This window comes from Thalassophryne amazonica, chromosome 14 (genome assembly GCF_902500255.1).
Source record: "Thalassophryne amazonica chromosome 14, fThaAma1.1, whole genome shotgun sequence".
Lineage (NCBI taxonomy): Eukaryota > Metazoa > Chordata > Actinopteri > Batrachoidiformes > Batrachoididae > Thalassophryne > Thalassophryne amazonica.
In genome coordinates this window covers 74,551,409-74,695,587 of record NC_047116.1, presented here as the reverse complement: position 1 = coordinate 74,695,587, position 144,179 = coordinate 74,551,409, and the positions used below count along the sequence as shown (strand labels likewise).

The 144,179-nt window shown below is 41.2% G+C and overlaps 2 protein-coding genes across 3 annotated transcripts; both read left to right on the top strand.

The window, feature by feature from the left end:
• The first annotated feature begins 18,306 nt into the window (after nucleotides 1-18,306).
• LOC117525255 (ELL-associated factor 2-like) lies at nucleotides 18,307-53,558 on the top strand. Of its 2 annotated transcripts, none has more exons than XM_034187095.1 (7): nucleotides 18,307-18,445; nucleotides 19,211-19,305; nucleotides 19,420-19,556; nucleotides 22,391-22,551; nucleotides 27,138-27,350; nucleotides 31,918-32,690; nucleotides 53,410-53,558. In XM_034187095.1, exons 1-6 carry the CDS (start codon nucleotides 18,358-18,360, stop codon nucleotides 31,959-31,961), a joined length of 738 nt encoding a protein of 245 aa, XP_034042986.1. In that variant the 5' UTR covers nucleotides 18,307-18,357; the 3' UTR covers nucleotides 31,962-32,690; nucleotides 53,410-53,558. The 2 variants fall into 2 exon arrangements, with proteins under 2 accessions (XP_034042986.1, XP_034042987.1); XM_034187096.1 differs by lacking the exons at nucleotides 27,138-27,350; nucleotides 31,918-32,690; nucleotides 53,410-53,558 and adding exons at nucleotides 49,751-49,920; nucleotides 50,139-50,148; nucleotides 52,705-52,859.
• Nucleotides 53,559-71,474: 17,916 nt separating this feature from the next.
• si:dkey-91i10.3 (cytochrome P450) lies at nucleotides 71,475-134,683 on the top strand. Its single transcript, XM_034186933.1, has 12 exons — nucleotides 71,475-71,825; nucleotides 73,920-74,110; nucleotides 75,939-76,138; nucleotides 82,998-83,195; nucleotides 94,503-94,666; nucleotides 96,765-96,931; nucleotides 98,893-98,974; nucleotides 99,062-99,268; nucleotides 110,117-110,504; nucleotides 128,731-128,739; nucleotides 134,150-134,153; nucleotides 134,673-134,683. The coding sequence occupies exons 1-9, from the start codon at nucleotides 71,586-71,588 to the stop codon at nucleotides 110,273-110,275; spliced, it is 1,608 nt and encodes a 535-aa protein (XP_034042824.1). The 5' UTR covers nucleotides 71,475-71,585; the 3' UTR covers nucleotides 110,276-110,504; nucleotides 128,731-128,739; nucleotides 134,150-134,153; nucleotides 134,673-134,683.
• The last annotated feature ends 9,496 nt before the right edge of the window (nucleotides 134,684-144,179 follow it).

Here is a 144,179-nt window from a genome sequence, read left to right as displayed (position 1 = left end):
ATACAATAACTTTTGAACTAATAAAGACATAAAAGTGATTCCAAGTTCTAGTGGTATGTTTTCATGGTCAAGGATGTCAAATATAAAGGAAAGAAAAGTGTATGTATCATAGTTTTGGTTGTAACACTGAATTGTTGAATAGATCACTGTGCCAAGGACGGAATCTCTTTAGGGTCAGTGACCCTATGGCCTTGTGTAGCACATGCAACACTTAAAGTAGACCTGCACTGAAATAAATGTGGTCAGATCTCAGCAAGAAATAGCTGATATGTATTTATAAGACCCTTATGAATGCAGTAAAGTAAATCTGCAAGTCCAAATTTGTAATTCAGCGGAGAAATAATTTAAAAATGACAAATTTGCAGCTAAAATTTGGCCCTCAGCGAAAACTGTTTGTACATCCGGGTCATTGCAGTGACGTCCAGCAGAAGACTGCGTGCTCCCGCCTTCAGTCCGATCCCGCATTGAAATTGAATTTATCTGTTAGTAATGTTACTGTTATACACATCCTGGTTTCAGCATCCAAAAGTAAGCTGCAATGAATGTGAGATACAGCTCTGCATGCTCAGATCAGCGGCGACATCGACAGCGGGCAACGTTCTTCCCCGACGCCTCGCTCTCTGCCTCCACTGCACTTACTGAGTCTGCAGGCTCGGTAAACGCCAAAGCGGGCCACTCACATTGCCCCCGTGTCTGCTGTGCAGCCGGCACCACGTCCCTGTCTACTGAATGGAGGTGCAGCCAACTTGGCAAAAGTCCAGAGACTACGCTCGCTGTTTTAATGCGGAGCGGCCAGTGACACCTGTTGCTGGAAGGACAGACTTTCCGCAGCACCGCACATCTCGGTAATCGGAGCCGCAGAGCTCCGTGGCCGCTTAATGACTTGGATTCTTTACGGGTCCCGCCTCCGTACCCCGCGACGGTAACACCGGAGGCAAAAGACAGAAGATTTTCAATGCGACACCACTCAATCAAACGGGCGTATGAAAAAGTCCCCAAAATAATTTTCAAGCACAAATAAAAGAAATGTGTACTCACCAAACGTGCCGCAAGACAATATGAAGTTTTAAAAAAGTAGATCCTTCCGTATAAGACAAGAAAAAGGTGCAGATGCAAACTGACGTAAATCCACAAATTACAGTTGGCGCGCGCAATTCATGCTGGGATAGGGTCTTTTACCTGACGTCTTGGCAGCATCCCGGATGTGATGACAGTTTTGTGGAGGGCTAAATTTTAGCTGTAAATTTGTCATTTTTAAATGAAGATTTCTCCATTGAATGACAGATCTGAGCTTACAGATTTACTTTACTACATTCAGAAGGATCTTATGTGTGAATATGTCATTTTTTGGTCCAAAGATCTGACTGCATTTATTTCAGTGCAGGTCTATTTTAAAAAATAGTTCTATTTCAGAATTTACTGTTATTACCTCCGCCAAGGAGGTTATGTTTTTGGTCGAGTTTGTTTGTTTGTTTGTTTGTTTGTTTGTCTGTCTGTCTGTTTGTCAGCAGGATAACTCAAAAAGTTTTGAATGGATTTTGATGAAATTTTGTGGAGTGGTTGGAAATGACAAGAGGAACAAGTGATTAAATTTTAGTGGTGATCCAGATCACGATCCAGATCCAGGAATTTTTTAAAGGATTCTTCACCATTGCAGGATAGGGGGAATTTTGAGCTTCAAATGTTATGGAGCCGGAGCCAGAAGAAAACCACCATTACCGAAAAATCGTTTTTATACAATAACTTTTGAACTATGTAATAAAGACATAAAAGTGATTCCAAGTTCTAGTGGTAAGTTTTCACGGTCAAGGATGTCAAATATAAAGGAAAGAAAAGTGTATGTACCATAGTTTTGGTTGTAACACTGAATTGTTGAATAGATCACTGTGCCAAGGACGGAATCTCTTTAGGGTTAGTGACCCTATGGCCTTGTGTAGCACATGCAACACTTAAAAAATAGTTCTATTTCAGAATTTACTGTTATTTATTTAGAGAAGTGTTTCATAAATGCTAAAAAATTCATATATTTGCAGTTTAGTTGAATAATAAATTGAATTTTGTCTCTTATTTGTTTTTGTCTATAAGCACATGCAATATCAATATCAGTGCTCAGATGACAGTAGCTTCTGGGAAAGGTGCAAGTTGCAATAAACTGTGAGGCCAAGCGCTAAGGATACATGCTATCCAGTCACAGCAGATGAAACTTTTTTTTACTACTGAGCAAACATCATTGTTAGACGTTTTTAAGTTCAATGATTCCACGGCGTGTAGATGTTATGGCGTCAGTGACCCGATGGCCTTGGCGGAGGTTTACACTCTCCGAGTGCTTCTAGTTTCCACATAAATTCAGCATTATTTCATAATAAAAAACAGAGGAAGCAATCAGAGCGCAGCAGCCATGACGAGCTGCTCCTGCTGCATTCACTGCCCCTCCATCATTTCAAAGAGTCACCAATTATCGCCTCGTTTCTGCTTAAAACTGACTTCAAAATGATTTCAGAGGTTTTACCTTGTCAGCTGATGGTTAATAATCCCATTATTCTCTTTAATCACTTTGGGTGAAGAGAGTCTCGATCTCAGACAAGCTGCTGAGCTTCGTAATGACGCATGCGCAGTGGAGGCAGGGTGGACCAATTTTTAGGGGCGGACTGTTCGTCTGCGACACCAGTCAGATCAAATCAAATCAATTTTATTTATATAGCGCCAAATCACAACAAACAGTTGCCCCAAGGCGCTTTATATTGCAAGGCAAAAGCCATACAATAATCACAGAAAAAGTCCTGTGCGCATGTGTGATGGGGGCTGGTTGGTGGTTAAATAGTTTATTTGTGTAGCTGTTCCAAACAAAAACCAGCGCGGGCACTAGGCATGTGGAGATTAATCGATACGAATTGGTATCTATATACAAACGTGTGCAATGCAAGTGCATCAATTCATTCAGTGTGCACTGATTCAACTGACGGGTGAAGTCGTGTTGCATCACTTGCTGCCTGCTTGCAATGATTTTTTTTCCGAGTCACACTGAATGCACCACGGACAAAAGCCAGAAAGCACATTTCTACCACAACAAACATGATGACATCAATAGCCTTTTTGCTTAACATTTCCCTTATTGGTCCTTCAATTCGGGACACTGGAGTGGTCGTCGTTTTTGAGGGTGTTTATCAGGAAATGATCATTTCTCCACATTGATTGCAGAATGCAGTGGGTCTGTTTGAAGTTTAAAACAACGAAGCAGCGTCTTGACCCACTGTTCGCTGGTTCTCTGCTTCGCTTCCAGTGGCAGATCCACAATGTCTTCATTAACCCCTCTCAAAGGCATTTAAAGATGTCAATTGTGAGTCACCTTTGTGTGGATTAAAGTCACGAACCGGGACTCCTGTTGTGGGCAAGAAATGTCCAACGTTCCACACTGGAGTTTTACGCCATGGTTCTCTGGCGTGAGCACCAGCCGGTGAGTAAACTGAAGTTGTCCATCAGGTAAAGGAAATATTATTATTATTATTATCATCATTATTATTATTATTAATAATAATAATAATAATATCTTCTGTTTTGTGGGACAAAGTGTGCACAGCTCCAAAGAGCTGCGTATATTTCAGTCACAATTAATAACTTCAGAGTGAATCACCATTTTAAATCAAATGACACCTCTTTTCAAATGTTAGAATACAAACAAAAACTACAACTGACCAAAACCGTGTTTTTTTCCCCAAAATGAAATGTCCTGTGTTTTTATGAATTACATTCTGACGTGGAGCGCAGCCGGCTGAGAGCTCAGCTCAGAGTCTATGGAGTTGCATTTGTGTCATTTTCAAAAGGAAATGTTTTTGACAAAAACTACAGATTTTGTTTATTTCTATTTATGTCCAGAGATCAAGGATCCATCATGTACATCAATGATCCAGGGGCCGTGTACAGGTTTGACTGATTTTCATTTATGTCCAGAGATCAAGGATCCAGTGACCAATTTCATATTTACTTTAAGACTCAATAAAATGTTGTTGACATAGAAAACCTGTAAAGCCGACTTTTAGTACACAGAAAATTCACAAGACGTATTGATAAGAATAGGACAAGTGAAATCAATAATGGCATCGATATCGATAAAATTTTATCAATACCCATTCCTAATTGAATCGCACCAAATCGCATCATATCACATTTTGAGGAACTGATTCTCCATCAAATACATATCACATCGTATCATCAGTATCATTATACGTATCGTATTGCTGGTAGTGTATCGAGGTGCGTATTGAATCGTTGTCAGTGATGAGATTCACATGCCTAGCAGGCACATATGGGCATTTACGCATTCAAATATGTTTATTATTGTTATTATTAATGTCTTTTTTATTTTTGCTTGATGGTGAGCTGCTGAGCTTCTTAACTGGCTTCCTGTGTTCAGTATTTGTCAATAAACGCGTGTGTAAGTTGTGAATGTCACACTGTCAGCAGAGGCGTGCCTCACCTTTTTAACGTCAGTGTGTGTGTACTGTTCTGAGCTTGCAGTGTGTCGGTCTCACACACACATGCTCTGTAGCTCCCACGACATTCTTCTAGTTTCATGATTAATCCTTTTAACAGTGTACTGAATAAACTGTCCCTGAGTGTCTCCACATACTTTCCAGTCGTCTACAGTATAATTTCTTTTCTGTGTTCATGTTGTCTGATGTGACATCGTGCGGAATCCGCATCAAAGGGCTTATTTGTATGAAACTGCATATTTAAATGGGGCGTGGCTAGGGAAGAGTTTGGTTCCACGCTCAGTTCCACGTTCATTGGGATATACAAACGAATGTGCGTGGATCCATGCCTATGCAAACTTTGATAAATCTGATTATTTTGTCCTCACACCAGTTTCGGGGTTTTGGCGTACGCCATGTTTTAGTAGGAAGTCCACACAAGTCTTTGCACATGATGCCCCTGGAGAATATGTCTGGCTCCTTTTTGTTTTTCTCCCCTCCTTCCTGTGTTTTTCCTGCCAGTGGAGCTGATCATCATCAACACCTGTGGCGCACCTCCATCAATCAGCAGCGTGCTACTTAACCCTCAGCTGAACAGGAAGACACTGCCACCTCTCTAGGGAGATGACCAAGGGGGTATCCTCTCCAGATGCCTGAACCACCTCTCCTAGTTCCTTTCGGTGAGAAGGAGAAGCGGCTCTACTCCTAGTCCCTCCAAGATATTCATATTCCTCACCCTGTCCCTGAGTGTAAGCTCAGATACCTGACAGAGGAATCTCATTTCCACCTCTTGTAGCTGTGACCTTTTTTTTTTTTTTGGCCATTACACCAAGGGCATGACCACTGGTGAGGATATACTCAATTTAATCAGGAAATGTAAACACGCAGTCACTGATTTGCAAGTCTTCTGAGATGTTGAAAATAAACCCCAAAATAGTATAAATAATTAAAATAAATAAATGAACCAAAGAAAACCAAGCAGTTGTAGCATTCATAGTCAAAAGACTTGGACTTTATGAACTAAAAAACAACACACACACACACACACACACACACGCACACACATAGGGTTGGGTATTGAGAACCGGTTCTTTTCGGGTATCGTTAAGAAATGATTCGATCCACCAATATCAATAGTCTTTTTGCTTAACGATTCCCTTATCGGTCCTTTAGAGCGGCTGTTGTTTTTGAGGGTGTTTGTCGGGAAACTGATCATTTCTCTACGTTGATTACAGACCCTGCAGCGGGTCTGCAATCAACTGCTTCTGCAGCGTGACTCCACTTTGAAACGTGAACCAATGAAGCAGTGCTTCGATCCGATGGCTCGTTGGTTCTTTGATTCGCTGCTCTTCAGAAGCGGTAAGTCTGCTTCTTAACCCCTCTCAAAGCCATTAAAATATGTCAATCGTGAGTCACTTTTGTGTGGTTTAAAGTCACTAACTGGGACTCTTGTCTTGTTGCAGTCAAGAAATGAGAATCATCCTCCGTTCCATTGGCACAGCTCCAAATACTGCGCCGCTCTCTGCCAAGACAGAGTCCGGTCAGAATTAATAACTTCAAAATGAATTGCCGCTTTAAATAAAATGACACCTTTTTACAAATGCTGTAATACAGACAAACTACAATTGACTAAAATGTTTTTTCCTCCCAGAATGAGACGTCCTGTATTCTTTATGAATTACATCCTGACGTGCAGCACAGCCAGCTGCAAGAGCTCAGCTCAGATGTATGGAAAGACATTCATGCCAATAATGTCTGAAAGGAAAAACAACAGATTTTGTTTATTTCTATTTATGTCCAGAGATCAAGGATTGGGAACCACAGAATCTCGTCTCTGCTGTTTGCGGACGATGTGGTTCTGTTGGCTTCGTCAAATCAGGACCTTCAGCGTGCACTAGGGCGGTTTGCAGCCGAGTGTGAAGCATCTGGGATGAGAATCAGCACCTCCAAATCCGAGGCCATGGTTCTCGACTGGAAAAAGGTGCTTTGCCCTCTTCAGGTCGGTGGAGTGTCCTTGCCTCAAGTGGAGGAGTTTAAGTATCTCGGGGTCTTGTTCACGAGTGAGGGACGGATGGAGCGTGAGATCGATAGACGGATCGGTGCAGCGTCTGCAGTGATGCGGTCACTGTATCGGACCATCGTGGTGAAGATAGAGCTGAGTAGGGGGGCAAAGCTCTCAATTTACTGATCGATCTACGTTCCGATCCTCACCTATGGTCATGAGATTTGGCTCATGACCGAAAGAACGAGATTGCGAGTACAAGCGGCCGAGATGAGTTTCCTCCGCAGGGTGGCTGGGCGCTCCCTTAGAGATAGGGTGAGGAGCTTGGTCACTCGGGAGGAGCTCGGAGTTGAGCCGCTGCTCCTCCACGTCGAAAGGAGTCAGTTGAGGTGGCTTGGGCATCTTTTCCGGATGCCCCCTGGATGCTTCGCTGGAGAGGTGTTCCGGGCACGTCCCATTGGGAGGAGGCCCGGGGAAGACCCAGGACACGCTGGAGGGACTACATCTCTCGGCTGGCTTAGGGAACGCCTTGGGGTTCCCCCAGAGGAGCTGGGAGAGGTGTGTGTGGATGGGGAGGTCTGGGCGGGTTTGCTTGAGCTGCTGCCCCCGCGACCCGACTCTGGATAAAGCGGAAGAAAATGGATGGATGGATGGATGGATGGATGGATGGATGGATGGATGGATGGATGGATGGATGGATGGATGGATGGATGGATGGATGGATGGATGGATGGATCAAGGATTCACCATGTAGAGTTTATTATGTCCAAAGTTTAAGGATCCAGTGACCAATTTCATATTTATTTACTTTAAGACTCAATAAAATGTTGTTGACATAGAAAACCAGTACACAGAAAATTCACAAAAGATATCGATAAGGGAATCGATAAAATGGACTGCATTTATATAGCGCTTTTCCATTTGCATCAGATGCTCAAAGTGCTTTACAATTATGCCTCACATTTACCCCGATGTCAGGGTGCAATAGGGAATTAAAGGCCTTGCCCAAGGGCCCTTAGTGATTTTCCAGTCAGGCGGGAATTTGAACCCATGGTCTTCTGGACTCAAGCCCAACACCTTAACCACTAGACCATCACCTCCCCCCCGATAAGGAATCAGATCAATAAGTGGAATCAATAATGGTATCGATATCGATAAAATCTCATCAATACTCATCCCTACACACAGATGCACACAAACAAACAAAAAAGCTCATTTCAAGGTTCAGGTGACTTCAACCACACCTACTCCTACTATCCATCATCCATGCATTAGTAAGATCAGTCCTTGCAGCAAGCCCAGACGTGTCCAGCAAGTGGCAATGTAGAGTAGGTGCCAGACAGGTCTATGGGATATAGAGGAGGCTTACTGATGTACTGAGGAAGGACATGCAGGTGGCTAATGTGACAGAAGAAGATGCAGAGGACAGGGTGAGATGGAAATGTTTGATCTGCTGTGGTGACCCTGAACGGGAGCATTTGATATAACATTATTATCATTAGATTGTCTACACCATAACATGTTTCATCCCAGGCTGTTTTGACATTTTAACAACAATTCCTGGTGATTCCTGGAGATTATTCTATTCCAGTGTCACTGTTTCATTTAATGTTATATTTATGAGTTGTTTTGAACCAATGGCTTTAATAAAGGACAGTTTTTTTTTCTGGTGCTATAAATTCCTTCATTTTACTTCACTTTACAGACGATAATTCAAACAAAAAATAGGTCAGGTTCAAATGAATGGTTTAAACACAAGGATTAGTGTTATTATAGAGGTGGTATTCATTTCAAAACTCAATTAGTGTTTTTTTTTAATTAAAACAAACTAAAAAAGGGTTTAAAAGTTTAAAAATCACTTAATGTTATTAATGGAAACTTCACTGATAACTACAAGAGTAAATGACAGCCAAGTCCAGTCTCCCCTATTCGGTCTGCAGATGTGTGCACCGGGTCAGCACAGACAGAACACACTCGCAGACGAGGCTCGGACCACTACATGCCCGTTCTTCACAGTGGGTATGCAATATCAGAATTTTGGGTGGAACTTTCTGCCAGACAGTGCTCATTTGTTTGCTAAGTGGTTAAAAGCTAGTACAGTTTGTCAGGGTAAACAAAGAAACAAGTGGTGTACGATGTGCTGGTCCATCATATCCAGACCCTGCACTCACTGCCTGCCCCACCCCCGGAATCATGACCTTCATAATGTGGTATGGATGCGCATGCCTGAACTGTCCAGAAGGTGTCAGCACAGCACATGGTGGCTTCTTTTTCAAACAAACTACAGAACAATGTTCAAAGCACTGTCCTTGTTTCAGAACAGTGTTTTGAGTTTGTCATGAGTAATTTGCAGGACCACTGACAAATCTTGGTATCATCCACAGTCACACGTTCTACCCATTGTTCAATAATGGTTTTACTAGTTATCGAGTGCATCAAAGTTTACCAGATTTGAGTAAATTTGTCCTTTTTATATTCCCTTTAAGGTTGGAGATGTAGGAGATGATAGTATTTATTATTCCTGAGTTACTGCTTAAAGAACCTGGCTGGGATGGGCTAACTCACTCACTCACGCGCTCGTGTAGATCCTTATTATATATTTGTTATCATCAGAAGTGAAATCGCAGCCTGATGCACCCTCACTCTGACCTGAGTGGTGTGAGCGTAGCGTCTGAGACACTCGGCTGACGCGCGTGTGCGTATTAACACCCGGCTGTGTTTCAGCTACATTGTCCCAGGTGCTTCTGTGGTGGCACAGTGGCTTTATCCCACACCAACAAAATCATGGGATCAATTCCCACCTATAGGGCTGTTTTTTGTGTGTGTGTGTGTGGCGTTTGCATGTTCTCCCCATGTTTGTGTGGGTTCCCTCTGGCTGCTCCGGCTTCCTCCCACATCCAAAGACATGCAGGTCAGGAGAGTTAGAAACTGTAAATTGTCTGCAGGTGTGAACGTGTTTGTTTGTCCATATGTGGCCCTGCGACAGACTGGCGTCCTGTCCAGGGTGTACCCCGCCTCACACCCTATGACTGCTGGCAGAGACTCCAGCAGGTATAGAAAATGGGAGGATGGGTTCTGTGGTGTCATGGATTTAACCAGAGCACACTCCCAGACTAGACTTGGGTACACAGTAAATTTTGCTGAGTAAAATATACTCTGCTGGGACAACTTTTGGTCCCAATTTAGACAGGGAAAAATACACTCTATTACACACTGAAAAAAAGTGAAACATCAGTGCACTTCATTCAAAGTACTTATTTACATTGGTCTAATGGAAAATTGTGGTTTCCAGTTTAAATCTGCTGGAATCATTTTACCAAATCATAAATATACATTGTGAAAAACTAAAAAAATTAGCTGTAACAAATTACATCATTTTTTAAGTTGATCCAAAGTATCATTTTTTTCAGTGTAGAGTGAAATCAGTTCTACCATTTTGTTGAATCAAATGTTTCTACTCCAATAAGAGTTGATTTAGCACTGTGATAGAGTATATTTAATTTTACTCTACAAAATTTACCGTGTATTATGTCAAAATAAGTATGTGTCACTTTTTATGTAAGCCAAGGACGCAACAAAATCATCAGCATTTATTTATTTGTCTGTCTGTCTGTTATCAGGATTACGTCAAAACTACTGCACGGATTTTGACGGAATTTTCACCACAGATAGATATTAGGTCATGAAAGACTCCATAAAATTTTGGAGGTGATCCGAATCCGGATTCTGGATCAGGATTTCACTTAATATAGGCATTGAAGCATTACTTCAAAACTACTTCACAGATTCTCACCAAAGATAATTAGGACATGAAAGACTCCACTGAATTTTGGAGGTGATCCGGATCCAGATTGGCAGACATCAGAAATCTCTGATTGCTCTCATTTCTCTCTATTTTAGGTGTGTGCCACTTTAATCGTGTGGAAAATAGTGGACAGGTCTTTTCTGTAGAGACGTACTGCAGTCACAATAAGAGACGCACATCTGGGACACTTCTTGGACGGTTCCCTCATGCAGGCGGTTTGCATGGTTTAGTCTGTGCTGCCTTCATGAGAATCAACACAGACACACACCCTGTGTGTTCGGAGGAGGACAGACCTGTCCGGCTGCTTTGGCACAAGTATGAGGATCTGCAGAGTGTTGCAGCAGTTCAGTAATTATTTCACACATTCCTAAAGCCAGGAAAGTCTTCAGATGTCTTCTAATGTCTCACCACAACTCAAAGATAATCATGAGAATGACAAAAAGTTTGTGTTTTTATTTTTTCTGTGTGTGTGTGTGTGTGTGTGTGTGTGTGTGTGTGTGTGTGTGTGTGTGTGTGTGTGTGTGTGTGTGTGTGTGTGTGTGTGTTTTGAGGACTTTGTAAAAAAAAAAAAAAAAAGAAAGGAGAAATAAATGTTTCAAAAATGTTTTATTCATCCATCCACGCTATGTGACAAAATCATCCGTGGGATGTTGTACTCACTCAGAGTTACTTCTCACAGTGTTTCCACCTCCATCGGAACACAGGACCCACGATCCACGATCAGACCCCCGCAGACAGCCGGAACCGGACCGGATCCACAAACACCGCGACTACGTCCTCTGAAGGAAAACCAGCAGGATTCTGATCGCGACCTTCTTCTCGCTTTTCTCCTGTATGCTGCCTTCGAGTGCTGCTCGAAAATTCACGTGCTTTCATGTTCTCTCGCCCTTGTGACGTCACAAGAGCGAGGTTATGTGCGGAATTCTTTGTGAATCTTGTGCATTCTTTAATGTTGACACAGAAACAACTGCGCATTTGTTTTATGGTTGTAATTATTTTTTGTGGATTGAATTTGAATAGGTATTGGATGGACTGTCGTCATTTTTTTATTTTAAATTTTATTTTAAATCTTCTTGATTTATATGAAGAAATTCATATTTAGAAATGCAAATGGTTTGAAAGGAAGCCCAGGACCCACTGAAATGAAGCTTCATTTGAAACACTGACAAAATGAATCAATAAAAACAAAAACCCATCTGAAATATTATGTCTGAAAGGACCTAAAAGCATCCTTCTGATTTAAATTTGTATGTATGTGTGGATTTTCTTCTTGTGTCTTTTATATTCTTTTTTTAGATGTCTGAATAAAAGATTATAAAGGGAAATGTGAAAAGTGCTTTTCTTCATTGTTCTCTCACTTTTACAAAGACATGATGAATGAGTCCCTTTGTGGCACAGTGCTCTGCTGTAGGCCTGGAAACTACTGCTTTAAAAAGCAAACATTTAAGACAAGTGATGCTTCAGAGCTTTTTATTCAGTTCTGACTTGAGAGCTGTGTTCATGTTTAAACGTATAAAAGAAGTGTTTGTTTCCCAAAGCCTCCAAATAAATCTGTTCAGATTTTGGTATGTCACAACTTTGTGCTAAAGGCATTTAAATTCCTTCTTTCCTCAAGTAACACACAACACTGCATAAACAGAAAACAAAAATAGGACTTTTAAAGTTATTTAGTTATTCATTGACAGCTGTCAAGAATATAAAACTGAAATGTGACATTTACACAGCCTGTGACACAGACAGCGGTGGAAGAAGTACCCCAACCTTTATCTCAAGGTACAGAAGTAAAATCAACAAGAGCAATTGGAGAATTCTGATGTCCGCCATTCTGGATCCACATCACCTCCAAAATTCAGTCGAGTCATGCCCTAAGATCTATCTGTGGTGTCAATTTGGTGAGAATCCGTGAAGTAGTTTTGAAGAAATCCTTCAAAGCCTATATAAAGGGAAATCTTGATCCAGAATCTGGATCTGGACCCAGATCACCTCCAAAATTTAATGGGTTCTTCTGTGGCCTAATATGTATCTGTGGTGAAAATTTCGTCGAAATCCGTGCAGTAGTTTTGTCTGTAGTTCTGCAAACAAACAGACAGACAGACAGACGCCAATGATTTTATTACGACCTTAGCGGACAGAAAAATATCTACCAAAGTAATCAAACCAAACTCTAAGCTGTGTGCGTGTGCGTGTGTGTGTCTGTGTGTGTGTGCGTGTGTGTGTGTGTGCGTGTGTGTGCGTGCGTGCCCGGGGCGATCCACTCATTTGCTGGCTGTTGCCAGAGCGCCACCATCTTGTTTAGCGTCTAACAACCAGGCACCAAAAGGGAAGTCATTGGGGCCTTAGGTGAAAGCGTATGAGCGCAAACACACACACACACACACACACACACACACACACACACACACACACACACACACACACACACAATCAGCCTTATATATTAGATCACAACCCGCTCAATGGAGCTCTTATTTTTTATTTATCTTATTATTTATTTTTTTTGATAGTTCAAGAAACACGAAACATCATAAAATATCTACAGAAAACCTTGTTTTAGTTGTGATCTGAGAGGCTTTGACATTGACTAGCTGTCGCCATTTATGCAGGTCAGGCGGGTGACGTCACTGGTTGGGGGGAAGATGAGCCTCATTCTGAGGTTCCCTGCCAGAGGCACCAACAAAGAGGTTATAGACAACCCCAATTCCAATGAAGTTGGGATGTTGTGTAAAATGTAAATAAAAATCGAATACAGTGATCTGCAAATCCTCTTCAACCTATATTCAATTGAATACACTACAAAGACAAGATACTTAATGTTCAAACTGATAAACGTTATATTGTTTTTGTGCAAATATTTGCTCATTTTGAAATGGATGCCTGCAACACATTTCAAAAAAGCTGGGACAGTGTTATGTTTCCCACTGTGTTACATCACTTTTTCTTCTGACAACACTCAATAAGCGTTTGGGAACTGAGGACACTAATTGTTGAAGCGTTGTAGGTGGAATTCTTTTCCATTCTTGCTTGATGTACGACTTCAGTTGTTCAACAGTCCGGGGTCTCCGTTGTTGTATTTTGCGCTTCATAATGCGCTACACATTTTCAATGGGCGACAGGTCTGGACTGCAGGCAGGTCAGTCTAGTACCCGCACTCTTTTACTATGAAGCCACGCTGTTGTAACACGTGCAGACTGTGTCTTGGCATTGTCTTGCTGAAATAAGCAGGGACGTCCCTGAAAAAGACGTTGCTTGGATGGCAGCATGTGTTGCTCCAAAACCTGGATGTATCTTTCAGCATTGATGGTGCCATCACAGATGTGTATGTTGCCCAACCCATGGACGCTAACACACCCCCATACCATAACTTACACATATCATTGCAAATCGTTTAAAAGTGGGTACAGGACAGATAATTAGTGAAACTCAATCTGGATTTATTAAAGAAAGATGTATACATAATAACATTAGACTGGTTTTGGACCCATTATTCATTCTTTTTCTAGACTCCTATAAAGCCTTTGACTCAGCTGAGCATCCATTTATTTTGAAAGTATTAGAATACTTTGGCTTTGGCTCATATTGACATATTGTTTAATGACATAAATAGTTCTGTCTCTCTCCCTCAGGGAACTTCCAAAAGATTTGAGGTCAAACGTGGCATAAGACAAGGTTGCTCTTGCTCTCCTTTACTATTCATTTTAGTTGCAGAATTGTCGGCTATTCTCATAACAAATAGCCCAGAAACTGAACCTTTAAATGTGTTAGTAATGAATTTAAGCATAATTCAACTTGCAGATGATTCCACAATCTTCCTTAAAAGCTCAGACCAGATCCATCTGGTTATCAAAAGAATAGAGGTTTTCTCAAAAGCATCGAGACTTAATTTGAATAAAAAAAAAAAAAGTGAACTTATGGCCATACATGACCATCCACTAATAGATCTGTATGAAATCCCAATTTTAAAAGAAGTGAAATATTTAGGGGTGATAATTACAAAAGACTATAAAGCTAGAGAAGAACTAAATATTTTATCTAATAAAAAGAAAAGTGAATCAACTCTTAACACCAGGTTACAAAGAGACCTATCATGATTTGTACGCATATTGATTACCAAAATTGAGTCTTTATCTAGAATAATATATCCCGCTTTCTCAATAGCTATCCTTTATACTCTAATTAAATCAACTAACCAAACGAATTTCATCTTTTTCTGGAGAAGTAAACATCACTATCTCAGAAAAGGAGACTCAGTAAAACCATTAGATGAAGGAGGCTTAAATGTAATTGATTATGAGGCAATGAATGGTATGATAAAACTAAAAATGGTTAAAACAATTTACTCAAATTACTAATGGTTTCTGGCTTCATATTCCCTTTAAAATATTTGAGGCATGTGGGGGTATTGATCTGTTGTTGAGATGTGACTTCTGTTTGTCCAAACTTCCCATTAAGTAATCTAAGTTCCATGAACAGGTCCTGCTATATTGGAAAATGGTCTATAAGCACAATTTCACTCGACATAACTCCCCTATCTGGAATAATAGATACGTATTATTCAAAATGAAATCCTTCTGCTATTATGAATGGGCAGAGAAAGGTATTTGGTCTCTTTTACACCTGATGGACTCAAGTGGCAAGTTTCTTAAATGTAATGGATTTAAGGTAAAATTCAAGGTACACTGTACTAAAAGGCAATACTCAGTGGTTACTAAAGCAATACCACAAGCGATGGTGAATACAGTGAGAGGTATGTTACTTGTTAGTACCACAGCTTCCTTCACTTAATAAGGGCGTAGGTTTGGTCTCAGCTTTGGTAGGGACAATACCACCACCACCCCGGCCCCCCTGCCCACCACCACCACCCCCTAACCCACTCATACCATTAGACGCACAAGTACAGCATAATACATAACATATGACGACATAATGCTGAATAATTTAACACTTTATTTACAATATTAAGCGTGTAGGCAAACAAACAAATAGCTTAAATAACAAAATTGCACCCAAAATCACGAATCTATTCTATAGGCCTACACCTGAGAGAACAAGACAACAAAAAAATACTTGTGGAGCTAACAAAACAAAAAAAAAAGTTTTTGCAACCAAGATGTATAATCTATTCTCTTCATCAATAATGCAGTTGTAGGTATCTGGCAACCTAATTAAAAAAAAAAAGGGATTTCCAATGATATATATGGTGTATTACGGTAAACGAAGCCTGTGATGTCATAACGCAGAGGAAAAACACGGAAGTTTCACACTAATGCGCCGCTGATTCTCATTACCGTAAGTTCTCATGTAAGCCCTCACTCTGAAAAATTTAACACTGACAGCAAGCCAAGAACCCGTGCTTTCCAACAGCATGCTATATGTTGCATATATTACGGTAAAGTGCGTTCGGTGACTTTTGAAACGAGGCAAAAGTATGAAAAAGAGCGCAAAACTGACAAAAAAGTACAGAAACAGACAGCAAACATAAATGTAGTAATTTCTGAGGAAAAGGCAGGATGTTAGTGTCATTTGTGAAGGTGTGTGTGGGTGTGCAGTTTATTTTAAGTGTGGCGCACAGCATTGTTCGCAAACCCTCCACCCCGCCCTTCTTGTTTTTCTGCACCGGAGCAGTGTTGCCAGATATGAAATATGAAAGTATCGTACCAAAACCTCAAAATTATCGTATTTTGGGAGAAATGATCGTACACAAACAAAACGCATACAACGTAGCTATTTTAGTGTTTTGTTTTTTTTTAATTTCCAAAGAATTTCATGTCACATTTTTAAACAGTAATTATAGTAATGGGGAAACTAGAACGCACTACTAGAAAGATTTTTTTTTTCTGTGAAGGGACACAAACGTGTTAATTACCAGACTAGAAAGAGTCGAATTCAACCTCGAGGTGGCTGTCGTCATCCGATGCCACTTGTGCAGATTTTGTTGAACACAGAAAAAATGTTGACACCTCCATAAGGAACTTGAACTTTTTTTTATTCTTCTTGTATATCTCTTTGCTCTTGTGTTTTGTTCGTTTGTTGTTGCATTTGTTGAAATAAAGTTTAAAAAAAAAAAAAAGATGTTGGTTGGGGAATCTTTCTGTCACGGCACAGATTGGATGGAACTCATTACTTTGTATGAGAGGGGGCGGGCTTTCAAATGACGTTGTCCCGGGCGGCCAAAGCCAGCAGCAGCCCTGTGTGTGGTGTGTCTTTGATGCCGCCTGAGTGAAACGCCTGCAAAATGATTCTTGGGTGTCAGAGAGAGATGCGTGTTTGGGCAACAACTGAAATTATCGTACATTTTGGATTTTTTCCCATTACTGATCGTACATCGTACAGAGGGCAAAACTATCGTACAAATACGATAATTATCGTACATCTGGCAACACTGCACCGGAGCCACCCATCCATGAAGCACTGCCTGCCACGAGATGCGCTTTGTTTACGTCCATGTGAGAAGAACGTGAGCCAATGAAATTGCAACATGGGTAACCCTGTCACTCTGGCACGTCGAAAACACAAAACGTGACGACTAAAATTATAGTATCGAGTTCGCAAAAAAATAGTGAATGATTTTGTTATATAAACAAAAATGTTGGTAGGGACTATTTTGCCATCCCAAAATAATGGTTGTGACTTGTCCCTATGGTCCATATGCAAACCTACGCCCCTGCAGTGAGAGGTATGTTACTTGTTAGTACCACAGCTTCCTTCACTTAATATCGATGACATTGATTTTAAGGGAGGAAATGTACAAATAAAATTATAAGATATGCTCTCACTTCTGAAATTTTCCCTCTATCACTAAAAAGGATACACTTGTTAAAAGGTTACCCTGATGAAGTCAAAGTTCGAATCAGAACCAGATACCTCTTTCTCCCGGTCCCACCAAAAACTAAAGAAGTTCATTTTAAGATCTTAAATGACATTTACCATTTTAATGAATTTCTTAGACAAAGATTTAATCTGGAAAGTAATAACTGTAAATTATGTAACTCTGACATTGAAACTCTTGAACATGTATTTTTGATTGTCTTTATACCAAAACTTTCTGGAGAACTTTTCAAAATGGACTTCCGAAAAGGACTCTCAAACTCCAATCCTAGTTTTCAACACGATTAAAATTGCAGGACAAAAAAAAAAAAAGATATGTCGTACAACACTTTACTTGTTGTGGCAAAATATTATATCAATAAGTGTAGATTTTTAAATGTCACTCCACTGTTTCTAATATTATTGAGATGCTTAATTTCAATAAAACTTTGAAACATAAATACTAAACAAGCCTTATGTGTCTATAATAGCTTAACAACCTTAATTCCTGATTAAATCTCTGAGTTTTATGCTTTTTCTTTTGATTGTTTTTCTTTCTTTATACTGCACTTTATTTTTTGTGGGTACAACATTGTTACACTGTTTCTACTTGTATTTTCATGTTTTGCTTGGTATACTTGTACTTTCTGATTTAATTTTATGACTTTGTAATCCCGGAATTTGTTAATAAAATGAGTAAAAAAAAAAGGTTTTTTGAAATGTAGCCATGTTTGTTGTTTGGTATGTCTGTTAAATTTGATAAAAAAAAAAAAAAAAGCAGGGAATCCACTGAGCGCGTCTGATAGGCTCACACAGACGAAAGACCCGCCTCTAAGTTGGCACCACTCCTCCAGCCAAAGCAAAGGAGTGGGTATCGGGTTATTTGGTCACGTGACTTTTAGTCAGGATTCTGACATTTTGCTGATTGGCTGAGACACGCAGCTCTCTGATTGGCTGCAGCCTTTGTTTACAACGTTGCACTGGTACCACAGTCTCTGGAGGAGTTACATTTTCGGCGGTTACGCCACAGCCAATCACAGAGCGTGGCTTGATAGCCAATAGTGGCCGACGTATCAGATGGACCAATCACAGCCAAGTTTTCAAAAACACGCTGCCTTTCCCTTTGTATAAAGCGACCTAAGAGACTGTGGCGATACTAACCCGCCCCTTGCGTTTTCATCGGAAGTGACGTATGTGCGCTGCCTGCTGAAACGGTTTCGCGGTAGAGTTGTTGTCAGTGAGAGCAGGATCGTGAGGAAAGTAGCAGCATAAGTACGATGTCTTATTCCATCACTCAGGAACATGTTCTTAAACTTGGAGAGACGTTTGCCAAACACCCTAAAAGTGCTTTTCACACAGTGCGATGTGAGTGCGACTTTCAATCATTAGTTTTTAGCTAGCAGTAGCATGCTAGTTAGCTTGTTGGATATCGCCTGTGGTTGTATCTTTTTGTTGTTTTACTAAGCGGAGAATTATTTGTGTTGTTTGTTTGTCGACTCGGTAATAAGGTCGCTTCGATGCTGCAGCTGCCCGACTGTTCGTTAGCATTAGCTTTTTATTATTTTTTTTATTTTTCTCAGCAGTCCCTACGGTGCTTAAACTCGGAACTGCTTCATATGTGTGTCACTTTCTGATATAAACGTTTGTGTTATTATGATTATTATTATTTTCTACTGTGAAAAACGGTCTAGAATTTATACTAAAGTGCCTTAATTTATCAGTTTGTCTTCAGGAATCCAAGCATTCCTCGTCCAGCACAAAACATTATTTCTGTTACATTAAATTAAAGAAACTAATCAACAAGTTACGAGCTTCATTTTCAAATTTAAAAGAAAAGAGACTTATTTTCCCTCTACTGTCCAGTACATAACACAAAAAGGATTACTTATGATCACTATGCAATGCAGCCATTATAAAATCTGTTTATGACTGCTTTTTCTTCCAAATTGCAGCACACCTATAATAAACTATGTATTTTAAAAACTGATGAGAGTTTACATTTTACTGCTTTGCACATATTTGTAATTGCTAAATCATTTAAAATGGTTTTGTATTATTTGTATAATATAGCTTGTATAATGTGCCTAAAATTTTGGTAGAGATTAGAACTGTATCTGGTCTCCCTGACAGATGACTTCAAGCCAGCATCTATTAACACAAGATGTGAAGGCGAGCTGGAAGTTGGAAAAGGAGAAGAGGTCACCATTACATTACCCAATATTGAGGTTAGTCATGATTTGCATTGCCATTTTATCAGGGAAATGAAAAGGGTTTGTGGCTCTTCAAAGTTAATCATTTTTGGGTCTGATTCAGTCTTCTTACTATCGCCTCTGTTCCAGGGTTCAAGTACCCCAGCCACAGTGTTCAGGGGATCCAAGAGACCTTACATGAGGGAATGCATCCTCATCATAAATCATGACACAGGAGAGTACAGGCTGGAAAAACTTGACAGCAACATTGCTGTGAAAAAGATCAGGTGAGTTGACAAAGATTCATGGATTCATGAGAATGTATACTACTGATTCATGAGAATGTATACTACTGAGAATTGCGCCTCTGCGTAAATCAGCGCAGCTGCACATTGCAAAGGTTCACAAATGGGAGTATGTTATTTAGAATCTTTTGCCTTTTGTTGGGCTCTTCACTACCCATCTCCTAATTCATTATTAAGATGCCATATTTAAGACTAATGCACATTTCTTACATGCACCAACCAACAAGACTTTAAGTGTTATATTGTTGTTGATTCATTCACTCATTTTCTGCCACTTACCTGCATCTGAGTCACGGTGGCACAAAAATACACAAAATAAAATACTGTAGGCAAATAAATGATAAGAAATACCAAAAAGAAAGTAATGAGAGATTGATGATGATGATAACGATAACGATAATAACAATAATAAATAAATCCTTGATAGAAAAGGTGTAGGCCAAAGCTGCCGCTTGTTGTTCCTACCCTTTTTACACGGTATATTAAATTTGATAAATCATCTCATTTTAAATGAACTAAAACAAAGCAATAACATTACAATGATTCGAGTGTGTCACCTCATTTATATATTTATCAGTCACCATACTTTTTAAACATTTTTTTAATTGTGTAAGACTGGATCCCCTACAATGGATATCCAGGCTTACACAGATACAAGTGGCGGTTTTCGTGACCTCATTTCAGTGACTACTCGAAGTTGATGACTTATAGGTGAGGATAGGAGCTCAAGTTGACTTGTACATCCAACTCAAACCTGCCAAAGGACATTCTGACACTAAATTGAGGTTAGAAGGTTAGAAGATCAATTTTTTTGTGTGTGATACACACACACACACACACATATATATATATATATATATATATATATATAAAGTCCATTGATAGTAAGTACTATTAATTAACTTATTTTCATGATTTCATGAAGATGAATTCTATTTGCTGCATTGTTAAGTGACTGGTTTACATAGTTTGTGAGTACTTTTAGCCCCATCTAGTGTCTTGTCCTAAGGACACAGATAGCCTGCCTGAAGCATACTCTTGGAGCCCAGTCTGTGTTTGAATATATGTGGTGTGAATTTCACAGTCAACACTTTCAAGTTGTGTAATTCCAGTGTAATTTCAGTATGATTTATGCTGCATAGCCATCTTCATGCTTTTTATGAGCAGCAGGCAGCAGCACATGCTCAGAATACGTAGTTCTTCTGACCAAAAAGCAAAAATTACTTTGATTTTAAAGATATGTTGCTTTGGAAACAAACATATTTTTAACTTGGAAATTATTTCTTGTTTCCAAAGCTTCTTATTGGGTTCTATTTGTGTAATTATATTGTGTACATTTAACTTTTAGTAACTTTTAATTGTCTCTGTAACTGATTTTTCCCAAGCATTTGGGATGGTAATGGTCAACAGTGACTAGCTCGTACTCAGGTAATTTTCTTCTCGTCATCTAGTTGTTTAGTTAGATTATTCAGATTTTCTGCACAGCTATTAAAAACTGAGGTGGGCTCCCATGCAGAGATTGTTTCACAGAGGACATAGATCCAGCCATAACCAACAAAGGCCAACATCCACTAGCAGGGAGCACTTCTTTCACTTGAGAGTTCTGAATAAAAATCTTGCATTTAGAACTAGTACAACAAATACTGTTTCCATGTAGGTCACTATGGTAATGCCATGTTTTCAATTTGTTTGACTGAATGAATTTATTGTCAAGATTAGTCATTGACTAAAATCAAGAACTTTATTGTCATTGTGCATACATAATAAAATTACAGTCACATCATCCCCAATGGTGCATTTCAAGATGAGAACAGAGATAAACCACAACAACAACAGGGTGCAGATGAGTTTGGGCAGAGTAAGTCATAAGTGTCATCAAGGTGCAGTGTGTTCCATATGATGGCTCTTTCTGTCCATCATTCTGATCCTATGATTTTCTTCCACCAATGGGACATGTGAGGTCTTTGGGGAACTGTGGAAATTTGGATTGTGCTGATGCCTTCTGGAAGACTTTATAATGAATTCTGTAGAATATTCCAGTTACATTCCAAGTTGAACACAAGACTCCCTAATTATATTCCATTTACTGAGAATCTGCTCTATAGCTTTTGGATGTTTCTATATTGCACATATGCATATAGTAAGAACAATGTAGTCTGCGGAAAAGGAACACTGAAACAGTCAGTAGAATATTGCATAGATTATTGCACATTTCCTACTTGATAGCTAATATTATCCAACACATTGACTAGTGATCTTCTCTCGTTGTCCTAACCTTACTATAAACTGATTATCTCATCGCAAGAATTTATTTATGTAGCTTCACATTAGCTTCACTGAAGCAGGCAGCTCAAAGAGAGGCAGGGCAAAAGCTAGCAGCATAGAGGTTAACTGTTACGAAGCTCTGCAGTTATATAATGAAGTGACGTCTTGTCAGCAATATTGTTTAGCAACTGTTGTTTCAGTAACACATTGTCTCACTTGAAGCTTGCATCTCATCCGTCTGCTTTTTGTCTGCCTCACTTTTCACTGGGAGTTGAGCGTGTCCGTGCAAACAGTCTCCTGTGGAGTACAATGCCACAAGAAAGGCATTGCTGTTTCAAACATGATCAGTGCATCCTCCACCCGATTGATAGTACACAGAAGAGTACTCCTGCAGAACTACTGTCCATTGAGTAATTACATATCAAATGCCAAAGGGGATGTGTTGTAAGAATTGACAAAGTAAAAATGATTTAGTTTATAACAGGGCAGTGAATAAGTTTGACTACAGTATGCCTACATCTTTTGTCATTTGTAACATGTGTGATATTTAGGGTTGAAGGCAGCAGTAAGGTCCATTCCTGCCTGAAACAACAGACCAGTTGCTTGAGCCAGCAAAGGAAGAAAAATACCAACAATCAGACTTCCAGCACCTGTAAAGCTGCTACTTCCAAAGAGAAGATATCACCCGCACCGATGGATGACATTGAGAAAGGTAATGTTAGTGGTCAACCAGAACAGGGTTTTCAGTGGGCAGTGCTGATGTTACGAGAGCAGGGGCCTCATGTACAAAGGCTGCATACGCACAAAAATGTGTCGTATGTTCATCTCCACACCATCGTTCAGGTGTATCGAAAGTGACATGACCGTGGAAATGTGCGGGGGATCACGCAAATATCCTGGCTGGCATGTGCACATTTCTACAGCTATTGTTCCACTGTGAACATGTAAAGGTGATGCGGGGAGCTGTTAATAGTGTGATAACAAGAAGTCATCAGAGTGATGTGCACATCAGAGACACACTGATGAGCAATTAAGACACCCACGTCTTTGCAATTATATTGGTGGATATACAACCCTGTGCAAAGTGATGCGTAAAATGGCACTAACAATGGCTGTGTTAACGTCAGAGGGGCCTTGCAAATGGTGTAATCTGATGTGAGCGTGTATTCAGGGAACCCAAGGATTGTCTTACAAATGACAATAATTGGCTCAAAAACCGATTCAGATTACCAAGGCCAGTGATAATGGAATTGCGCACAGAAATGTGGCCATCCCGGAGTGCAATACAGCGAGGCGCCAGGAGGTTGTCTGTGCCCACACAGGTGCTGACCACGCTGGGCTTCCTGGAAACGGGCATTCCAGCGTGAGCTGGCCGATGTGGCTGGCAGGAGTGTGTCAGTCCACCTTGAGCCGAGCCATGCCAGCTGTGTGGAACCCAATCATCCGAATGTCATCCAGATGCATCACATTCCAACATTACAGTGCAGTTTTCTGTGAGAGCCGGTTTCCCTAATGTGATCGGAGCTAATGGCTGCACACATGTTCACATCATATGTGATGCGCAAATGCTAGTCATGTGAATCTCATCACCGACAACTATTCGATACGCACCTCGATACACTACCAGCGAAATGACACATAGACACTTTTTGACGATGCAATACGATACAATTCACCCCTGTTCCCAATTCGATTTGATATGTATTTGATGGCGATTGAATTCCTCACAATGCGATTTGGTGCGATATGATGCGATTTAACATGATGCAAAGAAATTATACCAAAAATTTAAATAGAAAGTAAGAAGCTGCAATTCAGTATGGTACTATGGCATTCTTCTTCTTCTTCTTCTGATTCTACTAGAGGCAGAGGATTAGTTTTACTCCTGAAAGCAGGAAATATACCAGATGCAACATTAAGGAACAGGAATCGGTTCCCTCATATTTGGAACCCTTTTCGTCACCTGTCAGAACTTAAAGTAAACAGTAAAACAACATCTCACTCAATGAGTGACTTTAAGTGAGTCACTCAGTGACAGAGTACTGCCTTGGCAAAAGTAATTTCAGATAAATTTCTTACTAGTTTTGCTGGAGTTCGGTTTCTAATCTGCGGTCGTGTCGACACCGGTTAGCAGCACGCCATTCTTTACAAAAGATCTGCGTCTTGTCAAGTTTCCCATCTTTTTAAAAAATGCCAAAGTATATCCAAATGCCTGATTTAAATGTTTTAGGTGCGTCAAAAAAATGTCTTAAATGGTAAATGGACTGCATTTATATAGCGCTTTTCCATATGCATCAGACGCTCAAAGTGCTTTACAATTATGCCTCACATTCACCTCGATGTCAGGGTGCTGCCAAGGCGCTCACTACACAGCGGGAGCAGTAGGGGATTAAAGGCCTTGCCCAAGGGCCCTTAGTGATTTTCCAGTCAAGCGGGGATTTGAACCCATGATCTTCTGGACTCAAGTCCAACACCTTAAACCAGTAGACCATCACCTCCCCTGTCTTCCGACTGCTTTCTGTTGTTCTCGCGGATCTGCACGTTTGTTGTAGTAGAAATGTGCTTTCTGGCTTCTGCCCATTGATGCAACCAGGCAGCGAGCGGTGCATCACGATTTCAGCCGTCAATTGAATCAATGCCCACTGAATGAGTCGATACATTCACATCGCGCACATTTGTATCTAGATAAAGATTTGTATTGATTAATCTCAAAATGCCTTGCAAATGCGCATCTGGCTGGTGGCTTGCACAGTGCACGATGACTGGCTGCTTGCTGTGTAAATAGTGTATTTGTGTAATTGATCCAAACGTAAACCAGCGTGGGCACATTTGGGCATGTGCATATTCAAATGTGTTTTTTTTAATTATTACTGTTTTTGCTTGATGGTGAGAGCTGCTGAGCTTCTAAACAGCCTTCCTGTGTTCAGTATTTGTCAGTAAGCACGTGTGTAAGTTGTGAGTGTCACACTGTCAGCGGAGGTACACCTCACCTTTTTAATATCAGTGTGTGTGCGTTGTTCTGAGCTCACAGTGTGTCGGCCTCACACACACACACACACACACACACACGCTGGAGCTCCCACAAACATATTTCCAGTTTTATGATAAATCTGTTGAACAGCGTACTGAATAAATGAACACTGTGTGTCTCCACATACTTTCCAGTCATCTGCAGTATAATTTCTTTTCTGTGTTCATGTTGTCTGATGTGGCATCGTGGGGAATCCCTGCTCAAAGGGCCCATTTACAAGAAATTGCATATTTAAATGGGACTTTGCCAGGGAGGAGTTTCCTTCCATGCCAAAGAGGTTAATAAGAACTAGAGTCCACACTGGCACTGAGCCGTGTCCCAGCAAGGGGGCGTGGTCGCCATTTTAATTCAGGCGAGCTTACTGACCAGCGCTCATAGACGCTCAGTTAGTCTCATCAAGAAACAGGTGCAATATGCCGTAAAGCTGCGCATGTTGGCAATACCACAAATGTAGGAAGAACCCTAACCCAATATTTCATTCTATAAGTAAGTGGTTTTGGATATTCTTGTCACTTCGTCCGTGACATTTGGTTGATAAACGGGTGTATGTTGCCTGCCGTACCTGTGTCGTCCAAGGACACGGACCATTAACTCTTCACTTATGTCTAGTTGATATTTTCCCCTGCTTTTAATCATTGGTGATTGATCTCTGCTCTCTTCCACAGCATGTCTTTTTCCTGATTCTCTCCCCTCAGCCCCAACCAGTCCCAGCTGAGGACTGCCCCTCCCTGGGCCTGGTTCTGCTGGAGGTTCCTTCCTGTTAAAAGAGGGTTTTTCTTTCCCACTGTCACCAAGTGCTTGCTCATAGGGGGTCGTGTGACCGTTGGGGTTTTTCTGTAATTATTGTATGGCTTTTGCCTCAATATAAAGCGCCTTGGGCAACTGTTTGCTTTGATTTGGCGCTATATAAATAAAATTGAATTGATTTGATTTGGACGTGGTCTATTTAAAATACTAGTTAGTGATTAAAATTGTTCAACAAGACGAACATTTTTTAAAAATTTGCACCTTAAAATAATCGAGCCGCAATTTGTGGATGCAGGACGTCTCAGCTCGTCGCAGCTGGAAGAGATCAGATCCGTGTAACTTTCAACACTAACATTTGAGAGTGTGTGTGTGTGTGTGTCAGAGTAAGTTTAATACTTTCTTGACATAATTTAATGTTAATTAATTTTACTGGCTCGATATCCAGGTCAGAAAAGCATTTTAACACATTTTGTGAGCATTTTTCGGAGCGTGTTCAATTGCGAATCTCCATTGAAAATGCATTAACATCTGGGAACTTCGTTAATACGTATTTTGCTCAGTTCAGAGGTGTCATGTCGCTGTCCATGTAGGGACGTTTGCGTTTCGTAGGTTGCATTGGGAGTGTGGACTTTCGTAGTCATATATAACCTCTTTGTTCCACGCTCAGTTCCACGTTCAGTGGGATGTAGAAACGGAACGTGCGTGGATGCAAGCCCGCGCACACTTTGATACTTCTGAATGTTTTTGTGCTTACGGCAGTTTCTGGGTTTTGGTGTATACCATGTTTCAGTAGGAAATCCATGCAGGTTTTGGACATGAGACCCTTGGAGAATATAATGTCAATGTGAGGGTTTTTTCTGCTATTAAACCTTATATAGTAGTTTGTCAATTAGACAAAATTTCCAAACTGGAATTAAAATTTATTCACAACGTTATTGTCTGTATTGGACAGTGTGGTGAGAAACCAGTTAGTGTGCTTACTTCCAAAGCCTCTCTGATGGTAAAGCTGCCACTGAATATGTCTTGCACTTTATTTGCAAGTGACTGTGCAAGGAGAAGAGTGAAGAAAGCCACCCAGACAACCCAGAAGAAGTTATAGGCTTCTGTGGCTGTGATTGAAGAAACTGTGCACAGTGCAAACTTTGCATTTTGCAGTTATACAGCTTCACAATGAAGTGGTGTAGAGGAGGATTTTCTTCAAAAGACCTGAAAGTTTATCTACAAATTGCCAGAAGGTACACAGTAAAATCACCAGTGCTAAATTAACACTGCCAGTGAACATATGGTCCCTCTCTAGCCAGAGTAGAACCATATGTACATTGGCAGTGTTAGTTTTACACTGGTGAATTTACTGTGTACATCTGAGATGCTTTTACGTGTCTGTCTGCAGACTACAGCTGCTAACAGCACCTGCCATCATGTGAGATATTTCTTCTTTTCATGTTATGCACTGTGCATGTCACTCCTTGAATGAGTCTGATTATTTTGCTCTTTCTTTTGTGTCTCCTTTCTGTATGCAGAGTTGATGGCCGAGGCACAGGTCATGGACCAAATGAACAGCAGTGACAGCTCCTCTGGATCCAGCAGCTCTTCATCCTCGAGTAGTGAGGACAGCTCCAGCAGCAGTGATTCAGAGGATGAGGGGGTTTCAGCGTCCAGTTCGGCCCTGGCCAGTCAAAGCGTGCCAGTCAAGACCAACAGTGGCCCATATGAAACGGGGGGCGGAGTTCTCGGTGAGTTGCTCTCTCATCTATATGTCTCTGAGGTAGCTTCTCTATTTTTGGCTCCAGTCCCTGCCGCTGTGGCTTTTATGTAGCTTTCTGTTTGTCCATCCATCTGTTCATCCTGTAGTCAGTTTTTGTTGTCCACCAACTTCACCACATCCTTTATGGTAAAGAGATCAGATGGGTTTCTCTTTAGGAAAACAAACTTCAGATTTGTTGCGTGATTTTCTCTACAACCATGATTTTTCCTTAACATGTGTTTTAAATGTGAATGCAACACATTATATTGATATATTTCATGTATGGATCAAACCATATGGAAAGAGGACACAATCAGTCAAGAGTCTGGTTTAAATCACGATCACGTCAGCGTAAAGCAGAGCTCATTCGCTGTTTGGCTCATACACATCAGGATCTTTTAGGAAAGAAAATGAGTTCATAACATGTAACATTGCAGATTAGTTTCCTCTCAGCAGAAGGTGACAGCACTCATAAATCTTACCCATGTGTTCATGTTTTTGATACAGACACAGATTTAAATACTGATGTGGTAAACATGCACTCAGACTTTGTCAGGGGACTTTAGAAACACTGTATATGTGATGTTGTCAAGCATCGTATTGTCACTAAAAATGTTGCATATAATATGAGTGAAGCGGCCGCGCATCAGCGCGAAGCTCACTCATGGTTACAGGGCGTCCTAAACAGGAGTGCCATATTTCAACTACACAGTAAACAGGAACTGTTAAATGTCAAACACTTCCTGGATTGACAGACGAGATCCCATGGAATCTCTCAGGAACTCAGTGGCAAGCTCACACTCAAACAGGAAGTGCCAAATTTCAGTCACAGTGAAACTTGAAATGTAAATGTTGACCACTCTGGCATGGGTGGAGCTAGAGCAGAGGCTGGGGTTTCACTGGACTACCCCTGAAATCTGATTGGACACAGATGATTGACGTGTCACGTCACCACATGTCAGGTTGAAAGACCTGCATTTTGAAATTAGTGGGTCACATTGACTGCTAGGTTCCTCCTGTCCAGTAGTTGGTGCTGTGTACCACAAAAAGTTTTAATCCACCTTAGAAGAAGAAGAAAAATGTTTGCTTCAGATTTGAACTGAACACGTCGTTTGAACTATGGACTTTTAATCACACCAAACATATTGGTGAGTAAATTACCATATTTTATGCCAGAAATGAGGTCCAGGTTAAAAGCAGCATTTCTCTTTTAAAGGAGACCTGCATTGAAAAAATGCAGTCAGGTTTTTTGAACAAAAAATGACTTACATTTACACATGAGATCCTTCTGAATGTAGTAAAGTAAATCTGCAAGCCCAGATCTGTCATTCAATGGAGAAATCTTCATTTGAAAATGACAGATCTACAGCTAACATTTAGCCCTCCGCAAATTGTCCCTCTCATCATGGACGCTGCCGAGACGTCACGGACAAGACCCTTTCCCAGCATGCATTGCGCCAGTTGTAATTTGTGGATTTACGTCAATTTGCATCTGCACCTTTTTCTTGTCTTATACGGAAGGATCTACTTTTTTAAAACTTCATATTGTCTTGCGGCACGTTTGGTGAGTACACATTTCTTTTATTTGTGCTTGAAAATGATTTTGGGGGACTTTTTCCATACGCCCGTTTGAGTGGTGTCGCAATGAAAATCTACTGTCTTTCACCTCCAGTACCATCGCGGGATATGGAGGCGAGACCCGCAAAGAATCCCAGTCATTAAAAATATATAAACCTCTCTCAGCGTCCATGGAGCTCTGGGGCTCCGATTGCCGAGACGTGCGGTGCTGTGGATTTTGCCGCAAGAAGTCTGTCCTTGCAGCAACAGGTGTACCGGCCGCTTCGCATTAAAACAATGAGCGGAATCTCAGGACTCAAGTGTGCTGCAGCGCCATTCAGTAGACAGAGAGATGATGCCGGTGTTGTGCGCTGAATCTGGCACAACACGGGTGCAAAGCAGACACGGGCGGTGTGAGTGACCCGCGTCGGCGGTTAACGAGCTCGTTAACGAGCCCGCAGACTTAAGCGCAGCGGAGGCAGAGAGCGGGAGAGGAAGAACGGTGCCCGCTGTCTATGTCGTTGCTGATCTGAACACACAGATCTGTATCTCACATTCATTGCAGCTTACTTTTGGATGTTGAAATCTGGACGTGTATAAGTAACATTACTAACATAAAATCAACTTCAATGCGGGATCGGACTGAAGGCGGGAGCGCGTCGTCTTGTCCCTGACGTCATAAATGATACGGCTGTACAAACTTTTCACAGAGGGCTAAATTTTAGCTGCAAATTTGTCATTTTAAACGAAGATTTCTCCGCTGAATTACAAATTTGGGCTTACAGATTTACTTTACTGCATTCACAAGGGTCTTATAAATACATATCAGCTATTTCTTTCTGAAATCTGACCACATTTATTTCAGTGCAGGTCTACTTTAATCCAGATTGCCTTATATACATGTTTTAAGCTAACAGACAACAGCTGGTTCATGCTCTGTTGGCTTATTAGTACAGCAGATAACTGAAACAATCTATGAAATGGTGATACAAGCATCAAATTCCGACAAATACAGCTGGAGGCAAAATTAATGGAGCAACTTTAACTTTTGACCCCTGTACAACTGAACTGACCTTTGTCACCATTCTTGCTGCGTTTACCTCATAACTCCATAAGATTCAGTCACAGATTGTCCAAACTATACCTTTTTTGGAATCTTTATGATCAGGCAAATAATGTGGTGTAGTTTTCTATATGATTGGAGCATTTTAATTTTGACCCCTGTGTAATTTTTCCAGTTGACCTCTACCTGGCTGCCTATTGAAAATTCAAGTGGCCAATCAGTTTTTTTCAAAAGAGTTCATGTCTATGGATTAGTTGTGCCAGATTTGATGTTTGTATCACCATTTGCAGGATTCCACTCTAAATATTCTCTTATCTGCTGCACTATAGATGAGATGTAAGACGCTGCTCCTCACTGTTTCTCAGTTGCCCTCACAACGTATTGGAACACTTGGTATTTCACACATTTTAATTTGTTTATTCCATTTCAAATGCATTTTTTTTCTAAAATTATCTTCCTTAACTCAACTGAAAGCAAATCTCTACAACTTGATATAAATTAATTAAAAATATAAAATCCAGGTTCCTGATGAAGTGGTGTAGAGGAGGATTTTCATAAAAAGAAGACCTGAAAGTTCAGCTACAATTTGACAGAAAGTACATTTGAGATGAAAGCCTAGATTTGATGTTTTGGTGAAATAAACTTTTGTATTTCTTCATAATTGATATAAATAAAATCCAAGACATTCAGTGACTTGGAAATTTTCATGTTTCCATCCCCTGACTTGTCTGAAGAAAACTGGCAATAAAACTGATTATTATTTACAGGTTTTATCAAGTTTTAGAGATTTGCTTTCAGTTTGAGTTTGAGGAAGATAAAATGGCATGAACAAATCCAAGTGTTCCCATACTTTTGGAGGGCACAGTATCCTAAGCTTATGATGAGTGCAAAATGAGTGTGACATGATTACTGTTTTGTTTAAGAATGTTTAATTTTCACTGTTGCTGCACTTTGTGTCAAATCGTAGTCATATCGTTTATCATATTGATATGAAAATTCAGTAAGGTATATCTTCTGTTATACATTCCAAATCTAAGGTGGAACTCTACTAGTGTTTACTAAGGTACACCGAAATATCTTTAAAAAAAAAAAAAAAAAGAGAGCCACTTAGGTGCCTGGTCTTGAGAACCAGGGATGGTAGGTTGAAAAGCTTTTTCATTCCATGGGAATTCTCCTTACCCACCTAAGCGGCTCAAGAAAATGGACAGCATGTATATAAGTGACATTTACATGACAGTTTATATGAGAATACTGATTCAATAATTTGGCCATATTGTACAGACCTACTGTCAACTTGCTGAAAACTTTGAATATTAATTTACATCTACATTAAAAAAAAATGCTTAAAGTGGCAGGGGGCTAAGAGGGCTGTAATTGGGGGGGGGGTCAGCTGAAAAGCAAAAAAGAAAAATGCTTAAAAAGGTGGAGAGTATGGGGGGCAGAGCCCCTCCAGAAGATGAAAGGCAAAATAAGGAAAATGCTTAAAAAGGTGGGGGGGTCTAGGGGGTGTAAAGGTTTTAGTCATACTCATGCTCCCAAGAACTATTTTACTGAAAAAAGTCTGAAGGACCTAAAGGACATGGTTAGATGGTGAGGAGCTTTTCCAGGCATGTGAGAGGCAAATAAAGAAAAATGCTTAAAAAGGCGGGGGGGGGGGGTCTAAAAGATTTTAGCCATGCCAATGCTCCCCTGAAGCATTTACTCAAAATAGTCTGAAGGATCTAAATGACATGGTGAGATGCTGCGAGTATCACTCATTCATGTCCACGACATGCGCATATTATCGTTAATAATGTACCTGTAAAACTTCTCCCCATAGTAAATAAATTAACATAGTAAATAATAAAATTAACATGGTCTTTGATAACATATTAACATATTTGGGAACTGTGTTTGTGGACTAGATTGTGCTAAAAGTGACTGATTTGTGTTTCAGAGAATGACCTCCAGCTGAGTGAATCAGGCAGTGAAAGTGACTGACCAGCACAAGTGCTCTGCCTGTTGACATCAGCTGGATTTTTAGTAACGATTCAACAGATGCACCATTCTTTTCTTTTCTGTGGACTCCAACCCTCCATCACTGATTCTCTCAGCAAACTCCAGAGTAATGTTAGATTTAGTGTTTCATGAGCTGTTGCATCAAAACAAGAATGACTTATCAAAGCAGCGTGATGTGGTTGATACAAAGGAACAAAGTGTGTCCACCAGCCTTCTTTCCTATCACTGCTGAAACTGAGCAAGCAGAATGACCTCCCAGAACTGTTAAGAACACACTGTCCCCTTTTCTGCATTTCACCTCAGCGGTGCTACAAACTTTGGTTGTGCCTTAGATCAGATACAGTCGGGTCCGTAAGTATGTGGACAGGGAGACTGTTTTTGGCATTTTGCTGTCAAACAGTTAAGATGTGTTTGTTGACTTTAGTTCTGTGGGTTCAGCAAAAATATGTAAACCGCTGAGGACTTAACCATTTGGATATACAATAGCTCAAATTTCAGAGTTAAGAAGTAATTGGACAAATGATTGTTTTTAATACATACCGTCACTTTTACAGCCAGTATATTGTTCACGTGATCTTCTTGTTAAACCCCTTAAACTAAAACTCTGCATTACAAATGCATCTCTACTCTTTATTTCAGCTCCAGTGTGGTGGTTTATGGAGGCACAACTACAAAAGTGTCACTGTCTAATTACTTACAGACCTGCTGTTAGTTTTAGGATCATATTCTCAGCTGGATTAGTTTTTTCAGTTTTGTCGCTGGAATGTCACTTTGTTTAGAGTATATTTTCTTAAGTAATTATGACCTTGAAGACGTTTCCCTTTGGATCACTCAGTCTCTACAGTAATTACCTCTGCCAACAAAGTTGGGCTTGACATTATGTTTTGGCCCCTGTTTGTTTATCTGGTTGTGAACAGCCTGTAACCCACAATTTTTCATAAATCATTATGAATGTTTTTACAGGAGGATTCATATCCTGATATTCAGAAATTATTCAATTTTCAAGGTCAAAGTCAGGAAAAATCCCACTATACTTAAGATTGAACAAATTTTCAAAGATTTATAACTGTCGAAAAAGATAGTAATTCTTTTCATATTCCTAGAGTGTTATGTAGGATTGTATCCTTTATCGACTGACAAAGTTTGATCCAGATCTGATCTGGACTATAGATTTTGTGGCCATTTAAATTTACAATTGAAGCCCCATTTAATGTATATTTTAAATTATATCTTATTCAAACATGTCTGAATCACACTCACATTTGAAAGTGAGATGCAGTCTGGTTCTCACTATCACCACCCCGCCTTCATGCTACAGCACACAGATCGACTTGGTAAATGTTTACTTTAATGCTTTGAAAAAAATTATTGTGGTGGACACAACCTTATTTTCTAGTCAAAGTGCTGTTCCGTTTTATTGGTTCAGTCAGCTGTTTTCTTCTTTGTTACATTTTGTGGTACCTGTGGTTGACATGCATTCTGTTATGTGCATGTGTGTGGAAAACTGCTGTGTAGGTTGTATGTGCGCATCTATTTATTATGCAAATCCATTGTCAAATACATTTCAGTGCTGCCTTACCAAGGACAGACCTGCATTTTAATTTTGAACAGGTGTGCTGTTAGTGGGTCTAACTCCCCAAAAATCAGTACTTTGTTTTGCCATGTAAGCCTTATTTCTGATGTAGTGTGCTAGTACTTACACTCAACAAAAATATAAACGCGCACTTTTGGTTTTGCCTCCCATTTTGTATGAGATGAACTCAAAGATCTAAAACTTTTTCCACATACACAATATCACCATTTCTCTCAAATATTGTTCACAAACCAGTCTAAATCTGTGATAGTGAGCACTTCTCCTTTGCTGAGATAATCCATCCCACCTCACAGGTGTGCCATACCAAGATGCTGATTAGACACCATGATTAGTGCACAGGTGTGCCTTAGACTGCCCACAATAAAAGGCCACTCTGAAAGGTGCAGTTTTATCACACAGCACAATGCCACAGATGTCGCAAGATTTGAGGGAGCGTGCAGTTGGCATGCTGACAGCAGGAATGTCAACCAGAGCTGTTGCTCGTGTATTGAATGTTCATTTCTCTACCATAAGCCGTCTCCAAAGTTGTTTCAGAGAATTTGGCAGTACATCCAACTAGCCTCACAACCGCAGACCACGTGTAACCACACCAGCCCAGGACCTCCACATCCAGCATGTTCACCTCCAAGATCGTCTGAGACCAGCCACTCGGACAGCTGCTGAAACAATCGGTTTGCATAACCAAAGAATTTCTGCACAAACTGTCAGAAACGTCTCAGGGAAGCTCATCTGCATGCTTGTCGTCCTCATCGGGGTCTCGACCTGACTCCAGTTCGTCGTCGTAACCGACTTGAGTGGGCAAATGCTCACATTCGCTGGCGTTTGGCACGTTGGAGAGGTGTTCTCTTCACAGATGATGCGAAGGAGATGTATTGCACTGCATGAGGCAAATGGTGGTCATACCAGATACTGACTGGTATCCCCCCCCCAATAAAACAAAACTGCACCTTTCAGAGTGGCCTTTTATTGTGGGCAGTCTAAGGCACACCTGTGCACTAATCATGGTGTCTAATCAGCATCTTGGTATGGCACACCTGTGAGGTGGGATGGATTATCTCAGCAAAGGAGAAGTGCTCACTATCACAGATTTCGACTGGTTTGTGAACAATATTTGAGGGAAATGGTGATATTGTGTATGTGGAAAAAGTTTTAGATCTTTGAGTTCATCTCATACAAAATGGGAGCAAAACCAAAAGTGTTGCGTTTATATTTTTGTTGAGTATAGTTAACTCGATGTTTGCATCTTGTTTTGTAACTTTAAACCTGCCATACTTGAATCTGATTAAATTATTTATATATTACAATATAGTTTGACCAGCAGCAAGTTGCTTATTATGTATTTAATTAATGGACAAGTTGAGTGATTGAAAGTGTGAGAAGGAAGTGCACTGCATTAATAACCAAATGTTTTGAACATCATGTGCCTTTATTTGCTTTGTCCACATAAAGAACGACGTACTGCGGCCTTTAATCATGAAGCACGTATCTGTGCTGTCGCTGCACACAAAGTTTGGGATGATGATACTGTTTGACTTCAGAAAGTCATTTGTTTCGCCTTCAGAAGGATGATTAAGTCTGTTGGCTTACTTTTTTGTAGAAAAAAATGTAATTATGTCTATTTCTTTCATGCACCTTATTTTCAAAGGAAATTATTTTGATGAATTTATTAAGTGTTGGAAATAAAGAGTGGAAGAACACAGCCCCGAACTATGTTTGTGTTTTATGGTTTGATCTTAACAAGACAGTCATGACAATTTATACACATGATCTACCCATTCTTTATGTTGCTGCTTTACATTTAGCACTCTTGTAGGTTTTTTTTTTAAGGTAAAGAGTCAACTTCAGTTTTACACACACACACACACACATATATATATATATATAACTTTTTCTTTAAAATGATTACTCTGTGAAGAGGCTGCATCTTTGTGGGTCTGTTGGTTTATTGATGTATTGAGAAAAGAACTTTTTCACACAGGAAGTAGAATCCAGCAAAAGTTGGTGATTCCAGAAAAAGGCCAGCGTTGGAATATTAACTAATAATATACAAATATTAAGTATAACTAATTTATAAAATAAATGTCAAATTACTTAAGAAATGGAATGAAGAGTCCACAATTCTTAAAATTATATTATGCAGATGGGTTAATTTTAAATAAAATGATGGTTGAATTGTGAGTTAATATTTTATTTGTCAGTGTCATAATAGTTATAAATAATGAGATATCATTTAGAGCAACTTATTACTGTATCCCAGAGGGCAGCAGGTGGAAGAGGTGATGTGCAGGATGATGCTGGTCACACAAGGTGTTGTGTACCAGCCTCAGACAGCGGGTGGTGTAGATGGTGCTGATCTCTGGGAGACTGGTCCTGATGATTCTCCCCGCTGTTTTCACCACCCTCTGGAGGGCCTGCTGCTCAGCCTTAGTGCAGCTGGAAAACCACAAGAATACATCATATGCTGCCATCCATCAAAATATGCTGCCAATTGCATAATGGTAGAAGTTCACTCTGAGCTGCTGAGGGATTCGAACATTCCTCAAGTAGAAGAGGCGTTGTTGGGCCTTTCCCATAGATGAGGTGGTGTTAGTGTTCCAAGTCAGGTCCTCTGACACAGTCACACCCCATGAACAGTGTGACTCTCCACCACCTCACTCCCAGTGGAGAGTGGATCAGGGACGGATCAACTTGACTTGCAGAAAAAAAACGTAAATAGTTTTTTTTTTTTAATATATATAGTTTTTAAAAAAAAATAGTTTAAATGAAGTGGTTTTCTCAAAATAAGTTGAACTAACTCATCTGGTTTTATAGTGTAACAGCCTCAGCCAGGTGAGGTGTGAGCCCCACCCAGATGGCAAAAGAGTGAAAGCCTGTTTCTGGCATAGAAAAACAACAAGCTGACAATTATGGAATGACATGAAAATAATTATACAGAAAATCAAAATTCTGAAAAAAAAATTTTGCTTCTAAGTCAAGAATGTTCACATTGGAGCTGTTTATATCACAATTATAACTTAAATCATATCTTAGTATCATAAAAAATACCTTTAGCCTCAAAATTTTTACTTTCTGTGTAGTCTTTTCCACATTCCTTTTTTTGACATGGTGAAAACATACTTTTATTTAAAACTTTTTTAAACTAATACTTGACTGTACGTTATCAAAAAGTAATACAGCAAAACATATACAATAAATGTTAAAGGAGGAGAAACAATCATGAGATTAGTAGGGGTACCCCCATTTTGGTCAGGGTTGCCACAGCATTACCAGTACCAGTAAACAATCTGTATTAGATGAGATAGAACTTTATCCTTTAGGAAGGCTTCGTCAGGGAAAATTGAGGTTACCACAGCATTTATATAGCAGCACAACAGAGTATGAAAGTGGAAAGTAAAAAAAAAAGGAACAATTTGTAAATATACATGTTAATACACAAATATAAATACCAGACATACTAATCAAGACTAGTTTACTGGCTACTAGTGTTCCTCTCCTTCCTGCCCGCTGTCTTCCTGTTACTCCTTCTCCTCCAGAGAAAGTTGTACAGTTTGATTGCCTGAATTGTGGACCTTATTGCATGTGGTTATTTCACAGTTTATTGTACAGTCTGACAGCAGCAGGGAGGAATGACCTGCGGTATCGTTCCTTCTTGCACTGAGGGTGCCTCAGCCTGTCACTGAACGAGCTGGTCAGCTCCACTACAGTCCGATACAGAGGGTGAGAGGAGTTGTCCATGATGGATTTGAACTTGGTTAACACCCTCCTCTCAGCCACTCCTCCAGAGAGTCCAGAGGACAGCCCAGGACAGAGCTGACAGCATAGAGCCAACAGATGACCGCATAGAGGAGAGCAGAGGCTACAACAGAGACAATAGAAGGTCTTAAGCAGGGCCTGCCACTCCAAAGGAGCCGCGCAGCCGCACATACTGCGGGCGGTCAGTGGGGTAGTCGATGGTCCAGGCAGCGAGGTGTCCATCCACAGCCCCGGTCTGATGGTGTTGAAAGCGCTGGAGAAATCAAAGACCAGCTTGTTCAGTCTCTCTCTCTCCCACTCTGTGCTGCCCAGGGCCCAACAGATGACAGCATAGAGGACAGCAGAGGCTACAACAGAGACATAGAAGGTCTTAAGCAGAGGCCTGCTCACTCCAAAGGATCTCAGTCTCCTCAGGAGGTGGAGGCGACTCTGTCCCTTCTTGTTCAGGGCGTCAGTGTTGTGAGTCAGTCCAGTTTGTTGTTGAGGTGAACACCCAGGTATTTGAAACTGTCCACAGTCTATGACCTCCCCCAGGATGTTCACCGGTGGGTGAGGTGGTGGTTTCCTCCTGAAGTCGATCACAATCTCCTTCGTCTTACTGGTGTTGAGACACAAGTGGTTGCGCTCACACCAGTCGACAAAGTCTGTGATGACCGACAGCGGTACTCCAGCTCATTCCCCTCAGACACACGACCCACAATGGCGGAGTCATCAGAGAACTTCTGGAGGTGGCAGCTGTCCGTGTTGTAGGTGAAGTTCGAGGTGTAGAGGGTGAAGAGGAAAGGCGAGAGGACGGTGCCCTGGGTTCAGATGGGTTTCTCTTTAGGAAAACTTCAGATTTCTTGCGTGATTTTCTCTACAACCATGATTTTTCCTTAACATGTGCTTTAAATGTGAATTTAACACATGATATCGATATTTGGGCTGAAATGATTCCTCGAATAATTGGATTACTAAAATGCTTTGAGGCAAAATTCTCTGCCTCAAGGCTTTCTTTAATTCACTACTATGTGCACAATACATGAACAGTGCGCCATAAAGCGCATGCAAAGCGCAGAATGCAAAATGGAGGTGGACGGAGATGAAAATGGTGAGTGGTAGGGAGCACAAAATAGCCCATGGAGAAAATATCACAAACTGTCGAAGTGTGGGCCCATTATCAAGTAAAACGAAAGTAAAGCACAGTACAATGCGTGTACTGCAACACAGAATTAGTTTTCCATAACAGCACTTCTTCCATGATACAGCACCTGATCTGAAAACATCCAGTTTATGTATCGAGCCTGCCAAGCACACCCAACAGGTGATGTTAATGTCACGTTCACTAAAGTATTTAATTTAGAATGATTGGAAGTAGGATGGGTATTGTTAAGAATCTATAAATTATACGTAATTCTGTCACATTGTGCCGGAGCTCGCTGGTGGTTGGAGATAATAGCTCCTGCTGCTTGCTATGACGAAAACGTTTGTTGTCTCACGAAAGCTCAGCTGATGAAACAAGATTAGTTCGACTATTTACCCAGACTTACAACAAATATGAGTAAAGTAAATCATTTTATGCACTTTGTGGTTTCTTCAGGCATTTTGTGAATGCAGAAATGTGCTCCAACTTCAAAACATGCTCTTCTGACATAAGCCACAAAATACAATATACAGTACAATATACAATATTGTACAATAGTATTGTACATTATTACCACTTTACAGAGGCGTTGCTAGGCCGGTATCGTAGATTTACGTCTACGCTATCTGGCTATACCCGCCCGCTGTGCGTAGACAAATGACATCATAGCGCACACAGCCCAAGAACTGTCCACAGAGGAAAACATAAAAAGGTGAGAAGTGTGTGTGTTGGTCCCAATATGGATATTTTGGATGATTTTCTCATGGTTAGTACGACAATGAACAGCGTGGCCAAAGCAGCTAGCTTAATCAAGTCGCACTGCTGAATTCGGAGAGCAGCCCGCGCCAGATATTCACCCTTGTCAAACTCGAGCGAATATCTGTCATTGCGGGCGACTGGCCATGAACGCTGGGCCTTTGAAAATGCATACCGCCCTCCAAAAGCATGTTATTGTATTAATATTGGTACAATATACAATATGGTAGGGTACAATATACAAATGTATCACATGTATGTGGTTGTCATTCTTGACCTGTGTATCAATTGTCATTATGATATGACAAAATTAAAGCCATCAAAAGGAAGAATGTAATTTCATGGCGAGGGATCGATATGCATCACACCACCACACGGACGCCGTTACTCGTGGCTTCACGGCCATCATCATGTATGTTCACCAACTTGTTCTGCATGTTTTAGAAGTGGAAACAAGTTGATGGCGTTCACTTTGTGACATCAGTACCTATTAAAGTATAAAGGATATTTCCTGTTACCACCACTAATCTTAAAAGTAGAGAGGGTGTCTGTCTCCCTGATCTGAATTGGGAGCTGGTTCCACAAGAGAGGAGCCTGAAAGCTGAAGGCTCTGCCTCCCATTCTACTCTTACAAACCTAGGAACTACAAGTAAGCCTGCAGTCTGAGAGCGAAGCGCTCTATTGGGGTGATATGGTACTATGAGGTCCCTAAGATAAGATGGGACCTGATTATTCAAAACCTTATAAGTAAGAAAAGAATTTTAAATTCTATTCTAGAATTAACAGGAAGCCAATGAAGAGAGGCCAATATGGGTGAGATATGCTCTCTCCTAGTCCCTGTCAGTACTCTAGCTGCAGCATTTTGAATTAACTGAAGGCTTTTCAGGGAACTTTTAGGACAACCTGATAATAATGAATTACAATAGTCCAGCCTAGAGGAAATAAATGCATGAATTAGTTTTTCAGCATCACTCTGAGACAAGACCTTTCTAATTTTAGAGATATTGCGTAAATGCAAAAAAGCAGTCCTACATATTTGTTTAATATGCACTTTGAATGACATATCCTGATCAAAAATGACTCCAAGATATCTCACAGTATTACTAGAGGTCAGGGTAATGCCATCCAGAGTAAGGATCTGGTTAGACACCATGTTTCTAAGATTTGTGGGGCCAAGTACAATAACTTTGGTTTTATCTGAGTTTAAAAGCAGGAAATTAGAGGTCATCCATGTCTTTATGTCTGTAAGACAATCCTGCAGTTTAGCTAATTGGTGTGTGTCCTCTGGCTTCATGGATAGATAAAGCTGGGTATCATCTGCGTAACAATGAAAATTTAAGCAATGCCGTCTAATAATACTGCCTAAGGGAAGAATGTATAAAGTGAATAAAATTGGTCCTAGCACAGAACCTTGTGGAACTCCATAATTAACCTTAGTCTGTGAAGAAGATTCCCCTTTTACATGAACAAATTGTAATCTATTAGATAAATATGATTCAAACCACCGCAGCGCAGTGCCTTTAATACCTATGGCATGCTCTAATCTCTAATAAAATTTTATGGTCAACAGTATCAAAAGCAGCACTGAGGTCTAACAGAACAAGCACAGAGATGAGTCCACTGTCTGAGGCCATAAGAAGATCATTTGTAACCTTCACTAATGCTGTTTCTGTACTATGATAAATTCTAAAACCTGACAAACTCTTCAAATAGACCATTCCTCTGCAGATGATCAGTTAGCTGTTTTACAACTACCCATTCAAGAATTTTTGAGAGAAAAGGAAGGTTGGAGATTGGCCTATAATTAGTTAAGATAGCTGGGTCAAGTGATGGCTTTTTAAGTAATGGTTTAATTACTGCCACCTTAAAAGCCTGTGGTACATAGCCAACTAATAAAGATAGATTGATCATATTTAAGATCGAAGCATTAAATAATGGTAGGGCTTCCTTGAGCAGCCTGGTAGGAATGGGGTCTAATAGACATGTTGATGGTTTGGATGAAGTAACTAATGAAAATAACTCAGACAGAACAATCAGAGAAAGAGTCTAACCAAATACCGGCATCACTGAAAGCAGCCAAAGATAACGATACGTCTTTGGGATGGTTCTGAGTAATTTTTTCTCTAATAGTTAAAATTTTATTAGCAAAGAAAGTCATGAAGTCATTACTAGTTAAAGTTAAAGGAATACTCGGCTCAAAAGAGCTCTGACTGTCAGCCTGGCTACAGTGCTGAAACGAAACCTGGGGTTGTTCTTATTTTCTTCAATTAGTTATGAGTAGTAAGATGTCCTAGCTTTACGGAGGGCTTTTTTATAGAGCAACAGACTCTTTTTCCAGGCTAAGTGAAGATCTTCTAAATTAGTGAGACGCCATTTCCTCTCCAACTTACGGGTTATCTGCTTTAAGCTGCGAGTTTGTGAGTTATACCACAGAGTCAGGCACTTCTGATTTAAAGCTCTCTTTCAGAGGAGCTACAGCATCCAAAGTTGTCTTCAATGAGGATGTAAAACTATTGATGAGATACTCTATCTCACTTACAGAGTTTAGGTAGCTACTCTGCACTGTGTTGGTATATGGCATTAGAGAACATAAAGAAGGAATCATATCCTTAAACCTAGTTACAGCGCTTTCTGAAAGACTTCTAGTGTAATGAAACTTATTCCCCACTGCTGGGCAGTCCATCAGAGTAAATGTTATTAAGAAATGATCAGACAGAAGGGAGTTTTCAGGGAATACTGTTAAGTCTTCAATTTCCATACCATAAGTCAGAACAAGATCTAAGATATGATTAAAGTTGTGGGTGGACTCATTTACATTTTGAGCAAAGCCAATTGAGTCTAATAATAGATTAAATGCAGTGTTGAGGCTGTCATTCTCAGCATCTGTGTGGATGTTAAAATCGCCCACTATAATTATCTTATCTGAGCTAAGCACTAAGTCAGACAAAAGGTCTGAAAATTCACAGAGAAACTCACAGTAACGACAGGTGGACGATAGATAATAACAAATAAAATTGGTTTTTGGGACTTCCAATTTGGATGGACAAGACTAAGAGTCAAGCTTTCAAATGAATTAAAGCTCTGTCTGGGTTTTTGATTAATTAATAAGCTGGAATGGAAGATTGCTGCTAATCCTCCGCCTCGGCCCGTGCTACGAGCATTCTGGCAGTTAGTGACTTGGGGGTGTTGACTCATTTAAACTAACATATTCATCCTGCTGTAACCAGGTTTCTGTAAGGCAGAATAAATCAATATGTTGATCAATTATTATATCATTTACTAACAGGGACCTCGAAGAGAGAGACCTAATGTTTAGTAGACCACATTTAACTGTTTTAGTCTGTGGTGCAGTTGAAGGTGCTATATTATTTTTTCTTTTTTGAATTTTTATACTTAAATAGATTTTTGCTGGTTATTGGTGGTCTGGGAGCAGGCACCGTCTCTACGGGGATGGGGTAATGAGGGGATGGCAGGGGGAGAGAAGCTGCAGAGAGGTGTGTAAGACTACAACTCTGCTTCCTGGTCCCAACCATGGATAGTCACGGTTTGGAGGATTTAAGAAATTGGCCAGATTTCTAGAAATGAGAGCTGCTCCATCCAAAGTGGGATGGATGCCGTCTCTCCTAACAAGACCAAGTTTTCCCCAGAAGCTTTGCCAATTATCTATGAAGCCCACCTCATTTTTTGGACACCACTCAGACAGCCAGCAATTCAAGGAGAACATGCGGCTAAACATGTCACTCCTGGTCCGATTGGATAGGGGCCCAGAGAAAACTACAGAGTCCGACATTGTTTTTGCAAAGTTACACACCGATTCAATGTTAATTTTAGTGACCTCCGATTGGCGTAACCGGGTGTCATTACTGCCGACGTGAATTACAATCTTACGCTTAGCCTTAGCCAGCAGTTTCAAATTTCCTTCATTGTCGCCTGCTGTGGCCCCCGGAAGACAATTGACTATGGTTGCTGGTGTCGCCAACTTCACATTTCTCAAAACAGTCGTCAATAACCAGAGTTTGATCCTCGGTGGGTGTGTCGTCGAGTTGGGAAAAATGGTTAGAAATGTGGACGGGTTGGCGGTGTACACGGGGCTTCTGTTTAGAACTACGCTTCCTCCTCACAGTCACCCAGTCGGCCTGCTTTCCCGGCTGCTCGGGATCTGCCAGAGGGAAACTAACGGCGGCTAAGCTACCTTGGTCCGCACCGACTACAGGGGCCTGGCTAGCTGTAGAATTTTCCACGGTGTGGAGCCGAGTCTCCAATTCACCTAGTCTGGCCTCCAAAGCTACGAATAAGCTACACTTATTACAAGTACCATTACTGCTAAAGGAGGCCGAGGAATAACTAAACATTTCACACCCAGAGCAGAAAAGTGCAGGAGAGACAGGAGAAGCCGCCATGCTAAACCGGCTAAGAGCTAGTAGCTGCGCTAAGCTAGCGGATTCCTAAAACACACAAAGTGAATAATGTGTAAATAATTTAGAGATGATTCAGCAGAGGGAGTGCTTTAGTTAAGGCACGTGAAGATTACACTGTGAAACAAATCGTTATCTAGGTAACTAGATCAATCTAACTGCACAGATTAAACAGCTAACAGATACAGCAAAACACTGCTGTGCTCCGGAACAGGAAGTGATACAATACTGCAGTGAGAGCCAACCACCAGTAGAGGCCAAGAGGTTAATATCTGTGGATGTTCAGGGTGGAGCCCTCATGATGTCCAGGAAGTTTGATGGATCTGTCATAAAGTATGAGGGCATGACAGCTGTTTGAAGTGAAACAGCGTGCTCCGAAATGCTGGCCAAAGTTTGACGAACCCTAGCAGCCACGCCTTTTGACCTACAGAACTTTTACTTACTTTTGATCAGCATGGGTTCATGATGATGTGTACCAAATTTGAAGATGTTTGGATGAAATCCCTAGGACGGGTCTGTTCAAATGTAAGTAGTGGAAATGGCAAAAATGACCTCAAAATCGAAACTTCATATCAAAATGGCCGACTTCCTGTCGACATTTCACCACTATGTTAAGAGACTTTTTTGTGCATTGCAGCATGGTAAATATGAGTACCAAATTTCAAGAATCTATGTAAAAAAAAAAACAAATCGGGTGGGTCTTTGGAAAATTTGTAGGGGGCACCATTTCACTGCAACCATGTGCAACACCACCAAAATATCAAATTTCAGATCTGGCCAAACGACTTTGCAAAGTTTGGTGAGTTTTTGAGCGTGGGAAAGGGATGAAATTTGGGCTTGAAAACTGTAAAGAATAATAAATGTCCATTCGGCTGTTCCCATTTTATTTGGGGTCGCCATAGCGGATACAGCCAGATCCACAATGGTATTTGGCACAAGTTTTACGCTGAGGTCTGCCATCCAAGTATTAACCAGATCCTGCACTGCTTATCTTCTGAGATCTGATGGGATCAGGCTGACAGAGTAAACTGACTGCGCTGTAAAGAATAATAAATAAATAATAATAACAAAGCACGATTTCAAGAGGGTCCTCGTCTGGCGACTTCATCATCGCTCAGGCCCTAAATGTGTATCATTTATACAGTGTTGACAGTCTGCATCAATTGTGGGATTGTACAGAACTTACTTGCACATAGTTCTATCACAATTCTTTGACTCTTTCTGCATTGCGTTCAAATGGCGCCCTGTAGACCTGCTTCATCCTCAGATTATTTCTGTGCAAGACACGACACATTTCTTGATTTCTTCACCATTTTTCAGAGAATATGAATGGTAACACAAAACTTTTTTTCACTCATGGTTAGTGGTTGGGTGAAGTCAAATTACTCTCATCATAAGTTTACATACCCCTGTTCATAATATCGTGTATAACATCAGTGACAGCTTGGAGTCTTTTGTTGTTGATGTGGACGAGGCTCTCTGATGGTAAATCTGCCACTGAATGTGTCTTGGACTATTTACATCAGTTACGAAGAAATACAAATTGTATGGCCCTCTATGGTAAATCTGCATGGAGTAGACAGTTTTTGAAAACTGAGTGACTGTGCAAGAAGGAGAAGAGTGAGGAAAGCCACCAAGACATCAGACAACCCATAAGTTATAGGCTTCTGTGGCTGTGATTGAAGAAACTGTGCACAGTGCAAACTTTGCATTTTGCAGTTATACAGCTTCATGATGAAGTGTTGTAGAGGAAAATTTTCTTTAAAAAAACCTGAAAATGTATCGACAAATTGCCAGAAGGTATATCTGAGATGCTTTTACATGTCTGTCTGCAGACTACAGCTGCTAACAGCACCTGCCATCAACTTCAACAACTTCAACTTTTTTTCTTATATAGCGCCAAATCACAACAAACAGTTGCCCCAAGGCGCTCCATATTGTAAGGCAAGGCCATACAATAATTATAAAAAACCCCAACGGTCAAAACGACCCCCTATGAGCAAGCACTTGGCAACAGTGGGAAGGAAAAACTCCCTCTTAACAGGAAGAAACCTCCAGCAGAACCAGGCTCAGGGAGGGGCAGTCTTCTGCTGAGACTGGTTGGGGCTGAGGGAAAAAAACAGGAAAAAGACATGCCGTGAAGGGGGGCAGAGATCGATCACTAATGATTAAATGCAGAGTGATGCATACGGAGCAAAAAGAGAAAGAAACAGTGCATCATGGGAACCCCCCCACAATCTACGTCTAAAGCAGCATAACCAAGGGATGGTCCAGGGTCACCCGATCCAGCCCTAACTATAAGCCTTAGCAAAAAGGAAAGTTTTAAGCCTAATCTTAAAAGTAGAGAGGGTATCTGTCTCCCTGATCTGAATTGGGAGCTGGTTCCACAGGAGAGGAGCCTGAAAGCTGAAGGCTCTGCCTCCCATTCTACTCTTACAAACCCTAGGAACTACAAGTAAGCCCGCAGTCTGAGAGCGAAGCGCTCTATTGGGGTGATATGGTACTATGAGGTCCCTAAGATAAGATGGGACCTGATTATTCAAAACCTTATAAGTAAGAAGAAGAATGTTAATTCTAGAATAGAATTAACAGGAAGCCAATGAAGAGAGGCCAACACGGGTGAGATATGCTCTCTCCTGCTAGTCCCCGTCAGTACTCTAGCTGCAGCATTCTGAACCAACTGAAGGCTTTTTAGGGAACTTTTAGGACAACCTGATAATAATGAATTACAATAGTCCAGCCTAGAGGAAATAAATGCATGAATTAGTTTTTCAGCATCACTCTGAGACAAGACCTTTCTGATTTTAGAGATATTGCGTAAATGCAAAAAGGCAGTCCTACATATTTGTTTAATATGCGCTTTGAATGACATATCCTGATCAAAAATGACTCCAAGATTTCTCACAGTATTACTAGAGATCAGGGAAATGCCATCCAGAGTAACGATCTGGTTAGACACCATGCTTCTAAGATTTGTGGGGCCAAGTACAATAACTTCAGTTTTATCTGAGTTTAAAAGCAGGAAATTAGAGGTCATCCATGTCTTTATGTCTGTAAGACAATCCTGCAGTTTAGCTAATTGGTGTGTATCCTCTGGCTTCATGGATAGATAAAGCTGGGTATCATCTGCGTAACAATGAAAATTTAAGCAATACCGTCTAATAATACTGCCTAAGGGAAGCATGTATAAAGTGAATAAAATTGGTCCTAGCACAGAACCTTGTGGAACTCCATAATTAACTTTAGTCTGTGAAGAAGATTCCCCATTTACATGAACAAACTGTAATCTATTAGACAAATATGATTCAAACCACCGCAGCGCAGTGCCTTTAATACCTATGACATGCTCTAATCTCTGTAATAAAATTTATTGTCAACAGTATCAAAAGCAGCACTGAGGTCCAACAGAACAAGCACAGAGATAAGTCCACTGTCCGAAGCCATAAGAAGATCATTTGTAACCTTCACTAATGCTGTTTCTGTACTATGATGAATTCTAAAACCTGACTGAAACTCTTCAAATAGACCATTCCTCTGCAGGTGATCAGTTAGCTGTTTTACAACTACCCTCTCAAGAATCTTTGAGAGAAAAGGAAGGTTGGAAATTGGCCTATAATTAGCTAAGATAGCTGGGTCAAGTGATGGCTTTTTAAGTAATGGTTTAATTACTGCCACCTTAAAGGCCTGTGGTACATAACCAACTAACAAAGATAGATTGATCATATTTAAGATTGAAGCATTAAATAATGGTAGGACTTCCTTGAGCAGCCTGGCAGGAATGGGGTCCAATAAACATGCCGATGGTTTGGACGAAGCAACCAATGAAAATAACTCAGACAGAACAACCGGAGAGAAAGAGTCTAACCAAATACCGGCATCACTGAAAGCAGCCAAAGATAACGATACATCTTTGGGATGGTTATGAGTAATTTTTTCTCTAATAGTCAAAATTTTGTTAGCAAAGAAAGTCATGAAGTCATTACTAGTTAAAGTTAATGGAATACTCAGCTCAATAGAGCTCTGACTGTCAGCTTAGTTACAGTGCTGAAAAGAAACCTGAGGTTATTCTTATTTTCTTCAAATAGTGATGAGTAGAAAGATGTCCTAGCTTTACGGAGGGCTTTTTTTTTTATAGAGCAACAAACTCTTTTTCCAGGCTAAGTGAAGATCTTCTAAATTAGTGAGACGCCATTTCCTCTCCAACTTACGGGTTATCTGCTTTAAGCTACGAGTTTGTGAGTTATACCACGGAGTCAGACACTTCTGATTTAAAGCTCTCTTTTTCAGAGGAGCTACAGCATCCAAAGTTGTCTTCAAAGAGGATGTAAAACTATTGACGAGATACTCTAACTCCCTTACAGAGTTTAGGTAGCTACTCTGCTCTGTGTTGGTATATGACATTAGAGAACATAACGAAGGAATCATATCCTTAAACCTAGTTACAGCGCTTTCTGAAAGACTTCTAGTGTAATGAAACTTATTCCCCACTGCAGGGTAGTCCATCAGGGTAAATGTAAATGTTATTAAAAAATGATCAGACAGAAGGGAGTTTTCAGGGAATACTGTTAAGTCTTCTATTTCCATACCATAAGTCAGAACAAGATCTAAGATATGATTAAAGTGGTGGGTGGACTCATTTACTTTTTGAGCAAAGCCGATAGAGTCTAATAGATTAAATGCAGTGTTGAGGCTGTCATTCTCAGCATCTGTGTGGATATTAAAATCGCCCACTATAATTATCTTATCTGAGCTAAGCACTAAGTCAGACAAAAGGTCTGAAAATTCACAGAGAAACTCACAGTAACGACCAGGTGGACGATAGATAATAACAAATAAAACTGGTTTTGGGACTTCCAATTTGGATGGACAAGACTAAGAGACAAGCTTTCAAATGAATTAAAGCTCTGTCTAGGTTTTTGATTAATTAATAAGCTGGAATGGAAGATTGCTGCTAATCCTCCGCCACGGCCCGTGCTACGAGCATTCTGACAGTTAGTGTGACTCAGGGGTGTTGACTCATTTAAACTAACATATTCATCCTGCTGTAACCAGGTTTCTGTTAGGCAGAATAAATCAATACGTTGATCAATTATTATATCATTTACCAACAGGGACTTAGAAGAGAGAGACCTAATGTTTAATAGACCACATTTAACTGTTTTAGTCTGTGGTGCAATTGAAGGTGCTATATTATTTTTTCTTTTTGAATTTTTATGCTTAAATAGATTTTTGCTGGTTATTGGTGGTCTGGGAGCAGGCACCATCTCTACGGGGATGGGGCAACGAGGGGATGGCAGGGGGAGAGAAGCTGCAGAGAGGTGTATAAGACCACAGCTCTGCCTCCTGGTCCCAACGCTGGACAGTCACAGTTTGGAGGATCCAAGAAAATTGGCCAGATTTCTAGAAATGAGAGCTGCTCCATCTAAAGTGGGATGGATGCCATCTCTCCTAACAAGACCAGGTTTTCCCCAGAAGCTTTGCCAATTATCAATGAAGCCCACCTCATTTTTTGGACACCACTCAGACAGCCAGCAATTCAAGGAGAACATGCGGCTAAACATGTCACTCCTGGTCCGACTGGGGAGGGGCCCAGAGAAAACTACAGAGTCCGACATTGTTTTTGCAAAGTTACACACCGATTTAATGTTAATTTTAGTGACCTCCGATTGGCGTAACCGAGTGTCATTACTGCCGACGTGAATTACAATCTTACCAAATTTACGCTTAGCCTTAGCCAGCAATTTCAAATGTCCTTCGATGTCGCCTGCTCTGGCCCCCCGAAGACAATTGACAATGGTTGCTGGTGTCGCTAACTTCACATTTCTCAAAACAGAGTCGCCAATAACCAGAGTTTGATCCTCGGCGAGTGTATCGTCGAGTGGGGAAAAACGGTTAGAGATGTGAACGGGTTGACGGTGTACACGGGGCTTCTGTTTAGGGCTACGCTTCCTCCTCACAGTCACCCAGTCAGCCTGCTTTCCCGACTGCTCGGGATCTGCCAGGGGGGAACTAGCGGCGGCTAAGCATCATATGAGATATTTCTTCTTTTCATGATATGCACTGTGCATGTCACTCCTTGAATGAGTCTGATTATTTTGCTCTCTCTTTTGTGTCTCCTTTCTGTATGCAGAGTTGATGGCTGAGGCACAGGTCATGGACCAAATGAACAGCAGTGACAGCTCCTCTGGATCCAGCAGCTCTTCATCCTCGAGTAGTGAGGACAGCTCCAGCAGCAGTGATTCAGAGGATGAGGGGGTTTCAGCGTCCAGTTTGGCCCTGGCCAGTCAAAGCGTGCCAGTCAAGACCAACAGTGGCCCATATGAAACGGGGGGCGGCATTCTCGGTGAGTTGCTCTCCCATCACTATGTTTCTGAGGTAGCTTCTCTATTTTGGCTCAGTCCCTGCCGCTGTGGCTTTTATGTAGCTTTCTGTTTGTCCATCCATCTGTTCATCCTGTAGTCAGTTTTCGTTGTCCACCAACTTCACCACATCCTTTATGGTAAAGAGATCAGATGGGTTTCTCTTTAGGAAAACTTCAGATTTCTTGCGTGATTTTCTCTACAACCATGATTTTTCCTTAACATGTGCTTTAAATGTGAATTTAACACATGATAGATATTTGGGCTGAAATGATTCCTCGAATAATTGGATTACTAAAATGCTTTGAGGCAAAATTCTCTGCCTCAAGGCTTTCTTTAATTCACTACTATGTGCACAATACATGAACAGCGCACCATAAAGCGCATGCAAAGCGCAGAATGCAAAATGGAGGTGGACGGAGATGAAAATGGTGAGTGGCAGGGAGCACAAAATAGCCCATGGAGAAAATATCACAAACTGTCGAAGTGTGGGCCCATTATCAAGTAAAACGAAAGTAAAGCACAGTACAATGCGTGTACTGCAACACAGAATTAGTTTTCCATAACAGCACTTCTTCCATGATACAGCACCTGATCTGAAAACATCCAGTTTATGTATCGAGCCTGCCAAGCACACCCAACAGGTGATGTTAATGTCACGTTCACTAAAGTATTTAATTTAGAATGATTGGAAGTAGGATGGGTATTGTTAAGAATCTATAAATTATACGTAATTCTGTTCACATTGTGCCGGAGCTCGCTGGTGGTTGGAGATAATAGCTCCTGCTGCTTGCTATGACGAAAACGTTTGTTGTTGTCTCACGAAAGCTCAGCTGATGAAACAAGATTAGTTCGACTATTTACCCAGACTTACAACAAATATGAGTAAAGTAAATCATTTTATGCACTTTTTGTGGTTTCTTGAGGCATTTTGTGAATGCAGAAATGTGCTCCGACTTCAAAACATGCTCTTCTGACATAAGCCACAAAATACAATATTGTACAATAATATTGTACAATAGTATTGTACATTATTATCACTTTACCAAGGCGTTGCTAGGCCAGTATCATAGATTTACATCTACGCTATCTGGCTATACCCGCCCGCTGTGCGTACACAAATGACGTCATAGCGCGCACAACCCAAGAACTGTCCACAGAGGAAAACATAAAAAGGCAAGAAGTGTGTGTGTTGGTCCCAATATGGATATTTTGGATGATTTTCTCATGGTTAGTACGACAATGACCAGCGCGGCCAAAGCAGCCATAATCAGGATGCACTGCTGAATTCGGAGAGCAGCGCGCGCCAACCGACACTACAAAAGTTAAAGTGAGCCAACTTGTTATGCACGCGTTACGTGTTGTGTATCTCAGTAAAGTGATAATAATACAAATAACATGCTGTTGTCGTGCGGTATGCATTTTCTGGGTCCCTCCGTTCATGGCCAGTCGCCCGCAATGACAGATTTTCGCTCGGGTTTGACGAGGGTGAATATCTGTCACTGCGGGCGACTGGGCATGAACATCGGCCTCTGAAAATGCATACCGCCCTCCAAAAGCATGTTATTGTATTAATATTGGTACAATATACAATATAGTAGTGTACAATATACTGGCTGTTCATGCCAGTATATTGTACCCTCTCTTCTTCTGTGGCGTTTAATGGCAGCCAGCATTCTTATTGTTGCATTGCTGCAACCTTCTGCATCTTTCCATTATAGCAGTATTAAATCCTCAAGTCAAGTGTGTTTAAGTATTTAAAAAGCCAACACTTCCCCCTCCCACTTTAATGTAATCTTTATTTAACCAGGTTAGGCCCATTGAGATCAAGATCTCTTTTACAAGGGAGACCTGGACAATGATAAAATTTCCAATTCACCTAACCTGCTCATCCTATGTCTAAAATACTTCCAGCAGAAACTTCTTTCAAGCCTAACATGACAATATGTTTCAAGTTTTTTGGGTTATCTTTAAAATTAATCCAGAATATGCCAATGCCACTTAAATGGACTCATTTTCTTTCTTTAAAGAAGCAGCTACCAGTTAAGTTAGGCCACCAAAGTCTGCAAGTAAAAAGGTTTTTTTTTTTTTTAAGAGGAGTTGAACTGGTTGTTCATTAAACTGACTTATTATTTTCTTTGTCATGTGTAACTTAAATTAAGCTTAAGTAAATTCATGAAGTTAAACTTTTTATCCAAATACTTGGTTAATCGCCGGAATAATCGATAGAACACTCAATTACTAAAATAATCGATAGCTGCAGCCCTAACTGATATATTTCAAGAATGGATCAAACCATAGGGAAAGAGGACAAAATCAAATGCCGTGTCAAAAGTGTGGTTTAAATCACTATCAAGACAGCGTAAAGCAGAGCTCATTTGCTGTTTGGCTCATACACATCAGGACCTTTTAGGAAAGAAAATGATTTCATAGCATGCATGATTTTTTAAAAAATTTATTTCATTTACGTATATAGTAAACATGCACTCAGACATTTTTCAGGGGACTTTAGAAACCCTGTATATGTGATGTTGTTGAGCATCGTATTGTTTTCACTAAAAATGTTGAATATATTATCGTTAATAATGTACCTGTAAAATTTCTCCCCATAGTAAATAAATTGTCATCCCATAATATTAACAGTCTTTGATAACATATTAACATATTTGGGAACCGTGTTTGTGGACTAGATTGTGCTAAAAGTGACTTTTGATTTGTGTTCCAGAGAATGACCTCCAGCTGAGTGAATCAGGCAGTGAAAGTGACTGACCAGCACGAGTGCCCTGCCTGTTGACATCAGATGGATTTTTAGTAACGATTCAGCGGATGCACCATTCTTTTCTTTTCTGTGGAATCAACCCTCCATCACTGATTCTCTCAGCAAACTCCAGAGTAATGTTAGATTTAATGTTTCATGAGCTGTTGCATCAAAACAAGAATGGCTTATCAAAGCAGCGTGATGTGGTTGATACAAAGGAACAAAGTGTGTCCACCAGCCTTCTTTCCTATCACTGCTGAAACTGAGCAAGCAGAATGACCTCCCAGAACTGTTAAGAACACACTGTCCCCTTTTCTGCATTTCACCTCAGCGGTGCTACAAACTTTGGTTGTGCCTTAGATCAGATACAGTCGGGTCCATAAGTATGTGGACAGGGAGACTTTTTTTTTTGCCATTTTGCTGTCAAACAGTTAAGATGTGTTTGTAGACTTTAGTTCTGTGGGTTCAACAAAAATATGTGAACCGCTGAGGACTTAACCATTTGGATATACAATAGCTCAAATTAGAGTTAAGTAATTGGACAAAGTAAATATAATAACACAAACCATCACTTTTACAGCCAGTATATTGTTCACATTTTTGTTAAAGCCCTCCACTGTGGTGGTTTATGGAGGCACAACTACAAAAGTGTCACTGTCTAATTACTTACAGACCTGCTGTTAGTTTTAGGATCACATTTCTCAGCTGGATTAGTTTTTCAGTTTTGTCCCTGGAGTGTCACTTTGTTTAGAGTATATTTTCTTAAGTAATTATGACTTGAAGATGTTTCCTTTGGATCACTCAGTCTACAGTAATTACCTCTGCCAACAGAATTGTTTTTACAGAGGATTCATATCCTGATATTCAAGAAATGATTCAATTTTCAAGGTCAAAGTCAGGAAAAATCCCTCTATACTTTAAGATTGAACAAATTTTCAAAGATTTATAACTGTCAAAAAAGATAGTAATTCTTTCATATTTATAGAGTGTTATGTAGGATTGTATCCTTTATCGACTGACAAAGTTTGATCCAGATCTGATCCAGACTGTAGATTTTGTGGCCATTTAAATTTAACATTGAAAACCCCATTTAATGTATAATTTTACATTATATCTTAATCAAATGTGCCCGAATCACTCTCATATTTGAAAGTGAGGTGCAGACTGGTTCTCACTATCATGCCCCCCCCCCGCCATGCTACAGCTCACAGATCGACTGGATAAATGTTTAGTTTAATGCTTTGAAAAAAAATGATTGTGGTGGATGTCAGGGCTCGTGATGGATTGACACAGGAAACAGGTGGAGACCAATGCAGACTCTAAGACATGGCTGGTTGTGATGAATAAAAAGCTTCTAACTTCTAGCTTCTAACCATCTTGTAACCAGGCAGTAGATTTGGTACACAGGTAGTCAGATAACAAGGCAGAGGTATCAGACAGGGTACAGGCTGGGACACGGTCAGTAATACTAACTGAGGTCATACCAATGGCGTCGAGGAGTATCACAGGCAAAAACAGAAGCAGAGTCAATATACAACCTGAGTTCAGGATTAAGGCAAGAAGGCTGGAGCATTAAGCAAGATCAAACCACTGAGAAGCAAACAGGACATAAACTAAATAGAGAACAAAATCAACAATCGGGCAGTGAGTGGTGGAACTGTAACGGCTTAAATAAGGAGGAAACTGATCAAGGTGATGTGAAGCAGGTGTGTGGAAGTCTCTGGAAGGGGGTGTGACCAGGGAAGACAAAGATTGTGCATAGTGCAAGATAGTGATGGAAGGAAAACACAGAATGGAGTGATGAAAGAGACAAAGACACGTGAGCAGAGCGGGAGTGGATGAAAACAGAGCAGAAAGAGTCATAGTGAGAGATGAAGACATGAGCTGCTGCAGGGTGGATGATTGATTCACTCTGTTTGCTTACTTTTCTGCAGAAAAAAAATGTAATTGTTATTGTGTGTGTATTTCTTTCATGCACCTATTTTCAAATAAAATCTTTTTTTTTTTCTTGATGAATTTATTAATAGAGTGTTGGAAATAAAGAGTGGAAGAACACAGCCCCGAACTGTATGTTTGTGTTTTATGGTTTGATCTTAACAAGACAGTCACAACAATTTATACACATGATCTACACATTCTTTATGTTGCTGCTTTACATTTAAATCAAATCAAATCAATTTTATTTATAAAGCGCCAAATCACAACAAACAGTTGCCCCAAGGCGCTTTATATTGTAAGGCAAGGCCACACAATAATTATGGAAAAACCCCAACGGTCAAAACAACCCCCTGTGAGCAAGCACTTGGCGACAGTGGGAAGGAAAAACTCCCTTTTAACAGGAAGAAACCTTCAGCAGAACCAGGCTCAGGGAGGGGCAGTCTTCTGCTGAGACTGGTTGGGGCTGAGGGAGAGAACCAGGAAAAAGAAATGCTGTGGAGGGGAGCAGAGATCGATCACTAATGATTAAATGCAGAGTGGTGCATACAGAGCAAAAAGAGAAAGAAACAGTGCATCATGGGAACCCCTCAGCAGTCTAAGTCTATAGCAGCATAACTAAGGGATGGTTCAGGGTCACCTGATCCAGCCTAACTATAAGCTTTAGCAAAAAGGAAAGTTTTAAGCCTAATCTTAAAAGTAGAGAGGGTGTCTGTCTCAATGATCTGAATTGGGAGCTGGTTCCACAGGAGAGGAGCCTGAAAGCTGAAGGCTCTGCCTCCCATTCTACTCTTACAAACCCTAGGAACTACAAGTAAGCCTGCAGTCTGAGAGCGAAGCGCTCTATTGGGGTGATATGGTACTACGAGGTCCCTAAGATAAGATGGGACCTGATTATTCAAAACCTTATAAGTAAGAAGAAGAATTTTAAATTCTATTCTAGAATTAACAGGAAGCCAATGAAGAGAGGCCAATATGGGTGAGATATGCTCTCTCCTTCTAGTCCCCGTCAGTACTCTAGCTGCAGCATTTTGAATTAACTGAAGGCTTTTCAGGGAACTTTTAGGACAACCTGATAATAATTAATTACAATAGTCCAGCCTAGAGGAAATAAATGCATGAATTAGTTTTTCAGCATCACTCTGAGACAAGACCTTTCTAATTTTAGAGATATTGCGCAAATGCAAAAAAGCATTCCTACATATTTGTTTAATATGCGCATTGAATGACATATCCTGATCAAAAATGACTCCAAGATTTCTCACAGTATTACTAGAGGTCAGGGTAATGCCATCCAGAGTAAGGATCTGGTTAGACACCATGTTTCTAAGATTTGTGGGGCCAAGTACAATAACTTCAGTTTTATCTGAGTTTAAAAGCAGGAAATTAGAGGTCATCCATGTCTTTATGTCTGTAAGACAATCCTGCAGTTTAGCTAATTGGTGTGTGTCCTCTGGCTTCATGGATAGATAAACCTGGGTATCATCTGCATAACAATGAAAATTTAAGCAATGCTGTCTAATAATACTGCCTAAGGGAAACATGTATAAAGTGAATAAAATTGGTCCTAGCACAGAACCTTGTGGAACTCCATAATTAACCTTAGTCTGTGAAGAAGATTCCCCTTTTACATGAACAAATTGTAATCTATTAGATAAATATGATTCAAACCACCGCAGCACAGTGCCTTTAATACCTATGGCATGCTCTAATCTCTGTAATAAAATTTTATGGTCAACAGTATCAAAAGCAGCACTGAGGTCTAACAGAACAAGCACAGAGATGAGTCCACTGTCTGAGGCCATAAGAAGATCATTTGTAACCTTCACTAATGCTGTTTCTGTACTGTGATGCATTCTAAAACCTGACTGAAACTCTTCAAATAGACCATTCCTCTGCAGATGATCAGTTAGCTGTTTTACAACTACCATTTCAAGACTTTTTGAGAGAAAAGGAAGGTTGGAGATTGGCCTATAATTAGCTAAGATAGCTGGGTCAAGTGATGGCTTTTAGGTAATGGTTTAATTACTGCCACCTTAAAAGCCTGTGGTACATAGCCAACTAATAAAGATAGATTGATCATATTTAAGATCGAAGCATTAATTAATGGTAGGGCTTCCTTGAGCAGCCTGGTAGGAATGGGGTCTAATAGACATGTTGATGGTTTGGAGGAAGTAACTAATGAAGATAACTCAGACAGAACAATCGGAGAGAAAGAGTCTAACCAAATACTGGCATCACTGAAAGCAGCCAAAGATAACGATATGTCTTTGGGATGGTTATGAGTAATTTTTTCTCTAATAGTTAAAATTTTATTAGCAAAGAAAATCATAAGTCATTACTAGTTAAAGTTAAAGGAATACAATAGATTCAGTAGAGCTCTGACTCTTTGTCAGCCTGGCTACAGTGCTGAAAAGAAACCTGGGGTTGTTCTTATTTTCTTCAATTAGTGATGAGTAGTAAGATGTCCTAGCTTTAGGGAGGGCTTTTTTTTATAGAGCAACAGACTCTTTTTCCAGGCTAAGTGAAGATCTTCTAAATTAGTGAGACGCCATTTCCTCTCCAACTTAAGGGTTATCTGCTTTAAGCTGCGAGTTTGTGAGTTATACCACAGAGTCAGGCACTTCTGATTTAAGGCTCTCTTTTTCAGAGGAGCTACAGCATCCAAAGTTGTCTTCAATGAGCATGTAAAACTATTGATGAGATACTCTATCTCACTCACAGAGTTTAGGTAGCTACTCTGCCCTGTGTTGGTATATGGCATTAGAGAACATAAAGAAGGAATCATATCCTTAAACCTAGTTACAGCGCTTTCTGAAAGACTTCTAGTGTAATGAAACTTATTCCCCACTGCTGGGTAGTCCATCAGAGTAAATGTAAATGTTATTAAGAAATGATCAGACAGAAGCGGGTTTTCAGGGAATACTGTTAAGTCTTCAATTTCAATACCATAAGTCAGAACAAGATCTAAGATATGATTAAAGTGGTGGGTGGACTCATTTACATTTTGAGCAAAGCCAATTGAGTCTAATAATAGATTAAATGCAGTGTTGAGGCTGTCATTCTCAGCATCTGTGTGGATGTTAATATCGCCCACTATAATTATCTTATCTGAGCTAAGCACTAAGTCAGACAAAAGGTCTGAAAATTCACAGAGAAACTCACAGTAACGACCAGGTGGACGATAGATAACAACAAATAAAACTGGTTTTTGGGACTTCCAATTTGGATGAACAAGACTAAGAGTCAAGCTTTCAAATGAATTAAAGCTGTGTCTGGGTTTTTGATTAATTAATAAGCTGGAGTGGAAGATTGCTGCTAATCCTCCGCCTCGGCCCGTGCTACGAGCATTCTGGCAGTTAGTGTGACTCGGGGGTGTTGACTCATTTAAACTAACATATTCATCCTGCTGTAACCAGGTTTCTGTAAGGCAGAATAAATCAATATGTTGATCAATTATTATATCATTTACTAACAGGGACTTAGAAGACAGAGACCTAATGTTTAATAGACCACATTTAACTGTTTTAGTCTGTGGTGCAGTTGAAGGTGCTATATTATTTTTTCTTTTTGAATTTTTATGCTTAAATAGATTTTTACTGGTTATTGGTGGTCTGGGAGCAGGCATCATCTGTACGGGGATGGGGTAATTTAGTACTCTTGTAGGTTTTTATTTTTAAGGTAAACATTCAACTTCAGTTTTATATATGAAGAGAACTTATTTTTGTCTAAAATGATTACTCTGTGAAGAGGCTGCATCTTTGTGGGTCTCTGTTGGTTTATTTCAGGATCAGACAAAAAAGAAACTTTTTTTCACACAGGAAGTGGAATATGACCTGGAACAGAATCCAGCAAAAATTGGTGATTCTAGAAAAAGGCCAGCATTGGAATATTAACTGTTAATTTCATATAAGACAAATGTCAAATTACTTGGGAAATGGAATGAAGAGTGCAGAATTTTTAAAATGATATTATGCAGATGAGTTAATTTTAAATAAAATAATGATGGTTGAATTGTGAGTTAATATTTTATTTGTCAATATCATAATAACAGTTATAAATAACGAGATATCGTTTAGAGCAACTTATTACTGTATCCCAGAGGGCAGCAGGTGGAAGAGGTGATGTGCAGGATGATGCTGGTCACACAAGGTGTTGTGTACCAGCCTCAGACAGCGGGTGGTGTAGATGGTGCTGATCTCTGGGAGACTGGTCCTGATGATTCTCCCCGCTGTTTTCACCACCCTCTGGAGGGCCTGCTGCTCAGCCTTAGTGCAGCTGGAAAACCACACTAAGAATTCATCGGTCAATATGCTGCCAATTGCATAATGGTAGAAGTTCACCGTGACAGCTGAGGGATTCGAACATTCCTCAAGTAGAAGAGGCGTTGTTGGGCCTTTCCCATAGATGATGTGGTGTTAGTGTTCCAGGTCAGGTCCTCTGACACAGTCACACCCAGGAACCTGAACAGTGTGACTCTCTCCACCACCTCACTCCCAGTGGAGAGTGGAGCAGGGACGGCTCAACCTAACTTGCGGAAAAAACGTAAATAGTTTAAATAAAGTGGTTTTCTTCAACTAAGTTGAACTAACTCATCTGTTTTTACAGTGTAACAGCCTCAACCAGGTGAGATGTGTCAATCATCCAGCCCCTCCCTCTCGTCCCACCCCTTCATGTGGAGGTGATGACTTAGTTATGGATTTGGAGTCCAGGTGTGGTGACCAAGCAGTGCTTGGTTTCAGTGTGTAAGGTTCCCAGTTCAAAGCTCACCCCTGTTTGTTCTCCATGTAATATGGAGTTGCATCAAGAAAGGCAGTAAAACCTGCACCGAATCAACATATAGTAGATCCACCTTGGATCTGCTGTGGTGACCTTGAGGGAAAACAAGGGAGCAGCTGAAGGGACTTACTTACTTTTGAGTCCAGGCATATGTGAGAATCGAATTGGCCTGGAGTGGTTGGGGTCTTCAGCGATCACACCAGGCCACTTGGGGTGATTATGATGATGGTAATTGGGTTGGTGGTGTCTTCAACAGAAAGGATCACGCTCAGGAAAATGTGGCTGTGGTCTTACAGAACCTGATCTCTTATGTTGGATATCATGAGCCTCATCTCCCGAGAGGCTTTAACCACACTTTGACTGTGGGGTTCTCTGGACAGACCTCTCTGGAAAGTGGAGTGTGCTCACCTGCACCGTAACACCATCAGTATTAATACTGCTGTCTTTGTGGTAATGACGAGGATCATTGTCCATGGATCCAGTGTCGGCTGCTTGCTGCTCAGCTTTGACTCAGACCCCTGATGTCAGGTCTTGGAGTTCACTGAGCCATGAATGTGATAAATGTGGGTGAAAAAACGCTGAGTAAGCTGCACTTTGCATGCTGTGGTGTAATCTCTGTGTGGTCAGTAGACACCCTGTTTGCAAAAACTGAAAGGAGTTTGACGATTACACGTTGCTCAATACAGCTGTTGCTCAATACACGAGCAACAGCTCTGGTTGACATTCCTGCTGTCAGCATGCCAATTGCACGCTCCCTCAAATCTTGCGACATCTGTGGCATTGTGCTGTGTGATAAAACTGCACCTTTCAGAGTGGCCTTTTATTGTGGACAGTCTAAGGCACACCTGTGCACTAATCATGGTGTCTAATCAGCATCTTGATATGGCACACCTGTGAGGTGGGATGGATTATCTCAGCAAAGGAGAAGTGCTCACTATCACAGATTTAGACTGGTTTGTGAACAATATTTGAGGGAAATGGTGATATTGTGTATGTGGAAAAAGTTTAGATCTTTGAGTTCATCTCATACAAAATGGGAGCAAAACCAAAAGTGTTGCGTTTATATTTTTGTTCAGTGTAAAATCCAGGTGGCTTTTGATGGCTTTCAGTGGAGTGAGTATATGAGAAATTGTTTAACAGCTGGACATGTTCCAACTTGTCCTTAAGGCTTCCAACGGAGGTGTTTTTCCTGTGGCGGAGCGTCGCAGCGGCTGCGAGCCGACGCTGCAATCCGCTCGCACGTCTTTCATTAAAAAAATCTCCTTTAACAGTGGAATATCCGGATAAAATGCTGAAACCGACTTCTTCTGAAACTTCTCTGTTCTCTCACGACGTCCTGGATCAATAGAGCCTGAAATGTGGAGGTTTTCAGCTGGAAACAGGCTGACGACGGCGCCTGGGAACGCTGCGCGACATCCCGCACCGTGGGAAGTCCTTAAAGCGACAGTATCACCTCAAAATCTCTCATCAGCCGTTAAAATTTTCACCGAAAACCATCTTAATTTTTCGAACCGTGTCCACTTCGATGTGCCTCACAGGTTTAGAAAAAATTTTGATCAAACAAAGCGCCAGTCTCTCAGCAACTTCTCAGACAAAGGAATTCTGACGAGGGGCTGGACGACTCCTCCCACAAGGAGTGCTCACAGGCGAATGAAGTCACCAACAGGCGTGGAAAAACTCACGCATGCGCACGAGGGTTCAAGCATGTCTGACGTAAAAACATATGAATGAAATCCATATAGTTTTTGAAAAAAATAAAAAGGACCTATACCTATACAGGATCCCCCTGCCATCCCCTCATTAACCCATCCCCGTAGAGACGGTGTCTGCTCCCAGACCACCATTAACCAGCAAAAATCTATTTAAGCATAAAAATTCAAAAAGAAAAAATAATATAGCACCTTCAACTGCATCACAGACTAAAACAGTTAAATGTGGTCTATTAAACATTAGGTCTCTCTCTTCTAAGTCCCTGTTAGTAAATTATATAATAATTGATCAACATATTGATTTATTCTGCCTTACAGAAACCTGGTTACAGCAGGATGAATATGTTAGTTTAAATAAGTCAACACCCCCGAGTCACACTAACTGTCAGAATGCTCGTAGCACGGGCCGGGGCGGAGGATTAGCAGCAATCTTCCATTCCAGCTTATTAATTAATCAAAAGCCCAGACAGAGCTTTAATTCATTTGAAAGCTTGACTCTTAGTCTTGTCCATCCAAATTGGAAGTCCCAAAAACCAGTTTTATTTGTTATTATCTATCGTCCACCTGGTCGTTACTGTGAGTTTCTCTGTGAATTTTCAGACCTTTTGTCTGACTTAGTGCTTAGCTCAGATAAGATAATTATAGTGGGTGATTTTAACATCCACACAGATGCTGAGAATGACAGCCTCAACACTGCATTTAATCTATTATTAGACTCTATTGGCTTTGCTCAAAATGTAAATGAGTCCACCCACCACTTTAATCATATCTTAGATCTTGTTCTGACTTATGGTATGGAAATTGAAGACTTAACAGTATTCCCTGAAAACTCCCTTCTGTCTGATCATTTCTTAATAACATTTACATTTACTCTGATGGACTACCCAGCAGTGGGGAATAAGTTTCATTACACTAGAAGTCTTTCAGAAAGCGCTGTAACTAGGTTTAAGGATATGATTCCTTCTTTATGTTCTCTAATGCCATATACCAACACAGTGCAGAGTAGCTACCTAAACTCTGTAAGTGAGATAGAGTATCTCGTCAATAGTTTTACATCCTCATTGAAGACAACTTTGGATGCTGTAGCTCCTCTGAAAAAGAGAGCTTTAAATCAGAAGTGCCTGACTCCGTGGTATAACTCACAAACTCGTAGCTTAAAGCAGATAACCCGTAAGTTGGAGAGGAAATGGCGTCTCACTAATTTAGAAGATCTTCACTTAGCCTGGAAAAAGAGTCTGTTGCTCTATAAACAAGCCCTCCGTAAAGCTAGGACATCTTTCTACTCATCACTAATTGAAGAAAATAAGAACAACCCCAGGTTTCTTTTCAGCACTGTAGCCAGGCTGACAAAGAGTCAGAGCTCTATTGAGCTGAGTATTCCATTAACTTTAACTAGTAATGACTTCATGACTTTCTTTGCTAACAAAATTTTAACTATTAGAGAAAAAATTACTCATAACCATCCCAAAGACGTATTGTTATCTTTGGCTGCTTTCAGTGATGCCGGTATTTGGTTAGACTCTTTCTCTCCGATTGTTCTGTCTGAATTATTTTCATTAGTTACTTCATCCAAACCATCAACATGTCTATTAGACCCCATTCCTACCAGGCTGCTCAAGGAAGCCCTACCATTAATTAATGCTTCGATCTTAAATATGATCAATCTATCTTTATTAGTTGGCTATGTACCACAGGCTTTTAAGGTGGCAGTAATTAAACCATTACTTAAAAAGCCATCACTTGACCCAGCTATCTTAGCTAATTATAGGCCAATCTCCAACCTTCCTTTTCTCTCAAAAATTCTTGAAAGGGTAGTTGTAAAATAGCTAACTGATCATCTGCAGATGAATGGTCTATTTGAAGAGTTTCAGTCAGGTTTTAGAATTCATCATAGTACAGAAACAGCATTAGTGAAGGTTACAAATGATCTTCTTATGGCCTCGGACAGTGGACTCATCTCTGTGCTTGTTCTGTTAGACCTCAGTGCTGCTTTTGATACTGTTGACCATAAAATTTTATTACAGAGATTAGAGCATGCCATAGGTATTAAAGGCACTGCGCTGCGGTGGTTTGAATCATATTTGTCTAATAGATTACAATTTGTTCATGTAAATGGGGAATCTTCTTCACAGACTAAAGTTAATTATGGATTTCCACAAGGTTCTGTGCTAGGACCAATTTTATTCACTTTATACATGCTTCCCTTAGGCAGTATTATTAGACGGCATTGCTTAAATTTTCATTGTTATGCAGATGATACCCAGCTTTATCTATCCATGAAGCCAGAGGACACACACCAATTAGCTAAACTGCAGGATTGTCTTACAGACATAAAGACATGAATGACCTCTAATTTCCTGCTTTTAAACTCAGATAAAACTGAAGTTATTGTACTTGGCCCCACAAATCTTAGAAACATGGTGTCTAACCAGATCCTTACTCTGGATGGCATTACCCTGACCTCTAGTAACACTGTGAGAAATCTTGGAGTCATTTTTGATCAGGATATGTCATTCAAAGCGCATATTAAACAAATATGTAGGACTGCTTTTTTGCATTTACGCAATATCTCTAAAATTAGAAAGGTCTTGTCTCAGAGTGATGCTGAAAAACTAATTCATGCATTTATTTCCTCTAGGCTGGACTATTGTAATTCATTGTTATCAGGTTGTCCTAAAAGTTCCCTAAAAAGCCTTCAGTTACTTCAAAATGCTGCAGCTAGAGTACTAGCGGGGACTAGAAGGAGAGAGCATATCTCACCCATATTGGCCTCTCTTCATTGGCTTCCTGTTAATTCTAGAATATAATTTAAAATTCTTCTTCTTACTTATAAGGTTTTGAATAATCAGGTCCCATCTTATCTTAGGGACCTCGTAGTACCATATCACCCCAATAGAGCGGTTCGCTCTCAGACTGCAGGCTTACTTGTAGTTCCTAGGGTTTTTAAGAGTAGAATGGGAGGCAGAGCCTTCAGCTTTCAGGCTCCTCTCCTGTGGAACCAGCTCCCAGTTCAGATCAGGGAGACAGACACCCTCTCTACTTTTAAGATTAGGCTTAAAACTTTCCTTTTTGCTAAAGCTTATAGTTAGGGCTGGATCGGGTTACCCTGAACCATCCCTTAGTTATGCTGCTATAGACGTAGACTGCTGGGGGGTTCCCATGATGCACTGTTTCTTTCTCTTTTTGCTCTGTATGCACCATTCTGCATTTAATCAATCAATCAATCAATTTTTTTTTTATATAGCGCCAAATCACAACAAACAGTTGCCCCAAGGCGCTTTATATTGTAAGGCAAGGCCATACAATAATGATGTAAAACCCCAACGGTCAAAACGACCCCCTGTGAGCAAGCACTTGGCTACAGTGGGAAGGAAAAACTCCCTTTTAACAGGAAGAAACCTCCAGCACTAATGATTTAATCATTAGTGATCGATCTCTGCTCCTCTCCACAGCATGTCTTTTTCCTGGTTCTCTCCCTCAGCCCCAACCAGTCCCAGCAGAAGACTGCCCCTCCCTGAGCCTGGTTCTGCTGGAGGTTTCTTCCTGTTAAAAGGGAGTTTTTCCTTCCCACTGTAGCCAAGTGCTTGCTCACAGGGGGTCGTTTTGACCGTTGGGGTTTTACATAATTATTGTATGTCCTTGCCTTACAATATAAAGCGCCTTGGGGCAACTGTTTGTTGTGATTTGGCGCTATATAAAAAAAAAATTGATTGATTGATTGATTGACTTCATTGACAGCCCTCGTAAATCAAAACATACACACACATAGAATGTCTATGGTTTCATCAGCCAAATTCTGAGAGCAAATACAAACGGGATGCACTGGCATGACAAATTAGTGTCAAGGTGCTTTATATATATATATATATATATATATATATATATATATATATATATATATATATATATATATATATATATATATATATATATATATATATATATATATATATATATATATATATAATGTGATAATGTATAGAACGTGTATAATAACTAATGTAATAACCTCTGAGGATGTTTAACCTGTGTTATTGCTGGAAAATGTATTTTGAAATGACTTTGTGCCTTTGTATGTAAATTTGTTCAATAAAGTTTAGTGAAAAAAATGTAAAATATATTTTATGTTAATAAATGATTAATATTTTTAATGAACTGTGCTTTATCTTTACTTTGTCAATTACATTTCTGTTATAAGACATTAAATGCAATCGCTTCAAGGTTTATTAAGGAGTGTGGAGTGTTTTTTTTAACTTTATTGAAAAATTAACAGTATACAATATAAAACAGTATAAAAATTAACAGTTTAATGGTATATAGATACTCTCCATTAAAAACTATATAAAACAGCAGTCTTTCACAGTGAATCAAAAAAACAAATAAAAAAAAATTCAATGAATTTTACACAACTTTACCATCTCAGTGGTATTTTCACAACCCTCAGTTAAATTTGATTTCAAGACACAATAAGTGGACTTATAAAATACAGAGGTTTTAGTTAAAATACTGAGTTGGCACATGGTATAGCTAACATGGTATAACTAACATTTTCAAAATTGAACAGGTAATTTCATTTGCAAATACACAAAAGACCCAGGTAAGTGTGTGTAGATTGCTGGAGACTGATGTGCTTTGTGTCTCCAGGCAAAATTATTCTTTTAATCAATGCTAATCATAGTTTTTTTTTTTCTTTAACGAGATGCCCCAAAAGCCATCAGTAGACAGGGATTCAATTTTTGCATTTCTCTGCACTTCCAAACAGGCCAAAATGTCAAAAATGGCAGAATAGTCCCTCTAGCTGCCGCTGTCTGGACAGAGCTGACTCAGCAGCTAGAAGGCAAGATGTCTGCAAAGGTCCTGTACACTTTTGTGAAATTGAAGCGACACAACATCTGGTCATCTTTGGAATTAAGTGATCAGGAAAGCGATTCTGAAAGTTCTGTTGACACAGAGTGAGACTCAGGTTGCATTTCCCCTGGACAAAAAGACTGTCCTTGAACCTTGAAGTACCTTTTTCCTGAAAAAGTTGAATACAAAGACATTTTCTCCATTTCAGAAAAGGGAATACACAGTTTTGAAGCCTGGCACTTGGACTCAGGTCATAATTGATCTGATTTGGAAGAAGATTAAAAAAAAACAAAACAAAACCCATCCACATTTGTGTTCGAAAGAGCCAAGGTCTATCCAACTGTCACCGATAATTGCATAGAGATTAGAGGCTACTGGCCATTTTGAAATGACATGTGACAGAAAGCCTGCAATTAATAGCCCAGTGATGCTCCATTGTTACATACTAAATACAGATATCTCCCTGCACACTGGCCATTCCAAGCGGTTCATGTCTGTAAACCTGCGTGAGCAGACTGCAAGAGAGCTGTGGGAAGGCAGGGTGGAACCAGTTGTATGGAGCTCAGCAAAGGCAGCAGATCTAATGGATGTTGGAGATCCTGAGCCAAGCCACCTACCTAATTTGGCCACCCTGCAGAAAGCCAAACAAGACAAAAAAAGATTTGGAATTAGGGGACAAAGATACTATTATATCTTTGCAATTATTAAAATATAGTGCACTTCACAGTGGTAGCATGGTAGAGATATTGGACTGGATAAGTTTTCTGTCACTACTGGAATCCAACTCAGCTGCATGTATACAAGACATTGTCTAAGACATCTCACCCAGTAGTGTGTTTTGATGCAACTGGCTCAGTAGTGAGAAAACTGGTGAGACCAAATGGTACATCTGGCCATATCTTCTTGTATCAAGGTGTTCTGACAGCATACAACTGCTTCAGTGTCCCAGTGGTGCAAATGCCATCAGAGAGGCATGACATTAATGCCATTGCAAATTAGATGACAGAAGGGATTCATGTAGGAGCAGCTGTTCCAAAGGAAGCTGTGAGTGATTTTTCTCTGGTTATTCTTGGAGCTGCTTTGCTCCCCGTCAGTGCATCTTCAAGTATTATTATGTTCTGTATGTAGTAGAGAAGCTTGAATCTTCGACTGGACTGGGTTGCTTGATGCGAGGACGTTTCACTTCAAATTGCAGAAGCTTCCTCAGCTAAAATTCTTGCTCTGGTAGTCTGACTTCTGTCTTGACTCTTGTAGAGAAGAATAACAGTTGACATAAACAGTTAAAACCCAGCCTTAACCGGGGAGGGGTCTGAGACACGACTTACCCCCTGTTCACAATGGGTACTCAGGTCTAAGCAGTTTCAGTCTTTTGTTCATGGTAATGAGTCATTCACGTCATCAGGAGAGTCATCAGGAGAGGCGTCAGTCCCATCGTTAGGAGGGACAGTTACCTTGTCATTAGGAGGGTGCTAACTAGAGCACAATAGGTGCTAATTAGAACAATTGTTTAGTCACTAGCCAATAGCAGTCTGCCTCTCGGTAGGAGGGGTCTGGTTAGGTTTAATACTCCAGCTTTTGTGGCTTCTGTTATTCTTCTCTAAAAGAGTCAAGACAGAAGTCAGACTACCAGAGCAAGAATTTTAGCTGAGGAAGCTTCTGCGATTTGAAGCTAAACGTCCTCGCATGAAGCAACCCAGTCCAGTCGAAGATTCAAGCTTCTCTACTTTGGAAACCACCTGGACAACTGAGAGCCTACACAGAAAAATGTTCTGTATATGTTCATTTGCTGGTGTTCTCTTTATTTTTTTAGTTTTTTTACGTTTTCTTTAGGTTTTATGCTTTCTTGTTATGTTTTATTTTTGTTCACTCACCCTTACGTCTGTTGCATTGTTTTGCACGTCAGTATTCTGTTTAATGGCAGTCGCCTGACATTTGTTCCTTTTCACGTGTATCTTCTGTTCATGGCCTGATTCCCTGCTCCTGTCTTCAGTTAGTTCATCTGGTATTTAAGTTCTCACCTGTCAGTCAGTCTTTGTGGTTTCAGTCATCTTTGTCTGCTCCCTCCTCTCCCTGTAATTACGTTAATTATATTTATGTATCCCTGCAGTCTTTGTGTCGTTCTGACTTTGTTAGTTTGCTCTGCTGTCACCCTGTTTTTGCCACAGTCATTTTTGGAATTACTTTTGTTTGCCGTTTTGGTTTGTTAGCTCCTATGTGCAGCCAATAAATGACTTGAGTTTTTGACACATACTCCTCGTTCCGTTTCTGCTTTGGCATTGGGTTCATCATAACACCTCATCCTGTTGTGTGGGCCGCTGAAGAGGAGGTACTGCTGGCCCACCACCACAAGATGGCGCCCTGCTTGAAGTGCGGGCTTCAAGCACAGAGGGCATCGGCTTTGCTGGAGGTGACAGCTGTCATCAATCAACACAAGCTGTCACCCATCACCACCACTACAAAGACCGGACTGCAACTCCACCTCCTCGCCGAGAAATCAACTACCATTCAGGTAAATTCTCTGCTGACTAACACTGTGTGTGTAATAACTTGAACTTCTATTGCAGCCGTTTTCCTGGAGTGTTGCCTTATCTGGAGGATTGGCGTTTGGTGTGACAGCGACGGCTTCGCCTCACACCCCAACTCAGATAAGTGGTTGACCAGGAGCTGCACGAGTGTGTGTGATTGGAGGTGGAGGTTTTCCCTCCTTTATTTAATACAGACTGTGGGATTACTGAGTGTGCGAACTCACACTCATCTGGACTGTCTCTGTTCTCTGCCAACAGTACCGGGTCTGACTGCTGAAGACAGCGGCCACCTGGGGCGCAGGGCTTGGCGGCTCCGGTGTTCTTCAGCTCCGTTGGTGGTGGAAGCTGTGTGGGGATCCAGCTCTTCTCTCTCCAGGCGTCTTCTATCGTCGAGCCTGCCCACATGTCACCTGGTGTATGATTGACAGTCCACCATATTGTTATTGTCTGTACGTTGTTGTGCGATTCACAACATTAAATTGTTACTTTTTGGCTTATCCATTGTCCGTTCATTAACGCCCCCTGTTGTGGGTCCGTGTCACGTCACTTTCACAACACATCCTGATCTGAAACAAAACAGTAAAGTAAATACAGGCCCAGTATCGCCGATATCGATACCGATACTTTTTCATATTTAAACTTCAAAGATCCAAAGGATCCAAAAGACCTAGGATAGAATGTCACCAAACATTGTTCGTGACAACAAAATACTTTATCATAATCAACATTTTTGTTTAAAAAATATCACTCAACACAACTTAAAATCTCCTGAGGTAGAGGGCTGACAAACCACAATACAAGGGTGCGCTGCTCCGTGTTGTGTGACACAGCACAGTGCTGCTCTTACAGACAGAGAGTAGACTTTGATGAATCTGCGTGCGCAGCAGTCAGTGCGTGCGGGAGAGAAAAAAAGCTTGAGTATCTTTTTACACAAGGATTGTTCAATATCAATACCAGGGTTGGTATCGATATTATGATCGATCCACCCACCTCTACAAAACAGGTCTTACGTGCTATCACTGTCACCGCCCTCAGTGAGGCAGAAGGTGATGACAGTTCTGGAGTCCCTCTTGCATCAGAAAGGTGCAAGAAATATCTGAAAGCCCAAATTGCAAAAGACTCCATCATGATTCCAGATGAATAGGCAGAGAAAGTGGATCCATGTCGTGAGATCCACACTGACCTCCGACAGTGGGTAATAGAAATATGTGAGGAGAGCAGGCCACTTGCTTCAGGTAACGGGGGTTGAGATAATATTCACTTCTTCCCTGAGATTATTCCCCACAGAATACGACTTGTAAGATACTTACCACTCTGGACAAGAATGACGGTCCCTCTCTTCCAAAACACCAGCATCACAGCAAGCTCAGCCACTGTTAAAGCCAAGTTTAAAAATATAAATCATGGCCTTTTCAAACATGAAAACTTGCCTGTTTGAGTTCATCGCATCATTGCTTGTCATTTTTCCTTCAGTGAAGGAAAGATGTAGATTTGTTCTGCAAAAGAAAAAACTAAGAAGAGCTAACAGTGGGATCAGTGATGGTCACAGAAGCATCCGTGACTATCCACAATGCAGAAGGCAAGATAAAAATGGATTTTCAGCCTTTGGTGGAATCTGATGCTGCCGCAAACATTCCTCCAACAGATGAAGATGCAGTTGAAACAGGAGGGGCCTTGTGGTTCCATCCAAAAAAAAAGGAAGAGGATTTACCTCTCTCCTTGCACTGAAAGGCTCCATGCAGATCCATCTTTTGAGGCCAAAAGAGTGAAGGTGGGATTATTAAAAATGGAAACCTTCATCAGTCTATTAGACTTGACAAATCAACTGTCTCTGTGCTGAACACCTGTGCATTTGATGTGTTTTTCAGTGCTGATGTTGTGCGTTCTGTCACAGCTCTGCTTTTGAAAATGCTTGTCCTTGAGTGAATTTCCCCAGACCCCCAGATCAAAGGCAAACATTGTGATGTCTTGGTCGGGGTGATGACATCATCCCGCAAAAATAAAACTTGCAATATCTCAGAAACCATAGCAGCACAGACAAAAATTTCAGCTTCACTGAGCTCCCTGAAGTCCTGTCAGGTCTTGGAGTTCACTGAACCAGATGGATGAGTGTGAGTGAGCAAACACTGAGTAACCAGCACTTTGCGTGTTGTTGTGTAATCTCTGTGCAGTCAGTATAGACATCCTGTTTGCAGAAACTAAAAGGAGTTTAATTGTCTGCTCACTTGCAGCTAACCTGGGTCAAGGCCAAGATCTAGACTTTTAATGACTTCCTGGACTCACCTATCAGCAGTGTGTCTGTGGATTAAGATTCACTTTGCTTAGAGACATTCTGCCTGTGGGAGCTGGGTGAATGATTGACAGACGTCTGGGAGGAGTTTATGGATGAAAAGAATTTAACCTTTATTTAACCAGGTTGGTCCCATTGAGATCAAGATCTCTTTTGCAAGTGACACCTGGACAATTATGGAATTTCCAGTTCACATAACTTGCATGTCTTTCGATGTGGGAAGAAGCCAGAGCACCCGGAGAACATGCAAATGAACCTCCACACAGAGAGGCCACAGGTGGGACTCGATCCCATGACCTTCTTACTGTGAGGCAACAGTGCTAACCACGAAATCACCATGCTGCCCAAGTCGAGGCCATTCCTAAACAACTGTGCAGGAGGACCAAGGTCCAAGTCTTTTGAGTCCTGTTGCTTCTGGTCTTGCCGGGTCCTACCGCTGACCTAAGATGAGGACTGGAAAGAATTTGTCCAGTGAGACCACAGACTGTATATGAGTGAGACCCTGCTGAGGCGCACTGCTGACGTCTGTGGTGACGCTATGCAGAAAATGGAGCCTACGACCAGGCGTCAATGCAGTAACGTGGACAGGTGGGACGTGCCCTGGATTTCATGTGCTCAGTGAGTCGGAACTGACAGACGGCGTCATTTCACAGCCATTTATGAGCGTTTAAAGTCCACGCTGACGCAGCCGGTGTGCGCACGGTGCCACCGCAGACACAGAAAACACTGCAGGAGCCATCACAGCGACTGACCCACGACGACATGTGGAGGAACTCACTGCTGAGCGTGGGGCTGCGAGCGCAGTGGCTCTCCAGCGGCGTCTCGGCGCTGGGCGCGCAGTGCGGCACAGCAGTGAGGCGCCACGACGCGTCCGCCGCCGCCGCCGCCACGCGTCACGACGCCAAACTCAAGACTATGGACGATTTGGGTGGACCAAGTTTCATCACAACTTTATACTGGCTTTTTATTAAAGGATACTTCCAAATCACGCAACAACTGCAAGTAAGCGAGTGCGAACAGGCTGGTGGAGTGTGCGCAAAAGTGTGCGCCACTCTGCCGTCTGCGCACTATTTTTTTTTAATTAATTTTCACTTCATGATGAAAATGTTACACTCAAGCCTCTTAATTCAAAGACTTGAGGATCAAACGTAGAAACAGCAGTTACGAACATCTTGTTATGCGTTTTAAACACATTTTTTGCGAACAACACAAAAATATGCGACTGTCGAACAGAAAAACTGATTTTTTTTTCCACAATTCAAATTATTTAGTTGCTTGGTTTGATCTGTAATGTATATATTTACTAACCTTCTTGTCAGGTGACAGTCTAACGATGCTCTTTTATTTAATAAAACTCCATTTATGTATTTGTGATACATTACAATCCATTTATTTCATTTTTTAAAAATAACTAATGTGCAAAATGTTGTGAAATTACTGGAATGTTTGCTTGTTTTATAATAATAATAATAATAGTAATAATTATTATTTTATTATATTAAGTGTCAGAAATGAGTGGAATATGATTCACATTGTTGGCCATGTGCTCAGAACAACCAGGAAGGGCAGCTAAATGTTATAATGTTGTCCAACCAGTAGGGGGCACTAAACTTCAGCAGTAAAAAAGGTTTATGACAATACCCTTAAAAAAGTATACTTTAAGTTTATTTTATGAAACAAACCTAAAATTTACTTCTGAAGTATACTTGTAAGTGTATTATTTCAATAATTCTAGACAATGAATTGGCACAGTTTTTAGTTTACAAAGGTATACTTGTAAATACACTTTAATACACTAAAGTGGTTTTATTAAAAGACGGCCATCAAATATGACCATCGGGTACTGCGAAGACTTGAGTCTGTCTGTCTGTGCTTAGCAAAAGTCCAGTCCTATTCTTGCCACCATCTTCAAATTCAAAGGGAACATTCTTGGCACACAGACCTTGGACAAGTTCAAAGATGGCTAACCTTGACCTATATTAGGAGGTTAAAAAGTCTCATTCTGTTCCTTGTTTTTTTTTTTGTTTTTTTTTTTGAGGGGTGGGGTGACAGCCAATTAGAATAGAGTGGCACCGTGATGTCTAACTAGCTGCAAAGTCTGTTTCGTTTGTGGCTAAATGTAACATCTTTGTCATATATTATGTAAAATCTAGCGATATATAAACACTTCTAAAACTGAAAACGCTGTTTTTGTAACCTGATAACATCACTGAAGTGATTTACAAGACGTTTTGTGGACGGCCGCGTGCACACTAACTTCCGCTCTTGTCAAAAGCTCATGTATGTGCACATGCATGCCGTCCTGCAGACGCTGTTAAAATGTAAATATTGGTTATGATTGATTGATTGAGGGGCTTTATTGAACATGTACAAATTGTGCATAAGACAATAGGATCTTAATAATTAATGTACATAACATTAAATGTATAATTATATATACAATGCTCATACAGCCGAGGGTAATTGAGCATTGCATTATAATTTTTGTGTAAGTGAACCTCTAGTGAGTAGTTACGTACTTATAGCCCACTTTTTAGTTTATGAAAGTATACTTACTGAAAGGGTTTTAGTCATTTTTCCAGTCTGATCAGGATTTGAAGAAATGTTCCTCTGGTTACAAGCCCGACTCCACAAACCAGAGTCCATGAATATTCGCTGCAAATCAGAGCAACTATCTTGTTCAGACGTGGAGAGATGGATGGGCACACAGGATTGAAACCAGCACAGCCGCATGCATGACCACACTGGTGTAAATATTAAGAATATGCAGAAAATGATTGTGCGGATCTTGGCCAAAGAGGTACATTTTAAAAGGCATGCGTATTGTTGGGAGTATGTGGTGGAGGTTACACCATGGCTAGTAGAACACGAAAGACGCCCACTGAGCAGTCGCTGACAAATGGGCTCACAAATAAATGGCTCTCATATCTGAGTGGAAAATCTAAATGACAGCAATTACCATAATTTCAAACATGGATCCAGAAAACATTTGGTATCTTCAGAGCTGACATTAATTATTAACAAAATTGCGGTCAAATATACTTCAGTTATTACCTGATTTTTACAATATGACCCAATAACTGTGTGTGCTTAAAGATTGAACACAGCAAGATCTACGGTCCTTTGTGGAAGTCAAAGTACGGTCCTCTGATTGTGGTGAACGTGGCCAGCGCTGAACTGATAGAGCAGGTGTTACGTCAGGAAGGGAGACACCCAATCCGGACGGACATGCCTCACTGGAGGAGCTACAGAACGCTCAGGAACCAGGCCCACGGTCCCCTGACAGAGTGAGTGAACCACTCTGCCTCCTCTGAGTCTTCATTCTTCTTCCTGTCCAGACAACAAACAAATAAACACAATAAATGAAAAAGAAAAAAAAAGAACTCTGTCCACCCAACAACCTCAATCAGGCAAACAAAGCACATTCTTTCCCACACTGAGTTTGTGATATTTGTACTACAGACAGGCACACTTAAGATATCTGAAGATATTTCTAGCTTGGAGGTGGAAATCAGTCACACTCAGATGTGCTGTTGAAGCACCTGTGTTGCCCGCAGCACTGTTTTTCTCTTGGTATTCAGTCATTTTTGTCTAACATGTTGTGGTAGTGCTTTATGTGTTGCAGAGTTAATGTATGAGTTTGAAGACTATGTGTTTTTATTAAATTTGTTTTCATATTTTGGGAGGTCCTGCAGCTTACATTTGGTTATGTCCACTCAGTTATTATCTTTAACTCAAAGAGCCCTGACAGGTTTTAGATTATCTATGGCATTGTTTAGGTTTTAAAAAAATGTAGTTCATTGCGTTGACTACAGTGCCCTCCAAAAGTATTGGAACACTTGGTATTTCATACGTTCTAATTTGTTTATGCCATGTCAAATACAAAAATTTCTAAAATTATCTTCCTTAAGGCCCTGTCACAGCCGACAGCCCCGTTTCCACCAAGTGGTTTGGGTCAGTACTGCACGGTGTGATGCGCATCAGAAACAGACTAAATTAAACATTATTTTATTTTTTATGTTCATTTTTTATCTTAGTGGACCATTTTCACTGTGTACAGAATGCGGTGAGTGGACTGGCTGTGGTAAACGCTGCCGTGAAGGAATGGAGTGCTGTGACTCTTTAAACTTTTAAAGCGCCGACCGGCTGCTTTCAGGTCCACTGAACAATGAAATGCTGTGATGATTTAAACTTTAAAGCGCCAGTCGACCGCGATTAGGTGGGATCAAAATGAAGTGCTGTGTGATCTGTACGTGTGGTGATCACTGACAGCGACAGCGCTTTAAACGTTTAAACACCGCATTAATCAGGTGTGATCACCCTGATCAATTGATCAGGTCGTCTGATGATCACACCAACATGGACGACGCTTTAAAAGTTAAATCATCACAGCGCTTCTGTGTGCTCAGAGCATGACGCCGTCATCCTCGGAGAAACGCACAGTCTGTCCGCACGAGGACCGCAGGTTTCAGCCAATCAGTAGACAGCATTAATGGACATATTTAGACTTATAAGTAAATTACAAGAAACGTGTGCCAACAATCACATAACTTACCTACAACTTATGTCCCACAAGCCCTGGACGTATGAGTCACATGCTGGCATGCGTTGAAAATTTTCAGCATGCCCAAAATGTTTTGAGGAGCTCAGCTTAAGCCGGGAGAGCTGATGTTTGCTGTTTGGTATTGATTCTGTTTTTTTTTTCTGTTTGGGGTGTGGCTCCATCCAGTGATGGAGTGGATGTCTTCTTCTGCAGGCCTCCTGTCATGTGCATCAGCATGGGCTCCCAAAATTTGCTGCATATTTGTATTGTCAATTGTGTCAGTAGCATGGACCAAGAAGAGGGTCACCCCTTTGAGCCTTGTCTGCTTGAGGTTTCTTGAGGAGCAAAAACACATCTCTGTGGTAAATTATGACATTTTGTTTTAAATGATTATGCCCCTTTTAATGTGGATAAATATAGTTAGTGACACTGACTGATATAATTTCACATGTACGCTTTTCTATGCTTCACTCTAATGTAAGATTGAGTGACTGTTTGTGTGACAGTGGATGTTTGACACAAATGTATTCTGTCTGAGAACTCAGTTTCTGAAATGAAATGCTCTTTTGCAGAATGGGGGAGAAGTGGCAGAAAATCCGCAGCATCTTGAACCCTCGGATGCTGAAGCCCAAGCATGTTTCTTCCTACAGCAATACCATCAACGAGGTGGTGACAGACTTCATTCACAGAGTGACCTGGCTACAGGAAACCAGCGGCAACAGAGTTATGGTCAACGACCTCACTGGAGAACTCTATAAATTTGCTTTTGAAGGTCAGCAGTCATAAAAATGGCATTCATTCATTCATTTAATCAGCTATTGAATGACACACTGACCGGAAGGACTCTCATACATTTCCTGCAGTATAATCCACACTGCAGTCCATAATATTATCACACATGATCCACTGAGGACATACGAGCTCTTAATCACACGCTGAGGAGTTTAGAGTGTTAGCTTGTAAATGTTCATGTATCCATCCCCTGACTTGTGTAAAGAAAACTGGCAGTAAAACCAAAGGGTGCCATTACATACACAACCAATCATCTTGGTGTTTATAGTTTTATTTAATTATATCAAGTTGTAGAGCCGCGTTTAAGGAAGATAATTTAATTTTTTTTTTGTATATTGAAAAGCCTGAATTATTTTTTGTATTTGAAATGGCATAAACAAATTCAAATATGCAAATTGCCAAGGGGCCAAATACTTTTTAAGTCACTGTTAGTATAACACAAATATAAACAGAGGACTTGGCACCCACCGTGGCAGAACAGCACTTCGCCCAGCATGGTAACTTGTTTCTTACATGCTAGGTTGCAAAATGCCTCACAGGTGGTGATTTTGCCTTTGACTTAGTGGTCATTGCTCGTTTCCACCTACTGCAGTTGTCGTTTTCATGCCCAGCATCTATGTTCTTTAAATAGCAAATATTTCAGCTCATCTGGGCACATCTGTCTAGAAATGAGGTGTGGTCTAGCACAACAATGGCGCATAATTGGACCGTGGAATTAAGTGAACACAAAAATTAACAATGAAATAACGGGAATAACTAATGGAACGCCACAACTTTAATGAGTCTGGTTTTGACCATATTTCAATACTATTCACTCTCCTTGTAGCTGTGAACCAACAGATGGAATTTCCACAGTGGCTCCAGACTTTAAAATTTTGCCATCTTATTCCAGACACACTTGTGCGCTCATTTGTCCTGTTTGCTTAGATGTGTTTCCTCACCAAAAAACCTCTCCACACCTTTCACTTGCATCCGTTTCACAGAGCACCCCGCGTGCCAGTTTCAAAGGCATGACCGGTGACACTCTGGCACAAAATTTGCATGAATAATAATCCAGATAAATTCCACATTTGCAGTCAGTTTACGCTCCTACAAGATAGTGCTGAAGACATGAAAATGCCCCAAATAGATTTGCATTCTGAATTTTAGACAGTGTGCCAGAGATCCTCAGGATCGACAGACTGTTGACTGTCCTCAGCACATAACTTTGTTTGGGTGGTGCAGATAAATAAACAGACTGTGGAATGTTCTGTACTCAACATTATTGTCACTTTACCGAGACATTGCTAGGCCGGAATCTTAGATTTACGTCAACGCTACCTGGCTATACCCGCCCGCTGTGCGTAAACAAATGACGTCATAGCGCGCAGCCCAAGAACTGTCCGCAGAGGGGGAAAGAAAACTGTCTGCAGAGGAAAAGATAAAAAGGCGAGAAGTGTGTGTTGGTCCCAATATGGATATTCCGGATGATTTTCTCATGGATAGTACGACAGTGAACAGCAGCCAATTAAGCAGCCAGCTTGATGAGGACGCACTGCTGAATTCGGAGAGCAGTGCACCAGCTGACATGACAAAAGTTAAAGTGAGCCAACTTTTTATGTACGCGTTACGTGTTGTGCATCTCAGTAAGTGATAATAATGAAAAAATAACATGCTGTTGTCATGCGGTATGCATTTTCTGAGTCTCTCCGTCCATGCAGTGACAGAATATCTATCATTTTGGGCGACTGGACATGAACATTGGGCCTCTGAAAATGCATACCGCCCTCCAAAAGCATGTTATTTTATTAGTGTTAAGTGTTTTTGGACACCCGTTATCAATATCAGAAGTGTAAAGAGGATCCAAGTTATTTTTAATTTAATTAACACAGAGTGAAAGACATAGTCTCATTCTTGTATAGTAAAATTCACTTTTTTTTAATCTATTTGACAGCCAACACTATCAGAGGTTTCCTCTTTGTGCACTAAATGACCTGAACTAAAGAGATAAGCTCATCAGTTTGGTTAACTCTCTGAAGTGACATATTTATCACAGTTATCTCTCAACTGCTCAAGAATGATCAGTTTTGTGTTTAAGTGATTACACTGGAAAAGATCTGTCTTCAACTCAAGCATCCAAGAAGAGGAATAAAAATTAGTAACAGTCACATTACCAGAACATGAAAAACTATAAATTCCAGTACACTCTTAATGCACTGCAAAGACATGAGTTGCCTCTCATGGGTTTAACATTCCACTGTATGTTTACCTTCCAACATTTAAAAAATGTACAAAACAATCTGAGCTAGATTAAAATCATTTTAAAAGTCAGCATTATTCACATCAGGCTTTCTTTGTTACTGGCTATAGTGCAAAATATATACTGTCATTTTTTTTAATAAAAAGAAGCTGATAAGGATTTTAAAAGATGGCATTGTGTTAAATGTACTTAAATGTTTGACAGTGCTGAGCATGTTTGAAGTCTTAAGTGAACATACTATTATAATTATAGTGAGGTCCATAAGTATTTGGGTAGGGGAAACAATGATTCTATTTTTGAGAGCTGGAGGTGGCAGAACTGAAAATGCTGCAATGGGCAGCACAGGTAGGATTGCTGAGAGATGTCAGAGAGGTGATCCTGATGGTTTGGACATGTACAACCCCTGGCAAAAATTATGGAATCACCGGCCTCAGAGGATGTTCATTCAGTTGTTTAATTTTGTAGAAAAAAAGCAGATCACAGACATGACACAAAACTAAAGTCATTTCAAATGGCAACTTTATGGCTTTAAGAAACACTATAAGAAATCAAGAAAAAAAGATTGTGGCAGTCAGTAACGGTTACTTTTTTAGACCAAGCAGAGGAAAAAAATATGGAATCACTCAATTCTGAGGAAAAAATTATGGAATCACCCTGTAAATTTTCATCCCCCAAATTAACACCTGCATCAAATCAGATCTGCTCATTGACATTGACCCTATGCCATGACATTGACCCTATGTGTCTTTTTGCAAGGAATGTTTTTGCAGTTTTTGCTCTATGGCAAGATGCATTATCATCTTGAAAAATGATTTCATCATCCCCAAACATCCTTTCAATTGTCCAAAATATCAACATAAACTTGTGCATTTATTGATGATGTAATGACAGCCATCTCCCCAGTGCCTTTACCTGACATGCAGCCCCATATCATCAATGACTGTGGAAATTTACATGTTCTCTTCAGGCAGTCATCTTTATAAATCTCATTGGAAAGGCACCAAACAAAAGTTCCAGCATCATCACCTTGCCTAATGCAGATTCGAGATTCATCACTGAATATGACTTTCATCCAGTCATCCACAGTCCACAATTGCTTTTCCTTAGCCCATTGTAACCTTGTTTTTTTCTGTTTAGGTGTTAATGATGCCTTTCGTTTAGCTTTTCTGTATGTAAATCCCATTTCCTTTAGGCGTTTTCTTACAGTTCGGTCACAGACGTTGACTCCAGTTTCCTCCCATTCGTTCCTCATTTGTTTTGTTGTACATTTTTCGATTTTTGAGACATATTGCTTTAAGTTTTCTGTCTTGACGCTTTGATGTCTTCCTTGGTCTACCAGTATGTTTGCCTTTAACAACCTTCCCATGTTGTTTGTATTTGGTCCAGAGTTTAGACACAGCTGACTGTGAACAACCAACATCTTTTGCAACATTGCGTGATGATTTACTCTCTTTTAAGAGTTTGATAATCCTCTCCTTTGTTTCAATTGACATCTCTCGTGTTGGAGCCATGATTAATGTCAGTCCACTTGGTGCAACAGCTCTCCAAGGTGTGTTCACTCCTTTTTAGATGCAGACTAACGAGCAGATCTGATATGATGCAGGTGTTAGTTTTGGGGATGAAAATTTACAGGGTGATTCCATAATTTTTTCCTCAGAATTGAGTGATTCCATATTTTTTTCCTCTGCTTGGTCTAAAAAAGTAACCGTTACTGACTGCCACAATCTTTTTTTCTTGATTTCTTATAGTGTTTCTTAAAGCCATAAAGTTGCCATTTGAAATGACTTTAGTTTTGTGTCATGTCTGTGATCTGCTTTTTTTCTACAAAATTAAACAACTGAATGAACATCCTCCGAGGCAGGTGATTCCATAATTTTTGCCAGGGGTTGTACAGAGGAGGGACTCAGGGTGTACAGGAAGAAAGCAAGAAAGACCACAACATTGAGCCAAGTCAAAAACCCTCTGGTGGGGTTCAACATGTCATTATCAAGGTCTGCAGTCAGGAGAGGGCTTCAAGAACTTACTTAAGTAAACCACTGGTAGCATTCAACAACAGCAAGGCCAGATTAAAAGTTGTCATAAAACGTAAAATAAACCTAAATAGTTCTGGAATAAGATTCTTTGACCTGTAATAAGCCTCAAGGTAACTCAAATGATGAAAATCTGGGTTTTAAAATTTCTTGGTTCCTCCCATTTGTGTTTTTTGCCAGACGTTTCTGTGTAGACTCTCAGTTGTCCAGGTGGTTTCCATAGTAGAGAAGCTTGAATCTTCGACTGGACTGGGTTGCTTAATACGAGGACGTTTCGCTTCAAATCTCAGAAGCTTCCTCAGCTAAAATTCTTGCTCTGGTAGTCTGACTTCTGTCTTGACTCTTGTAGAGAAGAATAAACAGAAGCCACAAAAGCTGGAGTTTTAAACCTAACCAGACCCCTCCTACTGAGAGGCAGACTGCTAAGGCTAGTGACTAAACAATAGCTCTAATTAGCACCTATTGTGCACTAGTTAGCACCCTCATAATGACAGGGCAGCTGTCCCTCCTAATGATCGAATGGACGCCTCTCCTGATGGCTCCCTTGATGACTCTCCTGATGACGTAAATGACTCATTACCATGAACAAAAGATTGAAACTGCTTTGACCTGAGTACCCCATTGTAAACACGGGACAAAGCGTGTCTCAGACCCCCTCCCCGGTTAAGGCTGGGTTTCAGCTGTTTCACATAGAATGCCTCCTTGACCCCTCTCTCAAACCATTTCTTCTCTCTGGCTAAGATTTTAACTTCCTTGTCTCAAACGTGTGGTTAGTGTCTTTAAGGTGGAGATGAACTGCAGACTGAGGTCCACTGGCGCCCTCTCTGCGGTGCTGGTATAGCCTTTTGTGTAAAGGTTGCTTAATCTCACGTATGTAGTGCTCGTTACAGTTTTCCTGACATCTGATAGAATACACTACATTGCTCTGTTTGTAACTAGGGATCCTGTCCTTAGGGTGAACTAATTTCTGTCTCAAGGTGTTAACCGGTTTAAAGTAAACTGGGATTTTGTGCTGTCTGAAGATCCTCTGTAGTTTTTTCCCCTCCTCCTGCTAAGTAAGGGAGAGACACTCCTCTTCTTCTTGTCTCCGTCTCCTGTCTATCTGGTCTCTTTGTTCTCTGGGACTTCTGCACTTTGTCCAGGGACCATCGTGGGTACCCACATACTGTGAGGGCTTTCCAGACAAGTTGTAGTTCTTTAGCCCTTCCCTCTGTCATTAGGAGGGTGCTAACTACAGCACAATAGGTGCTAACTAGAGCTATTGTTTAGTCTGCAGTCTGCCTCTTGGTAGGTGGGGTCTGGTTAGGTTTAAAACTCCAGCTTTTGTGGCTTCTGTTTATTCTTCTCTGCAAGAGTCAAGACAGAAGTCAGACTACCAGAGCAAGAATTTTAGCTGAGGAAGCTTCTGCGATTTGAAGCGAAATGTCCTCGTGTCAAGCAACCCAGTCCAGTTGAAGATTCAAGCTTCTCTACTTTTTTTGCCAGAAATTATAATTGGTTCTTTTTCATACATTCATTTTCAAACCTGCTTATTCCAGTTAAGGGTCACAGGGGCTTGAACCTGTCCCAGCGGGCACTGAGCCAAAAGCGGATACACCATAGATAGGTTGTCCTGGTGACTAATGGATTGAAGACTTGTATCTTATTATTGTCTGTTCTCCTGTTGTGGGTTACTCACTGTCTTCACTCCTATAAATGTGCCTAAAAATTCAGTGACAGATGCAGGTCTGATCCAACCTTGTGTGCATGTTTGCACATTAAGAGTGTAGTTTTTTGTTGTGTGGGCCGCCAGAAGAGGAGGTACTGCTGGCCCACCACCAGAGGGCGCCCTGCCTGAAGTGCGGGCTTCAGGCACGAGAGGGCGCTGCCGCCACGGACACAGCCGGGGGTGACAGCTGTCACTCATCCATGCTTCATCATCTCACTCCATAAAACCCGGATGTCATTTCCACCTCATTGCAGAGATATCGTCGAACCGTTCAGGTACTATTCTCAGCCTTAAAGTAAATTGTGTGTCAGTCTGAACTCTTTTTTGCAGCCGCTTACCTGTGGTGTTCCTTATCTGAGAGACCGGCGTTTGGTGTGAACAGCGACAGCTTCGCTTCACACCACTACCAGATAAGTGGTAGACAGGAGCTGCACGAGTGTGTGTTAGAGGTGGAGGTAGAATTCCCACCGTTGTTGTTACTGGGTGTGCACACACCCATATCTTATTGTCTCTGCTCCCTGCCAGCAGTACCAGATCCGACCTTCGAAGGCGGTGGCCACCTGGGGACTCGGGACTTGGCGGCTCCAGTATTCTCCAGGTTCGGTGGCGGAGGAAATCGTGTGGTTCCGGTTCATGTCAGGACAGACGTCTTCTATCCTCGAGCCTGCCCACACGTCACCCTTGTGATTGACTGTCTACAAAATTTCACATTCCTCTGTGTTGTGCTCATTCACAACAGTAAAGTGTTTATATTTGACTCTTTCATTGTCCGTTCATTTACGCCCCCTGTTGTGGGTCCGTGTCACTACACTTTCACAACAGTTTTTCCTCTCAAGCTTTGTTTGTGTGTTTTTGGATGCAGGGATCTGTGCCGTGTTGTTTGAGACTCGCATGGGGTGCATGAATCAGGTGGTGCCAGAAGAAACCCAAAAGTTCATCTTCTCTGTCGGGGAAATGTTCCGCCTCTCCCCCATCATTGTGCTGTTCCCACAGTCCACCTGGCCCTACATGCCATTTTGGAAAAAGTTTGTGGCAGCCTGGGATCATCTCTTTAAAGTCGGTGAGCAGTTTCAACCACTTCACTAATAATTACTGCTGCCATGAGTGGACAGAAATAACAAGTGCTTTCATTTTGAGTTATTAATTTGAACAATTATGTAGATAAGCTCATAATCACTTCTTCTCCTCTTTTTAATCCTGGACTTTTTATTTCTCTAAATTATTTCTCTATGCTATGATGGAAAATGAAATCCATGAATGCAGAGTCTCTCTGGGCCTTTATTTGTTGATGGAATATTTCTGCTCCAATGTAAGACGTGTCCTCCAGAATGTGAGTGTCCATCCATCCACAGACAGCGGTGGATAACAGACCTGAAAACCACATTTGTGTAAAATACAGATGTCTTATGAGAAAATTATGTTTTAATTAAAAGTTAAAATCACTCAGGTCAGGTGAAATGTATTCAGTTGCAGAATACAAAATTCAATACAATTGAAATACTTTGGATTCCTTGTCATCTGAATACTTTTGGATTACTTCAAAACCAGTTACTGAAAATAATGCACCTCATATTAAAAATGGACACAAAGACAAAGCAAGACCATACTGTGCTTCTGATTATAGTTTTGATATGGCCTCAAATAGACCCTTGGAGTTTATAGGGATGATACATAGTAATAAGTTTGTTACATGATATGAAATGGGATATGACATGGTGGTCATGGATTAGTGATTCTGGAGGGAAAATCTATTTTGAGAACTATGATTTCACACTTTTAGCAGATCATTTAAACCAAGGGGTGTGTCCGCTATCTGCCGGCCAGCGACTCACTCTCAGCTGACACTTAATTTCCGGCTGGCTGATCACAAAGATCACAGCCTGGCTGCATGATCAGTGCTGTGCATGCTGAGACATGGCTGCGGGTGATCCAAAGGTGAACTTGTTTGTTTTTAATTTTTACCATGTCATGAGAACCTGCCCACGCATGATCATCTTGGTGGCATGTTGAGAGGTGATGTTCTTCATGGCACAATATGTGTTCTCCACCTGTGAGTTGCAATGACACAGTGGTCCACTGTTCCAGCATGGACATGGCAGCCATCCAGATGTGCATGCTGCACTGGACAGCGATCACACTCCAGCCACTGTTCAAGCCTTTCCCACCTCAGCCACACCTCGACAATGTTGGATCATGAAGAACCAGTTGAACACTGATGTGCTCAATGTAAAACACTATGATGAATGGAAAACACTTCTAAATTAATAAAGAGGGAGTTCAAATAAATAAATACTACAATAAATAAATACATATTTACATAACAAATAAATAAAATAAATAATCACAGAAAAAAGTCTCACTCTCTGTCCCTTTGTTCTGTCATTATTTATTTGAAGTGCTTGTTAAATAAATATGTATTTATTTATTGTAGGATTTGTCCTCCCTGTCTCTGTTCTCTGTATTTTAGTGTAACACATCATGTGCACTCTGTCAGTTCCAGCTGACAGTGAGTCACTGGCCGGCGATCAGGTGACACGCCCCTGTCCACAGCGCTATGACCAAAGCAATCACACATAAATGAGTTCACGCCTTTCCCCTTATTGTATGTATGTATTTATTTATTTTCCCACTCTTTCTCTCTTTCATGTGGACTACGACTTACGTGGTGGAAGTGACATTAGCCTGGCCGGCCGACTGATAACAGAGTTCACACCGTGCCATGCACACTGAGACGTGGCTGGCTGGTCCAAATGTGACCTTGTTTGTATGTAATTATCAACATGTCATGAGAGCATGCGAGCTTACCCACACATGTGCATTGCATGGAGTGTTGGGAGCTGATGTTGTTCAGGGCACAATATGTGTTCTCCAGCTGTGAATTGCGAGTACACAGCAGTCAGCTGTTCCAGCATGGACATGACAGCCGTCCACATGCGCACTGCACAGCGATCACATTCCAGCGATCACATTCCAGCCACCTCAGAGGATGACACACTCGCACGGCATTTGTGTTGCGAGGGGGGCACACTCGCATGCGATTTGTGTTGCTCGAAAACTGCACACCCGCGGGGCACTTAGACAATGCAGGGCCATTCGCGCAGCTAGCTCGAAAATGGTCACCTGCTCTCTACTCTCGTGCTGGCTGCACAAATGGCCCCACCTTTTCTAAGTGCCCTGCAAGTGGTGTTGGATGTTCGTGGGTGGCACCTGGACTCTGACCAACTCCGGCCGAGAGTGGGTCGATCACCTGGCCTTCACCATCATTTGGGTACTGGTGTGAAAGCTGCCTCGATCGCGCCATTCGGCCACCGTTTGATGTGGCCAATTATTTCGTGTAGCCCCTCAGCCACGGCACGATATGTCCAACCTGTGTTCGACATGCCGTTCGAATGTTGCGAGCACGATGAGATGGCAATGCAACCTCATCTTGTCCGCTGTTCAAGTGGGTTTCCAGTTTGAGCGACACATGAATGTAGAGTGCATGTACTGTGGTCAAATGGTTGTGATGACTGCTGTACAAGGCGTTCAAGGCCGCTCCGAAATTTCATGAGTGGCATTCGAATCCTCCTTCAGGCGCCATTCGGCCTCAGTTGTATTATGTATGAAGGGGCCCTAAGTATAAAATATTTTAGAATATTGTCTTTATTGTAAAAACTCCCAATTACACAGAAACAAATATATTTTATTTTCCCACAAAAACAGGGTACACAGTGTATATCTCAACGAGCACAGAGTGGCACATACAGTGGGTTACATTACAATTACAAGAAAAACAAACAAAAAACTATGCTGTATCGTCTCTTCTGTTTGGGTCTTGCCACAGCACCCCATCCACATCACAAGCAATGTTTTCCCTGGCTAAGCAGCGGGGATAATATGACCGATCATGGCCAATCCAGCCATGAAAAGCATCAACTGTTTTATCACCACATGTGCCTTCCACAGCTTGGAGAAGGGGTACATGTGTTTATGGATTTAAGTCATACACTTTCCTTCTCCAGGCATCTCCATTCCTCAATCCAAGGAATGGAGAATGTGGAGGGAGATAAAGAACTAAAAAGCATGGGTGGGTGGGCAGTGAACCAGTTACAAACCGGAGCAGCCTGGTGGAAACTTACGTTGTCCTAAATGACAATGCACCAGAGTTTCTCTGAGCCGTCTGTCTGACCTGGTGGAATGAGTGTGTTGTGTCAGGGGTCCAGGAATGTGATCAGATGGGCTGTGCTGTAGGGGCCAAGGGCAGCATGGCGATGGATGATGCCGTGGTGGGTCATCGCTGCACACATTGTGATGTTCCCTCCGCGCTGGCCAGGGACTTCAACAATGGCATGCTGGCCAATGATATTCCTTCCCCTCCTTCATGTTTTTGTGAGGTTGAATCCAACATCATCGATGAAGATGATCTGATGCCCCACTGCAGACACCTATAGCTCAAGGACTCTCTGAAACACACATGGAGTGGTCACTATTGTGAAACACAATCATTATGATTACAATATTGAAATATGTATCATTTATACAGTGTTGACAGTCTGCATCAATTGTGTGATTGTACAGGACGCACTTGCACATAATTATATCACAATTCTTTGACTCTTTTTGAACTGCGTTCAAATGGCGCCCTGTAGACCTGCTTCACCTTTATATTATTTCTGTGCAAGACACAGTCCAGTGCTGATAAGCTTACACGATCAATATTTTGAAATATCTCTTTGTTTTCTGTTATTTTTCTTTGTATTTGCTGTAATGTTATTGTGTTATTTTCTAAGACCATGTTCATGATTTCAGTTTCCTGTTCAGGAGACAGAATGGGTTCCCGACCAGTTTGTGTTGATTATCAAATCAAAATCAAATCAATTTTATTTATATAGCGCCAAATCACAACAACAGTTGCCCCAAGGCGCTTTATATTGTAAGGCAAAAGCCATACAGTAATTACAGAAAAATCCCAACGGTCAAAACGACCCCCTGTGAGCAAGCACTTGGCAACAGTGGGAAGGAAAAACTCCCTTTTAACAAGAAGAAACCTCCAGCAGAACCAGGTTCAGGGAGGGGCAGTCTTCTGCTGGGACTGGTTGGGGCTGAGGGGAGAGAATCAGGAAAAAGACATGCTGTGGAAGACAGCAGAGATCAATCACATGATTAAATGCAGAGTGGTGCATACAGAGCAAAAAGAAAAAGAAACACTCAGTGCATCATGGGAACCCCCCAGCAGTCTAAGTCTATAGCAGCATAACTAAGGGATGGTTCAGGGTCACCTGATCCAGCCCTAACTATAAGCTTTAGCAAAAAGGAAAGTTTTAAGCCTAATCTTAAAAGTAGAGAGGGTGTCTGTCTCCCTGATCCAAATTGGGAGCTGGTTCCACAGGAGAGGAGCCTGAAAGGTGAAGGCTCTGCCTCCCATTCTACTTTTAAAAACCCTAGGAACTACAAGTAAGCCTGCAGTCTGAGAGCGAAGCGCTCTATTGGGGTGATATGGTACTAAGAGGTCCCTAAGATAAGATGGGACCTGATTATTCAAAACCTTATAAGTAAGAAGAAGAATTTTAAATTCTATTCTAGAATTAACAGGAAGCCAATGAAGAGAGGCCAATATGGGTGAGATATGCTCTCTCCTTCTAGTCCCCGTCAGTACTCTAGCTGCAGCATTTGGAATTAACTGAAGGCTTTTCAGGGAACTTTTAGGACAACCTGATAATAATGAATTACAATAGTCCAGCCTAGAGGAAATAAATGCATGAATTAGTTTTTCAGCATCACTCAAGACCTTTCTAATTTTAGAGATATTGCGCAAATGCAAAAAAGCAGTCCTACATATTTGCTTAATATGCGCTTTGAAGGACATATCCTGATCAAAAATGACTCCAAGATTTCTCAGAGTATTACTAAAGGTCAGGGTAATGCCATCCAGAGTAAGGATCTGGTTAGACACCATGTTTCTAACATTTGTGGGGCCAAGTACAATAACTTCAGTTTTATCTGAATTTAAAAGCAGGAAAATAGAGGTCATCCATGTCTTTATGTCTGTAAGACATTCCTGCAGTTTAACTAATTGGTGTGTGTCCTCTGGCTTCATGGATAGATAAAGCTGGGTATCATCTGCGTAACATTGAAAATTTAAGCAATGCTTTCTAATAATACTGCCTAAGGGAAGCATGTATAAAGTGAATAAAATTGGTTCTAGCATAGAACCTTGTGGAACTCCATAATTAACCTTAGTCTGTGAAGAAGACTCCCCATTTACATGAACAAATTGTAATCTATTAGATAAATATGATTCAAACCACCGCAGCTCAGTGCCTTTAATACCTATGGCATGCTCTAATCTCTGTAATAAAGTTTTATGGTCAACAGTATCAAAAGTAGCACTGAGGTCTAACAGGACGAGCACAGAGATGAGTCCACTGTCTGAGGCCATAAGAAGATCATTTGTAACCTTCACTAATGCTGTTTCTGTACTGTGATGAATTCTAAAACCTGACTGAAACTCTTCAAATAGACCATTCCTCTGCAGATGATCAGTTAGCTGTTTTACAACTACCCTTTCAAGAATTTCTGAGAGAAAAGGGATTATATTTCAGTTCTGCAATACAGATAGTAAAATACTATAAATACTGTGTAAGAATACTGTGTAGGAATACATTTCCCAAATACTTGCAACATGCTTTACTCTTACAGTCTCACAGAACAGTCCACAGGCAACGCTGTACTATTGTGCTTATTGAGCACTGCATTGATATGCAGTATTGCAGTTTTCTGATGAGAGTAGATTTCTTACCTATTCTCATTTCGGAAAGTCTAGATGATGGATGCTACTGTGTACCTGCTCAAATTTGTCTGTACTCTTTGCCCAGCCTCCCTCATTGTTAGACCATGGTTGCCCGCAGGGTCAACCAAAGTGGCTCGGATCTCATTAGAGATTATGGTCCTTGGCCTTCCTCATCCTCGTCCTCCCCGTCCTCCTCCTCTTACTCCTCTGGATCTGCCTCTGTTTCCAATGTTGGCATCCATTGCTCCAAAACACTCACCTGTTGCCTTTTTATGCTGAAGTTCTGATCGCTATTGTAAAACTGTGTGGCAGCTGTTTGTTTGTCTATTTAAATGATAAATGGACTGCATTTATATAGCGCTTTTCCATCTGCATCAGATGCTCAAAGCACTTTACAATAATGCCTCACATTCACTCCGATGTGAGGGTGCTGCCATACAAGGTACTCACTACACACCGGGAGCAACTAGGGGATTAAGGACCTTGCCCAAGGGCCCTTAGTGATTTTCCAGCTAGACTGAGATTTGAACCAAAGACCCTCTGTTCTCAAGCCCAACACTTAACCACTAGACCATCACCTTCCCTGTCTTCATTAAATTGTGCCAAATGCAGAGAATTGTGTGTAGTGTTTTGAAAAAAGTGTGTTTTAGAAGTGCAATTTTAGTGTATTGTTCTCATTGTGTCTCAGGTACCAGTATTTATGTGTAAAGAATTGTGAAAAACTGTAAATATTCTGTTCTGCAAAATCAATCAATCAATCAATCAACTTTTTTCTTGTATAGCGCCAAATCACAACAAACAGTTGCCCCAAGGCGCTCCACATTGCAAGGCAAGGCCATACAATAATTATGAAACACAGTCTACGTCTAAAGCAACATAACCAAGGGATGGTCCAGGGTCACCCGATCCAGCCCTAACTATAAGCCTTAGCGAAAAGGAAAGTTTTAAGCCTAATCTTAAAAGTAGAGAGGGTATCTGTCTCCCTGATCTGAATTGGGAGCTGGTTCCACAGGAGAGGAGCCTGAAAGCTGAAGGCTCTGCCTCCCATTCTACTCTTACAAACCCTAGGAACTACAAGTAAGCCCGCAGTCTGAGAGCGAAGCGCTCTAATGGGGTAATATGGTACTACGAGGTCCCTAAGATAAGATGGGACCTGATTATTCAAAACCTTATAAGTAAGAAGAAGAATTTTAAATTCTATTCTAGCATTAACAGGAAGCCAATGAAGGGAGGCCAACACGGGTGAGATATGCTCTCTCCTGCTAGTCCCCGTCAGTACTCTAGCTGCAGCATTCTGAACCAACTGAAGGCTTTTTAGGGAACTTTTAGGACAACCTGATAATAATGAATTACAATAGTCCAGCCTAGAGGAAATAAATGCATGAATTAGTTTTTCAGCATCACTCTGAGACAAGACCTTTCTGATTTTAGAGATATTGCGTAAATGCAAAAAGGCAGTCCTACATATTTGTTTAATATGCGCTTTGAATGACATATCCTGATCAAACATAACTCCAAGATTTCTCACAGTATTACTAGAGATCAGGGAAATGCCATCCAGAGTAACGATCTGGTTAGACACCATGCTTCTAAGATTTGTGGGGCCAAGTACAATAACTTCAGTTTTATCTGAGTTTAAAAGCAGGAAATTAGAGGTCATCCATGTCTTTATGTCTGTAAGACAATCCTGCAGTTTAGCTAATTGGTGTGTGTCCTCTGGCTTCATGGATAGATAAAGCTGGGTATCATCTGCATAACAATGAAAATTTAAGCAATACCGTCTAATAATACTGCCTAAGGGAAGCATGTATAAAGTGAATAAAATTGGTCCTAGCACAGAACCTTGTGGAACTCCATAATCAACTTTAGTCTGTGAAGAAGATTCCCCATTTACATGAACAAATTGTAATCTATTAGACAAATATGATTCAAACCACCGCAGCGCAGTGCCTTTAATACCTATGGCATGCTCTAATCTCTGTAATAAAATTTTATGGTCAACAGTATCAAAAGCAGCACTGAGGTCCAACAGAACAAGCACAGAGACGAGTCCACTGTCCGAGGCCATAAGAAGATCATTTGTAACCTTCACTAATGCTGTTTCTGTACTATGATGAATTCTAAAACCTGACTGAAACTCTTCAAATTGAACATTCCTCTGCAGATGATCAGTTAGCTGTTTTACAACTACCCATTCAAGAATTTTTGAGAGAAAAGGAAGGTTGGAGATTGGCCTATAATTAGCTAAGATAGCTGGGTCAAGTGATGGCTTTTTAAGTAATGGTTTAATTACTGCCACCTTAAAAGCCTGTGGTACATAGCCAACTAACAAAGATAGATTGATCATATTTAAGATCGAAGCATTAAATAATGGTAGGGCTTCCTTGAGCAGCCTGGTAGGAATGGGGTCTAATAAACATGTTGATGGTTTGGATGAAGTAACTAATGAAAATAACTCAGACAGAACAATCGGAGAGAAAGAGTCTAACCAAATACCGGCATCACTGAAAGCAGCCAAAGATAACGATACGTCTTTGGGATGGTTATGAGTAATTTTTTCTCTAATAGTTAAAATTTTGTTAGCAAAGAAAGTCATGAAGTCATTACTAGTTAAAGTTAATGGAATACTCAGCTCAATAGAGCTCTGACTCTTTGTCAGCCTGGCTACAGTGCTGAAAAGAAACCTGGGGTTGTTCTTATTTTCTTCAATTAGTGATGAGTAGAAAGATGTCCTAGCTTTACGGAGGGCTTTTTTTATAGAGCAACAGACTCTTTTTCCAGGCTAAGTGAAGATCTTCTAAATTAGTGAGACGCCATTTCCTCTCCAACTTACGGGTTATCTGCTTTAAGCTGCGAGTTTGTGAGTTATACCACGGAGTCAGGCACTTCTGATTTAAAGCTCTCTTTTTCAGAGGAGCTACAGCATCCAAAGTTGTCTTCAATGAGGATGTAAAACTATTGACGAGATACTCTATCTCCCTTACAGAGTTTAGGTAGCTACTCTGCACTGTGTTGGTATATGGCATTAGAGAACATAAAGAAGGAATCATATCCTTAAACCTAGTTACAGCGCTTTCTGAAAGACTTCTACTGTAATGAAACTTATTCCCCACTGCTGGGTAGTCCATCAGAGTAAATGTAAATGTTATTAAGAAATGATCAGACAGAAGGGAGTTTTCAGGGAATACTGTTAAGTCTTCTATTTCCATACCATAAGTCAGAACAAGATCTAAGATATGATTAAAGTGGTGGGTGGACTCATTTACTTTTTGAGCAAAGCCAATAGAGTCTAATAATAGATTAAATGCAGTGTTGAAGCTGTCATTCTCAGCATCTGTGTGGATGTTAAAATCGCCCACTATAATTATCTTATCTGAGCTAAGCACTAAGTCAGACAAAAGGTCTGAAAATTCACAGAGAAACTCACAGTAACGACCAGGTGGACGATAGATAATAACAAATAAAACTGGTTTTTGGGACTTCCAATTTGGATGGACAAGACTAAGAGACAAGCTTTCAAATGAATTAAAGCTCTGTCTGGGTTTTTGATTAATTAATAAGCTGGAATGGAAGATTGCTGCTAATCCTCCTCCTCGGCCCGTGCTACGAGCATTCTGACAGTTAGTGTGACTCGGGGGTGTTGACTCATTTAAACTAACATATTCATCCTGCTGTATCCAGGTTTCTGTTAGGCAGAATAAATCAATATGTTGATCAATTATTATATCATTTACCAACAGGGACTTAGAAGAGAGAGACCTAATGTTTAATAGACCACATTTAACTGTTTTAGTCTGTGGTGCAGTTGAAGGTGCTATATTATTTTTTCTTTTTGAATTTTTATGCTTAAATAGAATTTTGTTGGTTATTGGTGGTCTGGGAGCAGGCACCGTCTCTACGGGGATGGGGTAATGAGGGGATGGCAGGGGGGAGAGAAGCTGCAGAGAGGTGTGTAAGACTACAACTCTGCTTCCTGGTCCCAACCCTGGATAGTCACGGTTTGGAGGATTTAAGAAAATTGGCCAGATTTCTAGAAATGAGAGCTGCTCCATCCAAAGTGGGATGGATGCCGTCTCTCCTAACAAGACCAGGTTTTCCCCAGAAGCTTTGCCAATTATCTATGAAGCCCACCTCATTTTTTGGACACCACTCAGACAGCCAGCAATTCAAGGAGAACAGGCGGCTAAACATGTCACTCCCGGTCCGATTGGGGAGGGGCCCAGAGAAAACTACAGAGTCTGACATTGTTTTTGCAAAGTTACACACCGATTTAATGTTAATTTTAGTGACCTCCGATTGGCGTAACCGGGTGTCATTACTGCCGACGTGAATTACAATCTTACCAAATTTACGCTTAGCCTTAGCCAGCAGTTTCAAATTTCCTTCAATGTCGCCTGCTCTGGCCCCCGGAAGACAATTGACTATGGTTGCTGGTGTCGCTAACTTCACATTTCTCAAAATAGAGTCGCCAATAACCAGAGTTTGATCCTCGGCGGGTGTGTCGTCGAGTGGGGAAAAACGGTTAGAAATGTGAACGGGTTGGCGGTGTACACGGGGCTTCTGTTTAGAACTACGCTTCCTCCTCACAGTCACCCAGTCGGCCTGCTTGGGATCTGCCAGGGGGGAACTAATGACACAAGAAAGTGAAAACACTTATTTCCATTGTGGTCCATTTAAAAATCAAATGGCAAAAGTAATGTAAAAGTAATAATAATATAATAATCAATAATATAATAGCCAAGTGGCATGCGCACGTGTATGTGTGTGTGTGTGTGTGTGTGTGTGTGTGTGTGTGTGTGTGTGTGTGTGTGTGTGTGTGTGTGTGTGTGTGTGTGTGTGTGTGTGTGTGTGTGTGTATGGCTTTAATCATGGAGAAACTCTGGAGATCTGACATTTGCCATTTGGTATGCTTATGTATTTTGGGTCAAGGATGCATTCTGCAAAAAAGGAAAGTTGATAGGACTAATATTTTTGGAGAAATTAGCAATATTAGCTAACTACAGTGAACAGTGGATGTTGTGGTGCAATGCACCATGGGAGGTCAGAGTTTTGGGGTTTTAAATGTTATTGTGGCTCATGTTAATTTAACAGTGTTGTTTAGTGTTATTGATTTATTGTGTTTTTGTAGTTCAATTGGTTTAGTCTGTTTAGTTAAGTGTTATGTTGCTGTTACCATGAGTGAAAAGGATAGTGCATTTGATGTCTTCCGCCACCGTCTCTGTTTGTACAATAAGTGCGTGTGTGCGTGCATGTAATTTTGAACATGGGCAAACTGTGGAGAGCTGACATTTGCTGTTGGTATGTTATGTATTTTGGGTCAAGGATGAATGCCGCCAACACGGAATGTTGAAAGAACAAATATTTTTGGAGAAACTACGGATATTAGCTAACAACACTAAACAATGGACATCAATAATTACATTCAGGACTGATGATGATTATATTAAAAAATTATAATATAATAATTACATAACAGTAAAATGGGACAAATTCTGCTGTGTGTGTGTGTGTGTGTGTGTGTGTGTGTGTGTGTGTGTGTGTGTGTGTGTGTGTGTGTGTGTGTGTGTGTGTGTGTGTGTGTGTGTGTGTTTCCTTTAGCTGAGGCTTTGGTACAGAAAAAAATGGAAGAGATCCAAGCGAGGGTGGACTTGGACCACAGTGTGGAGGGAGCGTACCTCACACACCTGCTGCTCAGCGACAAGATGACGGTTCCTGAAATCCTCGGCAGCATCACTGAGCTGCTGCTGGCAGGAGTGGACACAGTGAGTCTGTGTGAGCAGCCGCTTAATGCATCATTAACATTTTCAAACAAATTCATAATGATCACATTTATAAAACTGAGTTATAATCAAATCCTGTTTTAAAAAAAGCATTCTGTTCTTTGGTCATTTTGGAGGTGTAACAATGGATCAACAAAAAAGCAAAAGCAAAGGTATTACGGTATGTCCCCTGTAAAATACAATACAGTGGGTGAGTTAATTATATATAACATTGTAACTCAGTTAAGGTTTTTGTCTTGTAAGTCTGCAGTTTAAATGGGAATATACTGACCATGAACTGATTAAAATTTTGTTAACATTGATACACCAGTTCAATACAAAAATCACGTTTTGTTTTGTAATAACTTGTACTTGTATGATGCTTGGATACATCTAAAAGAAGAAGGCCCTTTACTGTGATTGTACATACGTATGTACAATGAAATTTGTCCTCTACATTTAACCCATCCTAATTACAGTTAGACACAATCCAACCACTGGGAGCAGTGAGCAGCCACAGTCCAGCGCCCGCTGACCAACTCCAGATGTAACAGTAGAAAAGGAGCAGACCCTAAATAAGCATGTTTTTTTTTTATTGTGGGAGGAAACCCACGCAGACATGGTGAGAACATGCAAACTCCATACAGAAAGACAGGAAGCGATGCCATAACCTTCTTGCTGTGAGGCATCAGTGCTAACCACTAACCCACCATGTCTATGGCAAAGAACTAGCAGCAGTTGCCTAGGTGGCCACCAGACCTAGGCTTTGGAAATGAAATAAAGTAACAAGCTAATTTCAAATAGTGGGGTGGTATAGTAAAACAATTGTTCATTTTGTGATAAAAGCATGGAATTTGGCACACATATTCTAAATTAACTAATGTTTATTTTAAGATATGGAGCCATCCTGGAGCTGACCTCTAATGAGCTACAAGGGTCAATAAAGTATTACACAGGGGTCAGAATTAAAAAATGCTCCAATCATGTTGAAAACTATACCACATTATTTGTCTGTACATAAAGATTCCAAAAAGGTATATTTTGGATGATCTATGACTGAATGTTCTGGAGTTATGAGGTAAAAACGGCAAAAATGGTGACAAAGATCAGTTTCAGTTTGTACAGGGGTCAAAAGGTAAATTTGCTCCAATTTTAGTAAAATGTGATGCAAATTATTTGTTGAAATAAAAGGATTTATAAATGGAATAGGTCAAACAAGGTCGACATCCATTGGATTCTATGACGTATGACATATGTTACCCCGTAACATGATAACTAAGCACAGATGGTGCAAACTATTCCTTTTTAAAATGCTATTAACTCAACCAATAATTTGCATGCTTTTATCACAAAATGAACAATTTTAATGGAAATTTTAGCTAAGCTGTACCACTAAAAGTACATCTAATTTTAACCATCACTTGATTATTACGTACAACAAGCCCCAGACATGTCCAACAGATGGCAGTGTTCAGCAGGTAGCAGATAACTTTTTTGGTGTATTATAAAAGTAAAGCAAAGTTGCTGTACAACTCACACTGGAGCATAAGTCTAAAAATCGTACTAAAAAATAAAAAACATCTTATACTTTTGAAAATGTGGTACTTGTTTAAGCTACCATTGGGTATGTTTGTTATCTAAAATATCTGCAACTCAGAATTTTAGTGCTCAGTTTAATGTAGTAGTGCAGTTAAAAGAGAAAAGCTTCCTTCTGAAATATAGTACAATCTTGGAATATCAGCATACGTATCTTAACAACTGTACTTAATTATGCTAGTTATTTTACATTCATGCATTTGGCAGATGTATTTCATAAAAAGTGACTTAGAATCCAGGAAAAGCACAAGTTTGAGGCAGAAGAGCTGAAATGAACAGTGACGGGCAGCAAACGTAACTTTAAATAAATGAAATTTGGAATAAATATTAAGTGCTTAATTCACTCATTTGACTGAAAGCATACAAAGTATCCACTGTTAAAGAAGAGTGTGACATTAGAGGGAGAACAATTTAGCTTTTTGTCTGTGAAAATGATGACAGCACATTGTATCAGGTTAATCCTGTCCAAAAAACAGAACATAAGAGTTTGTTCCTTCTGTTGCAGACCTCCAACACAATTTCATGGTCTCTGTACAACCTGGCAAAGCAGCGCAAAATCCAAGAACGGCTGTACCAGGAGGTGATCAGTGTTTGTCCTGGAAACAAGGTGCCGGTCAGTGATGACATTTCTCACATGCCCTACCTGAAGGCCATCATCAGGGAGACGCTCCGGTTAGCCATTCTGCAGCTCTTATCAGCACAGAACATGCTGAGGGTCTGCAGGAGCTGCTTTACTGTAAAATGCATTAATCTGAGACTAAATACAGACACACACATGCACTCTGTCTTTTAATTTGATAGTCCTGTTTTGGTGCTCCACCAGCAAACCCATGGAGGAAGAAAAAATGAGTCTCATGCAGGATATAGTTGTCCTTAAGTGTATTCTTGGATTCCATAGTGTGAAGCAGATAAGAGTCTGCAGCTCCTCCTGTATGAGATGCCAGTGTGAGATCCTGTTCAGACTGGGATTGGCATTGCAGCTCAAGTCTGATTTGGGCTGAATCCAATTTAAGACAGGTAGTTTTTTTTTCTTTACAGTGGTCCCTCGTTTATTGCGGGAGTTACGTTCTAAAAATCATCCGCAATAGGCTAAATCCGCGAAGTAGTCAGCGTTATTTTTTACAATTATTATAGACATTTTAAGGCTGTAAAACCCCTCACTACACACTTTATACACTTTTCTCAAACAGGCATTAACATTTTCTCACTTTTCTCTCATGTGTAAACACTCTCAAAGTTCAAACCTGAGTAGAAAAATAAGACCAAACTGTTTTCAGGCCCAAACATTTGTTTGAGAAATAAAAATAAAACGTTTTCCTATAAATAATTATGATGGCTTTTAGAACTAAGGAATTTAATTTTAATGATCAACCTACGAGGTTGGACACATAAGAAATTATTAATAGTGACTCACCAGTACTTCACAGTTCCTCTGATCACGCCTCTTCATTCTGGCACCGCTCCGTTGTCGTGTCTTTTTCCACTGAGTGACACCTCGGTGCAGGTGTCTTTTTCCGAGTGAAGAACACAGTCATGGGTAGTTGTTGGCGCTCTTTTTTCTTCTGGGCGAGAAGATTCTTATAAACAGACACGCAGAACGGTGCCGCGACCAGCCTGCTTGATGAGGACGCAGAACACAATGTGCTGTAAAAAAAAAAAAAAGCATGGAAAATTGGACTAAAAAAATCAGCAAAACTGCGAGGCCGTGAAAGGTGAACCGCTTTATAGCGAGGGACCACTGTATTCTAAATGTGAACGGCGCTGTTCTAATTTCATCCGGATTCTTTTAACTGAGAGGTGGGTTGAGTCGACTTTGAGCTGGAATCACAGAAGTCTTAATTCAAATGTGGCTTCAGTCTGAAAAGCTCATGGATCATGACATCAGCATTGGGGATATGTGCAAAAGCAGTGTGTAAAGTCCCGCCAAATTCTGAAGTAACATTGTCCAAAGTTTGTACAGCATCTTGTTTGTCTTTGGTAGGAGATAGTGATGGCCATGAAAGAATCTGGAAACCAGGAAACGCAAATCAGACTGTATTTGAGGACATCGCTGCTGCAGTAGCAATGCATGGGTACGAGAACACGACAAGCTAGTGCCGTGGCAAGATATGAACATTAAGGCTTAGTACAAAAAGGTGAAACATCACAATGCAAGTGGTGGAAAAACTCCGCTTGATTGAGTTTGGACGTGTGTGTAGATGAGCAAAATTTGAAAATCGGTCTGACCACTATCCAATTAGAAAGAAAACCTTTTTAAATCTGACTGGAGCCAGATTGCCAACCCCAATCTGAACAGGGAGGTTACTTCCCCAGCCAAGGCTGGTTCCCATTTACAGCTGGGTAGACTGAGACAGTGCAGATGAAGTGTCCCATCCAAGGACACAGACGGCCAGTGTGACCGGGAATCAAACCCAGGTCAACTTGAAACCTATGAAAGGATTTGCCACCTCTGGTGTAGAAAGATCTTAAAACATCAAAAAGTAATGAGGATCACACTGTTTTTGAATTTCATATTTAAAGCTGTCAGCGCACGGTGTGTACATGCACAAGCACATTCAGACCCTGCTTGTTCATCAGTCAAAGCACTCAAATGAAGATGTCACTTCTGAGGCTGTTGTGTTTGTTGTGTCCAGACTGTATCCGGTGGTACCAGGAAATGCCCGAGTGACTGCTGAAAATGAGATTGTGGTGGGAGACTATCTCTTCCCTAAAAATGTAGGACAACGCATGGCCTCTGCTTCCAGGTAAAATGTGACACAGTATTTATTTTGTTCTCATGAGAATGTGATGTTCCCCTCGCAGACTCTGTTCCATCTGTGCCACTACGCGGTGTCCTACGATGAGAGCATCTTTCCCGAGGCCAAAAGCTTCTTGCCTGAGCGGTGGCTCAGAGGAGGAGATGAGAAGTACAAGCTGCACCCATTTGGATCAGTGCCTTTTGGTTTTGGGATCCGGGCCTGTTTGGGCCGGCGGGTGGCTGAGCTGGAAATGTACCTCCTCCTGTCCAGGGTGAGTTCACTGACACAGACATGCTTTTGTTTGGTCCCTGTGCTGGTTTGAGCTGCTGAAATTAGAGCACAGTTGTTTTCTTCCAGGAAACAAATGATAGTCATGGTTTGACCATCAAAGCAGCAGCTCCTTGAAGAGGACAGTAGTGTAGTTGAAGTGTTGTAACTCTGTATCCAAAAAGTATTCACAGCGGTTCACGCCTTCCACATTTTGCTATGTTGCAGCCTGATTCCAAAATGAAGTAAACTCATTTGCTTTGCAAACAGACACAGTGAGTTGCTGTGTGCGCTGAACTGACAGGAGGTGTGGCCATCGACATAAGCAGCTGTGGCAATCTGTGGATTTTGGATGTCACAGCTGGACAACACATACTGTGTTTGGACAGACATAGGCTAACAACTGCAAAACTGTGATGCGTGTGTGTCTGCTTGCTGTCACTCACAGTGGCACATAAATAAAAACATATTCACTGTGGCGAAGGGCTGCAGCGAACGAGCGCGTGCATGCTGCAGTCTATTGACAGGCTAACCCCCAGGTTGAAACGGACTGTCAGATCATAACACGCAGCTGGCGCTACAGCTACTTGCACTGTGTTCCTGCTCGAAAGACACCGTCGCATGCAAGAACTGTCGCACCGGGATCATGCATGCCTGCCCGTCGGTGCGATGTATCGGTGTTCGCTCATATGAGCTGTTTCGCAGTGAGTCGCCCTGAGTTGTACTTATTCACACTAATGTGTGAAGGGGCACTAAGAAATCAATCAATCAATCAACTTTTTCTTGTAGAGCGCCACAATCACAACAAACAGTTGCCCCAAGGCGCTCCACATTGCAAGGCAAGCCATAACAATAATTATGAAACACAGTCTACGTCTAAAGCAACATAACCAAGGGATGGTCCAGGGTCACCCGATCCAGCCCTAGCTATAAGCCTTAGCGAAAAGGAAAGTTTTAAGCCTAATCTTAAAAGTAGAGAGGGTATCTGTCTCCCTGATCTGAATTGGGAGCTGGTTCCACAGGAGAGGAGCCTGAAAGCTGAAGGCTCTGCCTCCCATTCTACTCTTACAAACCCTAGGAACTACAAGTACATAATTATTCACACCCTTTATTCAGTACTTTGTTGATGCACTTTTGACAGGAATTACAGCCTCAGGTCTTCTTGAATATGATGCCACAAGCTAGCAACCCTTATCTTTGGGCTGTTTGCCCATTCCACTTTGTAGCACCTCTCAGGCTCCATCAGGTTGGATGGGGGGTGTCTGTGCTCAGCCATTTTCAGATCTCTCCAGAGACGTTCAATTGGATTTAGGTCTGGACTCTGGCTGGGCCACTCAAGGACATTCACAGAGTTACCCTGAAATCACTCCTTTGACATCTTGGCTGTGTGCTTAGGGTCATTGTCGTGCTGCAAGATGAACTTTCGCCCCAGTCTGAGGTCAAGAGCGCTCTGGAGCAGGTTTTCATCCAGGGTGTTTCTATACATTGCTGCATTCATCTTTCCCTCAATCCTGACTCGTCTCCCAGTTGCTGCCGCTGAAAAACATCCCTACAGTATGATGCTGCCACCACCATGCTTCACTGTAGGGATGGTGCCTGGTTTCCTCCAAACATGACACGTGGCATTCATGCCAAAGAATTCAATCTTTGTCTTGTCAGACCAGAGAATTTTGTATCTCATGGTCTGAGAGTCCTTCGGGTGCAAACTCCAGGTGGGCTGCTTGTACCTTTTACTAAGGCTTCTTTCTGGCCACTTTGCCATACAGGCCTGATTGGTGGATTGCTGCAGAGAAGGTTCTCCTCTCTCCAAAGAGGAATGCTGGAGCTCTGAGTGACCATCGGGTTCTTGGTCTCCTCCCTGATTAAGGCCCTTTTCCCACGATTGCTGAGTTTAGACATGCAGCCAGCTCTGGGAAGACTCCGATGGATACAAACTTCTTCCATTTGCAGAGATGGAGCACTGTGCTCATTGGGACCTTCAAAGCAGCAGAAATGTTTCTGTACCCTTCCCCTCATTTGGCCTCAAGACAATCTTGTCTCGGTGGTTTACAGACAATTCTTTGACTTCATCCAGAGGGAAGTCTTGTGTTGAGCTCTGACATGCTGTCAATTGTGGGGACCTTATGGAGACAGTAGGCATATGGAGATTAATCGATATGAATTGGTATCTAGATACAAACATGCACGATGCATCGATTCATTCAGTGTGCATTGATTAATTTGACGGGTGAATCGTGTTGCATCACTTGCTGCCTGCTTGCATTGATTTTTTTTCCAATTCACATTGAATGCACCACGGACAGAAGCCAGAAAGCACATTTCTACCACAACAAACATGATGACATCAATAGCCTTTTTTCTTAACTTTTCCCTTATCAGTCCTTCAGTTCAGGCCATTGTTTTTGAGGGTGTTTATCGGGAAATGATCATTTCTCTACATTGATTGCAGACTGCAGTGGGTCTGCTTTAAGCTTGAAACAACAAAACAGCGTCTTGACCCTCTGTTTGCTGGTTCTCCGCTTCGCTTCCAGCAGCAGGTCCACAATGTCTTCATTAACCCCTCTCAAAGGCATTTAAAGATGTCAATCGTGACTCACCTTTGTGTGGATTAAAGTCGCGAACCGGGACTCTTGTTGCAGGCAAGAAACGTCCAACGTTCCACACTGGAGTTTTATGCAATGGTTCTCTGGCGTGAGCACCAGCTGGTGAGTAAACTGAAGTTGTCCATCAGGTAAAGGAACGGAATAATAATAATAATAATAATAATAATAATATCTTCTCTTTTGTGGGACTAAGTGCACAGCTCCAAAGAGATGCACAGATTTTGGTCTGAATTAATAACTTCAGAGTGAATTTCCGTTTTAAATCAAATGACACCTCTTTCCAAATGTTATAATACAAACTATTAACTGCAACCAAACCCGTTATTTTCCCAAAATGAGTCCTTTTTTTATGAATTACATACTGATGTGCAGCACAGCCAGCTGAGAGCTCAGCTCAGAGTCTGTGGAGTTACATTTGTGCCATTAATATCTGAAAGGAAATGCTTTTGACAAAAACTACAGATTTTGTTTATTTCTATTTATGTCCAGATCCACCATGTACATCAAGGATCCAGTGACCATGCACAGATTTTATTTATGTCCAGAGATCAAGGATCCAGTGACCAATTTCATATTTATTTACTTTAAGACTCAATAAAATGTTGTTGACATAGTAACCTTTTAGTACACAGAAAATTCACAAGAGGTATTGATAAGGGAATCGATAAAGAATTGGATCCATAAGCAAAATCAATATTGATAAAATCTTATCAATACCCATCATTAATTGTATCGCACCAAATCGCATCATATCACATTGTGAGAAATTGAATTGCCATCAAATACATATCAAATCGCATTGAATTGGGAACAGGGGTGAATCATATCGTCAGTATCGTCATGTATCGCTATATGTATCGTATTGCTGGTAGTCAGTGATGAGATTCACATGCCTTGTAGACAGGTGTATGTCTTTCCAAATCATGTCCGGTCAACTGAATTTATCACAGGTGGACTCCACTTAAGCTGTAGAAACATCTCAAGGATGACCAGTTGAAACAGGAGGCACCTGAGTTCAATTTTGAGCTTCATGGCAAAGACTGTGAATACTATGTAGCTACAGGTGATTTCTTAGTTTATTTTATTTTTAATAAACTTGCAAAAATCTCCTAAAAAACCTTTTCACATTGTCATTATTACATGTTTTCACACTTAATGACATTGTCATATGTCATTAAGTGTGTAGAAGTTGAGGATAAAATGAATTTCTTCCATTTTGGAATAAGGCTGTTAACATAACAACATGTGGGAACAGTGCAGTTCTGTGGATACTTTTCAGATTTACTGTAAACTGTGGGAGGACAGAACCTGTAAAGGTCTGAGGTGCAAACTGTGCCAGAGACATCAGGAGACAATAAACCTTTTTTTTTCTTTTTAAACTGCCCAGTTGAATTTGTAATCTGGCTTTGACCTGCAGTAACCCCAGCCAGAGCACAGTGGACTCTCTGTCTTCTGTCCTGCTGATTTATTTATTTATAAAGTGCGGCTTTAGAGTAAGGGGCCAACCACAAATCCCTCTCTCACTTTGGACTGTTCATCTCTGCCAAAAACAACAGTGGTTCATTGTTGAACAATTATTAACCAGAGTGTTGACTGTCTTCTTTTCTGCACCTCACATTAAAGTGGTTAAAGTACAATTACGTACATATTTTACATGGGCAGCACGGTTGCTTAGTGGTTAAAATTCATGCCTCACAGCAAGAAGGTCATGGGATCTCTTCCTGCCCTTTCTGTGTGAGTTGCATGTTCTCCCCGTGTAGGTGTGGGTTTCCCTCCAGGTGCTCCGGTTTCCTCCCACAATCTAAAACATGCTTATTCAGGGTCTGCTCCTTCCTCTGCCCCTGACCAAAGCAGCGTCTCTACATCTGGAGTTGGTCCCCGACTGGTCCTAGTGGTTGGATTGTGTCTAACTATAATAAGGATGGTTAAATGGAGAGGAGAAGTTTTGTTGTATGTATGTAGAATGATAATAAAGACTCTCTCTCTCTTTCTCTCTCTCTCTTCCATATATATATATATATATATATATATATATATATATATATATATATATATATATATATATATACATACACACACACAAACGCATTCAGTGGTGTCCACATGTGCGCATCTGCAGAAATGGATGGAGCTACGGAATGTCCAACTTTTCAAAATTTGATTATTAAGAATATTATAGACTCTTATTTCGAAATCAAAATGCTTCTGAAAATGTCAACTGTCAAATCAAATCAAATCAAATCAATTTAATTTATATAGCGCCAAATCACAACAAACAGTTGCCCCAAGGCGCTTTATATTGCAAGGCAAAGCCATACAATAATTACAGAAAAACCCCAACGGTCAAAACGACCCCCTGTGAGCAAGCACTTGGCGACAGTGGGAAGGAAAAACTCCCTTTTAACAGGAAGAAACCTCTAGCAGAACCAGGCTCAGGGAGGGGCAGTCTTCTGCTGGGACTGGTTGGGGCTGAGGGACAGAACCAGGAAAAAGACATGCTGTGGAGGGGAGCAGAGATCAATCACTAATGATTAAATGCAGAGTGGTGCATACAGAGCAAAAAGAGAAAGAAACACTCAGTGCATCATGGGAACCCCCCAGCAGTCTAAGTCTATAGCAGCATAACTAAGGGATGGTTCAGGGTCACCTGATCCAGCCCTAACTATAAGCTTTAGCAAAAAGGAAAGTTTTAAGCCTAATCTTAAAGGTAGAGAGGGTGTCTGTCTCCCTGATCTGAATTGGGAGCTGGTTCCACAGGAGAGCAGCCTGAAAGCTGAAGGCTCTGCCTCCCATTCTACTCTTACAAACCCTAGGAACTACAAGTAAGCCTGCAGTCTGAGAGCGAAGCGCTCTATTGGGGTGATATGGTACTATGAGGTCCCTAAGATAAGATGGGACCTGATTATTCAAAACCTTATAAGTAAGAAGAAGAATTTTAAATTCTATTCTAGAATTAACAGGAAGCCAATGAAGAGAGGCCAATATGGGTGAGATATGCTCTCTCCTTCTAGTCCCCGTTAGTACTCTAGCTGCAGCATTTTGAATTAACTGAAGGCTTTTCAGGGAACTTTTAGGACAACCTGATAACAATAAATTACAATAGTCCAGCCTAGAGGAAATAAATGCATGAATTAGTTTTTCAGCATCACTCTGAGACAAGACCTTTCTAATTTTAGAGATATTGCGCAAATGCAAAAAAGCAGTACTACATATTTGTTTAATATGCGCATTGAATGACATATCCTGATCAAAAATGACTCCAAGATTTCTCACAGTATTACTAGAGGTCAGGGTAATGCCATCCAGAGTAAGGATCTGGTTAGACACCATGTTTCTAAGATTTGTGGGGCCAAGTACAATAACTTCAGTTTTATCTGAGTTTAAAAGCAGGAAATTAGAGGTCATCCATGTCTTTATGTCTGTAAGACAATCATGCAGTTTAGCTAATTGGTGTGTGTCCTCTGGCTTCATGGATAGATAAAGCTGAGTATCAGAAGACAAGTGCTTGTGCTTTCCACTGTCAATGCGATGTTACATTACATGATATAAAACCTCGTCAAAGCAAGTAGGACATTGTGAGAGAAAAGTGATATAAGGACAAAAAGACAAAATGAATCCCAATCCTTTGATGGTGGTTTCAAACCTTTAAGGAATCGAACAAAACTTACTGTACTGAAAACAGGTTCATGTTCCATGGCAATGCCAAGGCAGGAACAGATATCCAGCCAGATTATCATATGCTCGGTGCTCGTTCATGAGCTTTTGTTCTGTTTTTTTTTTTTTTTTTTCATTTACATAGCGCCAAATCACAACAGAGTTGCCTCAAGGCACTTCACACAAATAAGGTCTAACCTTACCAACCCCCAGAGCAGAAGTGATAAGGAAAAACGCCCTCTGAGGAAGAAATCTCAAGCAGACCAGACTCAAAGGGGTAACCCTCTGCTTGGGCCATGCTACAGACATAAATTACAGAACAATTTACAAAATGAATATACAGGAAATGCTGTTGGTGCACAGGACAGGAGGGTCTCCAGCACAAACACCACTCCCATCTCTGGATGGAGCTGCACCTTAAACAGAAAGAAAAAAAACAGAACCAGGCATCAGAAAGACAAGAAATACAGTATAATGTGCTAGCATTGAACAACAAGAAAAACAGGAAATACTAAGGTGATCGCCGGCCAGTAGCCCTAAGCTTCACTAAAAGACCCAGAATTTAGGTAAAGTTGAGGCCGCGGCACGCTCCGTTTCCTAGTAAAATGAATTAAAAGAGTAAAAAGCATAGAACTATACTATGCCAGTATGCTAGCCATAGGAAAGGAAAAATAAGTGCGTCTTAATTCTGGACTTGAAGTTCTCTCCAGAATCTGACTGTTTTATTGATGCAGGGAGATCATTCCACAGAACAGGGACATGATAAGAGAAAGCTCTGTGACCTGCAGACTTTTTATTCACCCAAGGGACACAAAGTAGTCATGCACCCTGAGAACGCAAAGTCCGGGGCGGTACGTAAGGTTTAATTCGGTCAGCTAGGTAGTCAGGTGCCAGTCCATGAACAATTTTATAGACTAGTAGCAGAACCTTCAAATCTGATCTCACTGGGACAGGATGCCAGTGAAGGGATGCCAAAATGGGTGTAATGTGGTCAAACTTTCTGCTTCGTGTCAAAAGTCTGGTTGCAGCATTTTGAACCAACTGGAGACCCCTAATGATGGACTGCGGTAAACCAGAAAATAGAACATTGCAGTAGTCCAATCTAGAAGAGATAAACACATGGATCAGAGTCTCAGCACAGCAAACACACAGCAAACTATAATAAACAACTGTTTTGACACTTTATAAAGGTAATTTGGGCTCTTGTATGAAAGACTGTACAACAAAAAGGTTCAAACAATAAACACAAATGCACATTTTTAACTATATATACAAAATGGTCTATGCATTGTGTTTGTTTTCATCTCAAAGCAATTTCTGTCTGCTATTACACAAAGGTCACATCACAAACTTCTACTATGAAGTTGACTGTGTGTTTATTCTCTCCTGCTCTGAAAGCAACATTCACACTTCGAGGCTCATTCAGTTTGAGGAGCGGCCCCTCCCCCTCGCTCCATTGATATGGTAAACAATGCTTTACATCGGAGCGAGAGAGCTTGCCACAGGGTTATCCAGTAACATTCACAGGAAAACTAGTCAAGCAATCCTGATACTCACACACTGTTTGAGCACATGAGATTGTATGAGAGGCCCTCCGTCTGCTCCCTCTACTCACTTTCACTTTCACTGTGCGTAATGACGCAGGGCGCATTGGAGCAATCAGGGGCTATACAAACGGGCCAACTAGTAACACATCACTCCTAAAAACAATCTTTGGTGTGTCACGTGAGGTGAATCTGCCCTACGATTGGATTTTGGAAAAACATGTGACGGTGAAGCAATTCCGATTGGACACTCATATTGCTCACGTCATCACACAGCTTCTATGAGGAGTACAAAGATGGTGGAGGATGGCTCGTAAGTCTGCAGAGTTAACTTTTCAGCAAAAAAAAGTACGTTTCTATCTCATATCATTAAAACACAGTTAATTCTGATGCCAGGTCAGTCACTGAGGCAAGAGATTTCCCATGGCTCAGTTCTGCATTGCTCAATTCTTCATTCTGTATGTACCTCCAACTTCTTCCCCACATGCCCCATTATCATTCAGTTGAATGTTTCCGAGCTCAAATGTTCCATTGTAAACTGTACGCATATCGAGGCAAGTTTGAGACCAGTCATACATGAGATAATCATCCCACATTTATTCAGAATTTAACATTATTGAAAGCAGTAGCGGTTCTACACTGAACTACTCCCAGGGTGAGACTCCATCCGAGCGCCTCCTCCCTCAACTAAAAATAAAAACAGCCAAAATTTTGCACAAATAGACATTATATTATTAACCTGTTTTGCCCCACTGGCAACAAAATTGTTGCCAAAGTGTATCACTGTAATTTTCTTCTCACAAAAAAAAAAAAAAAATCTCAAAGGTACTGATGCAACTTTTCCACTTAAAAAAAAATCTGGGCATAAACGGGTTAATATTTTAGAAGTGCCCCTGAAATTACAATTGAAATTGACATCAAAACAAAACATCCATGAATTGCAAGTTTGTACGGAACCCGGGGGAGGTCACTTAGAGTGATATTTTTTTCTGGCCATGATAATTTGCGCACATGTTTTCCTTTAATTGAACCCACGAATTAATAAAACATGCTCTCAAATTAATAAAACGTGCACACGTTTTCCTGGCCGTGATAATTCGTGTGCACGTTTTAATAGCCGTGATAATTCGTGTAAATGTTTTCCTTTAATCGAGCCCTTGAATTAATAAAACGTGCGCACGTTTTCCTTTAATCGAGCCCTCGAATTGATAAAATGTGCGCGCGTTTTCTTTTAATTGAGCCCTCAAATTAATAAAACGAGCGCACGTTTTCCTTTTGTTCAAAATAAACTTCATAATATGACCTAAATTGTCATCCTCAAGACAGGGAGACGCTTCGTCCTCAGCATCCTTTTTAATGTGCTTAAACTCCAGATGATGTCATGCTGGGCAGCTGGAGTTCTCTGTATGTCCTTGAGCACCCAAACCATGATGATACACTCTGACCAGATCCATTTCTAATGAGAAAATGTATTACACTGTCTGCTGGTTTGTTGTCTAATAGCCAACATTTATGTGTCACGACAACATTGAATGCACGTTTTACAAATTGTGGCCACGTTTAAGTAGATCGTGCCGTTGTTTTACTCAAACAATGCTTAAAACGTGCGCAGAATATAATAAAACGAGTGCACAATATAATAAAACATGTGCACATTCTCTCCACATGCAAAACATTTTGCGATGACACTTCCAGGGCTCTGTAAGTTTGAGTAAACATGCCCTTACATTAGACACTTTATTAATCTGTCTTTCAAGAAGGAACAATTAGCTCTTTTATTAAGGTACACATTTGTCTCCACATTTAGCTAAATATTTAGCTTGATGTTTGTACATATTAGGCTAAATGTGTAAATACTTCACATTAAATAATCTGCAAAAGTTTTAGGTTTGACAGAAATTTGATCATGTAGCCTTTGCTTTTTCTCCCAATTTTCTGTGGATCAAACAAAAATCAAAACTGAAATGTCACTAGCGTTTCCATGCCAGTGAAATCAAATGTAATTCTTTTTCTCCATTAAATAAACCAGTTAATTATGATGATAATCCTAATTTTAAATTTCATTATTGTTATTATTATTGTTATGATTATTTTGTCAGTGTACATGACAACAAAAAGAGTTGTCAGCTGCTGGAAAGTTATTGTAAAAACACTCTTGCAGGCACAGAAAAAGGGTGGGATTCAGTCACTTCAGCTTGTAATGTGAACACAGTATAAGTTCTAAGCCGTCTTTACAAATAGACTGGTTGTCCTTTCTGCAAACTTTTTTCCTCAAGTGGGCAGATTCAAACCCGTTTGTTACACCCCGTCTGTCTACTTTCAAATGCCTTTTATTTCATAAACTGGCTGCCTGCCTCATTTGCTGTGTGATCCGCAGAGAAATGTGACGCAGAGTTCTGGTTCTGTGAAGCGGAGCAGAGCACACCGAGGAGAGCACCTGTCACTGGTTTCCTGCTGCACATGGAGAGAATTCGGCTGCACCCAGCTCAGGGTAAAGCTGAATCCTTTCCATGTGTTGCAGGACATGTCACACAATTCAGAAAAACGTGCAGGAATTATTAGCCTGTATTTACAATTATATGAATGAGATGTGCTTTATTTGGAAGAAAGTCGAAGTGTAACTGACTTTAGCCCATAACCCCCCCAACTTGTCCCTCCCATTAGAGAAACCCCGAGGTGAACTGTCCTCTGCACACGGTGCACCCCTCCCCTTTCTTTCACCATCTCACTGCTTCAGCAAGCAGGGGCACCTGCAGCTGCCTGCAGGGGGCAGCAATTTGCCAATTTTACACACAGTGACAAGAAAACCATTTTTACGGTGGATATGATTTTTTTTAAGTGTTCGTTCCCACGGTGCTGCCCCTCCATAAATGCTGCCCAGGGCGACGGCTCGCATGGCCGGTATCAAAAGCCGCCACTGATTGAAAGTGTAACTTTAAATTAGAAATGGTGAAAATGTATGTGGAGAATGTTGTGTGTTTGCGATCTTTACAGTTTACCACAGAACTCTCAGTAGTAACAATGCATCTGTGTCTTTCTCTCAATCCCAAGATAATAAAGCATTATGAGGTGAGGCCAGATCCTGCTGGAACTGCAGTCAAGCCAATCACCAGAACCCTTCTGGCTCCTGCTGTGCCAATCAACCTGCAGTTTATTGACAGAAGAGCCAGAGAGGAGGAGTCAAGAACAGCAACACATGCTTCTGTTTAAGATACTCCAGGATTCACACTGTGCGGTCTGCCTGTCAGCACGTCATCAGAACTGAATTAGCTACATTCCATTGAAGGCATTTGTACTGTGTTGTACGGTACACATACACAGCACTGGGAAAAAAAGGTTTTCATGCTGTCCTGTTTTATCATATCTGTCACACTCTTAGATTGTGACACAAACTGTAATATGATTTCAGAAAACACAAAGTACAAGTTGTTTTTTTTTTGTTGTTTTTTTTTTAGATTTATTTTATCAAAGAAAAGGTTGCATCATCAATCATCATCATCAACATCAATTTTATTTATATAGCGCCAAATCACAACAAACAGTTGCCCCAAGGCACTTTATATTGTAAGGCAAGGCCATACAATAATTACGGAAAAACCCCAACGGTCAAAACGACCCCCTGTGAGCAAGCACTTGGCAACAGTGGGATGGAAAAACTCCCTTTTAACAGGAAGAAACCTCTAGCAGAACCAGCCTCAGGGAGGGGCAGTCTTCTGCTGGGACTGGTTGGGGCTGAGGGAGAGAACCAGGAAAAAGACATGCTGTGGAGGGGAGCAGAGCTCAATCACTAATGATTAAATGCAGAGTGGTGCATACAGAGCAAAAAGAGAAAGAAACACTCAGTGCATTATGGGAACCCCCCAGCAGTCTAAGTCTATAGCAGCATAACTAAGGGATGGTTCAGGGTCACCTGATCCAGCCCTAACTATAAGCTTTAGCAAAAAGGAAAGTTTTAAGCCTAATCTTAAAAGTAGAGAGGGTGTCTGTCTCCCTGATCCGAATTGGGAGCTGGTTCCACAGGAGAGGAGCCTGAAAGCTGAAGGCTCTGACTCCCATTCTACTCTTAAAAACCCTAGGAACTACAAGTAAGCCTGCAGTCTGAGAGCGAAGCGCTCTATTGGGGTGATATGGTACTATGAGGTCCCTAAGATAAGATGGGACCCGATTATTCAAAAGCTTATAAGTAAGAAGAAGAATTTTAAATTCTATTCTAGAATTAACAGGAAGCCAATGAAGTGAGGCCAATTTGGGTGAAATATGCTCTCTCCTTCTAGTCCCCATCAGTACTCTAGCTGCAGCATTTTGAATTAACTGAAGGCTTTTCAGGGAACTTTTAGGACAACCTGATAATAATGAATTACAATAGTCCAGCCTAGAGGAAATAAATGCATGAATTAGTTTTTCAGCATCACTCAAGACCTTTCTAATTTTAGAGATATTGCGCAAATGCAAAAAAGCAGTCCTACATATTTGCTTAATATGCGCATTGAAGGACATAGAACCTTGTGGAACTCCATAATTAACCTTAGTCTGTGAAGAAGATTCCCCATTTACATGAACAAATTGTAATCTATTAGATAAATATGATTCAAACCACCGCAGCGCAGGGCCTTTAATACCTATGGCATGCTCTAATCTCTGTAATAAAATTTTATGGTCAACAGTATCAAAAGCAGCACTGAGGTCTAACAGGACAAGCACAGAGATGAGTCCACTGTCTGAGGCCAAAAGAAGATCATTTGTAACCTTCACTAATGCTGTTTCTGTACTATGATGAATTCTAAAACCTGACTGAAACTCTTCAAATAGACCATTCCTCTGCAGATGACCAGTTAGCTGTTTTACAACTACCCTTTCAAGAATTTTTGAGAGAAAAGGAAGGTTGGAGATTGGCCTATAATTAGCTAAGATAGCTGGGTCAAGTGATGGCTTTTTAAGTAATGGTTTAATTACTGCCACCTTAAAAGCCTGTGGTACATAGCCAACTAATAAAGATAGATTGATCATATTTAAGATCGAAGCATTAATTAATGGTAGGGCTTACTTGAGCAGCCTGGTAGGAATGGGGTCTAATAGACATGTTGATGGTTTGGAGGAAGTAACTAATGAAAATAACTCAGACAGAACAATCAGAGAGAAAGAGTCTAACCAAATACCAGCATCACTGAAAGCAGCCAAAGATAACGATATGTCTTTGGGATGGTTATGAGTAATTTTTTCTCTAATAGTTAAAATTTTATTAGCAAAGAAAGTCATGAAGTCATTACTAGTTAAAGTTAAAGGAATACTCAGCTCAATAGAGCTCTGACTCTTTGTCAGCCTGGCTACAGTGCTGAAAAGAAACCTGGGGTTGTTCTTATTTTCTTCAATAAGTGATGAGTAGTAAGATGTCCTAGCTTTACGGAGTGCTTTTTTTATAGAGCAACAGACTCTTTTTCCAGGCTAAGTGAAGATCTTCTAAATTAGTGAGACGCCATTTCCTCTCCAACTTACAGGTTATCTGCTTTAAGCTGCGAGTTTGTGAGTTATACCACGGAACCAGGCACTTCTGATTTAAAGCTCTCTTTTTCAGAGGAGCTGCAGCATCCAAAGTTGTCCTCAATGAGGATGTAAAACTACTGACGAGATAATCTATCTCACTCACAGAGTTTAGGTAGCTACACTGCCCTGTGTTGGTATATGGCACTGGAGAACATAAAGAAGGAATCATATCCTTAAACCTAGTTAGAGCACTTTCTGAAAGACTTCTACTGTAATGAAACTTATTCCCCACTGCTGGGTAGTCCATCAGAGTAAATGTTATTAAGAAATGATCAGACAGAAGTGGGTTTTCAGGGAATACTGTTAAGTCTTCAATTTCCATACCATAAGTCAGAACAAGATCTAAGGTATGATTAAAGTGGTGGGTGGACTCATTTACATTTTGAGCAAAGCCAATTGAGTCTAACAGTAGATTAAATGCAGTGTTGAGACTGTCATTCTCAGCATCTGTGTGGAGACTGTCATTCTCAGCATCTGTGTGGATGTTAAAATCGCCCACTATAATTATCTTATCTGAGCTAAGCACTAAGTCAGACAAAAGGTCCGAAAATTCACAGAGAAACTCACAGTAACGACCAGGTGGACGATAGATAACAACAAATAAAACTGGTTTTTGGGACTTCCAATTTGGATGGACAAGACTAAGAGTCAAGCTTTCAAATGAATTAAAGCTGTCTGGGTTTTTGATTAATTAATAAGCTGGAGTGGAAGATTGCTGCTAATCCTCCACCTCGGCCAGTGCTACGAGCGTTCTGGCAGTTAGTGTGACTCGGGGGTGTTGACTCATTTAAACTAACATATTCATCCTGCTGTAACCAGATTTCTGTAAGGCAGAATAAATCAATATGTTGATCAATTATTATATAATTTACTAACAGGGACTTAGAAGAGAGAGACCTAATGTTTAGTAGACCACATTTAACTGTGCTTGTCTCATGAAGAGCCAGCCGGCTTTCGTGTCATGAAGAGCCGGCTCTCGTGTCATGAAGAGCCGGCTCCCGTGTCATGAACACATCAGCTGGCATGGCGTGTTCAGCACGCAGTGTTCTGCTGGTGACCGCATTGTAAATGTGATATGTGTTTTAATTATTACAATATGGGGAAATCCCGCAGTTACACATGCCTTGCGGTTGCATCCAGTGTTAAATTCTTATTAAATTATTTCCACGTGAGGACAGCATGCCAATGTCCGTGCTTCATGGTGAAGTTATGCAACATCATATTCCACAAGCCACTGCAGGTGTTCCCCAGCTGTGACTTGGGAGCACAGACATTCGAACAGCTTCAGATAACAGGGACATGCCCACCTTTGTCTGCCGACCTTATCAGCTCACAGAAAACAGGCTCACTCTCTGTTCCTTTGTTCTGTGATTTTAATTTTATGTATGTATTATTATTTTTTGTCCAGCATCTTTCTGATGTCTGTGTTCTTAATTTAACACCTTGCATGCACAGTCAGGTCTAGCTGCAGTCAGTCAGCGGTGGGCTGATGTGCACCATATGTCTACAGTAAAGCGTATGAGCAAAGCGATCACACATGAATGAGTTCATGCCTTTACCCTTATTTGTTTTATTTGATCTCCACTCTTTCTGTCTGTCATGTAAACTACAGTTTACGTGGTGGAAGTGACATCTGCCTGCCGGCCGACTTCACACAATGCCACCCACTCAGACCCTGGTCAGTCCTCATGAGGGCATGAGCGCCCACCCACACATGTGCATTGCATGTTCACCAGCTGAGTTGCAGTGCACAGCGGTTGGCCGGACTCTGGGGCTCTCAGCCACAGCTGAAGCTGACAATGTGGGATTCATGGTGTGTGCGTGTGTGTGGGTGTGTGTTGGAGGGAACAACAACACACTCCACAAGCCATTTGTGTGTGTGTGTGTGTGTGTGTGTGTGTGTGTGTGTGTGTGTGTGTGTGTGTGTGTGTGTGTGTGTGTGTGTGTGTGTGTGTGTGTGTGTGTGTGTGTGTGTGTGTGTGAGGGGGGGTTCGGCACAGTCACACACGTGTTGCTAGGTTATGCCACACTCGTGTTCCACAATTTTCACAGACAGCTCGAATGTGGTCATCTGCTCTCTACTCTTGTGCTGGGAGCGTGAATAGCCCCACCTTTTCTAAGTATCCAGCGAGAGGTGTTGGATATCATGTCTGGCACCTGGAATTTAGCCAACACCTGCCGAGAGAGCGGTTGAATGGGCACTCGCAGGGCACTTGTTGTCCTTTGGCCACTGCTGTGCGCAAATGGTTGTGGTGCAATTCCTCTTTCGTGCGCCAGTCATCTTCAATCGTGTTATGTGTAAATGGGCCTTAAACCTCGTCACTAAAATAAACTGAATCATGTAAATGATTAAGCTTTGTGTCACTTTCTGAACTCCATTAAAACAAAAACTAAACAAATAAAAACTTTTAAAATGTATATTTCTCTTTATTATTCAATAATAAATTCCCAATGGCTCCAATGGAATTTATCTCAAATTCTACTAAGTTCGAATCGATTTGTTGGGGAGGCACACAAAGCTGCTGTCAGCAGAGTGATGTTCACATGTCTCAGGAGCTCAGCCTATGAGACTGAAAGATGTCTGAGATAAGCTTGTGGAGGGATAATATGGACAGAGGGATAATACCACACATGGGCTGAGGTCCAATGTTCAGTTTTGCTACATTTTGCAGAGAACATTTTGTTATAGAGCAACAGCAGCAAGGAAGCCACAACAACACAGAAGGGCTTTGGAAATCAGAGAATTTTTACGAGAAGAAGATTAAATTTTAATGAAGTTCAGAATTCACAAGTTAGCTTGCAGGGAGAGCAACTAATACTTATATAATGAATACTAATACCAAGGATAAGTGGTAGCTGAAGACAAACTGTTGTGTGCTGGGGTGTTTGGCTGGCTTGGTTTTTGTTTTTCTGTTTCTCCCACCAGGTGGTATGCGTTCAGGACTGAGTGGCTGAGTATTAGGACCTCACCCTGAACACCTGAGGCTTGTTTTCATGTGCAGGTCATCAGGGCTCACAGCTGTGGTGTATTCTGTCTTGATCAGAGATTGCTGCACTTAAACCTTGAATGCACAGTGTGTGGTTGCCAGAGACTCGACCTTGTGAGCAGACGTGTGAGATCGACGTCAGGAGAACAATCTCACCATTACGGACGCAGAGACCGCTCCAGGTTTGACGCCACAGTCTGTGAAGGAGGATTGGGTGAGGTCTCACGCTCTTCAGCACACTTCCTGAGGTAATTTGGTTTTGGTGACTTTTATGAAGTAATGACAGTGGATTTGGTGTCCCTCACACCTTGTGTTATTGAGCTGTCATTGTTATTGAATTGTCTAATCAGCTTCTGCTGCAGTGGAGATTTGAACTGAGTTGTTCCGTGCCTGCAGGGTGAGAAGCTGATATATATTTAAGCCAGGAAGTGTTTGCTGATTGTGTGCACCCTTTTGAGTTGTGTCTCTCTGGGTGGAGAGTGTTGGACTCACCTCATGTTTTCTTTCTTCACAGACTCAGTTTGTCGCGGCCACCTGGGGGGTGTCAGCGGGGTCCCTGGGTCCGAACTGCTGTGGCTCCGGACCGTTTGTGCTGCTGAGAGCGCGCCGTGTTTTCACCTCACCAGACCGCGGACATTTTTGGTTGTTTATCACTGCACTTATTATGATTATTAAATTCTGTTATCTTTTGAACCGTGCTCTGCTTATTTCGTGCTGGGTCCTGTCAAACGCTGGGTCGGTGCTCCGACCGCGTCCGACACATAACACAAACTGGTGGAGGAACAACCCACCTGGATGGAACAACAGTAAGAGAGTATGAGGAATGTGAAGAATTAATGCAGTGTTAAATCTGATATTTGTAGTTGACACTATATTTGAGTAATTTCATTGTTATTTGGTCTGCTTGTTTAGTCCCTAGTCCTTTTAATCAAACTAGGTCCAAGAGCATTCACAGGTGCTATATACTATTACATTCTTCGCCCAACTAAAGTACCCTGGGTCAACCACCCAGGCAGAACAACAGTACATACAGGCAGAGGTGGGACAAAGTCACCATCAAGTCACTCTCAAGTCATCAATCAGCAAGTCCGAAGTCAAGTCTCAAGTCATAATGACCACCAATCACCAATTGTAAGTTGACTAGAGACTTGACTTGGGACTTGTAGATTGATGACTTGAGAACAACTTGACATTGACTTCGTCCCAGCTCTTACATGGACACAAGTGTCTCCTGGAATTAGTTGTGATTTTTTTTTATGTCCTTGGCGTCCTTGCATTGTTTCCTTTTATTGTCCTGACACTTCACACTGATTCTTGGCCAAAGTTTAACAGACAAAATGACATTTTCTGAACAGCAAAATGATTCATTCTTATTATGTTTATGTGCAAGTGAAAGGTAAACAAATGAAAATTGAGGTTGATACTGGATGAGCTGTATTTGTGATATCCGAAGCTCTGTATAAACGCAGGTTTAAAAAGGTTAAACTTGTACAAACCTGTTGTGATTTAAGAACATACAGCCAACAAGCACTGGAAGTTAACGGGCTCCTCCAGGTTTTGGTAAAATCTAGAGGTAACTGTCATAAATTAACCTTATTTGTTTGGAAAGGTAATGGTCCAGCCTTAATGTGAAGGGACTGGATTGAAAGGTTAAAACTGGATTGGTCTTTTGTAAACTGAGTGGAACCAAAGAGTGTAGAAGAGCTTTGTGGGAGATAGCCAGAGATGTTCCAACCTAAAGTAAAGGACATCAACACTGGCGACTCCAGAGATTTTTTTTCTGCAGGTGCTGTGGGGGAGCTTGACATTTTTATGAGGGCGCTATGGGCTCCCTTGTCACTCTCTGCTACACCGCTGCCACATTCACGGGCTTGCGTACACATAGCCACATTATCCATCTGTGACACTCACTACTGACATACAGAATGACCAAAATCTCACAAACCTAGGCTACTGTTCAATACAAATATTCACAGACCTACACATGTAGCCTATAGCCTCAGGAGAAAAATGCCAATGGCAGACGGAGAGAAAATCTTTCACCTACCATTAATGTCTTCATAACAGTACAATGCACCTGTTGTTGTGGTTAAGAGCAAAAGCATCAATGATTTGGTTGCTGTCCAGAGGCCGTGTTCTCTGAAGGATAATTGCCAGGAGTGACACCGGGTCACTGGTTTGTCTGTGCCTACTGCTGTTCCTCAGGTAGTTCTTTAGGTGATGTAGACTTCACTTCTTTCCAATTCCACTCATGGATATTTGGGCAGCAAAGACTGAACCATTTCAACAACTTGAAACTACACTCACTACAGTATGACGTCATCATTGATGCTGAAAAACTCATCCATGCCTTTCTCTACAGGCTTGACCACTGTAACTCCCCGCTCTTTGGAATCTCTGGAAAAAACCTTCAAAGGCTCCAATACATTCAAAACAGTGCAGCTAGAATTCTGATGAGAGCATGTAAACAGGAGCACATTACACCTATTCTCCATAACCTTCACTGGCTCCCCATCACCTACAGAATCCATTTTAAAATTGCTTTCATCACTCACCAATGCATCCATGGCAATGCTCCCCCACATAGCTCAAAGACCTCCTCACTCCTCACACATCCTTATGTTCCCTCTGTGCATACAACACAAATCTTCTCCACCCCCCTCGCAACAAACGTCACACCATGGGAGACAGGGCCTTCTGTTCAGCTGCTACTCATATTTGGAGCTCCCTCCCTGACCACCAGAGGGCTCCACAAACTGTGGAAGCTTTAAAAAAAAAAAAAGCCTCAAGACATATCTATTTAGACAGGCCTATCACAGGTCTGAATAATTTGAATCTGTTGCATCTTAGTCTTTATATTCTATTTTATTATTTTATTTTGGTTTTATTCTATTCTGCTGACTGTTTTTCAATTCAATTTCAATTTTTTTCCTTTATTTTCCTTTATATAGCACCAAATCACAACAGAGTTGCCTCAAGGCGCTTCACACAGGTAAGGTCTAACCAACCCCCAGAGCAACAGTGGTAAGGAAAAACTCCCTCTGAGGAAGAAACCTCAAGCAGACCAGACTCAAAGGGGTGACCCTCTGCTTGGGCCATGCTACAAACATAAATTACAGAAATAATTCACAGAACAATTAACGGACGAATTGTTGGGAAGGTGTCGTAGCACGGACCCACAACAGGGGGCGCAAATGAACGGACAATGAGTAAGCCAAAAGGTAACAATTTAATGTTGTGACAACACACAACTAAACACACAAAATTTGTAAAGCCAATTAACACCAGGTGACGTGTGGGCAGGCTCGAAGATAGAAGACCCCGACGAGAGAGAAGCCGCGTCCCACACGGCCTCCACCACCAACGGTCTGAAGAACACCGGAGCCGCCAAGTCCCGTATCCCCAGGTGACCTCTGTCTTCGGCTGTCGACCCTGGTACTGCTGGCAGAAAGCAGAGACAAGATGAATGAGTGTAAGTCCGTACACTCAGTGGTCCACGGTCTGTACACAGTTAGGAGGGGGAACCTCCACCTCCAAATCACACACTCGTGCAGCTCTTGATTAACCACTTATCTGTTCAGAGAGTGAGGCGCAGTCGTCGTAGTCACGCCAAACGCCAAAATCCCAGATAAGGCAACGACCACAGGACAATGGCTGCAAATGAGATCTAGATTAGTACACAATGTGTCAGTCAGCAGAGAAATTACCTCTTGGTAGTCGATTTCTCGGCGGGGAGGTGGAGTTGCAGTCCGGCTTAAGTAGTGGTGTAGATGAGTGACAGCTGTCACTTCCTCTGGGTCTGGCGCCCTCTCGTGCTTGGAGCCCGCACTCCAAGCAGGGCGCCCTCTGGTGGTAGTGGGCCAGCAGTACCTCCTCTTCAGCGGCCCACACAACACGAATATACAAGAATTGCTGTTGGTGCACAGGACAGGAGGGTCGCCAACACAAATACAACTCCCATCTCTGGATGGAGCTGCACCTTAGAGAAAAAACAGAATCAGGCATCAGAAAGACAAAACATACTGTATAATTTGCCAGCATTAATCAACAAGAAAAAAAGAAAAAAATACTAAGGTGATTGCCGGCCACTAGCCCTATACTTCACTAAAAGACCCAGAATTTAGGTCAAGTTGAGGCCGCGGCCCGCTCCAATTACTAATAACATGAATTAAAAGAGTAAAAACATAAAACAAAACTGTACCAGTATGCTAGCCATATGAAAGAGAAAATAAGTGCGTCTTAAGTCTGGACTTGAAAGTTTCTATAGAATCTGACTGTTTTATTGATGGAGATCATTCCACAGAACGGGCATGATAAGAGAAAGCTCTATGACCCACAGACTTCTTATTCACCCAAGGGACACAAAGTAGTCCTGCACCCTGAGAACGTAAAGCCCGGGCCGGTATGTAAGGTTTAATTAGGTCAGCTAGGTAGGGAGGTGCCAGTCCATGAATAATTTTATAGGTTAGTAGCAGAACCTTAAAATCTGATCTCACTGGGACAGGAAGCCAGTAAAAGCCAGTTTTTATCTTAGGATTTTCTGTTTTTATTCTCTTGTTTATCCTTGGTTCTATTTTGTTATTTTTCCTGTAGCACTTTGAGATTTTTATGAATGAAAGGTGCATTATAAATGAAATTTATTATCATTATTATTATCATGACATTGAACATCACATTACACTCATTTTGTGTAAAACAAGTGAAATATTTGTCTAATCACATAAATCTGAAAATGCCAGAAGTGTCTTACTGTGGAAAACTGAAGGGATAATGTTGTCGCCGTGCCTCTGTAACATGTTGAATGTGCGTCTGTGGGCTACATGGGAACACGTGCGCATGTGTGAAGGGTTATGATTAGTGTTATTTATTTTTCATGGCCACGCTTCTTTGGCTGTGCTTGTATTTTCATCAGTTTTCATAAATGGTAAATGGACTGCATTTATGTAGCACTTTTCCATCTGCATCAGACGCTTAAAACACTTTACACATCAGTGCCTCACATTCACCCCGATGTAAGAATGCTACCATGCAAGGTACCCACTACACACCGGGAGCAACTAGGGGACTAAGGACCTTGCTCAAGGGCCCTTAGTGATTTTCTGGTCAGGCTGGGATTTGAACTGAGGATCCTCTGGTCTCAAGCTCAATGCTTAACCACTAGACCTGATTGCAGGTGATAATTGCAGGTGAAGGAAACCATCACTGCACACACAGGCGACCTTGAGGCTGCCTGTGAGAAGAAGCGTGGCCATGAAGAAGATGTTCTGCTGCAGTTGCTGCAAAAGATGGTGATGGAGTCCGGGGAGGTTTTGAAAGACCTTCTGCAGCCTCAGCCCGTCACTCCTGCTGCAGCCTTTGGTAATTCCGTACGTGACTGCCTAGTCACAATGTCAAAGGCACAATTCAGAAAGGCGAGGCCACGTATAACCACCATCCTCCATGAAGTCATGGATGCTGACACTGATGAGGAACTTCCAAACTTCACAACCATGCGGTCAACATACCCAGCTACCTACACCGTATATTTGGAGAGGTGCTTGACCTCTCCAAATGTGGAGATACGGTGCCCCATCCACATCCACTGCATTTCCTACACATTCTGGGTACATGGACATGTACATGTCTCAGCAGCATGTACAACGGCCTCCACCTCATCCAGGTTTTCGCCCACTACATGCACTAACGCAGCAGGCTTCCACAGCTGTGTCTGCTGCGTTGAGCACATGTGCTTCATCCAACCACCAGCACCATGGACACAAGCAGTCACAATATTTCAGATTTGTCTGCACTTTTTAACCTGTCTGGTCCTTCAGCTACTACCAGCCCATCCACTGAGCTGCATACACCTCCACCGCCACCACAGTGACATTTTTCCTCTACATATATTTTTCCTGCTATTTTTCTTTATACATAGCTATTTTTTATTTTAATGTATGTGTATTTTTAAGCCTTACATATATTTATTGGTAGTTTCATGGTTCTGAACATTTTTCTTTTGATCCTTTTTATAAAGTTTCTTTTTCTGCAGTTTTTGTGTACATAATTATTTTTTTGGTTTATTTTAATACTGTTTTTATTTATGCCTTTTTGATGGTTTTTGGAAATGTATGATTGTGTTGCTAATTATGTGACATCTTGATCATTTTTTCATTTAAAACTCACCTTTTACTCTTTTTTGTGTCTGCATTTTTTGTATACGTATATCATCACTTTTTTAGAAGTTTATTTTTTCCTGCATTTTTTTTTTTTTTTTTTTTTTGAAAAGTTTCTTACAGTTTTTTCAGGCACTGCAGTGCGATTGTGGACACTTGTTTTTTATTGTTGTTGTTGTTGTTTTGTACCTTGATTTCATCCAATTTGCTGCTCTGTAAATAAATTTTTATCAGGATTGTAAAATTGTTTGGGTGCTTTTTTTTGATTTGGTTTTGCAAGTTTCATAGTTTCAGTAATTTGTGTTTTCTCAAATTATTTTTCAAATATTACCATAATTTGGCTCCAGAATCACTCAGTGTACAGTTGTGCAGAGACCAAGTAGCAGTAGGACAACACGAGGCAGCTTAAACCACAACTGCACAATCCCCAAGTATAGAACATCATTTGGACAGTTGGTATTTTAGATAATGTCTTGTTAGTGTAGAAAAGCTCAGCCAGGGATGGCAGTTGAAAACTAGCAGTGGCTATACTCTGTGTGCATCTCATCAGCTGCAAACTTTATTTTGTAACTTTGTTTGATTGCATTGTCCCTGTCAAATAAATAAAGATAAAGATAAAGACAAAACATCTGCTTTCATGCAGTTTTGTACAGTTTTTCCTTGTGTTTTCTGCAGTGCTGCACTATAAATAAATGCTACTTTTTATACCTTTGGTACAACTTTGACAATCTTTTCTGCAATGCTGTTCTATAAATAAATAGTGCTTTTAATACATTCGGTACAACTATGAAAATCTTCTCTGCAATGCTGCTCACTAGATAAGCAGTATTTTTTGTACCTTTGGTACAGTTTTGAAAATCTTTTCTGCAAAGCTGCTCAATAGATAAATAGTATTTTTTATATACATTTGGTACAACTTTGAAAATCTTTTCTGGAATGCTGTTCTATAAATAAATAGTACTTTTAATACATTTGGTACAACTATGAAAGTCTTCTCTGCAATGCTGCTCACTAGATAAATAGTATTTTTGTACTTTTGGTACAATTTTGAAAACCTTTTCTGCAATGCTGTTCAATAAATAAATAGTACTTTTTATACCTTTGTGAAAACCTTTCTGCAATGCTACTTGATAAATAGAACTTTTTATACATTTGGTACAACTTTGAAAAATTTTTCTGGAATGCTGTTCTATAAATAAATAGTACTTTTAATACATTCGGTACAACTATGAAAATCTTCTCTGCAATGCTGCTCACTAGATAAGTAGTACTTTTTGTACCTTTGGTACAGTTTTGAAAATGTTTTCTGCAAAGCTGCTCAATAGATAAATAGTATTTTTTTTGTACTTTTGGTAAAATTTTGAAAACCTTTTCTGCAATGCTGTTCAATAAATAAATAGTACTTTTAGTACCTTTGGTACAGTTTTGAATATCTTTTCTGCAATGCTGCTCAATAAATAAATAGTATTTTTTGTGCTTTTGGTACAATTTTGAAAACCTTTTCTACAATGCTGTTCAATAAATAAATAGTACTTTTAGTACCTTTGGTACAATTTTGAATATGTTTTCTGCAATGCTGTTCAATAAATAAATAGTACTTTTAGTACCTTTGGTACAATTTTGAATATCTTTTTTGCAATGCTGCTCAATAAATAAATAGTACTTTTAGTACCTTTGGTACAATTTTGAATATCTTTTCTGCAATGCTGTTCAATAGATAAATAGTATTTTTTGTACTTTTGGTACAATTTTAAAAACCTTTTCTGCAATGCTGTTCAATAAATAAATAGTACTTTTAGTACCTTTGGTACAATTTTGAATATCTTTTCTGCAATGTTACTTAATAAATAAATAGTACTTTTAGTACCTTTGGTACAATTTTGAATATCTTTTCTGCAATCCTGCTTGATAAATAAATATTACTTTTTATACCTTTGGTACAACATTGAAAATCTGTTCTACAATGCTGCTCAATAAATGAATAGTACGTTTAATCAGGATTATAAAACTTTGGGTGCCCTTTTTGCATTTGGTTTTGCAATACAGCAGCTTTTGTGAAATTGAGAACTTTGATGTCCTCATCATAACCTTCGTTTTGTAATTGAGTTATGTTTTCTTTGTGTCTTATGTTTCTTTTCTTAAAATAAATTTTACTTTTTATCATGATTCCAAAACTGTGCTTGTTGCCTTTTTGAAATTTGGTTTTACAATACAACTAATTGTAAGCAAAAAAAAAAAAAAAAAAGAAAGAAAGAAAGAAAAGAAAAGAATTGCTTGTCATTTTGGCATTTTTTGATGTTACATACCCTCATTGTATTTTCAGATATGTCGCTCAACTGAAGGTCCCTAAATTAAAAATAGCATCAACAGTAATGCCTGAGGTCCTTTATTGCCTGAATCATTAATACAAACATAAACTATATCATCTCATTTTGCCATGGAACTGCACCAGCTGGGGAGTTAACCCAGTGCTTCAGAAGATTCCTCTCTTTTCATCCTTGGAGGCAGTGTTGGGGCCAGTAGCCATGTGTGTCCTCCAAGACACATCCCTCTGGCCATGCTCCTGGAGTGAAGTCACGTTTTTCATTCTCTTCATGGTCAAGCTGCTGGTTTTGTAGTCCTGGGTATCTGCAATAACAACATAAAAACAATTACAATAACAAATTTTTACATGCTTTATATACTGTATAAAATAATTCCACCTACAAAGCTTCAACAATTAGTGTCCTCAGTTCCCAAACGCTTATTGAGTGTTGTTAGAAGGAAAGGTGATGTAACACAGTGGGAAACATAACACTGTCCCAGCTTTTTTGAAACATGTTGCAGACATCCATTTTAAAATGAGCAGATATTTGCACAAAAACAATCAAGTTTATCAGTTTGAACATTAAATATCTTGTCTTTGTGGTGTACTCAGTTAAATATAAGTTGAAGAGGATTTGCAAATCATTGTATTCTGTTTTTATTTACATTTTACACAAGTCCCAACTTCATTGGAATTGGGGTTGTAGACAGGGTGCCCTGCCTCCTCACAATTCTGCTGCACGTCCAAACAAGGCTTGCCGAAGTCCATCTAAAAATGGAAGTAGGTGCTGGATATTATATAGTCCCAAGGTGGTATGATGGTGGAGAACCTCTAGATAACTCATAGCTGCATAAATTGCTACATTAATAATAATACATTTAATTTGACGGTGCCTTTCTTAGCACTCAAGGACACATACAGTAATACACAAAGTCCACAAAGAGAAACAATAAATCAATAAAATCACTAAAATAGAGCAACAGGCATCACATCAAAGAAGCAGTCATAAACAAATGTGTTTTGAATTGTGATTTGAAATGAGGAAGTGAATCAGTGTTTCTGAATGAGGTGGTAATGAATTCCAGAGACGGGGAGCAGAGCGACTGAAGGCTCTGCTGCCCGTGGTAGTGAGACGGGCGGAGCGGACAGACAGGTGTCTGGAGGAAGAAGATCTGAGGGAGCGTGAGGGAGTGGAAACATGGAGGAGGTCAGACAGATATGGAGGAGCAAGGTTGTGAATCGCCTTGAATGTTAATAGGAGGATTTTGAATTAAATACAAAACTGAACTGGAAGCCAATGAAGCTTCTGGACAACAAGAGTGACATGGTGGATGGAGGGGGTTCGAGCTATGATGAGGGCAGCTGAATACTGGACCAGTTGGGATTTATGGAGGGATTTGTGAGGGAGACAGAAGAGAGAATTACAATAATCCAAATTGGAGGTGACAATACTGTGAACAAGGATGGCAGACCTAGTAATGATATTGATGTGGGACTGAAAGGATAGGGTACTGTCAAGGATGACACCCAGACTCTTAACTTGGGGGGTGGTGGTGAGAAGATGGAATTATCAATAGTGAGAGAAAAACAATCTGTTTTGGATAAAGTGGACTTTGTGCCAATGAAGAGAACCTCAGTTTAGCTACTGTTTAATGTAAGAAAGTTTAAGCTGAACCATGAGATCATTTGTAATTTTATTTGAGTGCTGTTTTAGACTGGAACTGTTCGTACAGCTTATTGTGGGACAGGTGAGAGTGGAGTTGGGAGGCAACTGTTTTTGATTTTAGAAATAAAGGGTAGATTGAAATTGGACGGTAGTTACTGAAGATGGAAGGGTCGGTGCCAAGGTTGGGTTAATGACAGCAGTTTTGAAGAATGTAGGGACAGTTCCAGTGGTAAGAGAGGAGTGGAGAATGGCAGAAATGAGGGGTTCCAGAGAGAGGACACAGGCTTTAGGGAGGTGGTCCAGTTGACAAGTGGAAGACATGGATTTTCTGATGAGTTCTGTGATTTCTGAGAAAGTGGGGAGCTGGAATGAAGAGAATGAGTGTATGGATGATAATCAAATGAGACACTGAGGTGAGAGATAGAACCAAGGTTCTGGTGGATATTATAGGGTTTTTTTCTCAGTAAAGAAAGACATAATGGAGTTGGAGAGGGAGGTTGTGTACAGGTGAGGAGGGAGAGTCCTGGGATTGGGTGTTAGTCGGGAAAACAATGATTTGGAGTTTCCCTTAATTAATTATACTAGAGCAGTAGTGGGTTTTGGTGTGAGCAATCCTTATGTCAGATATGGTTACTGTACATTTCTTTGTGAATAGTGAGACCAGTTTTTCTGTGAAGTTGCTCAAATTGTCGACTTTGAGTTTTCACGGAATGAAGCTCAGGGGTGAACCAAGGGGTGGAGATGGAGACAGAAACAGATCTGGTTTTTAACAGAGCAAGAAAATTAAAAATATTATGGAGAGTGTTGTTGTAATGAGAAACCGGATGATCAGGGGCAGATACAGTAGTGTTCAGAATAATAGTAGTGCTATGTGACTAAAAAGATTAATCCAGGTTTTGAGTATATTTCTTATTGTTACATGGTACCAGTAGATTCAGTAGATTCTCACAAATCCAACAAGACCAAACTGTTGGGAAAGTGTAGGAACACGGACCCACAACAGGGGGCGCAAATGAACGGACAATGGAGTAAGTCAAAATAACAAAGCTTTACTGTTGTGAATGTGCACAACGAATACAACCAATCACAGCAATGGACAACAGTCAATTCACAAAAGTGTCGTGTGGGCAGGCTCGAAGATAGGAGACGCCTCTCCAAGGTAAGACCGGAACCACACGGCTTCCTCCGCCACAGGACCCCGGGAATACTGGAGCCGCCAAGTCCCGAACTCCCAGGTGGCCACTGCCTCCGCGTGTCGGACCTGGTACTGCTGGCGAGGAACAAAGGACAGTTAGATAGGGGCACGTTTGCACCCAGGACTCCGAACAGCAGGGAAGTTACCTCCACCTCTCGTTGGAACAGTAATCCACAAACTAGCACAATCCAAAAAGATACACTCCGTAGCTTCGATACGTTACCTCTCTGGTAGAAACGATATCTCGGCAATGAGGTGGAGGTGCCGTCCTGCTGATATACCCCACAGATGATTGCCGTCAGCTGTCTCAGGTGATGGGTGACAGCTGTCACCGTAGCTGCTCACGTGAGGCGGCGGCGCCCTCTGGTGCCTGGAGCCCGCACTCCAGGCAGGGCGCCCTCTGGTGGTGGTGGGCCAGCAGTACCTCCTCTTCAGCAGCCCACACAACAGGACCCCCCCCTCAACGGGCGCCTCCCATGCAGGCGGACGACATGGTGGACCAGGAGGTCCGCTGTCTCCTGGGCCGTTGGGAGCTTCGGGAGGGCCACGAAGTGGGCCGCCTTGGAGAATCGGTCCACTATCGTGAGGATCACGGTGTTTCCCTGGGACGGCGGGAGGCCCGTGACAAAATCCAGGCCGATGTGGGACCAGGGGCGATGAGGCACGGGCAGCGGCTGTAGCAGTTCCGGAGCCTTGCGATGGTCGGCCTTGCCCCTGGCGCAGGTGGTACAGGCCTGGATATAGTCCCGGACGTCGGCCTCCAGGGACGCCCACCAGAAGCGCTGCCGGACAACTGCCACGGTTCTTCGCACCCCTGGATGACAGGAGAGCTTAGAGCCGTGACAGAAGTCCAGGACTGCAGCCCTTGCCTCTGGTGGGACGTAAAGTCTGTTCTTTGGTCCAGTCCCGGGGTCCGGGCTTCGTGCCAGGGCCTCCCGGACGGTTCTCTCTACGTCCCAGGTGACGGTGGCCACGATAGTGGACTCCGGGATGATGGGTTCCGGTGGATCCGACAACTCCGCTTTGACCTCGTCTTCGTGTACCCGGGACAAGGCATCCGATTTCTGGTTCTTGGTCCCGGGCCGGTAGGTGATGCGGAAGTCAAAACGGCCGAAGAACAGTGACCAGCGGGCTTGCCTGGGATTCAGCCGCTTGGCGGTCCTGATATACTCCAGGTTCCGGTGGTCAGTGAAAACCGTGAATGGCACGGACGTTCCCTCCAACAGGTGTCTCCACTCTTCAAGAGCCTCTTTCACCGCAAGGAGTTCTCGGTTGCCGACGTCATAGTTCCGTTCAGCCGGGGTCAACCTGCGGGAAAAATAGGCACACGGATGAAGGACCTTATCGGTCTTCCCACTCTGGGACAGCACAGCTCCTATCCCTGAGTCCGAGGCGTCCACTTCAACCACTAACTGGCGACTAGGATCGGGCTGCACCAGAACGGGTGCAGACGAGAAGCGCCGTTTCAACTCCTTGAACGCGGCCTCGCAACGATCCGACCAGGTGAAGGGGACTTTTGGTGAGGTCAGGGCTGTCAGGGGGCTAACAACCTGACTGTAGCCCTTAATGAACCTCCTGTAGAAATTCGCAAAGCCGAGGAACTGTTGCAGCTTCCTACGGCTTGTGGGTTGGGGCCAGTCTCTCACCGCTGCAACCTTGGCCGGATCAGGTGCGACGGAGTTGGGGGAGATGATGAACCCCAGGAAGGACAAAGAGGTGTGGTGAAACTCACACTTCTCGCCCTTAACAAACAGCCGGTTCTCCAATAACCGCTGCAGGACCTGACGTACATGCCGGACATGAGTCTCAGGATCCGGAGAAAAGATGAGTATATCATCTAGATATACGAAGACGAACCGGTGCAGGAAGTCCCGCAATACGTCGTTAACCAAGGCTTGGAACGTCGCGGGGGCGTTTGTGAGGCCGAACGGCATGACCAGGTACTCAAAGTGACCTAAGGGGGTGTTGAATGCCGTCTTCCACTCGTCTCCCTTCCGGATCCGAACCAGATGATACGCGTTTCTAAGATCAAGCTTGGTAAAAATCTTGGCTCCATGCAGGGGCGTGAACACCGAATCCAACAGGGGTAACGGGTATTGGTTGCGAACCGTGATTTCGTTCAGCCCCCTATAATCGATGCATGGACGAAGTCCGCCATCTTTTTTACCCACAAAAAAGAAACCTGCGCCCATCGGGGAGGTGGAATTTCGGATCAACCCGGCAGCTAACGAGTCCCGGATGTAGGTCTCCATTGATTCGCGCTCAGGCCGTGAGAGGTTGTACAGTCTACTGGACGGGAACCCACTGCCTGGAACCAAATCGATGGCACAATCGTACGGACGGTGGGGGGGGAGTGTGAGCGCCAGATCCTTGCTGAACACGTTGACAAGGTCGTGGTACTCCACCGGCACCGTCCCCAGATTGGGCGGGACTCTGACCTCCTCCTTAGCTTGGGAGCCGGGAGGAACCGAGGAACCTAGACACACCCGATGGCAGGTCTCGCTCCACTGAACCACTACCCCGGACGGCCAATCAATCCGGGGATTGTGCTTCAACATCCAGGGAAAGCCTAAAACCACACGGGAAGTGGCCTGAGTCACAAAAAACTCGATCACCTCCCGGTGGTTTCCTGACACCACCAGCGTTACAGGTGGTGTCTTATGTGTGATCGGAGGGAGCAGGGAGCCATCTAGCGCTCGAACCTGCACAGGCGAGGTAAGCGCCACCAGAGGGAGCCCTATCTCCCTGGCCCATCTGCAGTCCAACAGATTCCCCTCAGAGCCCATGTCCACCAGTGCAGGGGCCTTCAGGGTTAAATCCTCATACAGGATCGTGACTGGGAGTCGTGTAGCAATGTGGGTGTGTCCCACGTGAATGTCTCGGCCCACCCCTAGCCCAGTCTCTAGGGGCGGGCGTTGGTGTTGTAACCGCTCGGGGCAGTCTCTCACATGGTGCTCTAGTGCACCACAAGCAAAACAAGCTCCATGGGCCCGTCTCCTCTGTGCAGCTGGTGCCCTAAATGTTGCCCTACTCGTGTCCATAGCTTCGTCAGTAGGGGGAGCTGTGGCCCCACGGAGCGCAGGGGCCGTGGAGCGTGGGGAAGGCGGAGCGCGGTCGGAACCGGAAGGGAGAGGGACGGCGCGTGCCCGGCCACGCCCTTCGTCTCGTTCCCGCCGGCGTTCTTCTAACCGGTTGTCCAACCGTATGACAAGATCGATAAGCCCGTCTAAATCCCGCGGTTCGTCCTTAGCCACCAGGTGCTCCTTGAGAACCAAAGACAGTCCGTTTACAAAGGCGGCGCGGAGGGCAGCGTTATTCCAGCCGGATCTCGCAGCCGCGATGCGGAAGTCGACTGCATAAACAGCTGCGCTCCGGCGCCCCTGTCTCATTGACAGTAGCACGGTTGAAGCGGTTTCTCCTCTATTAGGGTGATCGAACACGGTTCTGAGCCCCCTCACAAACCCATCGTATGTCAGAAGGAGCCGTGAATTCTGCTCCCAGAGCGCTGTAGCCCGAGCGCGTGCCTCACTGCGAAGCAGGTTTATGACATAAGCTACTTTACTAGCATCGGTCGCGTACATAACGGGACGCTGTGCGAAGACGAGCGAACACTGCATCAGAAAATCCGCGCACGTCTCCACACAGCCTCCGTACGGCTCTGGAGGGCTTATGTATGCTTCCGGGGAAGGAGGGAGAGGTCGTTGAACAACCAGTGGAACGTCAACGTTACGCACAGGATCTACGGGAGGGAGAGCCGCAGCGGCGCCCAGAGGGCGCGCTTCCACCTGCGCGGCGAGAGCCTCCACCCTGCGGTTCAGGAGGACGTTCTGCTCGGTCATGAAATCCAACCGAGTCGTGAAAGCGGTGAGGATCCGCTGCAACTCACCGATTACCCCTCCCGCGGACGCCTGCGCGTCCTGTTCTTCCATTGGCCGTTCAACAGCCGGTTGACGCCCCTCGGGATCCATGACGCTGGCCGAGATATCCTGTTGGGAAAGTGTAGGAACACGGACCCACAACAGGGGGCGCAAATGAACGGACAATGGAGTAAGTCAAAATAACAAAGCTTTACTGTTGTGAATGTGCACAACGAATACAACCAATCACAGCAATGGACAACAGTCAATTCACAAAAGTGTCGTGTGGGCAGGCTCGAAGATAGGAGACGCCTCTCCAAGGTAAGACCGGAACCACACGGCTTCCTCCGCCACAGGACCCCGGGAATACTGGAGCCGCCAAGTCCCGAACTCCCAGGTGGCCACTGCCTCCGCGTGTCGGACCTGGTACTGCTGGCGAGGAACAAAGGACAGTTAGATGGGGGCGCGTTTGCACCCAGGACTCCGAACAGCAGGGAAGTTACCTCCACCTCTCGTTGGAACAGTAATCCACAAACTAGCACAATCCAAAAAGATACACTCCGTAGCTTCGATACGTTACCTCTCTGGTAGAAACGATATCTCGGCAATGAGGTGGAGGTGCCGTCCTGCTGATATACCCCACAGATGATTGCCGTCAGCTGTCTCAGGTGATGGGTGACAGCTGTCACCGTAGCTGCTCACGTGAGGCGGCGGCGCCCTCTGGTGCCTGGAGCCCGCACTCCAGGCAGGGCGCCCTCTGGTGGTGGTGGGCCAGCAGTACCTCCTCTTCAGCAGCCCACACAACACAAACATTCATGATATGCACACTCTTAAGGCTATGAAATTGGGCTATTAGTAAAAAAAGTAGAAAAGGGGGTGTTCACAATAATAGTAGTGTGGCATTCAGTCAGTGAGTTCGTCAATTTTGTGGAACAAACAGGTGTGAATCAGGTGTCCCCTATGTAAGGATGAAGCCAGCACCTGTTGAACATGCTTTTCTCTTTGAAAGCCTGAGGAAAATGGGACGTTCAAGACATTGTTCAGAAGAAGAGTGTAGTTTGATTAAAAAGTTGATTGGAGAGGGGAAAACTTATACGCAGGTGCAAAAAATTATAGGCTGTTCATCTACAATGATCTCCAGTGCTTTAAAATGGACAAAAAAAAACAGAGACGCGTGGAAAAAAACAAAAACAATCATCCAAATGGATAGAAGAATAACCAGAATGGCAAAGGCTCACCCACTGATCAGCTCCAGGATGATCAAAAACAGTCTGGAGTTACCTGTAAGTCAAATCAAATCAAATCAATTTTATTTATATAGCACCAAATCACAACAAACAGTTGCCCCAAGGTGCTTTATATTGTAAGGCAAAAGCCATGCAATAATTACAGAAAAACCCCAACGGTCAAAACGACCCCCTATGAGCAAACACTTGGCGACAGTGGGAAGGAAAAACTGCCTTTTTTCCCCTTTGTAACACAACATAGTTTTTAAATCTGCTTCTTTGTCAGTGTTCCTTTACACGTTTCCAAAAAAACAAACAAACAAAAAAAAAAAACTAATTAGGTTTTCTATCCTGTCTTTTAGAAATAATGTTTGCCTTAAATGTTTGCAAAAAAAATAATAAATTAAAAAAAAATCATCTTTTCCTAAATTGTACTTTTCAGATAGCTGTTGGAAAGTGTCAAGACCTTTATCAGATGATATTTCCCAGTAAGCAGTTATGCCCTTCTTGCACCAGAGTATAAATTCAGAGTCATATGCTCGCGACCGTAATATTTTAGCGTCCTCTTCAGTTGTTTTATCTCTGAGTTCTTTAAACCAGATGTTCAGTGGTGTTTTAATCAGGTAAAAGTGACCGTAATAACACTTTATCCCCGATAAAAGAAGGAAGAGGTACTTGGACTTCAGGCTGGTCTATCTCTTTCCATTCGTGTCACATGTTGGGTCACATCATGCGAGCCGCACTCTGAGCTGTGCAGCTTTATAATAACTCTCTAAACAAGGTAGAGTCATGCCACCTTCATTTCTCGCTGTTTATAGTGTTACAAATTTTACTCTTGGTCTCTGTTTTCCCCTAATAAAAGTTGAGATCATTCTATTCCATTCAGTTAACTGTTTCATGGGCACTTCAATAGGTAATGCAGAGAAATAGGTAAAGTAGTTTGAGTAGCATGATCATCTTAATTAGCTCGATTCTGTTATACATGTACACTGGCAGAAGTGACCAGCGGTTCAGTTCGGTCTTAATATTTGTTATTAGTGGAGTGTGGCTGTGGACATATATATTTTCTAAATCCTTAGCTATGTGGACCCCAAAGTATTTAATTATATTGTTACACCAGTTACCCTTTAGAAGTTTAAGAGTATTTTTACTTGGTTCATGGTTAAATGTAAGGATTTGTGTTTTATGAAGATTTAGTTTATAACCTGAATATGATCCATATGTGTTCAATAGAGTTATTAAAGTTTTTCTCAATTGGTTTGGGCCATTTCTTGAAACAGAAATGACATTCTCCAACATGGACAAATCCCCAAACCACCTTACAATTGTTCACAACAGAATGGCATTTCCCATTGATTTCATCAAATTGCAAATGTCTTAGTACATGTCTCAAGTGTCTCACTGCATCTTTGCAAATGGTTATGTACAAGTAGCTTACAATTAGCACAATGAGCTCACATTCAGCACATTTTCCAAATAAATAGATCTTGCTGATCTAAACTGATGAGCTGATTCTCAGTCTAATGGTTTTTCTCTCCAAAACATGTCAGCATGATTTCATTGCATAAGTCATCATATGCACAATAGTCTGTTCAATTGTCAAAATTAGTCAAGAATACATATACCATGACCACCATATATGAATTTCTTGTAACATTTGATAAATTCATGACAGTAGTTGACAGACAAATTAGAACGGATGAAATTAGAACTTGACTAACAAAGGAGGAATTTCCCACATCTCAGATGACCAATCAAACAGTTTGTTCAGTTACCTGACAGGTGCTGTCTATGATTGTGAATGGCTAAACCATTTAGGGAGAGGTATGAGCTTTTGCAGGTGATCCATGGTGTTGTGCTGAACCATCCAGGTTATTTTGGCAAAAGCACTAAGTGAATGCAAATGAGCCAAAGCAATTGAGAAGGATCTTTGCAATTTTGAAGGTACTGACTCTTTATATGGGAAAGGAATCTAGTTTTGAAGCATGTGTAAACAGTTTTGGGAGAGATATGAGCTTTTGCTAGTGAACTGTAATGTTGCACAGAACTGTAAGACTGGCCAAATGATCTTATAGTTTTAAGAATGTCATTTCTGTTTCAAGAAATGAGCCAAACCAATGGAGAAAAACTGTAATATTGGCAGACTATTGTTCAGTTTAGTGAGGGTTACTAACACAACGTCTGCATATAGACAGATCTTATATTCTGAGCCATGTATGGTAATACCCGCTACATCCTCATGCTCTCTAACAACCTAATGTTCTCCAATCATTTGGCCAATATAGTTGTGAATATCTTATAGTCCATATTGATATGGGTCTGTATGAACTGCATTCAGTCACATCCTTTCCTGCCTTCGGTATTACAGAGATAAGAGAGTGTTTCCAAGATGGTGGTGGTTCCCTCCCCTCCAGAACACAGTTAAAACAAGATTTTAATAATGGTATAGAGCTGTTTCTGAAACCATCCAGACTTTGCATTTTGATCCCGTTCAAATTTGATATTGTTTTACTGTTTTACTGATTACTGATTGTGTAAGAGTTTTATTTTGTGTTAAACCTATAGAGGATAAGTCGAGGGAATCCAAGAAGTCGTTTACAGTTACTAAATCTGCGGCTGGGGGTTGCATGATTAAAATGGAGTAGTAAGTCACAAAGGCTTGTTGTATGATATCCAAGTTGTATTGCAGCTTGTTGGTCTGTGATTGTTTAATTTTATATATATATCTACACTCAACAAAAATATAAACACAACACTTTTGGTTTTGCTCCCATTTTGTATGAGATGAACTCAAAGATCTAAAACTTTTTCCACACACACAATATCACCATTTCCCTCAAATATTGTTCACAAACCAGTCTAAATCTGTGATAGTGAGCACTTCTCCTTTGCTGAGATAATCCATCCCACCTCACAGGTGTGCCATATCAAGATGCTGATTAGACACCATGATTAGTGCACAGGTGTGCCTTAGACTGCCCACAATAAAAGGCCACTCTGAAAGGTGCAGTTTTGTTTTATTGGGGGGGGGGGGGGGGGATACCAGTCAGTATCTGGTGTGACCACCATTTGCCTCATGCAGTGCAACACATCTCCTTCGCATAGAGTTGATCAGGTTGTCAATTGTGGCCTGTGGAATGTTGGTCCACTCCTCTTCAATGGCTGTGCGAAGTTGCTGGATATTGGCAGGAACTGGTACACCCTGTCGTATACGCCGGTCCAGAGCATCCCAAACATGCTCAATGGGTGACATGTCCGGTGAGTATGCCGGCCATGCAAGAACTGGGACATTTTCAGCTTCCAAGAATTGTGTACAGATCCTTGCAACATGGGGCCGTGCATTATCCTGCTGCAACATGAGGTGATGTTCTTGGATGTATGGCACAACAATGGGCCTCAGCATCTCGTCACGGTATCTCTGTGCATTCAAAATGCCATCAATAAAATGTATCTGTGTTCTTCATCCATAACAGACGCCTGCCCATACCATAACCCCACCGCCACCATGGGCCACTCGATCCACAACATTGACATCAGAAAACTGCTCACCCACACGACGCCACACACACTGTCTGCCATCTGCCCTGAACAGTGTGAACCGGGATTCATTCGTGAAGAGAACACCTCTCCAACGTGCCAAACGCCAGTGAATGTGAGCATTTGCCCACTCAAGACGGTTACGACGACGAACTGGAGTCAGGTTGAGACCCCGATGAGGACGACGAGCATGCAGATGAGCTTCCCTGAGGCGGTTTCTGACAGTTTGTGCAGAAATTCTTTGGTTATGCAAACTGATTGTTTCAGCAGCTGTCCAAGTGGCTGGTCTCAGACGATCTTGGAGGTGAACATGCTGGATGTGGAGGTCCTGGGCTGGTGTGGTTACACGTGGTCTGCGGTTGTGAGGCTGGTTGGATGTACTGCCAAATTCTCTGAAACGCCTTTGGAGACGGCTTATGGTAGAGAAATGAACATTCAATACACGAGCAACAGCTCTAGTTGACATTCCTGCTGTCAGCATGCCAATTGTACGCTCCCTCAAATCTTGCAACATCTGTGGCATTGTGCTGTGTGATAAAACTGCACCTTTCAGAGTGGCCTTTTATTGTGGGCAGTCTAAGGCACACCTGTGCACTAATCATGGTGTCTAATCAGCATCTTGATATGGCACACCTGTGAGGTGGGATGGATTATCTCAGCAAAGGAGAAGTGCTCACTATCACAGATTTAGACTGGTTTGTGAACAATATTTGAGGGAAATGGTGATATTGTGTATGTGGAAAAAGTTTTAAATCTTTGAGTTCATCTCATACAAAATGGGAGCAAAACCAAAAGTGTTGCGTTTATATTTTTGTTGCGTGTATTTGCCTGTTGTTTTCATGCCCTCTAAGCAAGAGGTTTTTTAGCTTTAGGATCATTCTCATAATAATTTTGTTAAATAAATTGAACTTTCTTCTCTATCTGGTTCTCATACAGTTCATTTAGGGCCGTTTTGTGCGGAGTAATTGTTCAAGAGTATCATCATTATTATTTTTCATATGTTCTTTTTCTAAGTTTTTAAATTTTGGTGTGAATTTCTTTCTGCTTTTTTTTCTTCCTAAAAGATGACCACATTTTTAATTTACCTCTTAGAACAGATTTTGTTGTGTCCCATAAAATACTCGGTGATACATCGCCATTATCATTGAGCAGAATTTAAGTTCTTCTTCCACAAATGTAAGAAATTTAGTCTTGTTGAGTAAACTAGAGTTGAGCCTCCAGAGAGTCTCTTTTTGTTTAATGTCCAGATGTAACTTCAAATTAACTCCTTGCCAGGCAAAGGGGGAAAAGACCTAACCTAGCCTTGACAAGTCTCCAGTCACATCATTACAAGCCGGTTCCATTGCCTCCAATAAAGTTGCCCTGATGTACGGCTGTTGGTCACAGATCTTCCACCGCTACGCAGAGAAATACTCCTCTGTAGGATTCAGAAAGGGGCTGTAAGGTGGAAAGAAAGTGCTGATTGTTGGTGAACCACTCACGTGACAGGACAACACGGTGAAGGTCCACATTGTCCCAAAGTATGACATATACAGGATGCTTAAGTATCATCAGTAATGCTTGTTCTTGGTCTTCCTCGTTTCCTTCCTCCTCATCCACCACCTCTTACATGAACTCTTCCTCCTTTCTGTCCACGGTAGATAGATACACGTGTGCCACCTGTGTACACTAAACTGACTTTTATCCTGCCCAATTTGTCTGATAACATCATTAGAAACGTGTTCCGTTGTAAATTGTTGTGTGTAAAAACTGGCAGTTTTGCTGGAGTTGAGTTCACATTTTGCTGTCTGTGTTTACAATTTTGCAACACAAGCGAAATGATAGAATAGAACAGAATAGAACAGAATGTGTTTAGTGATTGAGAATATGTTTTGGGTTTGCAAGAAATGTGAATAAGATCTGCAAATTGTGTCTAACTAGGTGAAAACTGCTTGTGTTTTTGCCGAAAGGGTTGCTTGATTTAGAAAATGAGTTCAGGCCACTGTGAATTTGGTTCAGGAAATGGAGTTTAGTGTTTTAGCAATTCAGAAAAACTGTAATATCAGTGTATGATCATACAGTTATGTGAAGCATGCCAGGATCACACTTTGAACTTTATTTTTCTCATAGTTGCGAAATGTCACAATTTAACTACTTCAAATTAAATTGGGCCTTTTGGCTTCAATTTCATATCATACATGGAACATGATAAAAAATGTACTTAGGTGGATTGATATATGCACAAGTGTAGATCAGGTCAGCTCGGTGACCTCGACATACTGTATGGGTGAATGTCAGGATCATGAAAGTGTTGGACAAGTGTCATCCATTTGCCATTTATAAGAGACAAAGCACCAAGAACCTAAACACTTGGACCTTCATTCTGTTACGTAGATATCAGCTCCAGCACTGCACATACTGTATTATGGACATTTTGTATGTTAAAAGATGCAAGTATGGTGGAGAGCAGCAGGAGTCACTGTGTATAAGGTAGTCAATAAACCTCTCTCCCCAACGCCAAAAGCTGCTTTGGCCACAGATGATGACGCCTGTGGACTTTAGTCTCCAGGTTAAAGCACCTGCCTCCCAGGCTAGAGACTGTGAGTTTGTGTACTGAGCAGAACAATGAAAAAAAACACTACCACACAGACAAATGGTCCAAATATGAGGTTCACTGTTCTTCACTTGAATCTACAAGAAACCTAAATTTCAGAGATTAATTTGCAGTTACTTATGGATTTTTTGTGGACTCACTCACTCACTCACTGTTTTAATCCTATGCTTTCCAAATTAGTATCTGAGTCACTCAGGTGTAGGAAATGTCAGTAACACTGGTTCCTTCCAGCTTAATCTTCATCATCAGTTTACACATAAAATCACAGAAAGAGCTTAAATGGATTTAAAAGCACATAAACTCTTTAAAAAACAAAAATAAAAAACAGATGTCAACAATTAGACAGACATATGCACTTAAAAAAAAATCCAACCACTGCAGGATTTGTTTCATGGGTAAGTGTCAAAAGTTAGTGATTATTGCTGTGAGAAGTTGAGTGTTTGGCTCTTAGTGGTGGTAAACGTGTGCATAGTACAGGCAAGTGCTACTCTCTTGTGGACTGGTGATGTCACTTCATGCTTCTTGTGCTTTGTTGTTTGAACTTCTTCTCTCGTGCTCTTATCCAGCGTGATAAATGTACAAATCCAGAATCAAAGTCTTACTGAAATGCATTCAGAGTCAGCACTGATTATTAGTAACTGTTCCTGTGTTCTCCAATAGAGATGATTTCTAAACAAGAGGACAAGACTCATTTTTAGAAAGTACAAAAATAAATAAATAAGTAAATTAATCAATTAATAAATACTGTCAATCATGTACAGGTGTGCTCAAAAGTTTACATACCCTGGCAGGATTTTTTTTTATTTTATTTTGTTATGGTTAGAGGTCCGAATGGGACTGGACCGGTACAGACGATGAACTCAAATGCTGGGAGCAAGGAACAGAACTGGTTGTGAATGAAAAGATATTTATTTAAAATAACTGGATAAATAATAATGCTGCGCTGGAGGTGCCTGCAGAGTGGAGAGTCAACCCACTTGTAGCAGTGGAAATTAGGGAGCTGCAGGTTCTGAAATCCTGGAGTATATGAAAATTCAGTAAGGTATATCTTATTTATTATATTCCAATTCTAAGGTGGAACTATGCCAGTATACCTTTGTATACTGGCATAGTCCCACGAGACATGCATGTTGGGCAAGAAACGCGTGCAGGCAGGCTGGACGCACGGCAGCAGATGTGGACATGATGAGACGAGCAAACTGCTTCTCATTCATGTCATTTCATGACTGTATGTCTGTGACCATGGGTCATCTACAGAGGAACGGACGGATCATATTTGTATTGCCCGCTTGATAAGAGGGATTCAATAGCATGCAATGTTTTTATATGGTGTGTGGTTTCATTTTTTTTAAATACATCCATGACCTTCCTGATATCAGGCATTTACCTCAGTAGCTCAGTAGTAAAGTTTCTGACTGGTAATCAGAGCTTTTGGAAAGCATGGGTTTGAATCCCGTGGGTGACGTATTTTTTTATTTATTTTCACAGCAGCTGCGCGATGTGTAGTCACATTGTTAAAGAAGGTTGTTATTTCATTTGAATTTCACAGACTGTCAATCTGCATCAGTTTTAAAGGTCACAGATTACATAAAATTGCTATTTCATTTGTATTTTGAAGAGTTTCATTTTGCAGGAGTTTAAAGGTCACCATCACAGATTGCAGGAGGCTGTTATTCCACTTGTACTACACAGATTTTTATTTAACTTTCAAGGTCACAGATTACAGAAGGCTGTCAATTAAACGGGCTGTTGGTGTCGGGTGAATGATATGGAGCAGTACATGAGAATGAAGGATGTTGTTGTATCTGGGCTCTATATCAAACCCAGATCGTATGCTCGGACAGCAGCCTCTGGTAACAGGGGTGCGCCCGATGAACAAGGCGAAGCAACAAGTTGCTGCTTTTCTCCAAACAAAGGGGATCGATCTGGACATCAACAGTATTGAAGCGTGTCACCCGTGACCAAGGAGGAATACATCGGACAAACCCACTGTCATCATGAGGTTTGTTACCAGAAAAAGACAAAACAACTCCTGCTCAAACAAGGATATAAACTAAAAGGATCAAATGTCTTTAAATGAGCATCTCACCAAGCATAACACAGATATAGCAAAGAAGGCAGGATACTTGAGAAAACAACAAAAAATTTAAAACACATGGACAACAAACTGTGAACTGTTCATCAAGTTGAACGGGTCCCCAGAAAAAGCCAACATGTTGCTGAGCAGAAGCATGGAGGAACTGGCAAAGTCTGGATAAAATGTGGCCAGTGTAGTAACAACTTTCACAATGACTGACAAACATTCCTTACCATTCATCGGTGCTTCTGAACAGTGATAGCTTAACTGAGATGATACAGGGTTATGAGAGTTTGGAATTACAGCCTTCTCAGTATACTGAACATTATATGCCGAATCTAGAATATGAGATAGATCCGGACAATCATTTCTATTCCCTCATAAATAGTAACTGTCAGTATTATACAGAGAAACAATACAACTGCATTAAAAATAATTGGAAATTATCAATAATCCATTGTAACAGCAGGAGTTTATAGAAAAACTTTGGAAATATCAAAGATTATTTAAAACAATATTGTCAACATTTTAGTATAATTGCTATAACTGAAATCTGGCTTACAAAGGTTGATGATACAAACTATGAATTGGAAGGTTATGAATTCAGTTGCTTGAATAGACAAAATAGAGCGGTAGGAGTGGCATTGTATGTTGACAAAAATCTTAATTATTAAATTAAAGATCAAATGACAATGGCTCTGGAAAATCTCCTGGAATGTATCACAACTGAAATCTGTACGGAAAATGTAAAAATATAATTATTAGCTGCGTAACAGAGCTCCTGGCTCCACAATTGAAGAGAGAATAAATAAGTTTTTACCCCCCCCCCCCCCCCTTTTTTTTCAGACTAGAATAACTGGATGTATAATCAAGAAATATAAGATGTCACAGTATTGAGCTGTACATTGTTGAATGTTGTAGGCTTATTCCAGATTATATTTTTAAGTTGTGTACATATTATATTATCTTTTCATTTCCTTGTGTGGTCCGAATAAATCATTCATTCATTCATTCATTCATTTGAACTTGGCAGAATTTTAAGTGGCAGGAGAATGAAGGTCACAGTTTGCTGAAGGTTACCAATTTGTTACAATTTAACAGTGTTTCATTTTGCAGATATTTAAAGGTCAAAGATTATAGAAGGTTGTAATCGATTTTCATTTTGCAGATTTTTATGTAACTATAACTCTGACGTCCAGGGTATAATTGGCCATTTTTGACTACTTTTGGTTTTACCTTTATAATTTACCTTGAAAAAGTGTTTACCTGGCCTTGTCTGGTATCATTTTTTTTCAGCACAACCTCACCTGTGTGACTTTCCAGTTTTTCATGCATTCAGACCTACTGTATTAACACAGTGAACCTAAAATCACACAAAAACATAAAAGTAGTTTTTTTTACTGTGAAAATCACAAACTTGTTTAACAAACCATTTTCATGGCTTCAAATGTAAATATAAATTGTAAATTTCAAAAACATATCTACAAATGTAGCAAAAAAAAACAAAACAAAGTTTAATACAACTATTTGCATAAATGCAGGAAATGCTTAAGGTGTTTTTTTTGTGCAATTATTTACAAAACAGTCAGATTTCACAATAAGACTTAGAATTTCAAAAATATACAGCAGGAAATGCTAATGCTAAACTATTTAGAAAACAATCAGATGTCAAAATAAGATTTAGAATGTAAATATAAATGGTAAATTTCAAAAACATCTGTACAATGTAGTGCAGGACATGCTAAACTATTTTTGGTGTTAAAAAAAATCGCAGGCCTGACACTTCGTGTCACTCCTCTTGTTGCCCATGTGAAGGCACCTTTGGCACCTCAATCTGCCTTTTGTGGCCTTTTAGCGAGGATCTGTGCCTGTCACAATTGGCACAGGAACATGGTTCTGGCTCCTGTTCTGTGGGACACCTGTTTTGTCTGTGCCACACAGTTGACACACCAGCTCCACCATAAAGTCCTTGTGTGTTATGCGCTGCACTTGCATGACACTGCTGATGTCACAGTGCAAGATGAATGCATTTGTGGTTGCAATGTCAACGAAGTGCAGCAACACTGTCCTGTACCGGGGGAGGTGATGGTCTATAGGGCATCCAGATGCTCCAGAATTGCAGCTGTTACATGAGGAATAAATAACAACATGATCTCTTTCTGCAAACAGTCCAATAATTCCAAGAGCAGCGAAGTGTTCTGTGTTCTGACACCAGACAGGACTGGATGAGAGGCAGAAAATGAGGTTTATTTATAGCAGCAAGGGCTACATATGGGCAGTAAGCAAGGTGAAGCAACTGGAAGCAAAACTCTGAGCGCAACAACATGTCATCGGATGCCAACTGACACTGCAATAACACCAATACAGAGCAGTTTTGCGGCAGCGTCATGATGCCGCATGACGCAACTCAAAGCAGGCAGTTCGTGTACAAGGTACTACGAGGACAAACAAGGATTTTAGAGGCATGTTTGTGGTGAGGACGAGGCTGTTAAAAGCCCATTATCTGAGCACCTGGCGGCTATGAAGACAGGACAGGCTATTTTAGCTCAGCCCTCTTGCGCACTACAATCCCACCTGCTTTGTGCGCCGGACACTGTATATAAAATAATTATTTTGTAGTGGATTAATCATTCTGTCAGTTCAATCAGCCTCAAATCGCTGAATCACAGAGGCCATTTGGAGCTTTTTTCCTCTCTCTGCCTTGTGCGCTGAGGTGGAGAACATATTTGGAACAGCCTAAAAGGTAATTATTTGTAATGTTTATATTGTAATAGCTTGGTAAGTTGCAAGTTCATTCCTTCTTTATAAGCAGCTGTAAAAGTATGTTTATGATAGATTTAACATCTTCTTATAATGGATCAGATGAGGCGTACTGTGCGCACTGATGCAATGACTCGCACTCAAGACGAGCATTTACACAGAACATGAACACGCAAAAGAGTGATTTTGCAGACAGTAACGGACAAACTCAAAGTTAAAAGCTGGATTACGGTGTCGTAATTACTGTAAAGCCATAGAAGAAATAAAGCCAGCAAGAAAAAAATGCAGAGGTGGCTATCCAGGAACACAGAATGCCAGTGCACAAAAGAACGATTTTGCAGACAATAACGGACAAACACAAAGTTAAAAGCTGCATCACCAGTGTCAAACTGACTGTAAAGCCTCGGAAGAAATAAAGCCAGTGAGAAGAAGCGTGGAGGCGACTGTCCAGGAACTCGTGGTTCAGTGATCCATAAGTGATCCATACAGTTGCAGGTGTATATAATTAAAGAGGCCACCCTATTGTGGTGTCTTGTGTTTTTTGGTCACAGAGAGCTGGGTGAACACACAGAAGTGCTGCATTTAACAACTCTGGAACACAGGTGAACTGCAGCCTGACGCAGGGATGCGCACACCTGTGGGACTGTGCAGGAGCATCTTTGTTTTGCCTTTTTGCCTAAACGTGCATCAATGTCATGTTACATGGTGCTACATGGATCATATGTGGCTTGACGTGGCTCATATGCGGCATCACGAGCCATTCGAGGCTGGACTGGGCTCAAATAACAGGTCAGACGTGGCTCACTAGGGGCTGATACCTGGCACATGTGAGAGGCACACAGAGGCTTCTTCATAGCGGATATATGATAGATTTATACGTGGATCATTATTTGAATAATCACTGACAAATCCATACGTGGCTCATTATTCATGGTTTTATTATTTGGTGGGACCAAGGCTTAAGTATGACCCAAACTAAAGGCCCCAAATAACCAAACAGTTACTGTGAGGAAGCCTGAATAGTTGCTTGAATGATTGTTTGACATATGGCAGCCTGTCTGTGTTATTGTTTGTGTCAGACCAGCCAATGGACAATTAAATGTTGTGTAGTGGTTTTTCCACTACATATTACAATTTGTACCTTTGTCCAATCAAACCAAAAAATACAATTGAAGTATTTGTCATTGTTCATGTCACACTGAGGTAACTGTATAGAAT

Coding starts and splice junctions, on each gene's coding strand:
- LOC117525255 (XM_034187095.1), top strand. CDS start 18,358: ATGTCTTATTCCATCACTCAGGAACATGTTCTTAAACTTGGAGAGACG. Junction 18,446..19,210: donor TGCTTTTCACACAGTGCGAT/GTGAGTGCGACT, acceptor TCTCCCTGACAG/ATGACTTCAAGCCAGCATCT. Junction 27,351..31,917: donor AACGGGGGGCGGAGTTCTCG/GTGAGTTGCTCT, acceptor TTTGTGTTTCAG/AGAATGACCTCCAGCTGAGT.
- si:dkey-91i10.3 (XM_034186933.1), top strand. CDS start 71,586: ATGTGGAGGAACTCACTGCTGAGCGTGGGGCTGCGAGCGCAGTGGCTC. Junction 71,826..73,919: donor AAATCACGCAACAACTGCAA/GTAAGCGAGTGC, acceptor GTGTGCTTAAAG/ATTGAACACAGCAAGATCTA. Junction 76,139..82,997: donor CTATAAATTTGCTTTTGAAG/GTCAGCAGTCAT, acceptor TTTTGGATGCAG/GGATCTGTGCCGTGTTGTTT.